The 129,097-nt window shown below is 41.7% G+C and overlaps 5 protein-coding genes across 7 annotated transcripts; 3 read left to right on the top strand and 2 right to left on the bottom strand.

Moving 5' to 3' along the window:
- Positions 1-12,524: 12,524 nt before the first annotated feature.
- Positions 12,525-21,638, top strand: tnfrsf1b (tumor necrosis factor receptor superfamily, member 1B). The gene is made up of 10 exons (XM_028807359.2): positions 12,525-13,071; positions 14,546-14,648; positions 14,919-15,041; positions 15,133-15,285; positions 18,627-18,720; positions 18,812-19,065; positions 19,169-19,255; positions 19,348-19,382; positions 20,444-20,678; positions 20,765-21,638. The coding sequence occupies exons 1-10, from the start codon at positions 13,006-13,008 to the stop codon at positions 21,040-21,042; spliced, it is 1,428 nt and encodes a 475-aa protein (XP_028663192.1). The 5' UTR covers positions 12,525-13,005; the 3' UTR covers positions 21,043-21,638.
- A 1,879-nt stretch (positions 21,639-23,517) lies between these two features.
- On the bottom strand, positions 23,518-51,197 carry si:ch211-112c15.8 (tumor necrosis factor receptor superfamily member 25). Of its 2 annotated transcripts, none has more exons than XM_028807357.2 (10): positions 50,986-51,197; positions 50,314-50,482; positions 49,629-49,760; positions 49,409-49,552; positions 40,661-40,742; positions 40,298-40,341; positions 27,060-27,245; positions 26,658-26,683; positions 24,324-24,408; positions 23,518-24,018 (listed from the first exon to the last, which is right to left on the bottom strand). In XM_028807357.2, exons 1-10 carry the CDS (start codon positions 51,106-51,108, stop codon positions 23,699-23,701), a joined length of 1,311 nt encoding a protein of 436 aa, XP_028663190.2. In that variant the 5' UTR covers positions 51,109-51,197; the 3' UTR covers positions 23,518-23,698. The 2 variants fall into 2 exon arrangements, with proteins under 2 accessions (XP_028663190.2, XP_028663191.2); XM_028807358.2 differs by having other exon boundaries at positions 27,132-27,245.
- A 757-nt stretch (positions 51,198-51,954) lies between these two features.
- On the top strand, positions 51,955-62,426 carry LOC114656594 (taste receptor type 1 member 3-like). Its single transcript, XM_051931254.1, has 5 exons — positions 51,955-52,145; positions 53,620-53,920; positions 55,084-55,848; positions 59,295-59,501; positions 62,349-62,426. The coding sequence occupies exons 1-5, from the start codon at positions 51,955-51,957 to the stop codon at positions 62,424-62,426; spliced, it is 1,542 nt and encodes a 513-aa protein (XP_051787214.1).
- A 5,532-nt stretch (positions 62,427-67,958) lies between these two features.
- LOC127528889 (G-protein coupled receptor family C group 6 member A-like) lies at positions 67,959-69,860 on the top strand. Its single transcript, XM_051930435.1, has 2 exons — positions 67,959-68,079; positions 68,183-69,860. Exons 1-2 carry the CDS (start codon positions 68,010-68,012, stop codon positions 69,163-69,165), a joined length of 1,053 nt encoding a protein of 350 aa, XP_051786395.1. The 5' UTR covers positions 67,959-68,009; the 3' UTR covers positions 69,166-69,860.
- Positions 69,861-71,737: 1,877 nt separating this feature from the next.
- Positions 71,738-118,063, bottom strand: LOC114655995 (segment polarity protein dishevelled homolog DVL-1-like). Of its 2 annotated transcripts, none has more exons than XM_028807356.2 (15): positions 117,743-118,063; positions 116,669-116,738; positions 116,445-116,566; positions 107,001-107,101; positions 96,143-96,281; positions 95,951-96,038; positions 95,766-95,835; positions 93,013-93,152; positions 92,857-92,933; positions 92,702-92,769; positions 92,547-92,624; positions 90,977-91,111; positions 90,736-90,903; positions 75,505-75,729; positions 71,738-73,356 (listed from the first exon to the last, which is right to left on the bottom strand). In XM_028807356.2, the coding sequence occupies exons 1-15, from the start codon at positions 117,910-117,912 to the stop codon at positions 72,866-72,868; spliced, it is 2,142 nt and encodes a 713-aa protein (XP_028663189.1). In that variant the 5' UTR covers positions 117,913-118,063; the 3' UTR covers positions 71,738-72,865. The 2 variants fall into 2 exon arrangements, with proteins under 2 accessions (XP_028663189.1, XP_028663188.1); XM_028807355.2 differs by having other exon boundaries at positions 95,951-96,044; positions 117,743-118,061.
- Between the last annotated feature and the right edge of the window lie 11,034 nt (positions 118,064-129,097).

The raw sequence follows: 129,097 nt of genomic DNA, 5'->3' as shown, positions 1-129,097 counted from the left end.
ATGAGTTTCACACAAATAAAAATCCTCTTGTTTGTGGCAAACTTGTGTCCAAGTCTGTGTGTTGGGTTTTCTAGGAGCTGCAGCGCTCCCTGGAGGTCACAAGATATATTTTGAAATTAAACACTGATTAGATAAGGAAGTAATAATTTCTCATTGCTCTGCATATATATGATAACATTACTGTATAGTCCGGAACTCCTTCTGACAAAGTAAGAGATTTGACTGGAAGTGATTGTGAAATATCTCCAGCTCAGTTTTACATACAGAATCTTACAATGCACAAATGTGCAGTTCAAGAGACTTCAAAATGTATTTCTGATGTTAAAAAATGCACTGGAGGTTATTCTGAGTTATCTGAAAATATTGTCACATATGCAGAATTACTGATAGTCACAAGTAGAATATCTTTCTTTTTCAACATCATATCTGAAATGATTACATCTCACAGCGGTAATTTAGATCTCCCTAGTCATACCCTTCCATTTTAATTCCACTTAACAAATCAACGTCAAATAATACACACTTCTTACCCTGTCATCTTCCATGAAGGCTGCATGCGTTCAGTCGCATTTATTCTGTCTTTGCTGCATTTCTTTGTCTCTATTGCCGTCAGGCCAAGAGGCGCATTCTGCACTTCTAGTCTTGCGGGACCACATGTGATTTTCAAACAAGAAAAAGAGTACACATCTGAGGACAATCCATTAAAATGTGAGTAATTATGGAGAAATCCTGTGCTACAAAGACTACTCTATACCTACAGGGCTTCTTCCTAAAACACTCGCACTCAGTTCCTCCAGTCTGTGCATTTTAAACCACTGACAGGGTTTTAGGGAGATAGCTAAAGATACTGAACAAAAGACTTGATGCTGACAGAAAATAAAAAGCTAAACCCGCTGTCATCCATTTAGGAGTTCAGCACCAAAAGGTAACTGAAGTGTTGTAATAAATGCTGCGGCTTTGGAGGCAGACAGACACACACATGTAGACCACCACAGCTACTGAGCTCCACACATGTGAGGAGTGTCACTGTCTGCTATGAAATCTTTCTGTCATTTTAACTATTGAATCACTATTTGACATAACAACAACAAACAGAGTTTACATAAGCAGTGTGGTCTATGGGTAAACAATGTGTTAAAACTGCTGCAGCTGTTTTGTTATGCCGTGTTTGTATTTCCAATTATATAGTAAGGTTAACTTACTTCAGTTATTCGTTTGGACATGCAGTTAGAAGGTGGATGCTGTCCAGCCTTGTTCTTGCTTTACTGGTGTTCTTTTGCTGATTTGTTGATTTGAGTGCTTTGAGCACTGAAATCTACATCTCCTGTAGCTCTTTGTTATCATCCCCATTAACGGCAGTCCTTTTGATGGAGTGTGACACACTTTTTACTACAAATGCATATTTGGCAGATCATATTTTCATGAATATAGCTGTTAATTCTTTTAAGCTTCCATCGACTCCTACACTATCGTTGTAATGCTGAACAACAGAGAGTAAACACAGCACCTGTGACAATGTATCGCTCATGTTTACCATCCATTAATGTTTTCAAATGCCAACATATAATCTGATGTTAAAGAAAAGGTTTTTCCTTTCAACAACTTGTGTTTATTTTTAAAATGTGCAATATGCTCTCTGGACACGCAGCACACACTTACATGACTTATATGGATTTTAGGTGACTTTAACTGTTCATTGCAATCAAAAGGTTGCTGTCTGTCAGACCAGTAGGACCCCACCCCTACTTTGAGCACCACCTTCATGAGGCGTTTGATTGGTTTAGACATGTGACACTCACACACCTAATTTTCACTAAAATTCACTCATGGTTGTCTCTGGACATACAGTGAAACAAGCGCCCTCCTTCCATGCTACCTTTGAGGCATATGAATGACAAAGAACCAAAGTCCAATTTTTTTCATGATTGTCTGCTGTTCAGTTATGAAACCCGGAGAGACTTTGGATTTGACTTTTGTGCTAAATCGGATTGATATTCGTTCCTGTATGCATGCTTGTTAAGGAAGGACTGAGAAAACATGTCTCTGAAACAATGATGGTTTGGGGTCCTCATGTGCGATCGTGGAGACCCGAAAAGGCTGCAGGTTTTGGTCCAACTCTTTTCCTTAATTAAAAGGCAATTATTGCTGCAGACACAGTTTTGGCTCCATCTACATTCTGAACTTCATTTCAATTAACTCGCTTGTTAGGATTTTTGCTCCTTAATTGCTTCGTTAAATCTAGAACAGCTGCACTCACTCTTTTTAATTGTTTGTTTTATTTTAACTAGCTGCCAGTTAGCAACAAGACGTAAATGACAAAGAAGCCATCGGCGCCTCGTCTAAATTACCCTCATTTACACCTGCGTGTGAGCGTCAGTTTTAATAAAATATTTGGAAAGAAATAGAAGAGAAAAAAGTGAAGAATGGAGAATTACTTATGTGCTCTGCTTCACAAATCATTTGGATAATATTCTCAGAAAAGGAAAAACTACAACATAAGAAGGGAATGCCAACGGAGAGTCAAAACACTAACAAGGCATAATATTGAAATAATTTCTATTATCGGAAATTATTTGTTTCTAATTGAACCAGTGGGTTGGAACAAAGTCCTTCAGCCGGCACTTGTGCAGTTTTCAAACTTCAGTTCTGTTCCTGCATGTTTTTGTTCTAGCCTCACTCTTAAAGTTGTGTGGATCCTTGTGGAACCACTGCTTGGCAGCAGAGCCATCATAAGGGCATCATAGGCTCTGTGGAAGAATAATTTTAGAGTAACATAGCATTCATCTTTAAGAAATAGCATAAAGGGTTAATAAATGTTGAAAATGAGATAAAGATCAAGTGAACAACAAAATTTACACTGAAATATAAGAATTGGTTTAGGAAAAATACTGAGATCTGCAGTGGGCTGGCGCCCTGCCTGGGGTTTGTTTCCTGCCTTGTGCCCTGTGTTGGCTGGGATTGGCTCCAGCAGACCCCTGTGACCCTGTAGTTAGGATATAGCGGGTTGGATAATGGATGGATGGATGGATGGAAAATACTAAGATGGTCAAGTAAATAAAGAATGTACCCGTAGAAAGGTTGCTGTAATATGCAAAATGTCCTAAAGGATTACTAAGAGATGACTAAGAAGCCAGCAGATGTCCTGTAAACAACCAGAATGGACAGTTGTTATATGCACAGAAATTTCAAGGGTGGTGGCTCAACTCAAACGTATAAGAAGAACCAAAATATAATATAATAGACCTTTATTTTATATAAATCATCTGGGTGTAAACCAATGAACCAACCAGAGTAAAATGTATGCATTGACATTGACACAGTATGTAAATTCAGCAGTTTATAAAATGAACCTCTATTCTTTGTTTCTCTGACCATTCTGATCATTCGGACCATGCTGCTTTTGAAGAATGCTCCCTCCAAGGTATTTTGCTGAGGAGTAATTAAAATATACAATGAATAGCTTTTCTCCTGCCTGATTACTGCATTATCCTGTTAGGGGATGTTTCTTTTTTTAATAAGATGTTAAATTTCTACCATAGCCCCCTGGGACCCCTGTTTTAATAGCAAAACTGAAACATACATTGACATCAGAAACATTGTGGGCCCCTCTGCTCCTTTCTGCTCCAGTATAGAAAAGTATATTCTTAACGTTGATGATTTGCATATATTCAAAGAGAACCGTGAGCATATATGAAAATAAGCATTATATCATAGTGCACTTTAAGTAAGGGTTAATTAAATCACAAAGAGCCACCAGTATTTCATTGGTCAAGGTCAGGTATGCAGAGAGAGGCTAACAGGCAACCCTTTCTACATGGGGAATGAGAGCTGAGGACTGGAAATAATGGTGGCAGGAACTGGACGGGTGCAAGGTGGGCAGAGGGCCTCTCAAGTGGGCATGATGGATAGAACAGAGTACTACACTCATTAGGCTGGGAAATATTGGTGGGGCTTCTTAGAGGCAGGACCAAAGCAATGGGAAGCTGGGAGTCGGAGAAGGGTGACAGGTGAGCTGAGTGAGAAAACTCTTGATAAGAACTGTAATAAAGGTAAGGTAGCCCCGTTGCTTATTGCTCATTTCACTCAATTCTGTACTTTTTGTAATTAAAGAGTACCATTCTGACCGCACATCCTGAGGTCTCCAAGGCCTACTTTGAGCAGTGCATGTCTGCCACAACACCAGTGCCCATTGTGCCCATACATTAAGATAACCCTGCTTCACAAGGAACCATTTCATTCCAAGAACAGTTCTATGCATATGACATGAATTCTTTGGGCTTTTGAAAGGTTCGTAATGTGCGGATAAAAATCAAATTGTTCTCAAATGGTAGGCTGCCCGAATACAACAGATCAAGGAAATCTGAACTGCTGAGATTTTGTGATTGTATGCAGCAAGAGCCCTTTTAAAATCATGAAGCCCTTGCTTTTTTTCACAAATCCTTTTATCATCATGGTCATTTATCAAAACTGTTATACTTATAAATAAATAAAGGATCTTTTTGAATCCTGCATTTGAATGAATTTTTTTTTGAATCGAAAAATGCCCTGAAGAACCACTTTGGCACCTTTCATCGTTAAGTGTGGAGTTTCACAAGCAGTGAGTCATTGAACTTCTAAAGGATCTCATTGCTTAGTTATCTGCTACCTTTTCTTCTCTTGTATTTCATTTTGCATAAGAACATTTAAAAATATTCAATTTTTTGCCATGGTTTTGTGCCCTTCACTCTTTTTTGATGTGTTCCTATTAATTCTCCTTTTTCTGTCAGGAATTTGCTTTCTTAATTATATACTAACTAGGGGGTTCACCCCCTGCTTGCCAAACCCTCCCGGCCTGCGCTATGCATCTCTGCTGCTCGCGTTGTGAAGTGGGGGTCTGAACGCACCCCAAGGTGGTACAATGGGAAACAAATAGTTTTTGTTTACCTCCTCTTTGCTCAATCAACTGCTGGCTTGCTGCTGCCTTTGTGCCATGTGATCTGCATCTCGTGCGGCACTTTGAACATTTAAAAGCGTGTACAGCAGCTGTCCTACTCTTTGTCTTTTATATCCGGCTCCTGGCGTGGTTAAATCTCTTGGCACAAAGTCTCATCTCTCGGGATGTGAGTTCCTGATATTTTTTAGTTTATAATATAAAGAATCTGAAAATCTAACAACATCACATTAAAGTTTGATAAATTCTGAAAAGAATGATACCAAACATATACAGGTATATGTAGGTTTTAAAATAAGCCTGATTTAAAGCGTGACACAAAAACGTCACATAAAATCGTTGCACAAAATCGTTGTGCTTTTAGGCTTAGGATTTTATATATATATAGAGTAGATAATAGCAATTAGCAATGAGTGGAGTAGATGTCAGGTGAAAATGTTGCATTGGATCGCAGGAAGTCGTTTATGTGTGTGTTACAATGACATCACTTGTGTGTGTGTGGTTTATTTTTCTAATTGTGTTCTTTCATCATCATGATTTTTAATCCACTTTTCCAGGAGTTTAGTTATTTAAGATCTAATTTCGTAATGATTACACTAGTTGGGCCGGCACTGCTGCAGTCTTGAGTTCTCAGTGTTGTTTGCCCGACTGGTGGTGTTCAATTGTGTGTGTGTGTGTTTGAGAGAGTGGCGAGGGTGAGAGCGACAGTCACCCGAATGTCATTTACGTTGCATACGTTATGTTAAACACTCCATGTTAGCTGCTATATTAAACGCTGGCCTGGTGATGTTTTTAAAGTTTGAAGTGGACAGTACTCCCCAGTTTGGTGTGACGCCACTTCGCAGTTTTTAGTTTTTGCTTACCAGTACAGTTTGATGCATGCCAACAGTGTTTTCAATTCTGCCTACTCTCAATAAGCTTATCCAAGCCGGACCAATGACCCCTAGTCAGGTGCTCAAAACTCCAAGGGGGTCCCCAATAGATTGAATGTCAATGTGTTGTGGCGCTCAAAGCTTGCGATTTGAGCTCTAAAAAGTGAATACATCAGTCTTAAACAATGTACACTGGCACTTATGTACAGTATATCCACTTCAGGCACTGGATTTCTTCTTTAACTTCTGATGATGTGGTGATCAGTCTGGTCCAGACAGGTTGATAAAATCCACAGATCTTTTTTTGGAGGAGCTGGTGTGGCTGTTAGGATATGTGGGCAACATGACTATGTCACATGCAGTGTAGTGTTGTGGTTAAGGCTGTGAGCTTCAGACCCTGAGGTTGTGGGTTCAAATCCTATTAGTGATACAGTGTGATCATGAACAAGTCACTTAGCCTGCCTGTGCTTTAATTGGGAAATAGAACCAATTGTATCATTAATATTTGTAGTACTAGGGTGTTGTACCATGTTAGCCATTATGAATGTAGAGAAAAGCCAAGCAAAATGACACCTTTTATTGGCTAACTAGAAAGATTACAATATGCAAGCTTTCGAGGCAACTCAGGCCCCTTCTTCAGGCAAGATGTAATCTTTGATTACATCTTGCCTGAAGAAGGGGCCTGAGTTGCCTCGAAAGCTTGCATATTGTAATCTTTCTAGTTAGCCAATAAAAGGTGTCATTTTGCTTGGCTTATCATTAATATTGTAAGTTATCTCAGATAAAGGCATCAGCCCAATAAAACAATATAAACATGTAGCGGTCTGGTGTCGCTAAGATCCACACCGTCGAAGAGATGGTAATTTATGTATTTTTTTAGTGGAGATTCCAGGGATGCACACAGCCTTGGCCCGACCCTCACGCACTCACAAACAGAGACAAACAGCCATCGGAAATAAAACAGCAAATTAAGAATGTATTAACGATTATAAATGAAAACAACGATCCCACCCCAGTTCCCCTTATGGTGATTATACATTAAATACAACAAACCATAAACAAAAACCACACACAGTAAAGTCCATGAAAAGCGGCAACAGATGTAATGTAAAGATGATGGTAAATAGTCCAGAGATCCGCACATTGAAGGGGAATGTAAAGATAGTCCTACTGGTAGTTTCTGAACGGTGGACGGTTCAGGAGCGCTCCTTTCTTCACAGGATGGCCATAAATCCACATACAGTCCTCACGTAACAGGCAGACAGCAGACAATCCAGACCCCAACCAAGAAACAATCCAGGACAAAACAAGAATCTACAGGTATCAGACAAGAGCTTCAGGCATACCTTTTTTTCTTTCCTTGGTATCACTGGCCTCCTTTTAAATGCTGCGCTGGCCTCCTTGAACCCAACAGCCCCTGCACCCTCAAAAGAAGACCAATCAGAGCCACTGCAGGGACTGCTGGAAGTTGCAGTTTCAAGCCCCAGTAGCACCACTAGAAACAAAGGGAGTCACTGGAAAGGCACACTTTCTACAGATTGCACTAATGCTGATAAACACCACATACTTAAAGGATGCATGTTTTAAAAATCTGAATTAGTCCATGGTGCCAAGATATGAACAATTGTGCATTAGTTACATATATTGTATAGGAGAGCAGTGGGGGCTACACACAGGTCAATGAAGTGCAGCTCAGGGCCGTCAACTAGTCTGAATGGCACCATTTGAACCATTTAGTTGGGCTGGTCACCTGAGAAGGGATGTCAGGCAGGGAATGTAGCCAATGATTTTGGGCTAATTCATAAAACAGGACTGGCATTTTCATTCATTATTCTGTTTTTATTACTTCTTCTTTCTCTTACTGAAATACACAATCCCAGCGGTACCAGGGCCACAGTAAGAACAAATCCTGAGCAGGATTACCAGCTCCTCTCCACCTTATCATAACTCCTCCAGTCAAATATCAGGCGTGCCGCAAAAGCAAAGTGTTTTTTTTTTCTTTTTTAATATTGCTGTCTTTGTGTTAATTGGTTTGGACCGGAATTAACGCAGCAAAACTATTAATCACCAAATTCATCAAAAAGAAGCAAAAAAGTGTGCGCAGCAGCAAAACGTTTCAAGTGCCCATCCATCCCGAAAAGACGAAGGGTGCACCACAGTCTGGTCACAAGGCTGCGGTTTGTGCTCTCGCTGTTTAAAAGTTGCTATTATTTTTACCCCATTATTAAATGAAACAATGCTTAGCTCACACTCTTAAGATTATGGTAGAACAAACCTGATCACCCACAGTTTTCGTACAGTTAAGACAATCAAATGATGTCCATGTAGAGTTTCCCCTGCGACACAGGCTCTGTTACAACAGCAAGTGGAGAAGCTTCTGGGGCAGAATATTATTGAAGAGTCTCATAGTCCGTGGTCCGCTACTCCAGTCGTATCAGTTAGAATAAAGGATGGTACCAACAGATTTAGTGTTAATTATTGCCATCTTAATGCAGTTACTATTAAAGACTTGTCACCTGTTTCCTAGGGTTGATGACACACGCTGGATAGGCAATCTGGTTTCCGAATACTTAGTACTATTGACCTTACTGCTGGGTATTGGCAAATTCCACTCAACCCAAGAGACAAGCAGAAAACTGCTTGTTCTACACATGTCAGACTTTATCATTTCCAAATGATGTCAATGGGTATGTCTAATGCCCAGTGCTTGATGGAGTTGGTGCTTCATGGCCTACACTGGAGCACATGTTTAACATATCTATAGCAGGGGTCCCCATCTCCGGTCCTGGAGGGCCACACTGGCTGCAGGTTTTCATTCTAACCCTTTTCTTAATTAGTGACCTGTTTTTGCTACTCATTAACTTCTTTTGAATTAATTTTTAAGATTTGTTTCCCTGAATTCCCCCAAGTACTGTATTATGTTCATGGACACCCAGCAGCTTGTCATTATGGATTGGCCAAGACAATGGGCAAAGCGACTTTGGACTTTTACTAGCATTGCTAAGTAGCTGCTTATCAGTCTCGGTGGTCCCCTGAACGTCACGTCACCCACAGGCTCCTTTGGTTTCTGTCTCACCTGCACGGCCATTCCAGACTGTTGCTGCAGACATAACAGAGCTGCCAGTTTCCACAAAAGGTCACTGTTATGAGTTAGTGCTAATGGATCTTTACACAAAATTTGACAGTCTTTATCCGTTAAGGGATCAGACTGCTGTCTCAGTTGCACGTTGTATTTTTGAACAGTTTATCCCACAATATGGATTTCCTGAAGCCCTGCACTCAGACCAAGGTCATCAATTTGAGTCAGACCTCATGAAACAACTTTGCAACTTGTCAATTTGCAAGCTTCACACTTCTCCCTGTCAAGCACAGTATGAACGTTATAACCGCTCCTTAAAAGTGGAACTGGCTAAATATCTATTTGATTAGGTCAAGATTGGGACGATCATTTACCTCAAGTGGCATTGGCTCATGCCAGCACAGGTTTCACGCCTTTCATTTTGGCTCATGGGCAGGAGGTTCCACTTAACATACTTGATAATGAAATCTGCTGTTTAGTTTCAGCAATGGCTGGCACCCCTGCAACATTCGCAGCCTCGTTGAAGGCATGCCTGATAAATGCATACAGATTTGCAAATGCATTTAGAAATAAAGCACAGCAGCAGCAACTGTACTAAAGTACACACCTTATAAAACTGTGAGATCTAGAACTGATGGATAACCCAGCACATCGTCAAAACAAATTAGCCCCACGTTAGATTGGCCCTTATGAGGTTCTTTACCCTTCACCTGAAAATAAACCCCCTGTCAACTTTAAACTCGGTGACCTGTCAAAACCCCAGACTGAACCAAACGTCATCCATTACAATCGATTGAAGCCTTATGTCACAAATCCTCCTCATTATCGCCCAGACTCTGCTTCACCTCCGCCCTCAAACATCTTCACAGGTCTCATCGCAAGTCCTGTGCCACCAGCTGTAGCCATCAGTTTCCTACACAGCTTCAATCACAGCCAGACTGGCTGATCCGACTGTTGCAAGCTACAACTGGGACTCCCTCCACAGCAGAGCCAATCCTCACACTGCCCAGCTCCCCCAGGAATGAAGTAAGTGTAGGTAACCCAGGATCATCAGCTTCTTCTCCTGTCCTTAGTGACTTGCCTCCACATCAGAGGAACATACCTGCAAGATTTAAGCACTTTGGGTGATACTAATTTGTATTGATTGTTAGTATTGCATTGATTAGAGCTAAGTGTTGTCTTTATATGCTAAATACTGTTTGTGCACTGATTTCTGTTAAAGTTTTACTTGTTGATGTTTTGAGTCTATTAGAACACCATCCCTAGCATCCATCCATCCATTATCCAACCTGCAGGGTCATTGGGGTATGCCAGAGCCAATCCCAGCCAACACAGGGCACAAGGCAGGAAATAAACAACGGGCAGGGCACACACACACACACACACACACACTAGGGACAATTTAGGATCGCCAATGCACCTAACTTGCATGTTTTTGGACTGTGGGAGGAAACTGGAGCACCCAGAGGAAACCCACACAGACACAGGGAGAACATGCAAACTCCACGCAGAGAGGACCCAGGAAGCGAACCCGGGTCTCCTAACTGCGAGGCAACAGCGCTACCCACTGAGCCACCATGCCACACCTTACTAACCATCCATCCATCCATTTTCCAACCCGCTGAATCCGAACACAGGGTCACGGGGGTCTGCTGGAGCCATTACCAGCCAACACAGGGCACAAGGCAGGAAACCAATCCTGGGCAGGGTGCCAACCCACCGCATGACACACACACAAACACACCAAGCACACACTAGGGACAATTTAGAATCACCAATCCACCTAACCTGCATGTCTTTGGACTGTGGGAGGAAACCGGAGTGCCCAGAGGAAACCCACGCAGACACGGGGAGAACATGCAAACTCCACGCAGAGAGGACCCAGGAAGTGAACCTGGTGGTCTCCTAACTGCGAGGCAACAGCGCTACCCACTGAGCCACCATGCCACACCTTACTAACCATCCATCCATCCATTTTCCAACCCGCTGAATCCGAACACAGGGTCACGGGGGTCTGCTGGAGCCATTCCCAGCCAACACAGGGCACAAGGCAGGAAACCAACCCCCCGGCAGGGCGCCAGCCCACTGCAGGGCACACACACGCACACACTAGGGACAATTTAGGATCGCCAACGCACCTAACCTGCATGTCTTTGGACTGTAGGAGGAAACCGGAGCACCCGGAGGAAACCCACGCAGAGAGGACCCTAGAAGTGAACCCGGGCCTCCTTACTGTGAGGCAGCAGCGCTACCACACCCCCCATCCTCTCGCATTTACTTTGGAAATCCCCCTTTTGCCCATTATTAATACTTAAATTCTGATAACATTGTTATTGAATGTAATGTTATTTCTTGAAAATATTATTGAAATGCGGACAATTCTTTTTGGGTAATAGAGTAGTTCATGTTAGAGAAAGTATTAATAAAGTTTATCGATTCATTTTTTTTAAAAAGGAAGGAGGAGCAATTAGTGACGGGAAGTGCAGAAGTGAGGAGAAGTGTTTTTGTGTAGCTCCGCGTTTTATGTTTACCTTTGTGTCATTACAAGAATTGGCAAATAGTCCACAAACTGCGGATGACCATCTCCGTGTGCTTGTCTGCATATCGACGACTCCTCCGCTACACCACCGAGGTCAATCAAGAGCCGAGAAAGAACCGACGCCGGATTCCGGTAAGGTGAAAATAGCGGACTCCATTCAGCCGATCCAGAATATGCAGTTTTTAAACTATCATTGATTTTGTGGTTCACGATTTTTTTCTGCTCAAAAACGCAATTTTCTTCCCACCGTGCCTTATGTTAAGCGGGATTGGGAAATAGGTGGAGAAATAAATGAGCGAGCGAATGGATGAAAGTATTTTGCTTTACTGAGTAAAGGCACACGCGGCACGGCGCCCCCACTTTATAATCCTGTTACTTAAGGGCTGGTATCTCTGAACATCAAGTCATCACATATGACGGTTTACACTTCTCTTAGCTTATGCTCAGCCTCACGGCTCGGAAAGTCGGAGAAATCAGTCGCCAGCCGGTGGCGCAGTGGTTAGCGCTGTTGCCTCACCGTCTGCGCGATTTTACCATTGAGATCTCTGAGGGGGTTCGCCCACATCCCAAAGACGTGCAGCATTGGTTAAAACTTACCCCATAGTTCTGGTATGTGTGCTGTGATGGAGAATCGCCCGATCCCGTCTAGAGTTGCGCTTCAGCTTTAGCCCAGCGCCACAGGTTAGGCACCGTCCTTTTATTAGCCAGAACTGGATAAATTGGGAGTCTGCTCTGACTCCAGTTCTGTTCTGACTCCAGCCCGTACGAATTCGCCTTCACACATTTTATTTCATATCTGCACTAAACTTCGGCACGCTGTCTTTTCCAAAACAGTGCTTATACGTTTTTGATTGCTGTAAATTTCAGATCTTTATTTTTTCACATCTTGATTAAATGCATATCTGAACCTGCTCAGTGCAGAGCTGCATTAAACATTTTCTGCATACTCCTACCCCCGCTCTCGTGAATGGCGCTATATCCGATAAAATATAATAGTCCTCTTACCGTAATGGGCGGCCGAAGGTAAGGGCTGCGCTGTGCCTTTTTTTTTTTTTTTTGCCTTCTTGTCTTGTATATTTCAGCACTATGAAGTAACCTCCACTCTCATCTGAGGGGACTTTACGTCACCGGCAAAATTAGGAAGCTCGGCGCCACAGCTCCTCTGCTCTGCACTGCAAGAGAAAAGGTGAAGAGCGGCAGAGTGAGACAAACTCGCAGCGGACTGTTAGAAAAGGGGTCGAGATTACCAGACTGAAAGCCGCAGTTGAGCGGGAGCCGGCGAAATCGAGTGGACCCGAGGAGCACAGAGATTTGAGCACGTGGGGACTCCGGCTAAGACGTGACTTGGGTCGGGCGTTGACAGATAGAAGAGGACCAGAAGTAGAAACTCCAGCCGGGCACAGAGAGCCCACGGGATCAAGTGGACTTGTCCGCACGTGGATCCGTCCGCAAGGAACGCCAGAGAGGGAAAAACAAAAGAAAACAACAACAAAAAGCAGAAGCCTTTCAACTCTTCCTCGATCAATCAGACGGGCAAGGCGGAGAGCAGAGACCATCTTCAAAAAGAGAGGGGGTCGATCTGGCAATGTGGCTGCTGTCACTGTTTGCAATCTGCGCCTTAAGGTCTCTCGCGGCGGGGCCGGTGACTGAGGTGAGTGTTTGAAAGCTCCTTCTCTGTGGTGACTAACTTTATGCTTTCACCCAAAAGTATTTTTTTTCCCACAGGAAGGTCAATGTTTCACAATTTCCTGGCCTCTCGGTTGTTAAGACAATCCATTTTGTTTCGGCCGAGATCGACAAAGTTTATTATTAAACAACTTAAAAGACCCACTTTAGCGGCAAATAATTTGTATTGTTATATGTAATATGAAGTGTATCCTTCTGATATATATGTGATCGCTGAAAGGCGCTGTATAAAGGAAAGCTTGATGTATTCGGGGTTGTTGCCTAGAGAGCCTAACCTAAACTCAGGGTTCGTGCTACTCTGTGTGACAATGGCAATGCACCTGCTAGTCACGTGGGTAAGTGGCCTTCTTGAACTCCGAGAGGTGCTTTGATTAGACTGGTTGAACCTGAACCGCTGGTTTGCTTATGTCTTCCACACAAGTGATGCGGACGATTGCCGTCTGAGCTCCTCGAGTAGCCGGACTGGTCACAGAGGCCAAATACAATTCCACCCCCCCCACGATGAGTGCGTGACTGATGTCACCCTGTTAGGAACTTCCTCGCCGAGATGACTCACGTGATACAGAATTCGTGAAGTGAACTTTCCGTGGATTCCAAATCAACATGTCAAAAGATCTTTCTTTCTTTTTAATTCTTTCATGTTGAAATCGGACTGAGTGTTGAGTTTGATACACGCGGTATTCTCTGGAACCTATTTTCTGTTTTTTTTTTGTGTGTTTTGTTCTTCAGATTAAGTAAAACACTGGGCTCGGAGTATTTTGGGGGGCTCGCCTAACACAATCACTTGACGCCGAGTATGAATCACAGCTCATCCAGTAAAACAAGAAAAGCGGAAACTGGGGCACTTTTTAAATTTTTCTAGCTTCCTGATATTTTGGGAGTCGTTCCAGCTCCTTGATGGATTTTGCCATTTTTACACAAGTCCAGTTCTGGTTAGTTTAACAGAAATGTGCCCGTCATGGACGCCTGAGCTTACAGGAAGTGTCATGTCTGGGGGAGACAAGGACGGAGAGCCTACTGGGCTCTGGGGTAGTGGAGGGAAGTTCCTGTTTTTTGTTTTTTTTTGAGAAGTGAGGAAGTTAAGTTGGATCATTGCCCTCATTAAACACATGGATTGCCGATTTCAGGGATGCGTGCCTCCACTTCAGAAAGCTCCAGAGGGGCAGCTTGACTTCGCCGACCAGAGAAGTGACTGCTTCTTCCTCCCACCTTAGTCGTGCCCCCGTACGTTTGTTTCCAGTGCATGCAACACAGGGCTGAAGGGCTGATGACGCACTTCTGCTTCTCGTCTTGCACTTAACATGGGTGCACCTCGCCAGGCAGTACCCAGTCGCCAGATCCCCCGCAGATAACTTGTATAGCGCCGTACTTTGTACTTTTTCAAAACAATATGTGCTCATGAGCTAGGCAACTGACTTGTCTGTGCATCTGTTTTGCAGGACTCCTCTCCGCCATACACATCAGAGTTGAGACAGTGCCGAAAAAACAATACAGAATATTACAATGAAGCCATAAAGAAATGTTGCAGCAAGTGCCCTCCAGGTAAGCAGGCTTGATTGGGGTTTCGCCTCGCACCTCCATGCTATGACTAGATGTGCTGCTGCTACTGCTGCTGCTGAACCAGGGGTTTGATTTTCGGTAAGCAGCGCCTGTCTCCGAAGGCTGCTTACATCACAGAGAAACCGCAAGAGATAAAGGCGGCAGACCAAAGCGGAGCTTCTGGGGTCAGCAGATCCTGCGCACTCCGGCACTTCCGCTGCTGCTCTCTCAATCCGCACCCCACGTCTTCATTATTTTATTGTTCTGTTTTAGGGTTTTTCCAGGAGGAAGAGTGCAACGAGTCGAAAAACACCAAGTGCAAAGCCTGCCGAGAGAAGACGTACACGGAGCTGTGGAACTACCACCGGCAGTGCTTCCAGTGCATCGTGTGCAGAGGTCGGGGCTTCAGCTTCTCTTGGTCCAAGAGAGTAAGAGAAAGAGCTCTACTCTGTCCCGTCTCATTTTGCACCCTTTGGTTTATTTTCAGGTGGGACGAAAGAAGTGGCCCCCTGCACAACGTCAAGCCGGCGACAATGCCAGTGCCCTGAAGACTCCTACTGCACCACATGGCAGTTTCCTTTATGCTATAGGTGCACGTTGCTTTCCAAGTGTCCACCGGGGCAGGGGGCAAATCCTGCAGGTAAGCACAGTCTGTAGAGCAAGGTCACTTCACACTTCATGGAAAGTTTTAGCTTAGCTGCTTAGAGATGACCAGTTTGATGCCAAATGAGGACTAGATTAAAAAGCCATTGATGATATTACGTCTGCGCTGGCTGCAGTCTCTCACATTGCTGCTCTTATCTGTGGATGGAGCTACAGTGGATTCAGGAAGTGTCCAGACCCCTCCACCTCCTACACACTTTTTTGTGTCGTAGGTTTAATTTTAAATGGAGAAAGTTGCCATTTTTGTCTATCAATCTACAGTCAATAAGCCATGATGACAAAATGAAAAATTGTTTTTAGAAAGTTTTGCAAATTCAGTCATTGTTCAACCCGCTATATCCTAACACAGGGTTACGGGGTCTGCTGGAGCCAATCCCATCCAAGAGGGAGCAAGGCAGGGAACAGATCCCGGGCAAGGCACCAGCCCACATAGAAACGCCAATGCACCTAACCTGCATGTCTTTGGACTGTGGGAAGAAACCGGAGCACCCAAACGCAGACACGGGGAAAACATGCAAACTCCTGCTACCACTGCCATTGCGCCACCGTGCCGCCTGGTTTTGCAAATTTAAAAATAAATTTAAAAAATGGACATCTCTCCTTCACACAAGTATTAGACCCTTAATTCAGTACTTGGTAGAAGCCCCATCGGATGCAATGATTTTTTTTTGACTCTTCGTAGGCAAGTCTCTACAAGCTTTGCACGCATGGATTTGAGCCTATTATCTCATTCTTTCTGGCAGATCCACTTAAGCTCTGTTAGACTGGATGGGAAGTGTCTTTTAACTTCCATCTTCAGGTCTTTCCACTGATGTTCTATGGGGTTTACATCCGAGCTTTGCTTGGGTTGTGCAATCAGAGACTGATCCCTAAGCCACTCTGTCATTGTCTTGGCTATAGGCTTTGTGTCATTGTTGTGCTAAAAGGCAAACCATCACCTCAGCCTAAAGTTGTAAGCAGTCTGGAGCAGGTTGTCTTCAAGGACCTCTCTGTATTTGGCTGCATTCATTTTTCTCTCAGTTCTGACCAGACTACGTGGCCCTGAGGGAAGTAACCTCTAGAAAGATTCTGCCACTGCTAGGCTTCACCATAGAGATGGTATTAGGCAGGTGAGGAGCAGTGCCTGGTCTCTGCCAGAGAAAGTGCGTGGAGTTTGTGGCCGGATGCAGGAATGACAGGTTGTGCAAGCGGAGAATAGTTGGGACTCCAACTGGGTCATCCTGTTTAATTAGGAAGTCCAACAGAAAATTGTGGCTTTTGATTTCAATAAATAGCCTTCTTGGGCAATATAAACAACAAAAGAAATATGGCTTTATGCCGTGATAAGTCGGGCTCAAACACTGGAGCTCCGTCTGGCGGTCTGCTCTGTTTGCTCTGTCTTCCAGGTGGCTGGGCTTCTTATACTACACCAACCGGAAGGACAGTAAGTACCCTCACTGAGCAGTTTTTCAGTGCTGCAGGAGTGAAGGAGAGGAGAATGTTAGCAACAGTTGTCACATACCTTGAATGAGCCCATTAGGAAATCCTCGGACACACATACGTGACAAGTTCTACCCAGAGAGTTAAATTTTCGCCTCATCACACCAGAGAATATGTTTCCTCATTCCTCTAAGAGGGCTGTCATATCTCAAAAAAGGACTTCTGAACCTCTGCTACACTCTTCCAAATGAGTGTGTCAAAGTGGTTCTTCAGGGGAATGCCATAGAGGAAACCATTTTTAATTCCCAAAAGACCCATCCACATGAAGATTCCAGAAAGAATCATTGTTATCTGTACAGTAAATAACCATACAATACAATACAATACAATTTATTTTTGTATAGCCCAAAATCACACAAGAAGTGCCGCAATGGGCTTTAACAGGCCCTGCCTTTTGACAGCCCTCCAGCCTTAACTCTCTAAGAAGACAAGGAAAAAACTCCCAAAAAAACCCTTGTAGGGAAAAAATGGAAGAAACCTTGGGAAAGGCAGTTCAAAGAGAGACCCCTTTCCAGGTAGGTTGGGCGTGCAGTGGGTGTCAAAAAGAAGGGGGTCAATACAATACAATACAATACACAGAACAGAACACAAGTAATCCTCAATACAGTATACAAATAAAATTATTACAAGTACAGAGCAGAATTTAACAGTAGATGATATCACATAATATGATTGAGATTTGGATTGAATAGATGAATAGATGGTAACAGATTTGTGAAATACCAATGAATCAGGATTGTAAAGCAACTCTTGCTGAATACAATAACACAGGCCAAGTCCGGGTTTTCTTAATCTGTTAGTGTCCTGCTAGGTTGACTGACATTCATTAAAGATCTCAGGTTTCTTCTACATATTAGGAAGTTTTTTAAAGCACAAAGAACCAACTTCCTTTGCAAAGATCCCTTCCTAGAATGAAATTGTGCTTTGTCAAGCAATACTTCTACGAGCAAGTACACAGCCCAATAAAGAACCATATAGTGACATTAAAGGACCATTATTTTAAAGAGCGTCCATTGGGTTCACTGGTCAACTTAATGACCAAGCTCTGGCTACTCAGTTTGGCTGGATGGCCAACTCCAGGAAGAATCCAAGAGTCGAGACTGCTTACATGTCTCCTCATTGAGGCCTCTGTGTTTATGAACACTTAAAGCTTTAGCAATGATTTTATGTCTTTTGCCTTGATTTCAGTTTGTTTGTGGAGGTCTACAGAGAGCTCCTTGGACTTCATGCCTTCATTTTTTTTTTGTCCCGATGGACGGTGTGAATTGTGGTCCTTTTATACACAGGGGTGTGTCCTTTCTGAATGATGGCCAATCAATTCAGTTTGTCACAGGTGGACTCCAATCAAGCTCTTGGCACATCTCAGGGATAATTAAGTCAAACAGAGTGCACCTCGGCCCAATTTAGAGTGCCACAGCAAAGGAGCTGAATACTTCTGTTTTTGATTAATTTACAAACATTTCTGAAAACATACTTTCACTTTGTCATCATGGATTATCTGCGGTGGGCTGGCACCCTGCCCGGGATTGGTTCCTGCCTTGTGCCCTGTGTTGGCTGGGATTGGCTCCAGCAGACCCCTGTGACACTGTGTTCGGATTCAGCGGGTTGGAAAATGGATGGATGGATGGATGGATCATGGATTATTGAGTTTTGATTGATCGGCACAAAAAGCTATTTTTTTCCATTTAAAATTAAATCTACACCACAATAAAGTGTGCAGAAAGTAAGCAGTTCTGAATAGTTTATGAATCCACGTATAGAAAACGAAGAGTGACACAGTGACTTCTTTAAATGAAAGCCCTAAAGAGCTTAACCAGTTATCTATCACTTGTCTTCTAGGAAATGTCCTCACGAATACAGTGTGTTCAGACTGTCCTCCCGGCACCTTTTCTAGCAGCCTATCCAGCACTGAGGCCTGCCACCTGCACACCATGTGAGTGAAGTACCCAACCTCAAAAACCCCAATCCTTTTCCCCTGGTCTATCTTGACTGCTGTGTGACTGTCTGTCTGTCTGTCTCCTCAGCTGTTCTGACCACGGCAGAACTCTGCTTCTGCCAGGGAATTCTACCTCTGACGCGACATGTGGAGAGCTTATGACACCTTTGCCTGTGCTGCTCAGGACTCGGCGCCTGCCAGAGAATTCCATCCCTGCTGTGAAAAGTGGAGAGCTTGTGACACGTGTGCCCCCTCTGAGCACAGACCAACTGCAGCCACCAGAGGGCACAACAGTGATCCTGCAGTCTATGCAGAATGCTAACAGCAGCACATTCCCATTGGGTGAGTGCATATACTGTAGGTGGGCGTTTGGGAGATTCCCAGGGGTCCAGTTTTGGGTCACTGGGGTCAAATATTCTTTACTTTCCATTTTTTTGTTTTGCAGTGCTGATCCTTCCTTTAGCTGGAACAGTCATCTTACTGGTTGCCATTGTTACAGTCCTTCACATCACAAAGTCCTGCTGGCTCACGGGTAAGGTGTTCTCTGCTGACAAATCTTCCATATTCTTGGTACTTGAATGGTGAAGCATGGTCTTCATTTTTAAAATGTAATCTTTGTTTTAGGGAAAAAAGAGAAGGCTGATGGTGAAGCACAGCAGGTAAGAACTATGAGAGGAGGGAGGGTGTGAATACTGATCCTGTGTGCATTTTGCCATTTTTCAGAGTGATCCACCAGACCAACATGTTTATCAATGCATATTACATTGATACTGAGGAGACCCTCTGCTCGTTTAGGTCACATAGCACATTGGCCAACGTATCGAATGGCCCACCTGACCATTTTTGGGAGTAAACAACACCAGACTATTACATCGAGTGACCCCTTTGACCATTGCATTAAATACCCAATGGTTCCATTGCATAATTGACCTACATGACCACTGATTTCAGTGAGCTCTCCAAGCTATTCAGTTAGTGGCCCTTTGGCCATTATTTTGAAAGGCCCATTCAGCACCTACAGCCCTTTTACTGAGATACCCAGTGTACTTCATGACTGATCTTGCCATCATATTCACGTGAGTGATCTATCTGACAAGTTTATCAGCTCTGCTGAGTGACTTATCTGACCATTACATTGAGTAACCTACTTGACCATGGTTTTCAGTGATTGATCCAACTGCTGTATTGATGGCATACCGTATGTGGTCATTTTACTGAGAGACCTATCTGCCTTTGTCCTTAGTAACATGTATTACAGTTTTACTGGGTAGTCCATCTGACATTTGTATCTACTGATTCATACTGCCTTTGTACTGAGTAATCATTCTGACCATTTTTTTGAGTTACCATCTGACCAGTATACTTAATGATCAGTGTTGACATTTTACTGTGTGATTTACATGACCATTGCTGACCTTAGTGACCTATATTACCATCTGACCTTTGCAGTTGGTGACTCATTTGGTCATTGCACGTATGACACATATGGTGATTGTAAGGAGTGACCCGTCCCACTAATTTACTGTATCATCAATATGGAATGGCCCACCTAACCATTGTATCAAGTGACCGATCTGACTATTGTATCGAGAGGTACCCTTGACCATTGTATTGAGTGGTACATTTGATCATTTAGTGTTGTGTAGTTCGCTAATTCTCCACCTCGAGATATTTGCCTTCCTATCACTTTGGTCACCCAAGCATTTTGGTTTTTATCCAGGACCCCAGTGTCCAGTCCTCCTCTGACGGTGGGCAGAGATGTTCTTCTTTGGTGAAGGCTTCAGGACAAGAGACACAATGCCTCCTAGAGGACCACAACTCCAGCAACCATTCAATTTCTTCTTCGGCCACGTCCTCCAGCAACAGTGGCACTAATGTGCCCAATTGTTGCCATGAACAGGATTCTGTAGCTGCTGAACGTTACCAGCAGATTGGGACCCAAAGACAAAACTCAGGTAGGAGAGTGCTATTGTGGGCAGACATGTCCTCTCTGTCGGTATGCCAGTTACCACTGAGCTGATGCTTCCTGTTTCCTTTACAGATTGCACAACTGGGACAAATGCTTGTGTCAGTGTACACATTAAAGCTATCATCAACTGTCACCATGGTACTAGTTTGATACACAAAGACTGCCCAGCAGGACCCTCTGAAACCTGTAGCTGTTCCCAGGAGTCACAGTATGGAGAGCAGGACCAGGACTCAGTGGTACACCTGTCTCAGGAGGAGTCCTATGTGAGCCTGATGGACTCCCAGCAGCACACAGACAAAGATGCTCGTCTAGCAGTGCAAGAAGCTGACCCTAAAGGCCTGCTGAGTTAGCCTTGATGGCACAACACTGAGTGCTTCCAGCACTGAATAAAGCAGCCAGCCTACAAAATGGCCACACACCGGTGGGTAGGCAGCCAGGCTTTCTTGTTGGGAGGTCCATGATATGTCCTGGCATAACCCAGTCTTTTGACTGCCACCATCAATGAAGAAAGAAAGACTGGCAGAGACAAGTAATGAATGAAGCTAGTCGGAAAACAGGCAAAGAAGTGGTGGCTACAAATCACCCATCAGTGAAACTGGACAGGAAGTGAAATAATTAGAAAATGCAGAGCAGACAGGCTGGTAGAGCCCTGGGTCTTTCTGCAATTCAAACACTTCAAAACCTGCCGGCTGAGGACCTCTGGTCTTCTCTCTCCATGATTTTAACGTGAAGATTTTAGGATGATGGACACTGCTGTAAATATGGAGCTTGATGTTTGCATCAAGAGATTTGCTGTAGAAGAGGGCTTGCAATTCCATCCATCCGTAGCTTGTGACATTTGGGAATGGAAAGTTTCGACCATGGTTGAGAGACCACTAATGGATTTGGGTGCTCCTTTTGTATTTGTACTGTATAATAAATTAGGCAGCTTGCACTTCCAAGAACAGACCAGTGTCATGTCTTGTCGCTCACTTTGGCAGGAGTCAGAATGTTTTCTTACCTCCTTAACATGGTATAGAAGACAAAAATATATTGGTCAGCCAATGGCTTCAAACCTGCATTGTCCAGTGACATGGCTGACCACACTGTCCGCTCACTCCTTAGCATTTATGTCTCTAACTAGCTGATGTGTTGTCCACTCTGTAAGTGTGTTACTCTTCCTACTAGATCTTACTGCCCACTCCTCTACATGCTCAACAAAGTTTGTTTTTATTTTAACCTGCTTGCAGCTTCTCTCACTCCCTAGTTTTCTCCATGTTACTCCATTCTTTCATCAGGTCTCACCCTCTTGCTGTTCTACCCAAAAATCAGTTATTCCTACGACTGTGCCCACTGATTAGTTATCCCGTTGGTCCCACCTACTCATCATTTACGTAATAGTCAGATTTTTTTTGTTGCTTTGCCTATTCATCGGGGAGCTTTCTCTTTTCCCATTGTTCTACCCACTGATACTTGTGCCCCACTCATCCATCATCTGTTCGTATTATTTTGCCCAGTGACCGGGGGGTCACATTTACAAACTTGTGTACACACAAAAACAGGCCTGAAATGTGCATATGCTTTCCACACAAAAGTCAACATTAATAAATAAAAACTTAACAGGAGATCATGCGTATATTAATGGAAACTTTTGACACATATGAGTATGCAACATTTCAAAGAAACCTGATCAAGCAGGGAAATGCAGTCACACCAGGTGAATGACGACTCACATCTTATACATAAATGTCTACGCGTGGAAGTGTGTGTCTGTCTGGAAGTGAGAGGTGGAGTCGGGGTAAGTACTCCACCTCTGAGGATACACAAGCGAGGCCAGCACTTCGGTAAAACAAAACCTCCGAAGAAAGACAAAGCCGCTTAACCGCTAATACACAAGCGAGGCGGGCACATCGGCAAAACAAAACCTCCGAAGAAAGAGTCACTCGCTTAGCCACTAATATAGAAGCGAGGGTAGCATGTTGGCAAAACGAAACCTCCTAGGAGAGAGATGCCCAGAGTAGTTCCTTTCAATTACTTGACATCTCTACATTTCAATTTTTTTTCAGTTTCCAGTACCCCGGGCTTTTTACACAGCTAGTACATAATAAGAAAAGCGCTATATAAATGTAATGAATTATTATTATTATTATTATTAATACATGTGGCTGAGCCTTTATTATAATGTGCGTTGACGTGACAAACATATTAAACCTTAAAGAGCATGAATATGGCATACAGACACAATATTAGTTCCTCTTTAAGTGGGCCATTAGTGTGTATTTGCACTGAAGAACTGTATTGGTTTTTCGTCATTTTATATATCGACTACTTGCCAACAAGTCAGGAACATCTCAACCAAGCTTCACTCCGTTATGCGTGCTGTGCTGGAATCTATTAACCGACCAGCGAGGTGCTGAATTCAGTTTTTGTATGCTGTGGGGGTGCCTACATAAACATGTTTTTGCCAAAAGTAAGGAAGCAATTTGCAGTAGTGTAATGTAATCAGAGCAATCGACGGTCCTCCTATTGTAATAAGGACATCTAGCGTGAATCAGACTGCTTTTGTTAATCATGAATAGTGACATTCCATTAATGCACAAGTCCTCTGTGATGCAAAGACTGACAAATGTCGTGGCTTGTAGGCCCGGCTCAACCCGTGATTGGATCAGTCACATGATTGCCTGTCTGCTCAATTGCCTGCTCTCCTGTCCACTACTCAGGCCCTCACTATTCACCCTTGTCAGTACTATGTCTGGTCACACCCGGGGCATTTGTATTGTGCATCTTTGTCTTAAGAAGCACAAATCCTTTTTCTAAATCACTGCAGAATTAATATAAGAGGGGACATAGGTATCTTTTGACTTTTATTCAATTTAACCATCTGTAGTCATCTGCTTATAAAAAAATCAGCTCAGAAATTCTCTGAATACAATTCCAACTGGAGTCTGACATGAAATGTCTACAAAGCTGTGGACACAGCTATTAATTCAGCAAAACATAGCTGAAAATAAGAACCCTGGCCAGAGGCTAGACCACAGGGCACCAGGTACTGTCCAGGCCAGGCCAGTGCTGCTCCACTTTCTCCTGCAGACGTTCAGCACTGCTGGGAAGGTCCATGTTCTCCAGTGCCTTGTAGACATTGGAAATGTGAGCCTCACTCTTCTGAAACCAGCACTTGAGCATTTCATACTGCTGGTCACGAAAGCTGGTTCCTGCCTCCATCTCTGCCCGTTCGATTTCATGGTCTGGTAGTGGCAGTGTGCGCATAAACTCCTTCCATCGCCTGATGGGGACAGCATCAATGATGGCGTAGAGCAAGGATCCCTGCTGCAGTGGTCCAGGGTGGCCTGAAAAGACAAAGAGTGAAAAAGCAGCCTGCCTAAATTGGTCTTATAGGATGGCAGAGGTGATTGGCTCTGCAGGGAAGAAGAACAGGAGCTATTTATCTGGGTGAGGGTGTTTTAAAAGACTATATGAAGCCATTTTGAGATTATACAAGAGCATTAGAACTTTAAATGACAATGAGGCTGAAGAGGAAGACCAGAAAACCTGTGACAACCAAAAGGATCTAAAAATCAAACATGAACTGGTCTATGGGAGCCATGTAATTAGGCAAGAAGGAGTGCCTGTAGGAGGCTACACTGTGTCTTACCATCAGTGCTGTACTGAGGAGGGGGAGCATTCAGTGTGCTGGGCTTTCTATGGTTCTTTGGTGTGACGTCTGTCCCTGTAACATTCTGTGTGAAGAAAGAGAAACTTATTAGAAAGGAAAAGGAATATATCCAGAGTCTCAGCGTCAGTGTGGGGCCCGATGGGGTACAGGTCCATTCACTCTGTTACAAGTGGAGAAGAAGATTATGATGATGCTAAGGAAACAACAAGCAATAGGCTGAAGATGGGATCAAGCACTGGACTGGAGGACAGTCCATTACAAGTCGCACTCATTCATGCACACTCACACACACACACACACACACATGTATTAACCTGCATGTCCTGATTTGGCAATTGGAAGTTATTGTACAGCCTAATATCTATAAATCATTTTGGACAACATTATTGTCTTAACAAATACATTTAGTTGTACAGAAAATCAGAAGGAAAATGGGTACATCCAAACAGACGGTGGCAGGGCTACAACCACAGGATCAATGCCTTGTTGAGCTGTTGGAGTATCTCAAGAGCGCAGGGCACTAGTATGAGGACTCAGTGGCTAAACACCCCATTTTCTGTTCCATCAGACCATCACTGTGATTTACTGATGGACTAAAACCTTGCATGGCGATGGCCCATTTGCACTTTCTTGAAGATCATGTGCCTTCTTCTACCTGCCATATTAGTTTTAGTCAACACATTCAGTGTGTCTGCGACCGGTACTGCCATGATAATCCCTGACTACCATAACTGTGCTTGATTATGCAAGATTGGGATTATTATATTATACTAGCCACAGTTCCTGTCAAAGAAAGATAATAGAATCATTTTAAACTATTTGCTATCTCTTGCCCATTCCTCTGTGTGAGCCTCTCTTCACTGACACTGTCTCTTGAGTGCATTCCCATAAAGCCTGCATCTCAGACTCTGTCATTGTTTCCGAAGGCACCTTTCATGTTTCTTGTTCCGGTTTATACATTCCATCTTTGAAGGCGACTCTCTCAGCATGTGTCCTACACCTTTACTTGTCCTTGTGAGTCTCACACTCGTACTTCCTCTTATGTGACATCACCAAAGTCAAACTGACCAATCAGAATGCTCTGATGGACTGGATACACAGACCTTAGTGTTTTATTATATAGTAGATTGAGGGTCATGCTGTGGTTTGCAGCGATGTCCATCATTCTAAGAGACTAGGTTCAAATCCAGTCTGACATTTGATGCCTGTGTCTAACTGCATTTTGTTCTGGGGTCTCCTGTTTTCCTCCCACACCTAAAGCTTGCACAGCTTAAGTGTTTTTAAGTGTGAATGTGTCAGGTGATCCGCTAATGTCACATCCAGGTTTATACTCAGTGCTGCTCCGGTCCCTATCACCATCAAGCGGACAAATTGGATGTAAAAATGGATAGGCTGTTGAATATTGGTGACTTCTTTGTAATGAACCAATGAACAAACACAAATCCATTCATCGCAGGATCTGCCCCATTATCTCCGTGATGTGCCTAAATTGATGGATTAAATGCCAGAAGTCCACATGACCGTCATCATCAAGTTCTTCCATGTGAACCCTGAATACAATGAGGACTGATTGAGATCATTTATGTTAGGTAGAATGCCTAGAGAGGGCTGGGTGGTCTCGTGGTCTCGGAACCCCTGCAGATTTTTTTTTTCTCCAGCTGTCTGGAGTTTTTTTTGTTTTTTCTGTTCTCCCTGGCCATCAGACCTTACTTTTATTCTATGTTAATTAGTGTTCCCTTATTTTAATTCTTTTTTTTTCTCTTTCTTCATTATGTAAAGCACTTTGAGCTACATCATTTGTATCAAAATCCATTAATCCATCCATTATCCAACCTGCTATACCCTAACTACAGGGTCACGGGGGTCACTGGAGCCAATCCCAGGCAACACAGGGTGCAAGGCAGGAAACAAACCCCGGGAAGGGCGCCAGCACACCGCAGGGCTTGTATGAAAATGTGCTATATAAATAAATGTTGTTGTTGCTTAATTAAGTTCCAGTCATGAAAGCTGGAGCTTCAGGCCAGTCATCCAGTATATAAAATATAACATTATCAAATTCACTTAATGTGATCTAGGGAGTCAATCCCAGCAGCGCCGGGTGCAAAGATGAATCAGCCCTGAATTGGTACCAATCTGCCACTGCACCCACTCATCCACACAGGGCTATTTAACCCACTCAGAAACTGGGAGCATGTGTGAACTTCACACAGAGCACTATGGGATTTGAACCCTTGAATTTGGATTCACGAGGCACCACTAGGCCCCCAGACAAGCATAATGAAATGTGTCACTTGTTGTTAAATCTTGACTTACCACGCAGGTCACTTTGTTCTCTCTGCCTGTGAAGAAAGTGGAAAAGAAGTTAAATGTGAGGCACTTGAGTCTCCAGAGAAACAGCAGAGGGGAACAACAGACTGGGAAACAGCATAAGCTCATAAGTCAGATTGGGAAAAGGTGGCAAACCAGTATGACTAGGAAAACACCAGGTGCAGCGCAGGGGGCTAAGAGGGGCAGACAATGAGGCCCGAGACAAGGAGGCTAGCAAGAGGACACATTAGGAGTGGGACAAGCAACAAGTCAGAGGATGGAGGAAATGCAAGTAGGAAGCAGACTGCAGTGAGGAAAGGAAAAGAGAATAAGCAATTGGGAGAGGACCTAAGACATCAGATCAGAAAGATGCAGTGATATCTTATAACTCGAAAAAAGTTACTCAACTGGTATTAAGCAGACAGTCAGGCCGAATGGGCAGAAGCAGTGGTTTGGGGATGGTTCTCTTTTTATTGGTACCTTGAAGACACTTTAACTTCTCCTTGAACTTCAGGTAGCAGCACATCAAGAAAATGACACCAAGCAGAAGAGGGGCCAAAATAAGAAAGATCTGTCCAAGAGGGTTGGATTGCACTGGGGAACAGCAACAAAGGGTACAACTTAATCGTGATATGCATTTTAAGACCACAGACACTAAATAAGAAGCCGGTTGAAAAAACAGAAGGAACAAATTTTGATAAAATAACAGTCGTTTATAAGCTTTTACCATGTTTTAGGTTTTACGATCTTTGACAAGCTCTGAAGACATAGAAACAGTTCTTGCTACATAACATAGTACTAGATCTGCCAAATGTGCATATGCTAAGATGTATGCCATCCCACAAGGCCGATGTTCAGCCACCTATTATCTAATCCAAAGACATCAGTACAGCAATCTTCTTATATAATACACTACCGTGGCTGTAAGTTTGTCTGTCCAGGATTTTAAATCACATGTAGCCCACAAACCGTTTGACCTATTGACCTGCTTTCCGGGTGATGATTTTTGTATTACACTCTTTATTTTTATTTTATTTATTTTATTGTAGAATCAACTCTCGGCATCGGCCAGCAGGGTGGCCGTGCAGCGTATGCGTACGGGTGCCGATCTCATCGCTACCACCTTTGCCGTCACTTCCCCTACCTCTCCATATCTTAAATCATTCTGGAGGCAGACTGAAGACTTAAGTGCCAGCTTAAGTGAAAAATGAAAGAAAACGTACTAAGTAATTGCAACACAAACTCTGACTTAAATCAGTTTTAACGCGAAAAGATGCCAACGAAAGAAGAGAAGAAGTGGGCTGCTAGGGTGGAGAAAAGAAGAGCTGCTTGGGAAGCAGCAAGCGCATCAACCTCTGAGCAAACGATTGCTAAATGTACAGAGAAAGACTATGAAAACTAGGAATGCCCAAGTCAAGTGTATTCACGGCATGTTATCGAGCAGTGCGCCGTTACTGGTTAACTATATTAAATGATGCAATTGCTCAACATCTACAGCACCCTGCATACAGGAGTACAAATGGAGTATGCAAGATTTGTTTTTGGGCACCTTCTTCATGTATTTTATAAAACTAAACATACAGAGGAGTCAAAATTAGTTTGTACAGAGGGTCTTGGGGACCCTCTAGTGGTCGTGGTCCTTGTGCAATGCATACTCAGCACACCTGCTAAGTGCAACCTCACTTCGCAAATCACAGAGCGCCATTGTTGTGGTATGTCTGCATGTAGAGCTACAATGACAGAAAGCAATTTAGGACATAAATGTTTAAGAACTTACACACATTAAAATATGCACTCTATTTATTATGGATTCATTTCAATTGTTGAAAACTTCATAAAATGCATACTTTTTGCCTTTTTACATTATAAAATATGTATTAGATGAACTGAGAACACAATACGTTACCAGTGAAGACAAACTGGTCACACCCAAATGTGTGTGACACACTTAATGATGGATCCCAGTGTCTGCTTTCACCCTCGAGATGTTGGGGGCTAACTATGTGTGGATAGCGGTTTGAGTACTGAGAAAAGTGCAATATAAATGTAATGAATTATTATTATTATTGTTATCCTGTGTAGGTAATGGCAATTGTTCATTTACAACTGTAAGGGTCAGGAATTCAGTCTCCAGGTTTATAGCAGTCACACTTGACAACTCCATTTTAGGATAAACTGAAGGAGGAGTGCACTGCAGCAGACCTATTAAAGCCACAGATTTGAGAGTAACAACTTTACTACAATCTCATTAACAAAACAGTGTAATGAGTTACAGCTGAAATTCTCATAATCACATTACAGTTACTGACTAAACCAGAATTTTCTTACTTACACTACTCATATGTTTCAAAGTAAATAATACATAAATGTTGTGAACGTCTTGAAGGGCTGATATTCCGTTTTATATTAAGAAGAAGATTAGTGTGGCTACATGATTTGGCCTCCCCACGCTATTTGCTCTGCACACGTGCACTATCGTCACATCGGTGTACAGTACACTGAATTTCATGCCTCTGCCAGGTCTGTACCAGAGATGTATGTTACTTTATGATATTATTTAACATCTTGTTTTACTTCAGGATTGTAAGGATGTCAACTTTGTCTTTATTAAGAGATCACCTTTCGAGCTTGCCTTTGAAAGATAATAACTTTTCAGTTTCACAACACATTGGAAAAATATGAAACAAGAAGTGAACTGTATTCTACTTCAAAGAAGACAGCGTAGAGAAGTGTGATTCTGAGAGCTTTAATGATTAAACATATGAGGGCTACATTAATAGTTCTGTTCATTGTGATGCACAGCCTCTTGATCAACAAGCTCTTAAGAAATTGGATTTACAAAAACAAAAAAGTTTTCAATATCCAATCAAACAAAAATATGGTAAGTGTCAGATGTGGTAGAATATATCAGTGAATCCTGACATGCGTTTCGATTGTTTTGTCACAGCTTTTTAATGTTCCAGTAAAAGTGGAGAATTCTGTGCACAAGGAAGGTAGCTGAATACTGTAATTGTTTTTCAATGTAGGATGGTTAATTACAAAATGTAAATACTTTCTTTTTCATTGTCATGTGCCTTTTTCAATGACGTAAAGAGCACTGAGGTGGTAGAGACACAGACACACAAGAGTATCGATTGTTTTACACAATAATGCTGCAGAGAGCCGGCCTGACCTGATTCAAAAAGCGCTGTCATCTGCTGGTCTCTACACTATGGAGGAATATTTCGGACATAAATAAATGAATAAATGAAATACATGTGTTGTGAAATGTAACAATGAATAAGTAAGTACATAAATGAATAAATTAATTAATTAATAAAAACTCAATGATATGTGAGCATACTTACTGTAAATGAGTCATGAAATATGTTTTTTCTCACCTATTTCTTTATGCATTTATTTCACTATTTCTTCATTTATTTTTTCCAGTGACACCTCAAGCAACATGAAGTATGCCTTGAAATTAAAACTGTCCTTTCACACGTCAAAGTCTAGCGAGTAACATTTTTGATTGGCAAATCATCAGTACAGAACACGTAAATCCTTGGCCGACAAGTGTTACATTTATAGGCTGACACCACACATCAGAAGCAGACTCCTGAGAAGATGAAGATTTCAGAGCTTCTTGAACCAAAGTAGCTAGTTTGTGCTGTAAATCTGGCCATTGTTTTCAGGCACTCGCACGGTCACAACGTTCGGCATGCACTTGACTTGCCTCAGGAATCCTGTGGCTTATAAGCGCCTGCAAAGCTGCAACTGTATGGTCCCTGCTACTGATGATTCACCAATCAAAGCAGGGCACTAGCTAGAGCCCGCCTTCTCAATTTTGATTGGTGACAGTGACAGCTTTCTTTTCAGGGTGTATTTCACATTGTGTGAGGTGTCACTAAAATAAATAAAGAACAAAATAATTAAATAAATGCATAAAGAAATAGCTTCAAAAAACACTTATTTCTGCTCACATTTCATTATCTTATTATGTATTTATTGTGATGGTACGTTTATGTATTTGTGCATGTATTTATTCATTTAATTTTGTTTGAAAAATTCCTCCTTTATAATGTAAAAATCGTTTTACTGCTTACCGAGTCCATGTTTGCAAGTGTTTCAGCGGTTAAGTCCATTTTAGTCTTACTTATTAAGATGTATTTGCTTATTAAGAATTCTTTTTGTGTGTGGCTTAATTTATTGACTGCTTAATTCACATTAAGATTCTGAATGGACTTTTGGGTAATTTGTAATATGGCGACTTTTTTCAAGAAGTAATCCCATTATAAATTGAGAGAAGTAATTAGAACTTTATAATGGATTACTTAACTTTGAGTAAGAACCCCAGCTCTGCAGAAGACTAGCGGAGCTTCATGTCATTTCCAATCTGAGCCCTTCATCTCATGCTGCCACATGCCCACCTTCAGGGTGTTAGAATTTGAAATCCTGTTAAGCCACTCTTTCTATATTTGCCGAAAGTGGAACAGTCACGTTTTTCGATTTTTTAATACTGAAAAATACAATTTCATGGCAGAGCTTGTAGTACTAGGTTGTTGTACCGTGTTAGCCATAATGAATGTAGCGAGAAGTCAAGAAAAATGACACCTTTTATTGGCTAACTAAAAAGATTACAATATGCAAGCTTTCAGGGCAACTCAGGCCCCTTCTTCAGGAACATTAAGGCTTGAACCAATCCCGCTACTTTTTTGTCCTTCTTCATCGGACATTCTAGCCTCCATCTTTCTTTGTGGTTCTCGTTTCGATTGTTCATCGGACATTGCAGATGGTAGATGTTATTATGGTTGAGTACGGACACTGGACATGTTGTCATTTTATATAACCTGTATATAGGAAGAAGATTACTGCTGTTCCACTTTAAGTAGAAATAATTTGCTCCTTGTAACCCTGAACCCTGTATTCCAGAATCCAATGATGATACAGTTTCATTAAAAGATAACCTGGCAAATGCATGCACTTTATCTTTTGTGCTTGTGTGTGACATCTTTTAAACTAGTCAGAGACCTGCTATATATTCAGCACTCTTCGCCTCAGTGGCTGTGATTGGTTTGCTTGCATTAACATGTGACACGAGACTGGTGTGATATTTTGCATCCAGGGCTTCACATAGATTAGTCTCACATTTCAAATCTTGACTTGAGGTATCAACTTTAAAGAAAAGGATATTGAAGTCTAGGTGTCATGATGTGGACTTTATTTTATATTTTTTTCAGCTTTTCCTTGACCTCTAAAAATAAGAGATATAATTTTGGGGGGTTTTAGAGGTCAAGAGATTTAATGGTCAGGTCAGTTTTCTGTCTTGCCATAATGCCACTTTGTTTTATTATGGACACCACTGTTGTTTGCTGTTTTTGTTGCATTGTTTGCTGGAGGTGCACTCTCCACAGCTGGTGCCTGCCATGTTCTTATAGATGGATGGCATGATGTGCTTGATAAAATGGATTGGCCTCTCTTAATGATTATAGTGCGGCTGAGTGGCCGGTGTGGTGATGTCGGCCAACATGTTGTGTCAGTAAGGACTCTGCTTTCAGGAACCAATGAGTTCCTGTATGATGCAAGTCCTGGGCGACTTGTGGTCCCTGCCCATATTCATGTGCTGCTCTCCCACCACACAACAAGAATTGTAACTTTTATGCAAAATATGTGACATGCAAAGAAGAGTCATGTGGTGCAAAGTGAGGCTCGTTCAGGAGTTCACAATGTATCCTCACATCTTATTGCTTCAAAGTGATTACTGCTTCAGTGTGGTGTAAAACATGGCACACCAGGGTGGCAGCTATGACGAGTGATGCAGGGCAAAGTGTGGAGCTCCTTCTTCATTGAAAACTTTCCAAAGTTCAAACTACTAACAGATTTGTAAGATGGCATCAGTGCTTGTAATCAACCAATCAGCAGAATTAATTTCCCGACTTTCACCCATGATAATTCACATGCCATGAGGTAGGAGCTAAAAAAAGTACCAGGAACAATCTAACCGGAACTGCAAATGGGCTGAATTTCTTCAGTGGGAAAGTTACAAAAGTTCCTGAGGTTCTAAAAAGTTCCTGCCACAGGAAAGTGCCTAGTGACAGTGGGGTCTTGTTCTGGCTGCATATGGACGGTGGCAGCAGGTTAAAGTTAGATAGAATCAGAAGATGGATTTCAATTGTAATAACAAGCCAAAGTTGGAATTAAATAAACAAAGGCCAGGATGTGAGATAAAATCACAGACGGAGAACCAGAATATTTCCAGTAGCATAAGCCAAAGTCAAAGAACTGAAAAGTGTTTGCAACTAGAGATACCGTTAACAATAATTTCATATTTTGACTTATACAAAGACTATGATAGTTAGGAAGGAAGTGTATGGCGTTGACCTTTACACCATTGCCTCAAAGACATCACGCGTCGCAAACTCCTGATCTTCCTGCCTAGTAACTCGCTGGCAACTCTGCATAACAAACATCAAGCAGTTTATAATAAAAATAAAATGATATCAAGCTGCGATGTTTTTTCAAAAATAACGTCTTCAAAAACTTTCTAAATTAAAAAAAAAAATAGGATGTGTGAATGGGAAACAGGTTAAAGGCTTGGTGATGGTAATTCTCCGCCAAGACAGGAGATGGCGCCGTATAACAAAGCTCTCTCTCCAAAATGGAACATTGACACCCTTCCACTTCCAGGATCTGTCCACCTGGACCTGTATCTTCCTCCCAGAATGCCTGAAATCTGGAAGAGCTGCCATCTTGGGCAGTCAACCTAACGCAATCATCTGAGGAAGACTCGCTTTGTATTTTTAAATTAGGTTTTTTTTTTGCTTTTGTGCTCTTTCAGTTATACGGGGTTGGCTGCAAGGTGTCCTAAAACTTTAACATTGTCATTTCGTCATGTTATTTACACCATTTAATTCCTTGATGTCTAAACACCTAAAATGATACCTCCATTATTTTTATGAGCCAAGGAAAAGGCTGATGAAATGTAAAGCAAAATCCAGACCATGACAGGTGTGACCAATGTGACTTGGAGAGTGACAACACAGGAACGCTGAGTGAAATGGTGTGTGTGTTTCTGTGTGCGTGCTTTGTGGGTGTAGGAGATTGCCATTTTTGCAAGGTGTGAATGTCGCGTGTGAAATGTGCGGGGTGTCATCTTGTACAGTATGATCGATGTGCTCTATGGAATGACAGAGTGACATGTTTTGCTGTGTTGATGAGATGTTCGACTGCTGGTGTGCTCTCTGTGATGGAGTGTTTTTGGTGACTGCATTGCATGATTGCATAAGGTGGTGGCAGTGAGCTATCACAGAGTAATGGGGTTGATGTGTCAACAGTGTGCCAAAGCAGAGTGTGTTCAATGGGTGGGACGATCCATCTTATGTCAGCACTGAACTGCTTGTATGGATGTTCTTGTTACATCACCCTTGGAACCCACAATAGACCTAACAGGGGAGAGGACGTCACCAGTAACAGACTACACTGTCACATCATCAAATAATGGCACAGCCATCCTGGACGTGTGACTGAACAGCAATGACTAGGTGGCCAGTACATCCTCCAGATCTTATCTTTTCCTGAGAAATATAGAGTCTCAGAGGTTAATTTTCAAGAAAATTCTTATTAACCGCAGCTTTATGTTCTTCTTTCTCCTGCTGATACTTTTGAGCATTTAAAAAAAAAGCTGTACCTGATGTCACTGCGTGCCACTTCATCCTACCCACACTACCCTGCTGGATAAAGCAGGTCTGACAATGAATTGTTGTCCATTTCTTTCCTATGTTGGTTACATAACTTGTCTTGTATAATTAAAAAAAATGAAAGTACCTGCACATATTAACTGTATTAGTTTATTAGAATCTGTGACCAGACATTAATTGACATGTAAAGTAGATGGGCTATAAACCACCATTATCTTCTGCTATGCACACATTCCTGCCACTAGGGGGCAGCTCATCCCCAGAAAAGGCCAAAACCAAACATGGTCAGATCATCTAGCCATCCACCATCCCGGAAGCACAGTACACAAGGTGGTGTAGGGTCGTCTTAACATATTGGCACAATGGGCATTGGCCAGGGGCCCATGATGTTTCTCATGCCTGTGTATGTTTCTGTTTTGCTATCAAATCAGGGGCCCCAGTGCACTACTTTGACCAGTGGCCTGTGATGCTGTTAAGACGGCCTTGATCAGCTCATCAGAGGTCCACTAATGCACACACTCACTCCTCACACTCAGCACATCTTTGGAATATGAGATGGAAACTGGAGTGCCTGAAGTGAAATGCACATGGACAGGGCAGGTCAAGAGTCAATGGTGACCTTGGTACACTCCATCCAAGTTCACTAAGAATATTTCAAAGTGTACCGGCAATTGGATGAGTATGGCAGATGCCAACTTATAGCTCTTCCCGAGACCAGGGGTCAGCCTAACATACAGATACACATGCTGGCCTGGAGGCAGCAGTGAGATTATTAATACTCAGGGCATTGCTCGTCTGTGTGTTTCATAAGCTTTGCACTCATATAAAAAACCTGCTTATTTAACAGTATTTTTTCATATACAATATACAGTATACATTATTTTTGTTCGGTTTATTACCACTAACACTATTTTACTTGTATTATGCTTTATTGCCTTTGTTTTCATTCTTGTGTTACTTACTGTATACTTGTGAGAAGGCATTTCTTGCTTTCTGCTGGCTGAAAGACTCAGAAAGTTGCTTTCCAGAAAATTCTAGTGGGTGGCAAAACGTCTAGCTAGGGGTTTGTTGCACCAACACAGTGTCTTCGTAAAGTTACAAAAAGTGTTACCCCACCCTGGCATGGTGGACGCCGGACCACAGTTGCTGATCAGCTTAACCCTGTGACTTTGGAATTGCTGCCCTCCATAACCTTTCACTCCAACATTCTGCTCACTCCTGTGGAGGAGATAGCAACAGGAGCACAGAGAGCACCCAGCTAACTGCTGTGGGCCTCACTGCTGACTTTTATGTTGGGTCTCCAGACAGACCCTAACTGAGACTCATATAAATATAAGTATGTATAAACTTATTATTTGTGTCATTCTTGTGGCTCTGAGGTGGCCCAGTAAGCGGAGCGACCTTTCATTCTCTTTCATAGACACACAAAGGTGGCAGTGGGGCTGTACTGGTAATGGTGGCCACATGAAGGCTCTCACGTCTTCTCAGAATGATTTGGGAGATCCAGAAGAAAAAAAACAATGGAGGACTCTGTGTCAGCATTTTACATCATCTACAGCAGGGGTCTCCAACTCTTGTCCTGGAGCGCTGCTGTGGCTACCGGTTTTCATTCTAACCCTTATCTTAATCAGTGCTAATTCACTTTTCTCCCTTTCTTTTTAATTGACTTGTTTTCATAAGATTGGGTCTTCTGAATTATTTCAGTTTTTTTCTCAAATGGCACCCCAGCAGAAATGAGATATTAAGTGAGCCATGAGATGGCCAGCAAAGTCAGGGCCTCAAACTCCAACCAGTTTCTTAATTAGAAGTCGATTCTTGTTGTTAATTAAACCAGTTATGTTACTCCATGGCTTGTTCTGCTCTCATTCTACTCCAGCAGACGTTTCCAGAATTATTGATTTTCATTTTCTAATAGAACCATCCAATCGTTTTGTGAATCTTAGCAGATCAACATGACTGAGACCTTCACCTTTCTTTATTTTCGGATATTGTGTGATGGACACTGGTCTTGTGTTGGCTCGTTTTGTATCTCATTATTGTTTAGCTGCTAATTAAGGAAACAGAAACAAGGGATCTGTGCCTTAAATAGCAAGTCAATTAAAATTAAGGCAAAAGAATTAATTACCAGTGAAAGTCACAAATTAAGAAAATGGTTAGAATGAAAACTTGCAACCACTGTGGCGCTGATCCAGAACTGGAGTTGGAGATACCTGATCTACAGAGAGGTGGCACCCTCTACTGATCATTGGGTGATACCGTAAATACTCATTTACAGTCAGCTCAGATAATTTACAAAATTATAACTTATAGCTAATATCATTTACAGATTATAATTGGTTCAATACATTTTCCTGAAAATTGTGGCACAGCTAATTTAACTCGGTAGCTCTGGATCATATGGTGGATGGGACTTGAACCAGGAGTCCCTATGGTTTTAATTCCAATGCCTTAGTCGTTACAGTATACAATCTTCCCATTGACCACCTTTCCTTGCTGGAGTGCTACCAGGCCCAGATGGCATCACCTGCCATGGACTGACACTGAGCTAACTCCTCTAGTCCCTCTTCAGTCTTGGGGCTCACGGTCACCAGAATTACACGCAAAGACAATATGGAGTGTGATACAATGCAGATATCACTCCCTAACGGTACCCTACCAGAACAATGGCTGCCATGATGTGAGGTGGCATCAAAATACTGTAACTGCTTGCTTCTGCTGTTTATTAATACCATTTTTCTCCCAATGGCTTTTCTCTGGGTACTCCAGTTTCAGCCCAGAACTCGAAGATGCCATGTCAGATTGAGCGGTGGCTTTTAATTAGACCAAAAGGGACGTGCATGAGTGTGTGCAGTATTAACGTTTATTTACACATGCATCTTTGTCTGTTTTGACGTTTTTAATCAAGTCAATTCCATTACTGTTATTATTTTCTAGTTGCATTCATAGGAATTGCTTAATATCGTGCTGAAATCACGTCAGTTTTTCGGTCCAGTGCTTCCTGACTCACTGATATGAGAAAACCCCCACATATGATGTACCATTCGACTCATCAGTAAAATTATATTTTAGATATTTGATTCTTTGCAGGTGGTCCTAGCCCTCTAAGAGCCGCTCGCAGAATGTTAAAAATGACAAATTTCAAATATAAGCATGTGGGGTATTGTTTTAGACTATTTAAAGGTCAGTGATTACAAATACCTGCGGTGGGTTGGCACCCTGCCTGGGATTGGTTCCTGCCTTGTGCCCTGTGTTGGCTGGGATTGGCTCCAGCAGACCCCCGTGACCCTGTGTTCGGATTCAGCGGGTTGGAAAATGGATGGATGGATGAATGCTTACAAATATGATGCTATTTTTGAGTTTTGATCCTTTGCTCTCTATGGACCTCTACCAGAAGGTGAAAATGACACGTTTCAATTACGATTGAGAATATTTAGACTTTAAACATTCAAATTGAAGCACACATTAATATTTCAAATATATGACATGACTCTTTTTGTAAACTGCTCAAAAAAATTAAAGGAACACTTTGAAAACACATCAGATCTCAATAGGAAAAAAAAATCATGCTGGATATCTCTACTGTATATGGACTGGGTAATGTGCTAGGAACGAAAGGATGCCACATTGTTTGATGGAAATGACAATTATCAACCTACAGAGGGCTGAATTCAAAGACACCCCAAAAATCAAAGTGAAAAAATGATGCGGAAGGCTAGTCCATTATGCCGAAATTTCATTGCAGCAACTCAGAATCATACTCAGTAGTTTGTATGGCCCCCACGTGCTTGTATGTATGCCTGACAACATCGGGGCATGCTCCTGATGAAACGATGGATGGTGTCCTGGGGATCTCCGCCCAGATCTGGGCCAGGGCATCACTGAGCTCCTGTGCAGTCTGAGGTGCAGTCTGAGGTGGACCGAAACATAATGTCCCAGTGGTGTTCTATTGGATTTAAGTCAGGCGAGCGTGGGGGCCAATCAATGGTATCAATTTCTTCATCCTCCAGGAACTGCCTGCATACTCTTGCCACATGAGGCCAGGCATTGTCGTGCACCATTGTCGTGCACCTTGTCGTGCAACCCATGACCCACTGCACCAGCATAGGGTTTGACAATGGGTCCAAGGGTTTCAACCCATTACCTAATGGCAGTCAAGGTGTCATTGTCTAGCCTGTAGAGGTCTGTGCGTCCCTCCATGGATATGCCTCTCCAGACCATCACTGACCCACCACCAAACCAGTCATGCTGAACAATGTTACAGGCAACATAACGTTCTCCACGGCTTCTCCAGACCCTTTCACGTCTGTCACAGGGTGACCATGCTCTCATCTGTGAAAACCACAGGGTGCCAGTGGTGGACTTGCAAATTCTGGCATTCTGTGACAAATGCCAATCGAGCTCCATGGTGCTGGGCAGTGAGCACAGGGCCCACTAGAGGACGTCGGGCCCTCAGGCCACCCTCATGAAGTCTGTTACTGATTGTTTGGTCAGAGACATTCACACCACTGGCCTGCTGGAGGTCATTTTATAGGTCTCTGGCAGTGCTCATCCTGTTCCTCCTTGCCCAATGGAGCAGATATCGGTCCTGCTGATGGGTTAAGGACCTTCTACGGCCCTGTCCAGCTCTCCTAGAGTAACTGCCTGTCTCCTGGAATCCCCTCCATGCCATTGAGACTGTGCTGGGAGACACAGCGGACCTTCTGGCAATGGCACGTATTGATGTGCCATCCTGGAGAAGCTGGACTACCTGTGCAACCTCTGTAGGGTCCAGGTATCGCCTCATGCTACCAGTAGTGACACTGACCGTAGCCAAATGCAAAACTAGTGAAAAACAGTCAGAAAAGATGAGGAGGGAAAAATGTCAGTGGCCTCCACCTGTTAAACCATTCCTGTTTTAGGGGTCATCTCATTGTTGTCCCTCTAGTGCACCTGTTGTTAATTTCATTAACACCAAAGCAGCTGAAACTGATTAACAACGCCCTGTGCTACTTAACTGACCAGATCAATAGCTCAGAAGTTTCATTGACTTGATGCTGTACTCTCATTCAAAAGTGTTCCTTTAATTTTTTGAACAGTATACATTATGTACTTCAACCTCATGAAGTAAATCTTTACATTTCTTATCAATTAGGACGGTTAACACACATTCAGACATTTTTGTCTTTGTCATTTTAAACTTAATTTTCATTGAAGTCTTAGTTTTGTTTATTTATGCAAATCCATTTTTAAGGTCATGTGGCCTGCACTGTCACACTGATGAAGTAGCAGAACCTACAATATAAACATGGCAGCGTTTTTACGTTACCCCTTTTTTAATCAAAAGACCTTTTTGATCTTCATAGAGCGACAGTTCACTTTAAGGTCCAGTCAGACCTTCATGTTTCTGAGTTTTGGTTACCACTCTGTTCTCAGTCTGACTTTTGATTACTCTTCTCTGGTATTCTGACCCTTGATTGTCTTTTTTACCACAATCTGTCGATTCTCAATCATCTCCAAGTTCTTGTGTACTCACAATAAGCCGTGGCACTCTGAGCCCTGCTACAAATGGCCATCCTGTAAAAGGGATCACAGCTATGCTCTCCTGTGCCCTGATTAGGGTCCAACTGAGACGTTAGAGAAGGTAGAAAATGGATGAACACCCTGCCACAAATGAATGGACCCTTTAATCCCCTCTGACTCTGTGTATTTCGTTTAGCAGCCTATTGAGAAGAGCGCAGTTGAAGAAAAAATAAACTGGACTTTATTCTTTTTTGTGACTGGATGGCACCTTGTGCGAGAATGGAGAGTGCTTGTGTGAGTATGACGGCCGGGGTTTGCTTGGTGTAATTGGAGAGTGGCATGCAGCTGGCATGGTGACCTCTCTGTGTGACTGAACTGTGATGGTGTGAACTGTAACAGGGTTTACCAAGGTGGTATGCTCTGCGGTGATGAGGTGTTTCAGGCTAATAAAAATTATTTGAATTCACATACCATTACAAGATGTGCAGTTTTCATGAGGTACAATCTTGCAGTACCTGCAAAATAAAAGTAGACCAGTTTAAGGTGACAGGCTCTCCATATATTGAACTTTTCCAGTGTCACTCAGCCTGACAGGAAGTGCAGACAGCGTCACACATGCACATCCGTTCTGGGAAATTTTTATGACGACTGCAGTGGTGACCTACTTGGAAGGCATAATGAGATGTAACAAGTTCATTGTCAGCAAGAGCCTATCAGCTCTGCTAATCTGCAGCGTGAAGTCCCAGAAAGACAGAAGCCTCTGAAGCCTCTCACTCACAAAAAAATCTTAAGATTGGGTTCTGATGGTATCTCAAATTAAACCAGAGAACTCACTGTGGACAACGCTGGCATGTACCATTAATGGCAAAATATCCAGGGGGGCACAGCTTGCAAACGGTGTCCTGTATTTCTGTACCTTTTAAAAAAAAAAGATAAAAGAGATAAAGGGGAAAGTTTACCTTCCCTGTTCACTGAGATTGTCAGCATCACACATTGCCCCCCAGTCTCCTTTTCTTCCTCCTTGTTCCAACTACTCCTGCCCCACATCTCCTCTTTTTCCTTAGGACCCTTTCCTCTTTTCCTATCTCTGTTTATTCCTCTCAGAACCTTTCCTCCCCCTTACTGCCCTTGTGCCATTTATTCCTCACAAGTCTCTCCTTGTTTCCCTGATTACATTTTACTCTCCTTTTAGTTCCTCCTTGTTTGGCTAAGACCCTTCAGCCCTCTATCTCTTCTTGTTTCTCTCCATTTCTTCTGTAGTTACTCCTTGTTACCTCCAAGTGCTGTAAGTCATTAACTTCGATCCCCCAACCTCTATTTGTTCCCTTCGGTACAAGATACTCCTTATTCCTTCTTATTCCTCTAAGTACCCTTTACTCCTCCCCAAGTCTCTTTTAGCTTCATTGTGCAATTTTTACCACCACGCCTCGTCTTTCTTTGTTTTTTAAGCACACCTTACACCTTTTAAATCGCTCCTTGTTTCTATCAGTATCTCTTAAGCCCATGTCACATTAGACAACTTATACAGCAAGATTCAGTCATAGCCTTCTCGACTGAAGATGTTTTCATTGTATTATCTTGGACTTGGCTGTTGATCTCGTGAAATACTCGAGTAATCGAGTCCAGCTGCCTTCTTTAAACTTTGTTTTTTCTTCTGAGGACATTTCCTGCCCATGTGAGGTTTCCATTTGTGCAGGTCGCTCACCCCACACTCTTAAAAATAAAGATGCCAGATTGGCTTTTCAGAGCGATGCCTCAGGGGAACCTTTTTTGGTTCCCAATAGACCCTTCCACATGAAAGTTCCAGAAAGAACCCTTTATTTGTTGTCTGTGCTCCATACAGTAAATTACCATGAACAGAGAGTGACAGATTTGTGAAATACCAGTGATTTTAAAATGCATACAATACCAGACGTTAAGTCCAAATTTCTTAATCTGTTTGTGTCCTGCTAGGTAACCTACCATACCTTCAAGATTTCAGGATTTGTCTTAGGAATATTTTTCAAAACACAAAGAACCAATTTGATATGTAAAGAACCCTGAATTAAATGATGCTTTGTCAAATAATAGTTCTGTGAGAAACAACACACCCCAATTAAGAACCAGCATTTTTAAGAGTGTGCTTAATTCCCTTTGTGCACTTTTACTTTTGTTACTGGTTAGAATCGTATTTGGAAAAATTCTGATTAGTTCTGTTTATTCTTTGTCATGATCGGCACTACCGTTTTCTTGGTGATCTTTTCTTATCCTTATCTTTCATGGGAGCTGTTAGCCTGGAACAGTGTTTTATATCTATTGTATGTTTTGAGAATATTTCTGCTTTACACGAGTCTAAAATTCTCTTTCTGCTTTCATCTTATTTCAGCACATTTTCAAGTTTAAAAGGATGTTTTTACTGCTATCCTTATCTAAAGCTGCTTAGACAAATGCGTTACTGCAATATCAAACCGGAAAACAAAAAATACACAAAGCTTTACTCAGTCGGTCACCTAAAACCCGCCTGCCCCGTTAGCGCGCTCCCCACTGAACGAGCCCCCAGTTACTGAGGGGTCCGCTCGCGCTGCCCTAACTTTAGTGATTATAGTAAAACACCTAAAAGCCCGTGTTTGTGTGCATAATTAAGACGGAAGGATCCGCAAGTGATTCTGACACCATTTCTACAAATGAAGAAATGAATGAAAATGAATGAAACATTCCACCGTACTGTATGAAATTTGTTTTGTCAAGTGAAAAACTGCACGTCAGGGATCTGAAACGCACAAAAAGGGACGGGCCGCCGCTGTCCTGCCTATGCTGTTCGAAAGAGCGTCCAGAATGTCAGAACAACGCGTGAGGCAGGGACGTGCGGGCTACTTTGACGTTAACGCTGTGGACATAAAAACCCTGTGGTTGTGGGATCAGATTCCGCTAATGACGTTGTGTGACCATGAGCAAGTCACTTCACCTGCCTGAAAAACAAAAGAAATATCCCCAGTCGTATCACAAATATCGTAGGTGGACTTGGATAAAGATGTTCGCCAAATAAGATCGCAGGCAGTGAGGTATGTTACCTGACACAGGCGACCTGCACTGTAAAGGATGCACTATGTTACTAAAATAAATCTCAAATGAAAAGTATGTTTTCCTCAAAAATGTTTTTAAGGCGGCGCCTAATGTAAATACCTACGAATACAATTCAATCCATCCTGCCCTAATCAACCTGTTCTTAAAACTCGGCAGATACGCCCTTCTGGGCGGGTCTTAAGGGCAGTGAACCTATCAGACTGCTAGGTCCGCCCAGTAATGATAAAAATTCCATTTTGTATTAAAATATGTATATGAAGATATATTTGTGAACGCACTACAGAAATAGAGAGAGGACGTGCAATATATTTTTTGTTTTGGTTTGTTTTCTCGAGATAAAGGAATAATAGCCCCGAGGAAATGCAGTATCATTAGGTTTTTTTTAACTGTTTTCTCAAAATAATGTAGTACTGTACTAGGGTGTTGTACCGTGTTAGCCATTATGAATGTAGAGAAAAGTCAAGCAAAAATTAAATGTTTTCCGAAAGCATGCTGTGAGAAGTCAGGCAAAATGACACCTTTTATTGGTTATCTAAAAAGTTAGCCAATAAAAGGTGTCATTTTGCTTGACTTCTCACTGCATTCATAATGGCTAACACGGTACAACAACCTAGTACTACCTAAAGCATGCTGTAATCTTTGACAAATATATGTTCTCTGCCCTCTTGGTAACTATCAACGCTAAACATTAAAGTGTTCCTCGTGTGTGTGTGAGTGAGGTCACCCTGCGATGAACTAGCGATCTTTTCTGCCTTGCGCCCGAAGCATCCAACTGCAGAGCCGCAGACGGATACATCACCGCAGGTCTACGACATCTGTTTTAGGACGGAAGTGACATCACCTCACGTCTGATGTACATGCTAATCACACAAACCCCTAACTTAATAATAATAATAATAATAATAATAATAATAATAATACATTTGATTTGTAACCTTAATACTAAGTCCTAACCTTAAATTATCCCTAATTAAGGCCGTTTCTGGGCATCGGCGGTCTAGACAATGCCTGGGGCGCCCTCTCGTGGTCAGTGCCCAATTCCTGCAGCGCCATGTAGAGATTCCTACCTTCGACCGAAACACAAAGAAATGTTTATGTTGTGTGCCTTAGTAGCGCCTGCACTGTCTGCACTATGCACAGCACAGTCTGTTACCCAGAAACGGCCATGGGCGATGCGATATATGTTTTAATCAATACAGAACTACGAACACTCGGAACTCAAAGCGAATGTCCGATTATATTGTTTTATATTATTTTCGCATACTATCGACGTTCTTAACGTTTGACGACCTTCACACTCCAATAATAACACGAACAACAACGATGGTGATGCCGATAATAATAATCCTTAAAATGTAGCACAGAAGAGACAGACACGGCGAAATAAAATTAAATGATCAAAACGGCAAGAAGACTGTAGCTCTTGAGTGAATTGCTAAAAGCTGATTTAACCCAAACTATGATTGTCTCCCAAATGGCCATACATTAAAACTTGTGTTCTTGTGTTAGCAAATATCGTCCTCTGTTGCTCACCACCATTTGTGAGATTCTCTCTGCATTTTTTTTTGATAAGTAGATTGCATTATTTGCATACACGAGGATACGGTAAATAGGAATTGTGGGCAAAGATTCCTATTTAAAGATGCGGTGAGAAGTCAAGCAAAGGTACACGTTTTATTGGCTGAATAGAAAGATTACCATATGCAGGCTTTCGAGGCAACTCAGACCCTCTTCTTTAGGCAAGATAATCATTATAGATTAAACGTTTACATTATATATTAAAGATAATCATTATAGATTAAAGGTTTATATTATGCATTAAAGATAATCATTATAGATTAAACGTTTATATTATACATTAAAGATAATCATTATAGATTAAACGTTTATATTATACTATAGATTAAACGTTTATATTATACATTAAAGATAATCATTATAGATTAAACGTTTATATTATACTATAGATTAAACGTTTATATTATACATTAAAGATAATCATTATAGATTAAACGTTTATATTATACATTAAAAATAATAATTATAGTCTCATTTTCAATGAATGTTGTCATTAAGTTTTTTAATTTATTAATTTAAATAACATTTTCAATGGGCATGTTGGTGAAGGGAACAGAGCAGACGAGGAGGTGATGGGTAGGTATGATGTCAAGGAGAGGAATGAAGAAGGTCAGAGGATAGTTGATTTTGCCAAAAGGATGGACATGGCTGTGGTGAATACGTATTTTAAGAAGAGGAATGAACATAAGGTGACGTACAAGAGTGGAGGAAGATGCACACAGGTAGATTACATCCTATGCAGAAGAGTTGATCTGAAGGAGATTGAAGACTGCAAAGTAGTGGCAGGGAAAGTGTAGTTAAGCAGCATAGGATGGTGGTCTGTAGGATGACGTTGGAGATCAAGAAGAGGAAGAGAGTGAGGGCAGAGCCAAGGATCAAATGGTGGAATTTGAAAAAGGAAGAGTGCAAGGTTGAGTTTAGGGAGAAGGTGAGACAGACACTGGGTGGCAGTGAAGAATTACCAGACAGCTGGGAAACTACAGCAGATGAAATAAGGGTAACATGCTTGGCATGACATCTGGACAGAGGAAGGAGGAAAAGGAAACCTGGTGGTGGAATGAGGAAATACAGGAGAGTATATAGAGAAAGAGGATGGCAAAGAAGAAGCGGGATAGTCAGAGAGATGCAGAAAGTAGACAAGAGTACAAGGAGATAAGGCGCAAGGTGAAGAGAGAGGTGGCGAAGGCTAAAGAAAAGGCGTATGATGAGTTGTATGAGAGGCTGGACACTAAGGAGGGAGAAAAGGACCTGTACCGATTGGCTAGACAGAGGGACAGAGCTGGGAAAGATGTGCAGCAGGTTAGGGTAATAAAGGATAAAGATGGAAACGTACTGACAAGCGAGGAGAGTGTGTTGAGCAGATGGAAGGAGTATTTTGAGAGGCTGATGAATGAAGAGAATGAGAGAGAGAAGAGGTTGGATGATGTGGATGAGGATTCTTCTCAAAGCAAAGAGGGCAGCAACAATCCTAGAACCAGCTTATCCCCTAATGTTAACAGTCTCCACTACGCACTAACCACACTAACCCCTAACCTTATCTTCCCTCCTAAATTTCTTGGTCTATAACTCCTGCTCCTCAACCATCATGACCTCTGCTCTTCTGGCCCTCCAACTTCGTTATATTCTGTGACTTCTGCTAAGAGACTGTGGTGACGTATTGGCTCTGCGGCTCTACAGATGGATATTATAGGCTGGGATAGGCTCCACCCCCTTGACCCTGCCTAGGATAAAGCAGGTTTAGGTGATGGATGGATGGATGGGTACATGATCTTTGCAAGTACACACAAGCGTCTGCGTAACGTAATGCTAAGTTACTGCCAGTGAACAGCCAATCTGGACATGAAACATAATTATGGTCACCTAAAAACTGTTTACTTCTTTGTGAATTATTTCTTGAGATAAGAGAATGATTCTTTCTAAGCTTCAAAAATAACAACCTTTAGTGAGCTTGCATGACAAAAATGTTAATGTCAGAAGGGATCCTACTCTGTTGGGCCCTTGAGCAAAGCCTTTAACCTGAAAATTGCTCCAGGGGTGTTGTACAATGACTCACACTACACTCTGACCCCCCAAAGTCATGCAAAGAGACAATTTCCCTTCAGGCTGTAGAAGCGACTCAAATGGCAGCGGAACTTCTGCCTGCATGTGCTTCCTCCTCAAACAGCAGCTTGACAGTCTGTGCAAATCTCCATCACACGTCACACGCAGCCCTGCCTCAAATTATTTTAAAAAGAAAAATGTGATATTGGTCGGTTTGGTTTAAGTAAATAAAAGAATTAAACACACTCTTAACCTTCAAAATGCACATCCCAATCTCCTAATGCAGAGTTTCTCAAGCTATATCCCTGCTGTTGTATTTAACAGAATGGGTCGCGAACAGTTGGAGAAGTGTCAGCGCAGGCTGATTAAGCAGGTAGGGTTAGGGTTATGACAAACGGCGGTGATTCTCCAAGGTGGGTATGACTCTCCAAGGGGGACCAGACCCTGCCTGGGGACCCCCATCCACCCAACACAATCTGCTTTGATGATATCAGCAGCAATAATCAAAGGGGAACAAACCCCCACCCTATCTGATGATTGTCATGGAAGGGGTCTCGAAAATACTAAGAAGGGCAAGACTGAGAAAAAAAGAAGTTTGAAGAACTCTGCCCCGCCTGAATGTTACGCCATACATACTCTGCATTTTCCAAGTTATAAAAAAAGTAAAATTATTTTGTAGCAATACAATAAGTAATCAAGCAAACTTACAAAGCATTGCTTTATGTCATTAAAGCAGTGGTTCTCAAACTGTGGGGCGGGCCACCCTAGGGGGACGCAAAGTAACAAAAAGGGGGGCGTGAAGATGTGAAAAAAGAAAACAAGAATTGAAAATATGAAAAATACATCTATTGAAACCAGAACAAATCAACTTAAACTACATTCTGATACTAGAAAAATAAATATAGAGTTAGATAAATGTCGATAAAAGTTAAGTAGGCATAATAAAACATGCATCTATGATATATCATTAATTAAAAAAGAACAAATCGGCATTAGCGGGCTCCTTTCAAAAAAACGTTAGGGGGGTGCGATTAAAACTGTTATGAAAACTCAGGTCACAAATACTTAAAGGTTGAGAAACGCTGTAAAAAAGGATCATTCACAGAACTTGTGTACTTTTTTCTAATTTGTAAGTTTGAAATGTGTTAATAAATGAGATTTACTTTATATTGAAACTTACGTTAAAAACAATATTTTGACTTTTAAGGTTCATCTGGCCTCCAAGCCTAAATGTCAGACTCTGCTCATGGTTGGCTAATGTTGATTTTTTTGCCCACATCTGCTACTTCACTAAGGTCGATCGGTTAATCGGTGACAACTGAGCATAGAAACACTCCGCTGACCCCTTCATCTGCCTTACAACAGCTGACTAGTGCTCTAGGACTTGTGTTTAGTACAAGCAGAATAAACCCGGACCCTCAAAACTCTGAAACTCAGCTACTTTTAAAACAAACTGCTTTAGATAAGGATAGGAGGACATGAGCCATAGAGAGGGGACAACTGAAAAGGTGGGGTGGACAGGACACAGAAAAGAAGGCAGAGAAGGTAAAGGATGGAGTTAATTATAAAAGGGAGGAAAGTCGGTTAAAAAGGAGAAAAGTCGGAAGGATGGGAAAGGACCACCTGCTTCGATTGTACAGTTATATTACAAAAACATACTGTTGTTGGTGTTTTTAAAATTTGAATAAAATATTTGGCAAAAAAGGCATTCTGGATTAATTTCAGTGTGTAGGATCTGTTTGACTATACATAAACGTGGAAAGATCCTCCATGTACTAGAAGTTGCATAATATGACATCGGCTTTACTGTTCTGTACGTCTAAGCTGTTTCCATTAACTCTTCTCCTTGTCTTTCTTTTTACCTTTACAATAACTCCCAGCTTCCTCCTCTTGCTGTCTTTACTAGCCTTTGTTCTTCCTGCTAGTCACTCTTTGCTACTTTCAGTACTTGTTGTCTCTGTTCCTTCTTGTTCTTCTCGGTTCTCTTTCTGCCTCTCCTTTCTTCTTTCGTTGTTTCCCTCTCTGCATTAACTCCCCCTAGCCCGCCCATATGCCTTTCAGTGCTCCTTACTCCCCTAGCTGTCTCTGTGTTCCCTTTACCTTACACTTTTCTTGTTCCTCTCAGCCCTTCACTCCTCATCAAAGCTCTCCTTCTTTTTTCGATGCTCTTTAACCCCAGCACCTATGGTTGGACCTTCTATTATTTCATAGTTCCCTAATTTTTGATTTCTTCCATTCATTACCCTTTCTCCTCCTTTCTTTCAGTATCATTTACCCCCATAGAGCCTCTCCTATTTCCTTTAAGTGCTGCTTAGTTCCTTTCTTGTTTCTCTCAGTACCCTTTACTCCTCCTCAGCCCTGGTCTCTCCTTCTTCCTTTCAGTAACCTTTACTCCCCCTCGTGTCTCTTGTTACTTTAGTACCTTTTGCTCTCCGTTTTTACTCTGAGTACCTTTACTCTGTCCCCTGTTTTCCCCTTTCCTTTTAGTGTTTCTCATTCTCTTCCATTCTTTCACCTACGGTTCCATCACCCAGCCACTTCCAATCTCTCTGCACCTATAGGTTTACCACCAACCACTTAGTCTTTTCCAGATTTGTCATTCTTCCCAGTTCTAGCTCCTCTTTCTTTGTGTTTGTTACTTCTTCTTAGTTCCCATTACTAGTATTGTACTCAGATCAATTGCCTATAGTTCTTCCAAGTTGGTTAGACTCCATCCATTTTTGTACATGCACTTTTTGTCATCATTGTGCCAGGGAGCCAGAGACTATCTAAGTAAACCTAACTGCATGGCCGGAACAAAACCCTAGCCAGCACACCAGTCCCTTGTGAGGACCATTCCCTCACTGTCCTAAACACAATTTGCTCTGAGATACTCCTCACCAAATCACCATGGGGACGTACAGGGCTGGAACGTTTCCATGTTCTTGCAGACAGTGCAGCGTTTACAAGTCTGTATCACACTGTGGTTCATGATGGTGTAGTTTGGCGGGCAGCCACAGACTGTGTCACTTGAGGTAGTACACTTCTTCTTCTCCACCTGTGAAACTGAAGACCAAGGGATCAGAAAGAGCATCAAGACCAATGCACTTCTTCATACCTTGGCAGCAGTGAAGACACCTACGTGAACGGTCACAGGAACTACATTTGAAGCACTCTGCTAGCCCATTTGCATGAGCGATGTAGGTGCCGGGCTGGCACTCGGCACAATGGGCAGTTCCAGAAGAGTTTGTGCATCTCGTCTTCACATACGAACCTGAGGATCATAGGAATTCACAGGTCAGAAAGTGACCAGAGCTACAGCAACAAGAACTGAGTCTTGAGAGAGGACCATCTAAGAGAAGTGTGAGTGTTCATCCTGTAATAGTGACCCGAGTGAAGACCTTCTAATAGAAATGTGAATGAAAACCTAACAGTGCCTGATTACAGCTGACCCAAGGAGCCCCTCGACTTGGCCTGGTTCTCTACAGACAGAAGTTTGACTCCTCAGTATCTGCAGCCCCTTCAGACAGAGCTGGCCTGGTGGAGCCTGGACATCCTTTTAGCTCTGGAGGTTTATTTTCACCAGTGTCCTCACCAGTTGGAGTTTTTGTTGTTCTTCTCCTCCCTGACCATCTGTTTGTTAAGTTGGACATTTAAAGTCTCATTCTTACAGGCTAAATTATTGTTATAAATAATTGCTCCTTAGTTTTTGTACTTTATTTTTTGTAACCCTTTTTACATAATATGTCTACCGTTATTGTAAAGCCCCTTAAGGTATGAAAACCTGGTATATTTTGTTGTAAAGTCCCTGGTACAAAGGCTCTCACCTGCAGGGCACTTTTGGCAGCACAAGTCATTTTCCTTGAATTGATCGATGCCACAGCTGGTTTGTCGACGTCGACGTTCTTGCCTGCCATCCAAGTGGAGATCTTTCATCTGTTTTGTATTCCTCTCCAGCCCATTAACAAGAAGTGACGTCACAATCAGACTGACCACCTGCGTAGAGGAGAGTGGGTAGATGTCGTTAGAGAAAGGCCACAGTTATGGGCAGATGCCCTCCTTGCCTATTTGCTGTGAACTCATGTGCCAGCTCTGTGCCAGCACTTGGTGCAGGGGCAGAGAGAGGAATGGGCCTGACACTGGGTCACTGAATTGCTTTCCTCTATAAAGAGTCGGCCCATAGGCTTCATAAATGGCCATTTTCTTGTCATCTGCAGTGGTGCTGTGTCCCTCCGACTACCTTTGAGCTCTTTCCAGTGATTATTTTCGAGGACTAACTGGTTTCCAAGCCACTGGCTTCATGTAAGCTTGGTGGAGCAGCTAACTTCAAGCTGCCAACTGAGGCAGGCATATAGTTCAGCACGAACACATGAACACCCAGGAAGTGGCCAACAACAACCCTAAAGCTTAATATGACAACCGGACTTGTCAGGCTATGAGTCCAGCTACAGTGACACCCCCCAGCTCAAACTCCCCACTCGGCGAAAAGTGGTACTCACCCCAAGAGAGAGGAAGCCTGAAAGGACAGACATTGTGAAAGCCAACACAGGGCTGTGATGCAATCCTGCGAGCAGCCTGGCTGTGAGTAAGATACATGAGGGCGGGAACTCCTCTTTCTCCATGGCGGAAATGCGTTTTTCGGAAAGCAGAAGCAGGGCCGCCTCATGCCAGCATGTGTGACAGGAAGCAATGGGCCCCAGCACACCTGAGGCCCCGGCGCCCACAGAGGGTCTCAAGTGCTGTCTGCTTTTAGTAATATGGGGGGCCAAGGGGCAGCAAAATGGGGTTTCTCAGAATTCAAAGTATGGGCTCAACTGCAAGAAGACCTGTCCCTTATCTACTGGGTGCTGTGGGATTTTTGAGGGCATTCCCTTCATTACGCTGTCACACACAATGAAACTCGTCACCTGTAACCTCAAAGGTCTGCCTCTCCACCACTTGGTTACCACTGTGCTGATGAGTAAATGAAGCACTACAAGCAAGCACATCTGCCCGTGGTACACAAATCACAAAAAAATCTAGTGTCCATCACTCGATGGGCAGGAGGCCCACTGACCAGGAAGGTTTGAAATTACAAGCCACTTGTGTCACTACTTTCCCTTTGGCTTTTAAAAACTTGTTTGTTTTTGCTCACTCTTAAGCAAATAAGCAGAGAGCTGATCCCTGGGTGAACCCAAGACCACAAGGCATGCACGCTCACCACCAAGGTTCACTAGCTACTGCTGTGACCAGACCCTAGCAGCCCCTGTGACATCATCACAGCAACAGCCGCCAATGCTTGAGCTGCTCCCTCCTGCCCACACCCAAGTCAGGTCCTGGGGTCTGCAGGGAGGAGGGCCAGATGCAAATGACCACTGGCAAAGCCAACCGCATGCTCATTTGCATGGTCACACTGATGCAAAATCAGTCCGCTTCCAGTCCCTCAGCTAATTTGCTTTCTTTCTTCTGTCAAGTCATCTTCTCCGGCCATGGCTACCCTGCTGCCGCTGTCTCTCCTCATCAGTGTCTGTCCACCTCTGCTCTGGGGTCAGCTCACAAGCAAGGACTTTTATGCTGGGCAGCTGAGGGCTCCTGGGGATTATATTCTTGGTGGACTTTTTCCCTTGTTCAGAGCAAGTGGTAGAGCGAATCAAAGTCAGCAGACGTTGACCTGCGACAGGTAGGTTGAGGGCAGGGGCCGCATTTGGGGGCCGAAGACGCGTCACTTCTAGTGCCACTAATTAGCCTCTTTTCAAGTGTGGTCAGCAGTCATGTCCTTAAAGAATTGTTCACTGGACAATAGGCTTCAATGCTTGAAGGGAGGTGAGAAAGTTGACATTTTCTGGTGGAAGAAGTTAGCTTCAATAAATGTAGGAAAAGTGCCAGGATGACCATTAGCACTGACCAAGATGGAGAGCTCACTGGTTTGCTACTGGGCAGAAAAAGAGTAAAAAAAAAAAAAACAACACTAACCAGCAAGAATGGTCATCTGAGTCAGACTGAAGTTGCTGGCCAGTAGTGCTTACTGGTTGGCCTGCATGACAACACTACACTGACACATAAAGCTGATATTAGCCAGCAGTTTATGTCAGGCTAGCCATCACTAGCCATTACAAAAGAGAGTTCTGAATGACAAACGGGCTGTTCTGATTATTCAGCCTGGCAGCACTTAGATGACCTTTTAGAATGGTCAGGGGTGGCAGACGTTTGGTACTTATTGGTCATTTAAGGGAGGGACTGTTGATAAAAAGGCCAGACCCAAAGCTTTCCTTCCCACTGGCCAGGAGGGAGTTGGCATCACTGACACTTCCTAATACCAATACCAGACTGACCAACAAGGCAAATGGCCAGTCCACATTTTTTTACTGATAAATAAGTAGGCTAACCATTTTACAAGTCATCAAGTATGGCAAACTAAGAGTGACTTTCTTCACTGAACAAACTGAATGGAACTATATTCACCTTTACTGAGCAACATGGTGTCATCCTCAGCTTTAGAAATAAACTAGCGATTCTGTCCGGTCAGTAAGGGCAGTAAATAGCCAATTGTAGTCATTGATTAGTAGAGGCTTGCTGATTGGTTAATATTGACCGTTCAACTAGGCCAATGAGTGCAAAGCAGAGTGAAAAGAAAGACAGAACCAAACTATATTGGCCAGTAAGGGCCTGGCATGGCAGTGACACTTTTTACTGGAAACATGGAAGAAATACAAACTGACCATCCTTACTGACCAATATAGCTAACATACCGGTCAGGAGGGACAAAGCCAGGCAAAATCTTCTTACTGATCAGTAGAAGTAACTAAGTGTGACCTTTAGTTGCCACTATGGAAAGAACGGGCTCACCTTTGTTGCTCAGCAGACAATGCCCTACTGTCATTTAGTAACAATCTGACCATTCTGACTGAACATCTTGATTATCACTTAGGTGATTGTCATTATTGGCCAGGAGGAGACTTTTCCTACTAATTATTAAGGGCAAGAATGATGGTCCTTACTAGTCAGGACATAGAATGACCCTCACTGATCCTAAAACCAAACTGACCTTAATAAATGATAAGCTGTCCTCACTGTGCAGCAACTTGACAAGGCAGATAAGTGTACATCAGCAGTCACTGAGCCAGACTGACCATTGCTTTGACTCTTTCCTGTAGGTTCAATCCTCTGGGCTTTAACTGGCTGCAGGCCCTGCGCTTTGCAATTGAAGAGATCAACAACTCAAACGACTTGTTGCCGGGCATTCAACTGGGCTTTGAGGTCTGGGACACCTGCCAGCAGTTCAATAGGGTCATCACTCCAACACTCCACTTCCTGACTGTCCCCCTGAATGACGAGCTGCAACTTAAATGTAACTACACTTCCCTAGTGCCACACGCACTTGCGGTCATTGGGCCAAGTACCTCAGAAGAAGCCTTGACCTCAGCCACAATGCTGAGCTACTTCATGGTACCTCAGGTATGGCACACTTTCTTGCATCCTAATACAGTGAACCACACTTTTACACTCAAGGTGCTGGGACTGGACAAAAACCACAGCAGTCTACTGATCACATCCCTGATTCCAGCTTGGCACATACAGTGGCATGCAAAAGTTTGGGTGCCCCAGACAATGGGGTTCCAGTATGGATTACCTGGTTTTTGGCAGGGTCCTGGAGATTGTTCCTGGGTGTCTGCTCAGGGTGTCCATGTTTATTGGTTAAGTTCTACTACCTTTTCCCTCTGTATTATCGTGACGTTTGTGAGACTTTCCAGGAACATTTATTAACTTCATCTGCTCTCGCCCTTGAAGATTAGCACACACACCCATACATACAGAAATCCTGGCCAGGTAAAGTGTCGCCCAATTGCCTGTCACTCCACAGTATTCTGCATAGGATTCCCTACATAGGGACTCATTATCAGCAGCTCTAACAGACATGCAGGTGCCATCATGACAAACATGAAAGTGCAACTCTTTTTGTTAAATGTCACTTACCACCCAAACAGCGTCTCACTTTTACCACAGTTGTTCTGATTTTTGAGGAGCAACTTCAATAGCCTTAATAAACCCTGTGGGCAGGAAGCAGGGCACATTTTGCACCTTCTTATTTTAATCATTCCAAATCAGAGGTCCTTAAACTTTTTTTTCTTCACCACCAGCAATCATCATGAAGAGTCATCCAGGGGATACATCCCCCTCTTGGAAATGCCTCTGATTGTTGTCCTGGGAATTCTCCAGATTATCGCTGATTATGGTCGATTACCATAGTTCATATGAGGTTATTCCAAAGCAGCAACCTGGCACGGAAGTAAAGAGCTGTATGATATCTATTTGTATTAACAATATAGCATTAATAAAGTCTACGGTGCTGTCAGAATTTCAAAAAGATACTAAGTATTAACTATCATAAATTATTAATAAATCTATGATGCTGTTGTTTAGAAGTATTTCGTCAGTCGTGAAGTTCTCAGAGATGAGCCATTCAAAATATTATTGTTAATGATATTGGTCAGATTTGATGTTTTACATTGTAGCTACAGTGATATACGGAGGTACGGTATAATAATGATTTACATGATACAGTATCAGGAGTCTTGAATGCCAATGTCTGACTGTTTCACCTTCTCATGAACCTGTAGGTCTCCTACTCAGCCTCCAGCAGCTCTCTAGAAGACCGAACTCACTTCCCTTCATTCTTCCGCACCATCCCCTCAGACTCTCAGCAGACTTTGGCCTTGGTAGAGCTGGTAGAGAGGTTTCACTGGGATTGCATTTCCATCCTAGCCTCTGATTCAGACTATGGCAAAGGAAGTTTGGCCATGCTGCAGGAACTTTTCAGGTCCAGGAACGTGTGCATCAGTTACTCAGATATCATTCCTGGTGTTTCACAAGACAGGGAGGCGCTGCTACAGCAGATGGTCGTCAAGCTGGACATGTTCCTGGTCAATGTCACTATCATCTTTGCTGATATCTCTTCAGCCATGGCGCTGCTGTCCAGTGTGATCACCTGGCAGACAGCAGGTCGCAATCGGGTTTGGATCGCCAGTGAGGCCTGGTCCAGTTCCAATGAAATTGCCAGCCTGTCCAACATCCACAGCATTGGGACCATTATGGGGCTGGCAATCCAAACACACGTCTTTCCTGGATTCCAGGAGTATCTGCAGAGTTCAAAGGTGATTCACACCCCAGCACCCACACAGCTGACCAACTTGAGCACAGCCAGTCTGGAGAGTTGTCAGGTAAGCATGGCAGACGACACCCAAATAGAGCTGCTGAAGATGGCGATAGCGGAGCCAGAAGAGAGAATCTCCCTCAATGTCTACACAGCAGTGTACAGCGTGGCCCATGCCATTCACAGTGCAAGGCAGTCCATTGGGGCAGATGCTACACTCCACCCCTGGCAGGTGAGTGTAATTTCACCTTAGGGGGGAAAGACTGGATCAGTTCTATCCAACAGCTGGTACTGTTTGGTTTTAATTTCTCTTTACTTTTTACACCTGCCATTTTAGTTTCAAAAAATCATTTGAGATTAGTTTTCATTTCAGCTTACAAAATGACTTTTAGGTATAGATTAAGAAAAGCACGCAGGGCAGGCCCGGTCTTAGGTATTATGGGGCTCTAGGCAAAAGGGGGGTCCAGGGGCCCCCTGAGGGGGGCAGAGCCCCCCTGGAAGCTCTGTGAAATGCGTGAAAATTAGACCAAGGAGTCGATCCGGGGCCCCCCGGACGCCGGGGCCCTAGGCGATCGCCTACTTCGCCTATGACTAAGGCGTGGCCTGCGCAGGGCCTCCATAGCAAAGGGATTGCTGAGATACCCAGATATGCTCATAAAAGATGTAGTGAGCTCCATTTCACTTCTGCTATCTTTGAAGTGAGCATTTTACAAATCTTTTGCAAGACATGCTTCACTCTCATCGTAGCCGTGTCCATCTTTTCAGAATACAGGTAGTTCAGTTTGGTTAACATAATTTACAGTGCAGGCAATTTTCCAAATAGTTTAGTTGCTGTTACTTCCACTGGAAGAGCAGTTCAACATCTGCGATGAAACTGAGACTCGTGACGTTCTCTCTTCTCCCTCACGTGTCTTGATCTGACTTCACCTTTTTGTTGGTTTTCTTCCTCTACTTTAATAAATGGCTGTGTCACCACATTCTCGCTCTTTTTGTGTTCCATCAACTGAGGTGACCAAACAGCAGTTTTCTGCAGAGATTTGTTGACCAACATAGCCTGTCACGTGACCTTCATTGGCAGGTTTGTGTCTTTGGCATGTTATGGTCCTCAACCTCTGTAGTAGTAAGACTGTTATTAAACTGTCCCTTTAAATGAGTTTTATAAACCTGACTACTGCCTGCATCGATTATCCTCTTTTTCATGTTACTCTCAGTGTCATACTTATAGTACTCCCAGATAGTACTTTCCCAGTTATAACCAATTCTTTTCTTTGTGTACATGTTTAAAAATGTGTTCTGCCTAGGGAGCTTACAACTATCATGCTCATTAGGCTACAAAGCCATAGAGGTATATATATTTAGTGAAAAAGGAGGGACAGTCAATAGCAATATTCCCTCTAAAGAACAAGTTGGCATGAGCAAACATTTCCAGTTACGTTATTCTGTGAGCCGTGTTTACCATTACGCAACATAATTATATATTCATATGTAATAATCTGAAATTTGCATGCATTGCAGCACACATACAGCAATTCAGGCACAAACCAGTCAAGTCATTCATTCATTCGTCAAGATGAAAAGATTAAATGATACTCATGATGACAAGTTAAAAAAATATGTGCAGGCATTTTAACTACATATCTCATGTAATGGTGTATTATAGTGACTTCTTCATGAAAAGAAGACTTGTGAGCCCGAGGATTCAGTTAAACAAGTTTTTATTAGTAAACCGGTTTATTATGGCGGAAAGTTCAAAATGAGGGAGGCAAACATGGAGCAGGACAGAACAAGCTCTGAAGGAATAGCAAACTGAATTATATGCAGTCTCTCCCACTGTTCTGGTGGTGGGGTGTGCGTTCACCAAATACTTCAGTTGCTATTACTCCCGCTGGAAGAGCAGTTCAACATCTGAAACGAAAGTGAGACTCACAATGTTCTCTCTTCTCCCTCATGTGTCTTGATCTGACATCACCTTTCTGTTGGTTTTCTTCCTCTACTTTTCACCATCTTTTTGGTCCATCAGATGGGCCATATTTAAGTTTAAATGCACACATGAGGTTTGGGAAATTGCACACATTTGATTGGGCATCTTGACGATGAATGACTCTGAGTACCTCTGCACTCCTTCCTTTCCCAAGCTATAAACTAATTTGTTAATTCCTAGTACTATGGCACCCATCTGTTCACAGGTTATAAATGAAATAAAACAGGTTCTGTGGAATGTGCTTATTTCCCATTCCCAGGTAATAAAGTAACTGATAAACAAAGCTGACTGGAACAAATGCATTCATTTCCTAGTACAATACAAAAGGATGCTTGCAATGCCTGTGAGTCCTGTAAATTCAGTTTATCTTGGTTCATTTGATCAAAATGACTCAAATTTATTAGAAACTGCTTGCATTTGACAATTTGAACATTTTCCACAGCAGAACAAAAGTGAATAACCGCCTGACTTTGCTTGAATAACCCTAGTGATGGGTGGGCTTGAGTCAAGCTAATTGGGTCACTTTAATGTCAGTTTTCAAAGACTCGCCAATAGGCTTTTCATGCCAAGTTTTAATAATTACCTACCTGGAGGGTGGCTGTTGTGCCACTCCTTTCTTTGCTGCTTTCAGTTGGGGAAGCTGTACACTCCAAGAATAGATTGATCAACACTTGGTCAACAAAATACTATTTTTGCCATTTTTGTTTTAAATTTCATTAGCGATAATGACCTTGATGGTATGAAGTTGAAAGGTTGGGTGTCTGGCCTCAAAGTGGTACAGCAGAAACTGAGATATTGTGGGTGCCAAGTACCTGGCCTGTGTGGTCCTCTGCCTGTGACAATAATGATCTGATCTCAATGAGCCTTAGGTGTCACACACCTCTAACTTGTCATTGCTGGACAACAGTAATTGCACAAGCCTCACCCGAGCAAGCTTAACTATTTCAGTGGCTTCTTGACGCCTTATTGGTGCTCCCTCAGGTTTCACCTTTCCTTCAGCTCCTTTCTTTTGAATTGCTCAATGGCAATTCAGTTACTTTTTTGCCTGGTCCATATTGCTACTAATTTTGACAGCTTTATTGTTTGATCTCCCTCCCATAGTTTTGATTCCATCCTCATCTGCTTCTCTGGTTAGTGTTTGTGTGTCCATTCACTGACCTTTCACTTACGTCACGTTGCACTTTCTTTGCATCATCTAACTATCTGTCCTATAAAATTGAATTCAGCTCCAAAACATCATCATCTTGTGCTTAGCCAAAGCCTTTGTGTCTGTGAAAGGTTGTCTGCTCAATGGCCAGTTAACCCTGGATGCAGAGGAGGCCATGGTGTGCGTTGAGCTTTGAATATAATGATGTAGCAAAATGAGGTAATCGAGTTCTGGAGTCCAATGTGCTCAGAACATAAGGGTACTATGCTACTTAATGTCACTGCCAAAGTGAATTAGATGACTGTAGACTGGACAGAGGGACAGGCAGGTTGTGGTGTTTGTTTCTCGTCAGTATGCTTTAATTAAAGTCATTTCTAATCTGGCACAGTTTCTTTAGAATCCTAGTTGCCACTGTGACTCAGGAAGGATGAGGCTCTGAAATTGCCAGTTGGCACTGTGACATCTTTAACTCATTTATTTGCAGCCACCACATCCTGCCTGTGGTTGTCAGCCAGTACTGTGAGACCTTCATTTCCCTTTCCTTCCGCAGATCCTTGAAGCATTAAAGAGTGTGTCGTTTGAGGTGCACAACATCAGCGTTTCCTTCAACAGCAAAGGAAATCTCCACGCTGGCTATGATTTGCTTCTCTGGAAGGCTATAGATGGTGCTATTCAGTTTGTCCCATTTGGCCAGTACACTGCTAACGGCAGCCTGAGAGTGGACACAGAGGAGATCTGGGCAGCTCAAGGACTCCAGGTAGGTTGTAGCGACCTACTCAAAATGCATTGGCTGTCTGCTACACTTCCAGGTCTGAAACCTTTAAAAAGCTCAGAGTAGCCCAAGTCAGAATTGTACTCTGCTTACAAGTTTCCCAATCTCATTTCACTCCAATCAACAGTTTAAAAACAGTAAATAACAAAATATGAAAGTGAAAGCCAAAAGGTAGCTGTATATATGTAACTAATTGAAGTTGCCCCAAAATATACATCAAATTAATAAACAAATACAAATAAACAAATATTTACATACACCAGAAGAATACCCTCCCTTGTTTCCTCACCAAAGAAGTGTTTTACACGATACACAATTATAAACCAACCACACACAAAGTCTGGGGTGGAACAGTAGTTAAGATGGTGGTGTTAAGCAGTGAATCCTCAAACTAAAGTGAATGCAAAAAAAAGTGGCTGAAATGATGGCACTATCCCAAAATAAATGAACCAGAAAAAAACCAAAAAAAAAAACCAACAATCTCACCAGTCTGAATCCCAGCAGATGTGAAGCATTTCCCACATAAAAGTCAGAGAGAAAAGGCCATCAAAAAACTTGCAATTGAAGTTAAGATGGTGGAGTATGAAGGTTGGTTGGGGGCATGCACTGATTGTGTGTTGCTGCACCCACCACAAGACAAACCACCTGGATTGGAACAGGAGTGCAGCGGGTGAAGAACATAAAAAATTTGACAAATGAGAGAAGACCATTCGGTCCCTTTAGTTTAGCTAATAAACAAGTGGATTAAGAAGATCAAGATGGAGGGAGACTGCTGAGCTCTAAATCTGCATTCACATGCTATTAAGAGTTTTGGGAGTTGTGACGCTTCATCTTCGTACTCAAGTATGTTCACGTCAGTTTCCAGACAGACTATTTCGAGAAATGTAAGGTTGTTTTTGATTTGTTACTTGGTCTGTAAAACAAAAACGATTAAAGATGAATGGTATTTTTATTCATAGAATTCAAGAGCAAACTAAACATGTCAAATGATTATCACTTCAGTACAAATACAATTTAACCACAAAAATGCCATTTCTGGCAGGCCAGTGTGAAAGATGACAAAGATAAAGAAAAAGCGTAGGGGTGACACCACGACCCCAGAATAATATAATGCAAAAAATAATAAAGGCTTATCAGCAAAATAATGCCCCTTAGGACATGAGTCTTAGACTAGACCGACATGGATGATAACACGTCCTGTTAAGTGCAGGTCAGACTAGAAGAGGGCGGGTCAAGTGAGAGTGGACACCGGAAGTGATGTCAGGGTGGTCACGCTGTCAATCATTCGGTCTGTAGAGGGAGGAAGAGAAGAGGTGTTAGTATACAATGCCTTTTTAATAATAATAATAATAATTCATTACATTTACATAGCACTTTTCTCAGTACTCAAAGAGCTATCCACACAGGGAGGAACCGGGAAGCGAACCCACAATCTTCCACAGTCTCCTTACTGCAAAGCAGCAGCACTACCACTGCGTTTTTGTGCATTGGCATTGAATTATAACCACTAGAGCCTTTAAATTGTCCCCAAGGTGCATGTGTGTGACACAAGGTTATATTTTTTTCTTTATGCCATTGACTAAAGTGAAAGGTTGGCATTCTTTGAATTGTCCTACTTGGAGCACCAAGTTGGTACAGCGTTCATGTGGACATTCCGACTCAAAAACTCATATTTAGGCCCCCAGGCAAAGTAGTGCACTGGGGTCCTGTTTTGATAGCAAAATAGAAACATACATAGGCATCAGAAACATATGATGCTGGGGCACCCTGTCAATGGCCATTGTGCCCATACATTAAGATGGCCCTAATTTTCTACCCAACAGCACATGAATACAGCATAAAGTCCTCTCTATATAGAAATGACCTGGAAAGGTTTTAACGGATACAGGAAGTCTTGTCTCAAAGGGCCAGCAGCTGCCAGTTTTTGGTCTGTCCCATTCATTTTAAATGGGTGGTCACAATTCACAACAATGTCAAAGGACAATAACTAACAGGAAAAAGTGAACGGAGCAATCAAATAACAAAATCAATACAAACTCCTTTACACATATCCTGGGAATTTAGTGGGACTCAGTCATTTAGGTTATTTAGTCATGTAGGGAAAACATGCAAGATTGACAGAAGTTGTGTAAAATGTCCACAAACACCAACATCACATTTTAACAGAATTCAAATTACAGGAAGATAGTCCAGGTGCTCTGTTTTTTCCTTCAACATTACAAAGATGTGACTGTTAAGGAAATTGGCTTTGTGTGAGAGAGGGCATGTGCAGGAGTCTGTCCAGCAATGGAATGGGTCAAATCCTGCCCTGCACACTCCATGCTACATCTCATCACACTACCTTCAGTTCTTCAATCGGATTAAGCAACAACACCGACAATTTATTTCTTGTATAACCCAAAATTACACAAGGAATGTCTCAGTGGGCTTTAACAGGCACTGTTTTCTAATAGCTCCCCAGCCTTGACTCTCTAAGACTCTCTAAACATCCGCCCAAAAAAAAAATAATGGAAGAAATCTTGGCAAGTCCAGTTCAGAGAGAGACACCCCTTCCTGGTACATTGGTCATGCAATGGGTGTTAAAGGAAATGGGGTAAATACAATAAAGAACACAAGTATTCCTCTTCACAGAGCTAGATGGCCAACCTAACATGGCCACCTCAGAAATTCAACACAACAACAAACTATAAGGCAAACTGCAGATTACACCACTCCCTAAATACAGAACCATCATATATGAGGATACAGATTTGTTCAAACTAATCAAAAACAGAGTAGAAACTAATTAACATAAATGAACAACAATCATATGTGACTATTTGTTAATTGTAGAACCACTGCCAGATTGTAGAAAGGAGTCCTGGAGGCCTCAGCCATTACGCTGCCTCCCCCCTACTGGCCATTCTATAGCTGAGTCAGTGCTGGGCCAGCCAATCTGATGAAAGGACCCTTCTACCCGATGATTCCACTGCTCCTTTATCAGAGATGACTTTTTCCATGGCAGGCAAACAGTTTGGCAGTAGAGCAGTGGCACCAAATGCCACATGAGGATACCAAGAAGAGAAACAGAATATGTGAGCACTAGTAACAGTTTATAAATATCCATCCATCCATCCATCCTCTTCCGCTTATCGAAGGTCGGGTCGCGGGGGCAGCAGCTTGAGCAGAGATGCCCAGACTTCTCTCTCTCCGGCCACTTCTTCTAGCTCTTCCGGGAGAATCCCGAGGCGTTCCCAGGCCAGCCAGGAGACATAGTCCCTCCAGCGTGTCCTGGATCTTCCCCGGGGCCTCCTCCCGGTTGGACGTGCCCGGAACACCTCACCAGGGAGGTGTCCAGGAGGCATCCTGATCAGATGCCCGAGCCACCTCATCTGACTCCTCTCGATGTGGAGGAGCAGCGGCTCTACTCTGAGCCCCTCCCGGATGACTGAGCTTCTCACCCTATCTTTAAGGGAGAGCCCAGACACCCTGCGGAGGAAACTCATTTCAGCCGCTTGTATTCGCGATCTCATTCTTTCGGTCACTACCCATAGCTCATGACCATAGGTGAGGGTAGGAACATAGATCGACCGGTAAATTGAGAGCTTTGCCTTATGGCTCAGCTCCTTTTTCACCACGACAGACCGATGCAGAGCCCGCATCACTGCGGACGCCACACCGATCCGCCTGTCGATCTCACGCTCCATTCTTCCCTCACTCATGAACAAGACCCCAAGATATTCCTCCACTTGAGGCAGGATCTCGCTCCCAACCCTGAGAGGGCACTCCACACTTTTCCGGCTGAGGACCATGGTCTCGGATTTGGAGGTGCTGATTCCCATACCAGCCACTTCACACTCAGCTGTGAACCGATCCAGAGAGAGCTGAAGATCACGGCCTGATGAAGCAAACAGGACAACATCATCTGCAAAAAGCAGTGACCCAATCCTGAGTCCACCAAACCGGACCCCCTCAACACCCTGGCTGCACCTAGAAATTCTGTCCATAAAAGTTATGAACAGAATCGGTGACAATGGGCAGCCCTGGCGGAGTCCAACTCTCACTGGAAACGGGTTCGACTTACTTCCGGCAATGCGGACCAAGCTCTGACACCGGTTGTACAGGGACCAAACCGCCCTTATCAGGGGGTCCGGTACTCCATACTCCCGGAGCACCCCCCACAGGATCCCCTGAGGGACACGGTCGAACGCCTTTTCCAAGTCCACAAAACACATGTAGACTGGTTGGGCGAACTCCCATGCACCTTCCAGGACCCTGCTAAGGGTGTAGAGCTGGTCCACTGTTCCGCGACCAGGACGAAAACCACACTGTTCCTCCTGAATCCGAGGTTCGACTATCTGACGGACCCTTTATAAATATCATATTGGTTATATTTTAGTACTAACCACAGAGATGCAGTATGCATAGCTAATCAGTAGCTCTAGTCAGGGTATGCTAGAGTAAAGTAGTGAGTCTTCAGCCTGGACATTGGGCAAAATTGCGGCTTAAAAACTGAAAAATGGTGGGAGCAACAATCCAAAAACATAGGCTATTGCGTCTTTTAGGTTTCTCGGTAGGATCACAAGGAGGCGAATTCACTGCCACACAAGCTGCTTTCTGTCTGGTGGTAACCAAACGTCATGATTTCCTTGAGTTGACAGGTGAGTAGCCTGCATATGTCTATCCAATTTCTACACGTTTCTTAAACGCCTTGTAATTCAAACAAGATTAATTTTTTATGCTTGTTTGTGAAAACTGTCAACCTAACTGTAGATTAATGTAGGCCTTTCTTTCGGTTTACTTTCATTAATATCAGTAAGTGTCACATAAGGCTGACAACACATTTTCAATGCTAGGCCCAGTAATTTTACACTTTGCTCCTGTGTGAACTCAGGTGGTAAATCCCCAGTTGACAGATCAAGCAGTTTCATACACAAAGCTGTTGTGTGGCAGTGGTTCAGGTGGATTACTTTGCGCTGGATGCCAACTTGGACTACTAGATTCAGACTGCAGCCGTCTGTTCTGACACCAACATTGGAGTGCAAGTAAGACAGACCAGAAAACGAGAGCAAAGTCACAAAACCAGAAACAGAAGGTCCGAATTAGTGTAAGCCGCCCTAACGTGGGGTGTTCATCAGAAATTTAATGATTTACTTCATGATTTAGCATAATGAACAAGAACAGTTGCATCAAATATTTGAAATGTGAACATTTAAAGGTTTAAGTCTAAATATTCTCGATTGTAATAGAAATTTGTCATTTATCATCCTCTGGTGGAGGGCCATAGAGGATTAGACCCCAGTAAAATAACATTATATTCGCAATAGCTGACTTTGAAATAGTCTAAAACGACACCCATGTGCTTATGTATGAATTTCATTTCTCAGTGCCTTTACATGCACACATATAGATAGATAGATAGATAGATAGATAGATAGATAGATAGATAGATAGATAGATAGATAGATAGATAGATAGATAGATAGATAGATAGATAGATAGATAGATAGATAGATAGATAGATAGATAGAAAGATAACCGCTTTAAGGTGAGTAAGCCAGTTAAAGCAGAAACCTGTTTTGTTAAAAATGCGCGTTTACACGCGCAAGTAATCTTCTGGAGTTCTTCTTTAACAAAGAGTAATTAAACTTAGCAAAAAAAAAGAGTTAAACGTCATCAACTACGTGAATCCGAAAATGAGCATGACACCCGTGATCATTTTTTTGTGTTTTATAAATATGTTTAGTCAAATTGATGCTTTATTTATTGGTTTATGTTACCTGAATGCATGTGGCAAACTCTTTTCTTCTTGACTTTACAATTGAGTCCTGCGGGACACGATACGTGTGCTTCATCCCTTACACCCATTGCTGCTGAAATAATAATAACGCAGGTATTTTCACTTCATTAAGATAACTATTGCGTCAGATTACTTTATAAAGAAATCGGAGTACGTAACGCATGTTTCTTTAACGTAGTGCTCTCTAGAGTGTGCTGTTGAGTTTGGTACTGTACGTTCAGCTCATCAACATAAAATTAGCGATTTCTGAAATACTGAGACAGATTATTTCAGAATACGATCGTCCGAACATCATTTAGTATATCGTGTGGACGATTGCAGTTCCACCCGTGGCTGCTGAACGTAGCTAAAGTGCAATGGACAGGCACAGAATACAAAATCCGTAACAGTAACCCCGTTATGGCTCGCGTAATCGGATTAGTCTTGGAGGAATCTACCTTAGTTAATCAGATCTCTCAGAGGCCGATAACCCGATTTCTCTAAACAGAATTAGCGTTTAAATGGCATTTTGGAAATCTGGTTTCTGTGAATAACCGGGTTATTGAAGTGCATGTAAATGTATCCTTCTGGGAGTAGCTCTTAGAAGTGTTAGGACCACCGATAAAGAATCAGATGTCTAAAATATTATCATATTCGTGATCAGTGACCTCGAAATAGCATACAACGAAACTCCACATGCCTATATTACCAATGTGAAAAGGAGTAACTTTGACCCCTCGTATCCCATTACCTGCAGGTGAACCGTTGATGTGGTATGCACAATTTCACATGCTCCTGATCATTTTTGCTGAAGACACCTATTGGTTCACTCTTCATCGTAAGATAAAGTAGGATCCAAAAATAGACTAAAATTGATGGCCTAGAAGGCCAAAAATGGGGGGTAGGGGGCCAAAAAGCTTGACATCTTGCATAACTAGATAGCAAGACGAGTCGAACAGTAAATCATATGTGAGAGTTCTCTCATACTGGTGAGTCAGAAGCGCCAGACAAAAAAAAAAAGAACTGTAGTGATTTCAAAGCGTTCGTAAGTAATTCTTATAAACACAATATCATTTATGTACTGTAAGTCCATAGCTAAGAGTGCTTGTTGTGGCTTAGGCGACGAGAAGGTGAAGGTCAGGAGGGGCAGCTAAGGTTACTTTGGGGTGTGGCGTACAGCTGGGGCCCTTGCCTGGCCGGGATGCCTCTTTTGTGTATGGGCAGGCATGGACTGAACAGTAATCCCCCACCCGGGATGCTAGATGGCATTCCCTCTGGGCGGCAGTGGTGCCTCGGATTCCCACAGCGCTCCATTGGAGATGGATTTCTCTACAACCCTGTTGGGATCCGGGGGTGCCATCAGGGGCACTGCAGTGGTTCCTGAGCCCATGTGGACAGTTCTTCTGCCACACCCGGAAGTGCTGCCGGAAATGGGTCATCAAACACCTGAAACACTTCCAGGTGGGCTATAAAAGGAGCCAGCAGTCACCACACCGAGAGCCAGAGTCGGGAGGAGAGGGAATAAGCTTGCCGGAGGGGGGTGGAGAAGAAAGAAGGAGAATATATTATTGTTTAGAGGTGATTTGTGCTTTGGACTGTGTTGTGGGCTTGTGGGGATGGGGAAGACGTTCCACACGAGTGAAGAAAAATAAAAACCACGTGTCTGTCTGTGTCGGGTCAAGTGCTGGTATAGTGCATCTATTGTCACAGGGGACTTCTGAATTTCTGCACTGGTTTGGTAGTGATTATGGTTTGGAGAGGCACCTAGTGGACACCCTGCTCTGTTAACTATAAAAATGCAGAGGCTGAACCAGTGACGGTGCGCCAAAAGCCACCATGGCCAATTCCTAAATTCTATGCAGACATTAAACCCACTGAGATTACAGACAGAGTAGATAGATAGATAGATAGATAGATAGATAGATAGATAGATAGATAGATAGATAGATAGATAGATAGATAGATAGATAGATACTTTATTAATCCCAAGGGGAAATTCACATTCTCCAGCAGTAGCATACTGATACAAAAAAAAAACAATATTAAATTAAAGATTGATAATAATGCAGGTAAAAACAGACAATAACTTTTTATAATGTTAACGTTTACACCCCCCCGAGTGGAATTGAAGAGTCGCATAGTATGGGGTAGGAACGATCTCCTCAATCTGTCAGTGGAGCAGGACATTGACAGCAGTCTGTCGCTGAAGCTGCTCTTCTGTCTGGAGATGACACTGTTTAGTGGATGCAGTGGATTCTCCATAATTGATAGGAGCCTGCTGAGCGCCCGTCACTGTGCCACAGATGTTAAACTGTCCAGCTCCATGCCAACAAAGGAGTAAAGGAGTAACCTGTCACAGGCAGGGTCAGCGCCTCAATTAAAGCGAATTAGGTATTCACCTAGGGGGTAGATCATAAAGGCGGTACCCAGCCACAATGGTTAGCCTCTGAACAGTCAGTTGGCACAATAATATGCATGGCCTAATTTGCAGAATAACAGAGCGCCGACACTGGTCAAAGGGGTCCAATTAGATGAAGAAATGTCGGCTAAGATTAAGACCACTTTACGCTGGGACCTGACTCCAACCCATAAGCCACCTGCCACACTTACGGGAGTGGGCTAATGGGTTATGACCTGTGTTCCATAGCCTGCCATATGTCACATTGTTCCTTGTGCTCCTCCAGATTCCAGAATCAAAATGCTACGAGGACTGCCTCCCTGGACAGATCTACAGGATGAGGTTCTCGGCGTGGAGCAGCTGCATGTTCATATGTGAAGACTGTCCAGAAGGAACATACCAGGCAGGTTGGTAGTGCAGTACTAGTGACCTGGTGGAGCATTGCCTTACTTGGATGATCAGCTCAAGAGCAGGCCACACCATTAATTCCATCTTTGCTCCCGTTTCCAGATTTGGTCACCTGCCGGCCTTGCACTTTGGAGAAGTGGTCACCTGCACGCAGCATGGCCTGCCTGGACCGAGATGCCCAGTACCTGTCCTGGGAGGACCCGTATGTCATGGTTCTGGTGGTCATCGCGTGCTTAGGCCTAGCACTAACCATTGCCGTCTTAGTCCTCTTTGCGATCCGACTGGACACCCCCGTAGTTAAGGCCGCAGGAGGAAGAATGAGCCTCCTGATGCTTTTCTCCCTTGCCTGCTCCAGCCTCAGCCTTAGCTCTTTTGTCGGGCGACCCAATGATTTCCATTGCAAGATGCGACAGCCCCTGTTTGCTATCAGTTTCACCGTCTGCATCTCCTCCATCTTGGTCAAGTCCTTCCAGATCATTTGTATTTTCAAGATGGCAGCCAAGCTACCTATGGCCTACAAGTACTGGATGCGCTACAATGGTCCTTACATGTGCATCCTAGGAAGCACGCTGATGCAGGCCACAATTTGTCTCATCTGGTATTCCATCAAGGCACCTTACCTTGTGAATAATTACAAGATCTCCAGCAACCAGGTCTACCTGCAGTGTTACGAGGGCTCATTTGTAGGCTTCACACTCATGCTGTCCTATATTGGCCTGCTTGGAGTCCTCTGCTTCATTTTTGCCTTCATGGGACGAAAACTGCCCAAAAACTATAATGAAGCTCGCTTTATTGTTGCAGGCATGTTGATATATTTCATCTCTTGGTTCTCCTTCTTCCTCACGTATGCCACCTCAGAGGGCAAGTATGTTGCTGCAGTCCAGATCTTTGCAGTGCTTAACAGCACCTATGGGATCCTCTTCACTTATTTCATGCCCAAGTGCTACATCATCCTGCTAAAGCCAGAGAGCAATACGACAGCCTACTTTCAGAACTGCCTACGCAGTCACGGGGTGGCAAGGCACAGCTCTCACCCATCATCCACTGAAGCTACACAACCTAAAGACACGGGGGACTGTACTTGAGATGTCAAATCCTCTCCCCACGTCCATTCCCTGTCACTTAGAAACTGCGACCCAAATGGTGGAAAAGGACAATCTGGGACCAAATTTACTAAGGCCACTGAGCAGCTAGCAAAGTGTCTTAAAAAGGTCTGGCCCCCTCCGCTGTGTAAAAGCAGACCTTCTGAGAGCATGTCTGGCACTATATGTCTACATAGTATGGGGAACATTTACTGCTAGGTATCTTTCTAAAAACATTTGACTTCTTGTGACAAAGTGCCATGCTTAGATGATTGAATCATTTGACCTTGTGCTGATCACACACAGATCAAATTAAAGCCTGTTTTTGAAACCCACATAATCACCGACCTTCAAAGTGAATAATTCTCAAAGGAGCCCTGGAAGGCAAGAGAGCTTATTCAGCTAAAACAGGTGAGTTTATTCCCTGAAAACAATCACACTGCCCTCTGGTGGACAGAGCTGGAATCTAGCAGTCATCCATCTTCCAAGAGACTTGCTAAGCTCAGGTCCGGAGGGTGCATGAAGCTATCTCCCTGGGTACAATCATGCACATCTAAGCACATTCATCCATGCTGGGCTAATTTTAGGTTGACAATTGATCTAAGAAGCCCCAGGGTGCCGGTGAAACAGCACATATGCACACAGGTAGAAAACATGGAAACTCCAAAACATTCAGTCTGCGCAACCACTTTGGTATGTTCTTGGTAAGACCTCCAAAAGTGGACGGTAAAACTTGGCATGCAGCTTGTCATCCATCTCATTTCAAATAAGGTGCCAGTCATGTGCTGCATGCCATGGCAATACCCACTGGGAAGATGGCTACACTGTCATTGCTACTAAGAAGAATGAAACAAGCAGTGTGGCTCCAACTGTACACTTCTGGTACCTCAAGCCCTCCTATTTGTCCAAGCTCCTGTCAACACTGATATATATATATATATATATATATATATATATATATATATACACACATACACACAAACACATTATTCAGGAACCTTTTTCACATTTCATTATGTCGCAGCCTTATATTTCATTTATCCCTCATTAATCATCACACAAAACCACCAAAATGACAAAAAAAAGCTAGACATTTTTGCAAATTTATTAAAATTAAAAACCTAAAATTTCACATTGACATTGCAGTATTCCAACCCTTTGCTATTACACTTGGCTCCGGTGTATCCCACTCTATTGATCATCATTCAGATGTTTCTACGTCGGTCAACACATAGATGTTTCTACACCTTGCTTGCAGTCCACCACTGGTCAATTCATTTCATTGGACAGGATTAGGAAAGGCACACATCTGTCCATAAAAGGTCCAACAGTTGACAACATCATGCAGAACTTTGAGATAGGATTGTGTCAAGGCATGGATGTTTTCCAAGAGCACAGTTGCCTTCATAACACTTAAATGGAAGAAGTTTGGAAGAACAACAACTCTTCAAAGAGCTGGCTACCGGACCAAACTCGACAATTGTTTGAGAGGCTGACCTCCAGACAACCTGCTTGAAGATGAGAGAAACCCCCCAAAAGGACAACCATCACTGCAACACTCCTTTAATCCGAGTGGCCAGACAGAACTCTCCTCAGTTAAAAGACACATGAAAGCCTGCTTGGATTTTGCAAAAAGGCACCTATGGACTCTCAGACTGAGAAACAAGATTCTCTGGACTGATAAATTCTAAGAGTCATGTCTGGAGGACACCGGGCAGTGCTTATCACCCGTGCCGTACCATTCCAATGGTGAAGCATACGGTGGTAGCATCATGCTAGGGGGCTTTTTTTCAGCAGCATGGGTGACTATTCAGAGTTGAAGGAAAGCTGAACAGAGCAAAGTCCAGAGATAACCTTAATGAAAACCTGCTCCAGAGTGCTTTGGACCTCATTTGGGATGAAGGTTCACCTTCCAACAGGACAATGACCCTAAGCACAAAACAAAAGACAACAGAGGAGCGGCTTACGGATAACTCTGTGAATGTTCTTGAGTGGTCCAGCCAGGACTCTGACCTGAACCCAATTGGAAATCTCGTGGGAAACCTGAAAACAGCTGTCCTCCGACCTTCTCCACCCAGCCTGACCGAACTTGAGAGGAGAATGGCAGAAAATCCACAAATCCATGCGGCATGAGAAGCTTGTTGTGCCAAACCCAAGGAGCCAAGAAGATTCCAGGATGGAACTGCTGCCAAATGTACTTTAACTAATTACTGCGTAAAGGGCCTGAAGACTTGTGCTGGTGTGATATTACAGTTTTTAATTTGTAATAAATTAGCAAAGAATTCTAAAATTCTGTTTTCGATTTGTCACCCTGGGGTACTGAGTGTTGCTCGATGTGAGAAAATGAATTTAAATGATTTTAGCACAAGGCTGCAACAATAACAAAATGTGTAAAAAATGAAAGGGTCTGAAGACTTTCTGAACACACTGAGTGTGTGTCTGCCATCATAAAGCCCCCCCCCAACCCCTACAATTGCACTAAACTGCTGAAATTTGTAGACGTTGATATTTTAGATACTGGAAATACACTCTAAGTGTTCACAGACAAGCATTTAAAAAAGAACACTCTGAAACATTTATCATACATATATATTTATTTTTATATATAATATATATTTATATATATACATATTTTCTTCTCAAGTTTTAAGAAAGAAAAAAAAAATTAGGGAATCGTTATTGGTGAATTCCTGAAAGAAAAAAGTGCTTTAAATGTAGGGCAGTGGGGTCACAACCTCATGTCTCGGTCAGTCCCCTTGCGTCTTTTCTATAAAGGCTTCTTCAGGAGCAGCTTATTACCTTAAGTTTACGTAAACCTCTGTCAGAGATGCTCAAAAGTCGAGATAAATTGATAAGCACTGGCATCACAAGTTTCAGACGTAAAGAGCCCGCTACCAATGGCAGCCCAAAGGTCGCCGCAGACCTTTGGGGACAAAGATGCTCAGCTGCAGCGTTTGTGTATTTCAGTGATCATGCATAGCTGAGCAAGAAACACAATAATCTTAGAGCAAGGGCAACATCAAGCACCACAGTGCGTGCTTAAGCCAATCCAGCACCCAGAAGGCCAGCACCAGCTACTTGCAGGCATTGGCTTCGGAGTCCTATTGCTTTAGACATCTCTCCACAGTATATAGATGGGCAGAGAGATATGGATAGACTTCTGTCCCCCCCCCCCACTATGGGCTGTCACACCTTCAGCCCCACCCACACCACTGCAGGATGAGCTCCACTGTACCTGACCAGACTCACTGCAAGGGGACTGAGAGAACCATTTGGGTGACCCCCTCTCCCACTTATCAGTAGTAGACGACTTCACCAAGATTGTCTGATTTGCGTCAGAAGACAGCACATTAAAGACAATATCACTCACACAAAAGGAACAGTGCACGGCCCTGAAAATGGCAGGCGGCCCTGAAGCCCCACTGAGCCAGAGTAATGTCGGCACCAGGATGGGAGCTACCAGGCAGTCTGCCATGGATTGTCCCAAAGTATCATCGATGTAAGGGACTCTCTGCTCCCTTTTGGGGGTGTGGTGCCCTCTTCAGTCCTCAGGGAACAAACATGCATGCACCAAAGAGGGCGCAACATCACTTTTCACAAGACACATCCACCCCGACAATGCAGGCTTGTGACCATTAAAGCAATGGCTGACTTTCAACCTACATGTAGGACGCTGGATACTGAGTAGAACAAGCCATTCTTGTTACATGACATCCACAAAGAACTCACAAGGGTTACCCATTGCACACTGAAATGATTGACGGCTGCCAGTCAGTTCGGGGGGCACAGACCCCAGCTCTCGGACTGGGGGGGCCCCTGGAGGCCCACTGTTCACATGCACCTTGGGTGACAGCTTGGCTAAACTGTAGGGTGGTGGCAGGCCTGGCGGGCCATAGGAAGAGGCATGGCTCTGCTCACTCTGAGAGTAGGAGGTGCGGCTGTGATGAGAGTAAGAGCTGTGGCTCTGCAAGACGGGCGTTTTTCTCCGTGAAAAAGGATTGTGACCTTGATGCGAGTGGTGAGAGTGCCCGTGGCTTCGGCTGCTCAGCTGACTTGATCGGTCACTCCGTCTCCCGGTGCGCGACGCAGGGTCAGACTCGCTGCCACCGCTGCCTGCCGACCTGCGGTCCTTCTCTTTAGACGATGTCTTTGTGCCTTTTGTGCTGCTCTGGTTTGACCCGCTGCTTCTGCTTCCTGGAAGACAAATGACAAAAAAAGAGCCCATTTAATTTATCAAACCAAAACGACTGGGCACTTGCTGTACAACATGGCCACGCGGACACATGCAACAAGTGGAAACTGCAGAGAAAAATGTGAAAAAGCGGAATGGACAAATGTACGACACCAGGAGAACAACAGGTAATGGGGCACCCCAGAAACATCCCAGCGCAACTAAAACACTGCCCACCCTCCACAGAAGGACCAATTTAATAAAGTGGCTCTGGTAAGTTACCAGTGGAACAACAGACCAACTCATCTTTCCTGTATTGTGTGATGAGCACGTCATATCAATGTTGCAGGAGAGGAGACATGGCTGGTTGGAGCTGGTTGGGACTGGCTGTTCCCATAAGGACTGAAAGGCCTCCTCTCACTTGCACTTCTTATACTCTTCACTCTTAACAAGTCCATCCATTTGCACCAACATCTACTGAATCCGAGCTGGGCCTGCTCCTTGCACTGCAGTCTGATCAGATTAGTGCAGGCAGTCAAAATAACATCACGAAGAGGGGGCAACAAGCACCACGTCCTCATGATCAGTGTTACCAGATGAAGATGTGCTGAACTGATCAGGTATTGCTAAGATTAGTAGAGTGGAGTATGTCATCACTCAACCACATCATAAGTCGCAACCACTGCACACCACACCACTCACCACTAACTGGTAGTTCAGAAGAGTCCTTGGCATGTGCAGCTATGCCAAGTACCCCATGGCACGGCAAAGTGGCAGTAACATTGAGCATAACACCACCAAACACACACAAGCAGTCTGGATGGAACACAGCATGAGATATATTTGGGGAAAACACAATAAATAATCATCAGAGCAACACCCCAATGCCATGGTCAACCTCCTCCAGAATACCCTTTGGACAAAGAGTGCAGCTGAAGGCAGGACAGGGTGCAAGGGATGGCGGGCGATGAATCCTATGAGGCAACACAAATATATCATGCTGGGAGGAGGGGTGCAGGCTTACCCGTCCTGGGGCTCCTCTGCATCTCTCCTTCAGTCTAACGCTTGCTCAGCATGAAACAAGGGAACAAGACAGTTACAAGCAAGACAGTGGAGGCCTGGCACCATAAACACACCACAGGCAGGCCTTCCCCTGCCTTACTTTCAATGGAAGCAAACTGCGTGGAGAAACCCTGCCAAGGGCCACTTCTATGTGCAGATCACGTGAATCTGCACTCTCTCCTTGCAAATGGTAGGGTGTTACTGAAATTAGGATCACTGCTGGTGCGAGGGAAGTTGAGATCCACAAGTGAGGATTTTTCTGCCCCCAGGACTGTGTTGAAGAACGCACTGCTTAAAAAGGCAACTCCAGTAGTCAGCACTTGAAAAGGAACACATTGAATCTGATAAATTGATCACAACTGGACAATAATACTTTTCACTCAATTCCAAGACACACTGATATTCCTTTGTACTACTTCATTTACTCATGCGGTGCTGCTGAGCTCTGACCTTTAATATTTGAAACTCAACTGCAAACAATGGAAAATGCATTTCTGACTGTGATTTATATTGTTAGCAAAATGGGACAAGGAAAGACTAACATACTATTTGCATGGTAAAGATATCACCTTCTAAGCTCATACTATGGTATCATTCTATATAAAACAGAGCTAACAGGATTTTGAAACGAAGCCCTTCCACTTCTCTGCATTCCTTGATTTTAACATTTTAGCTCCAGCTTACAGCCTTAAACTCGGAGAAGCACTCTAAATTCTGGATGGTAGAAAACACAGAAAGACACACAGGGCAAGTATGGCATGACAACAAAACACAGGATAAAGAATGGTATGGTGAAGAAGTCTGGTAAAAAAGGAGGGCATGATTACGGAGATATACCGGACACAGACCAAGTTGGGAGATGAAGCAGAAGACAGAGCGACAAACGGACAGCCAGAATGGCACAAAACATGGAGTATGCCATCAACATGAGATGATTTTGTAGGCCTGCTGCAACCCTGTTAGTCCAGTTAGACAAGAAGCAGCTTACAGGTCACTGAGCTGCTAATTTTCTAAACTATTTTCACATGCAACGAGAACAGCACTAAACTACTACTACAAACACTGGGTGACAGACAAACTAAAAACAACACAGGTTAGATTCTACTTACCTTCACTGTTCTGGCTGCCAGCACTGCCGCTGTGAAAACTGTGGCATGGATCTGAATAGCCAGGAGGAAATCCTGGATGGGTGCTGGGGAAAGGGTAAGGATAGGCCTGTCCTCCTAAAGGCCAAGGATTTGAAGCAGTAGTTGATGTTGGTAATGGGGCTAAAGTGTCCTGTTCTGCAACCCCAACACCACTACAGCCTTCATTTAAATTCAGAGATGCCATGTCTGCAAAGATAAAATAAAGCAGGAGTACTCAGGATTAGTAGGCTAGCATAATAAAATCTATGTGGTGAGAGAGCAGGAACATAAAGACAGGAAAGAGGTAGGGTTGAAGAACACATTAGAGACATTTTCCACTTTTAATTACCTTTACTGACCAAACAGAAATACACTAAATAGCTACACCAAAAACACTTCAAAGCTGACCATGAAATTATGTGAATGCACTTTCCTGAGCAACTAATTGTAACAAACAAAAGGTATAATAATGACGTAAAAATCAAAGCAGTTTTTTTTTTTATGGAAATAATTTACATATTTATCACAGCCCTTTACTATCCAAGTTTTGAAAAATTTCAAAGATAATATTCAGGGGCATTCTGTAAGTCAAGACAATGTATTAAAACACTTGATCACTGGCAGAAACAACGCTCCAAGAAGTGATTATTTATTATTAGCATCATAAGACTTTAAGAGTACACTTAAATGGCCTCTTTTATGCTGAATTGCCGGTTATAGCCTTGAGGAGCAAATGCATCTGCTGATAACTGGTGTCAGGAAGTGGAATCTTTCAACCCCAAATATTAGTGAGTAATGATATTCATTACATTCAGCCCTTGGTAATCACATAGTCGGGAGGGCGGTTTGGATAAACAACTTGCACTGAGAGCAGTAAAAAGTCTGCCTCATGAATCTTGCTGTGGTGCAGACCCTAAATAAAGTAACTCAAGCTGAATCTTGTCAGATCCGCATGAAAGCCTTTCTACTGTGTACTGAGAGGAAGTACAGCTCAGGGTGTGCATGACAAGCAGTAGAAGGCCAAGCAGATGCACATTCAGTCTTCATGATTTCATAGTATTCCAAAGGTCTTAACAACAGATACACAGTTTATTTTTAAAACATACTTTTACTAGGCATCTTAAAGTGCAATGACAGTTTAAGAATGGGGCATGTAGCGCTTTATTTTCAAAAATAAACACAATCTCACAAGATCTGGTCTCATTCTAATATGATGTTTAGAAATGTAAAGTAGGTCATCTCTTCTACAAAAATATTCAAATATTTTAATTATTAAATCTTCAGAATTTCTGAAATAAACAACCTCAGTGCTTACCATTACATACCATGTCCTACAAAAACAAAGGCAAAATGAAAGTTAAGATGAAATCAGTACGAGGCCTGATTGACACGACAGTACAAAAACTGGGACAAATCTGTAGAAATGCCAAGATGAACAAAGTACTAGAAATTAGTCCAAATGTAACCATCTTCTGGTTTTTTTTTTCCACTTTCTCAAAACTCCATTTGTATTCAACAATGTGGGCTGTGTTTCCTACCCATGACGGATCAATCTAACTTTGTGTTGCTTTCACCACCCGTATTTCTCTTTATGACTCCTTTTAACTTATTTTATATTCATTACCTATTACTGTATTTGAGTTTATGCTGGTTGTACTGGATGTTTTCTTAATTTGTTATACAGGTGTAATGTGAATGACATCACATAATTACCATTAATTTAAATGGCAAATTTTTTTTTACCCCTTCTAATAAATGACCTAATTTCTGCTCAAACACCACCAACATCTTAATACATAATTCGCCTGCCTCCTCACTCACTCACGTCTGTCTGAAGCCGAATGCGTAGTCGCCTTCTGTGCACATCCGAAGCCGAATGCGCAGTCGCCTTCTGCGCAGCTGCCCGAAAAACCTTATGAGACCGACATCCAACCCCAACATCGCGGCAGGCGGCGGATTTACGGCCGCAAAAATTCAAAGAGAAAGGCGACTTCGATTAAAGCTCTAGAGGCCTGAAAGGCGATTTCCACTACAGCTCAAGGCCTAATTACGCATTCTGATTCAATTACGCATTCATTGAATATACAGTGGTGTGAAAAACTATTTGCCCCCTTCCTGATTTCTTATTCTTTTGCATGTTTGTCACACAAAATATTTCTGATCATCAAACACATTTAACCATTAGTCAAATATAACACAGGTAAACACAAAATGCAGTTTGTAAATGGTGGTTTTTATTATTTAGGGAGAAAAAAAAATCCAAACCTACATGGCCCTGTGTGAAAAAGTAATTGCCCCCTGAACCTAATAACTGGTTGGGCCACCCTTAGCAGCAATAACTGCAATCAAGCGTTTGCGATAACTTGCAATGAGTCTTTTACAGCGCTCTGGAGGAATTTTGGCCCACTCATCTTTGCAAAATTGTTGTAATTCAGCTTTATTTGAGGGTTTTCTAGCATGAACCGCCTTTTTAAGGTCATGCCGTAGCATCTCAATTGGATTCAGGTCAGGACTTTGACTAGGCCACTCCAAAGTCTTCATTTTGTTTTTCTTCAGCCATTCAGAGGTGGATTTGCTGGTGTGTTTTGGGTCATTGTCCTGTTGCAGCACCCAAGATCGCTTCAGCTTGAGTTGACGAACAGATGGCCGGACATTCTCCTTCAGGATTTTTTGGTAGACAGTAGAATTCATGGTTCCATCTATCACAGCAAGCCTTCCAGGTCCTGAAGCAGCAAAACAACCCCAGACCATCACACTACCACCACCATATTTTACTGTTGGTATGATGTTCTTTTTCTGAAATGCTGTGTTCCTTTTACGCCAGATGTAACGGGACATTTGCCTTCCAAAAAGTTCAACTTTTGACTCATCAGTCCACAAGGTATTTTCCCAAAAGTCTTGGCAATCATTGAGATGTTTCTTAGCAAAATTGAGACGAACCCTAATGTTCTTTTTGCTTAACAGTGGTTTGCGTCTTGGAAATCTGCCATGCAGGCCATTTTTGCCCAGTCTCTTTCTTATGGTGGAGTCGTGAACACTGACCTTAATTGAGGCAAGTGAGGCCTGCAGTTCTTTAGACGTTGTCCTGGGGTCTTTTGTGACCTCTCGGATGAGTCGTCTCTGCGCTCTTGGGGTAATTTTGGTCGGCCGGCCACTCCTGGGAAGGTTCACCACTGTTCCATGTTTTTGCCATTTGTGGATAATGGCTCTCACTGAGGTTCGCTGGAGTCCCAAAGCTTTAGAAATGGCTTTATAACCTTTACCAGACTGATAGATCTCAATTACTTCTGTTCTCATTTGTTCCTGAATTTCTTTGGATCTTGGCATGATGTCTAGCTTTTGAGGTGCTTTTGGTCTACTTCTCTGTGTCAGGCAGCTCCTATTTAAGTGATTTCTTGATTGAAACAGGTGTGGCAGTAATCAGGCCTGGGGGTGGCTACGGAAATTGAACTCAGGTGTGATACACCACAGTTAGGTTATTTTTTAACAAGGGGGCAATTACTTTTTCACACAGGGCCATGTAGGTTTGGATTTTTTTTCTCCCTAAATAATAAACACCATCATTTAAAAACTGCATTTTGTGTTTACTTGTGTTATATTTGACTAATGGTTAAATGTGTTTGATGATCAGAAACATTTTGTGTGACAAACATGCAAAAGAATAAGAAATCAGGAAGGGGGCAAATAGTTTTTCACACCACTGTACTTATATCAGGTTTGTGGTGCTTATACTTATTACTATTCTATATTGTACTGGAACATTCATGATTCAATATTATACTATAGGCCTGGTAAATTCATCAACTAACAGTACAAGCCTGTACAGTAATGAGTAAAGCGGACTACAATCATTACAAAACAACTTCTTCGTTACTTATCATTTGTTCTTCATACACTGCTGACACAAACTCGTGCCCGTTTCATCTTACGTTGTCGAAACGGGCTCTTTGTCTAGTTATGATATAATTGACAAAATTAGACTAACAGATAGACAAGTAAATGTCACACAGGATGTACAGACATCCCAAAGGGAGGCTCCTAGAGGAAAGACAGACATCCTGGCCAAGGGAGAGAAAGGTGCCAGACCCGTAAAGGACTTCTCGGGAGGATGGACAGACATCCCAAGCAGGAAAAAAGGTTTCCTTACCCGGGCGAGAAGCCCCAGGCAGATGCACAGGCATACCGACTGGACATATTTCTTGGACCTTCCCTGGCCAGGAAGAAAGGGAAGGACAGGGAAGAATCGTCTATGGGGGTGTTTATTCCCCCAGTTGTTAGATGGCAGCAGCCCTTGATACTGGTGCCCATTTGGGAATCAGCAGGGAATACCGGGGATTGTAGTCCAGCAGCACAGCACTGCTGGGGTCCGTGGGTGTCACAAGAGGGCGCTGCAGGGAGAAATACTCCCTACAATGTGGGACTTCTCTGTGACACGGAAGTGCTTCCAACAGGCAACAGCCCTGGCACTGGAAGTATTCCCGGGTCCTCAATAAAAGGGACCACACTCCCTTGTCCAGGCAAGTCGGAGCTGGGAAGAGGGAAGGCAACACTCAACTGAAGGAGAGCAGTGCAGTGGTGAGAGAGGAAGGAGAGACAACTTGTGGTTTTTCTGCTTGTGCATACAAGGTATTTGTGTATGTGAACCCAGGACTGTCTTGCGTGTTCATGTTTGGAGCTCTCTGGAGCCCTAGCTTTCACAACAGATAGATAGGCAAACTGACAGACACATAGAAATTTTGGCTTTTTACAGAAGCTCTTTAAATGCATTGATAGACAAATAAATAAATATACACATACAAGAATGACAAAAAAAAGACAATTAAAAAGAAAGAAAAGTTCTGACTTGGCTGTCGCAGTGATGCCTTAAGCAGATGTACTGCTGTTGGTATAAATGAGCCCTAGTAGTGTTTCTTAAACCACTTCTGCTAAATAATTTGTTGGCTGAAATTTCTCAGTTGCCAGTGAGAGGATATACAGCATTGTTCATAATGGCACTCAGTTTTGTTTAAATTTGCTCTTAAAGTGATGTTACTAGCCCAACATAACACAGCATAGAAAATTACATTGACCATCACAGGGTTGTTAAAAGATGTGAAGGATGTCACTTCCCACATTAAAGGAAAACAGTCTCCTAAGCAAAAAGAGGCTGCTCTGCCCTTTACTATATAGTTCCTCTGTGTTACGAGACTAGTCCAATATGTCATTAATGTGGACCCCCTCTATATTCACTGGCTTTATCACTTCAAGTTTCACATTTTAAAAAATGCCTTATTGATCTCCCTGGAGCTTTTTCAATTCTTACACCCTTTATTTGGAACCAAGATGCTGAAGATGGTGCAAGAAGGCAACTGAGCAACAAATATGACAATGTGACCGAACCCCACAATGTGAATACAGCAGTAAGAACTGAGACTGGGAATGCATGGACATCCAGCCTTGCTCCATTTTGCAGGCTGCAGTGAAATGTACTTTGAATAACTGTCAAGATGGCCGAGAGTTAGCACTAGCAGTGAACAATTGAAAATCACTCCAAGGGTTTTCATAACTGCAGGAATTCAGCTTCACTTGTGTTTACATGTTGAAAAGGGGGTTAAAAGAATTTCTTTCTATACACATTTTTGTTTTAAAGCAAAGTGTTGTTATTTGAGGCAAGTCTATACAACTACTGTATGTTATATTTTTCACTCTCTATACTCTTAAGTAATTTTTTGGTTACTTGCATTTTGAAAGTTATTATGGGATAGGCTCCATCTGTCCTGCAACCCTGACCTGGTTAAGCGGGTTAAGAAAATGGTAAGATGGATTATTATACATTTGTCTTCTCTTCAAAATATTCCTTCATATCTAATTTTGTTGATGTGTACATTTTTTCTTGGCCACCTAAGTAAGCACCTTTTCATAGAATGTATTACAGATTAAATGCCGTTTTAGCGAATACCGAAGTAATGAAATTTTCAGAATAACGAATACTGTTTGTGGGCCCAGAACAAACATTCACAGATCATTATTTTAAATGAATCTAGTTTTAAAGAAATGTAAATCTCAGTATAATGAGAGTTTTTTCGACCAAAATGGCCACCGAAGATTATAATGTGACGCAAAATATACTTAATGCCGCTCTTACACTTTCTGCCCCAAGTCCCAGGAACCCTGAAACAGGTTGTCTCAAAGAGAGAGTCAGTCTGTTGTAAAATTTCCGGATTCAGGAAGCCCTGAGCAGGCTTGGCAGTCATGTAAACATAACATTATACACATAGCCGAATTCTGAGTCAGTGCTCCACCGACTGTCCGCGTGGGTAGTTGCGTTGTGTGTGGATACAGTACTGTTCCGAGTTTCACGGCAATTCTAATGTCTCATTTTCATTCTGTGTTCATACCTGTATTTCTATTTAAAAAAAATTACAACTAACATCTCATTTTCATTCTGTATTCATACCTGCATTTCTAGAAAAAAATGACATCTAATGTCTTGTTTTTAAATAAAATATTCTTTACAGTTTTAGAAGCGCTGCTTTTTCATACAGGTATTGTCAAGCTTGGGTCACAGAATTGCATGAGAGACAGGAAGATGAGTTCTGGTTTTCAAGGAAAATACAGGTACTTTATTACTGTACAGAGAAAGCAGGTGGAGTCTCAAAACTTCATTCAAAATAGGAGCTGTTAGGTGCTGCGACATGGGCGCAATCGTTCTGCTTTAGCTCCTATCTTCAGATCAGAAGAACACCAGCGGCTTGGAATCACTGCACTGGCAGATGCAGTCTGGAGAAGAGAGATCAGAGGAGATCAAAGCCCAGTGTTAAATCTTAAGCACTGTGCAACAAGTGCAGTAGGCAGTAACCCTGATCCTGCAACCAATTGCTTTACCCTTGGTTTATTTACTGTTTACCAGATGCAGTAGAGCAACTACAGAGCTGTCCTTGCACCACTGCCATTAGACATGGCAAATCATTGGCAGCCCCAGTCTTAATACTATACGTATTTTCCCCATATTCGTTATAACAAAATTTTTTTATGGTCCTGCGAATTTCGTTATAACGCGATTCCACCTGAATTACTATTAATGTAATCTGTGTTTAATTCCATGTTAATCTTTCATTATTGGTTTACCTTGAAAATGTATGTACAGTGGAACCTCGGGTCACGAACATCTCGGACCACGTACAAATCGGGTTACGACCAAAAAGTTCACCAAACTTTTGCATCTGTTCACGACCACACACTCGGGTGACGAACAAGCCAGTTTCCCTTCCGGTTTGTACGCACCGATGCTTTCCGCACATGTTCATTCTCTCCCTGTGCATTCCCTGTGCAGTGAGCGAGCGAGAGAGAGAGAGAGAGAGCCCAAGCAGGGGTGTTTTGGCCGACACTTGGTGGGGCAGAAGGAAGCGGTCACTCCAGCTGAGCGATCAAGGAGCTGGAGTGACCAGAAGAAGTAAGTATACATTTAGTGTACTATTACACTGTGCATTCTATGGTATAATTAACTATTTTTGTGCTTAAAAATCTTTAAAAAAATATATATTTACATACAGCTCATACTGTCCAGAACGGATTAATTGTATTTACATACAATCCTATGGGGGAAATTACTTCAGGTTACGACCAAATCGGGTTGTGACCAGAGTTTTGGGACAAATTACGGTCGTGACCTGAAGTTCCACTGTATCTCTAATCTTTAATCTCTCCTTGATGAATGATATAGTTTTTGTTCAATATATAGTACATATACATTATTTTCTCTTTATTGTATGTTAAATATTTACATTTTTTGCAGCCTAGACAATTCTCTTTTACATTTATGTATTTGTGTTCCTTCATATTTACTTATTTTTTATTTAAATTGCATAAGCAATTTATTAGAATTTGAAGGGTTCTGTTTTCTAGATATATTAAGGTCAGAATTTTATATAAAAGAGGCTTCTCCAGTTAAACTCCGTTAATGTTATATATGGTTCTCTAAGCAAAGGAAAATGAATGCTTACATATAAATGTATGTCAGACATTTTATAACCATCTTTCTATGGAAAAATAAAAACCTTTCAGACTGTGAAATTTCCCTTTTAAATACCAACATTAAGCAGATTCTAATAAACAGATGACACCATATTTACATGCTCACCTACATCTCAATTCTGGGGGTTTAGCTGTCTCAGCTTGAGAAAAAGACAGACATTGCATATTTGCCACTTTACATAAATGTGGGTTGGGGCCTAATATGTTCTTGTAAAATGTATTACTCCACTGCAGCCCTGAAGAACAAGTTTGAATAAACTATATAAAATATAATTTCTTTGCTCTATGATGTAGCGCACGACAGGAATGCCCAACAGCTCCAATTATTTTTGGTACTGAAAATGAGCCATTTGACATTAATTGTTCGATACACCAGAGTTTCAGGGAATTATTAAGGACAGATTTGTGGGGAGGGAGGAGGGGGTAAACATACACTTTTATCCCAACAACTTACTTTATATATATATGAGTCAGACTCACCTCTTCTATGTATTTTTGCAAACATTTCAACAATTAAGCACACCCCATGGAAACTGTTGGCTTTGTCAATATATTTGAACAGCCAAACATTAACTGTTCATGAAAACATTGCCTACAAATAAAGGTGATAAACTTGAACAAATGACACATCAAATTGACATGGTGTTTTCATTCTCATAATCTAAATTAACAAAAGTGCATCTTTGTCATATGGAAAAAATAAGTACACCCCTATATGTATCACAACTTTGAAGTCATACAGTTACAATTGGGTGTTCCAGATTAGTTGCCAATGATTAGGACCTCCTTAGGGAGTATACAGGTAGACCCTGTCTGATTTAAACCACAGATACTGAGGGTGTGGTGTTCTTTTTGCTATTGATATTTGTGTAGTCATCATGCTGAGATCAACAGAGCTCTATAAGGCCCTCAGAAAGAAGACTGTGAATGCCTATGAGCTTGGCAAGGGATTTAAATGGATCACCAAATTACTTGCAATCAGTTATTCTACTGTAAGGAAAATCATTCACAAGTGGCACAGATTTCAAATGATTGCTAAATTGTTGAGGACTATCCAGTCCACCTAAGTCAGCCCAACAGCTGACCATCTGATATTGATACACACCAAAATTTCATTGTGGAATCTGCAGTCAACTCTTGCAGAAGTTGGTGTCAAAATGCACACATCTACAATAACAAAAAGTTGACATAAGTAGAAAGTGTGCCTAGAAAAAGCCTTTGTTGTCCACAAAGATCATTAGGGAAAGACTACCGTTTGCCATTGAAAATACATAGAGAAAGACAAGGCGTTGGGGATCAATGTACTATGGACAGATGACTCAAAGATAGAGGTGATTGGCCATAATAACAGAACATATATTTGACACCAACAGAAGACAGCATTTCAGGAGAAGAACCTCACACCAAATGTGAAGAATGGTAGTGGAAATGATATGGTTTGGGTTGCTTTGTTTCCTCAGGGCCTAGGCAGATTACAGTCATTGAGTGAAGTATTAATTCTGCATCATATTAAAGTGAGCTTGAGGAGAATGTGAGGCCATCTGTCCAAAATTTAAAGTTGAACTGAAAATTTACTTTCTAACACAATAATGATCTGAAGCACCCTAGCAAATCCATCAAGTAATGGCTCAAAAAAAAAAAAAAAAAAAGAACTGGGAGAGCTATGGTCTGGCATACTACAAGAAGTAATTTCTGCTAAACGGGGAAATACCAGTTTCTAGTGGCAAGGGTGTAGTTGTTATTTTCCCAGTACACCAATACATTTTTGTTGAATATATAATTGAAAAGACACATTTTCCTTGTGTTTTATTCAAGTATATCACCCTTATGAGTTGGCACTGTTTGTCTGATAAAAAAAGACAACAATTTCCATGTTTTTTTCACATGCCTGTATATCTAACAAGCAAGTTTAATTAAAGTTTCATAAATGCCTGTGATTAAGAATAATCTGAGCAAGATCATTGTGTCCTGTTATTGCTTCTACACTAAGAAGTCCAAATTTAAACATGTTTAACATCAGTTTACATACCTACTAGTTTACACTTGCACAATCGTTAGATACTTATTAAAATTCATTCTTTACAGTCTTCTTGAGCTTGTCGAACAATAGATAACTGCTATACTTTACTTGAGCGAATAAATAACATGAAAATTAATATCCTGCCTAAATTGTAATACATTTTCTAGGGCATCCCTTTTTACATAAATGATTAATTTTTATGAAACTGGATGAGGTTATGGCATGGTTTATGTGAATGAAGAAGGTACCCCAGGTTAAAGATGTATTACAGACCTAAAGCAGATAAAGGCATGGCTTAACTCAATTTTCAGTTTTTCTAAAATGCTAGCAAATGCCTCCACTTTTAGACTTTGAAAGGAATAGCATGCTAAGAAAAGAACTTTCTGTATTCCTGTCTCCTTATGTGTTCAAATCTACAAATTGACATAAAAACTGCAAAACTATTTCAACACTCTCCGAGACTCTGGCATCAGTTCAGGTGACAGCTCGGGGCAGACATTTTAATAGTCAACAACATTTCTACAAGCTGATTATGTATTCCTTCTTCACTAAAGTATGAAGTATTCAATATACAGCACATATGTTATTGAGGCCTTAAAGAGACTTTTATATTGAAATAGTATTTGAATTTTTGAATAACATCTCTCTATTATAAAAAGAAAACTTGCAACAAGACATGATCTTAAAAGGGAGACAGATTAGAAGAGAGACAAGGGAGTCAGAGAGACACTTTCACGTCCCGCAACATTGTCAAGTCACGTCATACTGACATCCTTTAGAAGCAATTCATGCCATACAACCATTTTCAAACAAGAACACGGTCATCTAACCGCTCCGTTACATTATTAATGCGTATCTAAAAGTCGAAGCTAATCGTCTCTTCTTTATTAAACCTAATCAAGCAAAACTTAGAACAAAACATATGCAAGGTCGTATTGATCACGTTCATAATTCAACTATCAATAATTCAGACAAATTCAAAATAGGTAAAGAAATAATATTACCATCATTATATCAAGATGGTCCAAGAGCATTGCAACAGTTATATCATGATGCAATGCAATAACCCAAACTATCGGTCGGCCAGATTTATTTATTATAATGACGTGCAATCCACAATGGCCAGAAACCGGCAGATTCTTGACAACAATGCCACCGGCTACATCGGCTCTGGATATTCCCTTACCCACTTTTGTAAGTAGATTGTTTTATCAGAAAGTCTTATTTTTATTGAATGAATTTGAAATGGTGTTCGGTCAAATTAGAGCATACACTTACATGATCAAATTTCAAAAACGGGGTTTGCCTCAAATGCATTTATTGGTTACTTTGCAAAATAAATTATTAACTGCTGATGATGTAGATTGCTTGGTCTGTGCTGAAAATCCAAACAGAGAAACCTCTCCTGAATTATGGTACAAAGTCATTAAACACATGTCTCATGGACCTCATTTAAAAGATTCAGTATGTTGGGACTCAAAAGAAAAAAAGTGTTCTGGCTTTCCTGATTATCGCCGAAGAGATAATTGTCACGAATAACACACTTATCACGGAAAGAAATATGGTAAAATTGTGATGCTCGATAATTCAATGATTGTACCATATAACCCGTTATTTGCTCAAATGATTCAATTGTCATATTAATGTTTAGTATTATGCATCGGTTATGAGTATTAAGTACATCTACAATACAAGTACATTCATAAACGGCACAATAGAGTACATGTAACTTTATTGAAAGAACAGGCTCAGGACGAAGCTCAAGCATATTTAGATACTTGGTACATCAGTGCAATGGAAAGCGGGTGGCATTTAATGGAATTGCCGATGCATGGTCAAAGTCATTCTGTTGAATCACTACTGATTCATTTACCAGGTCAGAATATGATTCAATTTAAAGAGGGCGAAGAAGCAGAAGCTTTAGAGGTAGAGAAATATAGAAATACAAAATTATTGGCTTATTTTGAACTTAATAAAACAGACGTAAATGCAAAAGCATATATATATGCACAAATTCCTCAACATTACACATGGCAGAAACAAAAAAAGAGTATGGCATCCAAGAAAAATTTATTGCAAAAGTGTTCCTCGATTAAATATTGTATCACCAAAAGATATCGAACGGTTTCATTTAAAATTGTTGTTACATGAATCAAAAGGGGCAACAATGTTCTAACTATAGATGGAACTACGTACAGTACTTTTCAAGAATCGGCACAAGCAGCTGGATTATGTAAATCAGATGACTATATGTTTGAAATGATGTCCGATGCCACTTCTGTAATGATGCCTGACAAATTAAGACACGTCTTCGTGTACTTAATTATGACAGGTGAAGTTGATGCTTTACAATTATGGGAAGCTTTCAAAGGAAAATTATCCGAATAGTCGAATGAACAAACGGCTCTTTCGATCATCAAAGAAATGTTAGAAGCAGAAGATTTAACGATGCAGCAATTTGGACTTCCAGAAGAAATAGACGAAAATTTAACAGTGGAAGACCATAAAAAATTATATCAGAAAAGTTAATTCCAAATATTGTTTTTACTGAAGTGTTACAGTAAAAGTGAACATAATGCATATGTAACAATTCCCATGAAAAAAACAATCTCCTTAAATTGTATTTCTGGAAAAACAAACCCGGGGGTTGGCGAGCAAAGCAAGCAGGGGGCAAAGCCCCTTAGTTGTTCTAAATAAAATTTCTCCTGAGAAAAAGTTTTTTGTAGCTCCCTACATTTTCTACTATGAAGGCATTAATACTACTAATAAAGGCAACATGTCAAAGTACACCAGTGATTTCAAAATAATACAGCCTCTGATAACTTGCGATGGCACTGGAAGCAGGACTTTAAAATTAGATTCGCAGCAAATAAAAAGCGGTCAGCACCAACACAAACTACCGGTACATTCTCCTTAATTTGTGCGAGATATGGCCCACATCTGTTCACGACTGCATACTATACACATTTCTCTTAATATAGATTATCAAACATTTACTCTGGATTAGACCAAATCTGTGAGGCATATCTTCAACCATAATACTTTATTTATGCTCTTGCATATTGTTTTTCAGCCTGTAATTTTCACCTATTTAATGAGAAGACTGGAAGGATTTCTACAGATGCACATCCTTCAATACTTCTTTTTAGAGTGGTACTGAATAAAGAACAACTGCTTAAAAAAGACTTGAATCTGATAACTATCCTTTAATCTCTTACCATACACTTAAGTTTTCTTTGGTTGTGTTTGACTATGCTACATTTTATCTGTACTCTTTTTCCTTCATTTGATTTTTTTTTTTCCAGTATGTTTTTGCCTTATTTGGTTTAGAAGGAGGAACCGATAATGCATTCTAGGTATGTTTGCATCTAATTTATTAACTTGCATATGGGAGGTAATGCTTCTTTTAAATCCAGTGTCTCTTTACCACTGAAATTGGAGAGCGGGCCACCCATTGAAAATCTCATTCATCTGCCCAATAATCCATGGTGAGAACAAAAAAAAAATATTGGGTTTGGGTAAGGGCAAATAATTGATCAAATTACTGGGAACTTTCTAAGGGGGACACTACGATTGAGTTGACGATGGGAGTGGAGAAGGTCTTGGACTTTAAACCACACAGCTGGCAGTTCAATTTTCACTCTTACTCAATCACTGTGTGACTCTGAGCAAGTTGCCCAGCCTACCATTCCTAAAATTGTCAAAATTATACATAACAATGTAGTATGTTTTTTAGCACATTAAAGAATATAACCCTATAAAGCTATGGTGTTTGTTTACTTTCACATGTTATTCCTATTTACAAAAATAAATAAATAAATAAATCACCCACACCTTGTGCTACATATGTAACACAAAGCATAACTTGGAATCCGTGTGAAAACAATCTTGTATTTAGTCAAGCACTGCGATTTACTTTTGCAACAGCAGCCCTTAAATGTGATATTCCTTCCATGTAAAACTCACTGCAAGTTGTTTTGAAGTGTAAATCTAACACTGGACAATAATATAATTGACTCAACTCAAAGCAAATGCCTTGCTAAAACTCTCTTTCTTTTTCAATAATTTAATTTTAATGCAAAGCAAACAACAGAGTTCCAACCTCCTATTTTAGTTACACAGTATACCGGTACTAAAAAATTACCCACATTACCCACAAAAGACCCACATTCTAAAACGGAACAGTGCTAGCATTTCAGGATTTGTCGTACCAGAAGTAAATGTCACCTTTCTTTTCAATCCCTCCTTCCCTCAGTGCTCACTATTGTAATTGTAGAAAAACACCAGTTGTGTAGACTTTAAGAAGCAAAACTTCACAAGGACACCACCCCCCAATGTTTGGAAGTGAACGATCACGACTTCACAGGGAATTACACCCCCCATTGCTTGTACGTGATAGCGACTTTATGGTGGACCAATTATCGCTCTGATGAGAGGTTTTGGAGGCACCCGTTATTTGCTTTGGAACCATTTTGGTACTGGTGCTGAGGTCTGAAAGCTGGTATTGATACTGTGAATGTGATTTAATATAAAGATGTTATTTGTATTATTTTATAATTTAGTAGTGGGAGGCAACACGCCACCCCCAACAAGTCAGCAAAATAAGAACACTTCCAGAGAAAACATTTAAATCAGTACCTTTGACTTACTAATATTTCAAAACCTCAAATCTAATTTACAATCCATACTCTTCCAAGTGTATAATCTTTAAATCTAAATTGTTTAAGAATTCTCTAGCTGGTTTGCTTTTAAAAATTCTTTAAACAAGGATGATATAACAAAATCTTTAAGAACTCCTTCAGTAGCAAAAACAACAGCCCAGATCTAGGAAAGACGCTGAAACAGTGACATGGTATGTGCAACAAATGTTTGAGGCACATAGGATAGGCACACAGATGTATAGATGTAAAATAAAAAAAGATTATGCAAACAAAAGAATCGCAGGTGAGAAAAAGAAGATAAACAGGCAAAAGTGCAAGTGCCAAGAAAATAAATGTAACAAAAATGCTGATATCACTAGCTGGGATTAAAAAAAAGATTAAAGCAGAAAATCACAATGATTAGAAATTAGCGAGAAAGGACAAATAAAAAAAGAATGCAGGTTTTTATAAAACAAAACTGTATACAAACAAAAGTGATAGAATGACATGACAGAATGAGAGGTGTTTGTATCTCCTTACTGGTACACAAGTCTCCAAATACATAGTAGCACTGTTCTGAGAAGGTGACCTTGTTGACAGTGTGGCGCAGATAGCCATGCTTCAGTAAACTGCTGGCATACTTGCGGGCATCTCGTCGATCCTTAAAGCCATCCACATGCGAATATAGCCAGTCAACTACATCAGCACCTGAAAATTGTCAAAGGTTAGCTTGAAATGGCTAAATCCAGACACCACAGTCATTTATTTCCTTCTTACTTACCAATTACTGCATTAGCAATGGTGATTTTCAGCCACATTCTGTCTCGAATCTCCAGGCCCGAGTCAGGTAGTTGCATCACCTTCACAATAGTAGCCATGTCAGTCTTTGCAACGCTGAGGGGCAAATCCTCAAACTCTGAAGGGGCAAAATTAAAAACTTAACCATATTTATGCCTTTCCAGTTATACCAGATAGGTCTTATTTGCATACATTACATTTAGAAAGAATTTAGACCCCTTTACCTTGTGCACACCTTATTGTGAAAATTTACACTAATTTTAAATGGATACATTTTCCGTTTTGCACATCAATCTACACTAAATAACCCAAAATGAAAATTTTAAAATATGTTTTCAGAAAGGCTAGGAAATTTATTAAAAATAAAAAACTGAAATCTCTCCTTAATATAAATAGACACTTTGCTGTGGCACTCCATATTGTGGTCAAGTGCATCTTGTTTGCTTTAAGTATCCTTGAGGTGTTTCCAGAGCTTGATCAGAGTCTACCTGTGGCAAACTGAATTTATTGCTCATTGTTCAGAAAGGCACAAACTGTTGAATATAAGGTCCTAAAAATTCACTGTATGTTAAAACAAAAAACAAGCCATGAAATCCAAGGAACTTTCTGAAGACCTTCGTGATCAAACTAAGGTAAGGCAAAGATTAAGGTAAAGGGATAAAAACATTTCTAAAGCTTTTGAGTGTTCAGAGGAGCATATTGGCATTAATAAACGTGAAATGGAAGAAGTCTGAATCACTTAAACCCTTCCAAGAGTTGGCTATCTGGTCAAGCCACATAACAGTACAAGAAGGGCCTCGGACAGGATGGTGAGCAAGAAACCGATGTTCAGTCTAACAGAGCTTCAGAAGTCCTCTGCTCGCATAGGAGAACTTCTCAGCAGCACTCTGTTAATCAGGAGTTTATGGCAAAGTGGCTAAATGGAAGACATTCTTCAGAAAAGGGTATCGTACAGCTCTGATGGACTCAGAGCATGAGGAAAAAAGATTTTCTGGTCTGAAAAGACAAAATTTGAACTCTTTGGGCAGACCTTCAAACACTTTGTCTGGAGAAGACCAGGACCTGCTCATTAACAGCCTAATGCCAGCCCTACAGTGAAGCAATGGTGACAGCAACAGCATGATATGGGTGTGCTTCCCAGCGGCAGGAACAGGGAGACTGGTCAGAACTGAAGGAAGGATAAATGCAGCCAAATACAGAGAGGTTCTTGAAGAAAACCTACTCCACCAAGTAGTGAATTAAAGGTCTGAATACTTACATCAATGAAAGGTTTCAGTTTTTGATTTTTAATTTATTTGTATACATTTCAGAAAACATGTTTTCACTTTGTCATCATGGGTTTGAGTGTAGATGGACAGTAATGGGAAATTACTCAATTTAAAATTAAATGTATATCACAAAGTACAAGTAAAGTGAAGGGGTCTGAATGATTTTTGAATCCATTGTAATACTCAACATAAACAACTCTATCACCATTGCAAACCATCCCTTTGTCCTTAGTAGTAATCTTACATTTTGAGTCAGCACAAACAGACTCATGTCCTTTCTCTTACCATAATGAGGATATGTTCCACTCAGAGCTGTAGTATGGGAGATCCAAGCTGCAGGATCAATGGGACGCACTGGTTCTGCTAAAAATTAAAAGACACAAAGTCGTGGCACCAACAGATATAAAGATGATGTACATCTCAATAGACACACTACTGACCTCGTGGTATTGTGAAGTAGCTGCGAGGTGACGGGTCCCAACACTTGGCCACAGTCAGGCTGATTGATCTACAAGAAAAAATAGTGAGGGAGTATGGCTGTACAGTATCACCATTTTGTAATATCCTGAAGCTTTGACCATGTCTGATCATTTACCCTGGCTTTGACACAATTTCCCTTAAAATCCGCACAGCATCATCATTGGTCATGTTCTCAAAATTGATGTCATTCACCTGCAATGAGAGACATTTGTTAGGTATGCCAAAAACACAGCACCTTCATCACTACCACCCAGGATAACATGCAGCTTACCTGCAGCAGCATGTCACCAGGTTCAATTTTGCCATCAGCAGCCACTGCACCTCCCTTCATGATGGAGCCAATGTAGATCCCACCATCTCCCCGATCATTACTCTGCCCCACAATGCTGATGCCAAGAAAGTTGTACTTTTCTAAGGAAGAAGAGAGAAATCCAGTGGAAGTATAGATTAAGGTTTAGATGGAATACTTAAAGGGAACAATAATATTGCAAAGTGGTTTCAGCTTGAACTTTAGTTATACTTAACCTAACACTTACATAGATCTTGCTAACTAAAAGACAGTCATTTTTGGAATACAGAATGGACGAAGATATGCAGAAGGTAATATCTTGAAAGTATTAACCCTTTCAAATTAGACACTTAGAGGTTGGGTCTACTAAGGCAAAAAGTATACGAGAATGGTGCTGATTTTCATAAACCTACACACGACTAAGCAGGTGTTTGAAAAATACACTTAAAGTCACATTGTAAAACTCTTAAAAGCAGTGGGTAAGTTTGGTTGGAGAATTGGGTCAACTTTTGACTAGACAAGCACTGAAGATCTTTTAAACATTCAATTTCAAAATTGTGGAGTGTTCATTTTTATGTCTGTCATTCCTTTATACTGGGTGAATTTCTCTTCTGTTTGTGGGATCCAATACACCCACATTCCTTATTCCTCATTGCTACAATAAATGCATTGTACTTCTCATTGAACATTCATTGGTTGTCAGCACTCATGCACACAGAGCCCCTACAACTAAAGGCCAAATCAAACCCATTTGATTTTATTGGAGTGAGTCACCAACTAGTTGAAGTAAGTTGTTGGGAGCATGTGTCTTCAACATGTCAAAATTCAGTTGAGATCCAAAGCTTAGATTAGCATTAGGTTTTAGGCAGAACGTAGTGTCAGATTACTTCATAGTTTTACAATTTTTTTAAGAAAGAGTAGGGACAATGAACTGTATTTATTTTGGTAGACTCAACCTAATCTGAATAGGCACAGGTATTTTACTAATAGTTAAGAAGAGTATTACACAAAGACAAACATCTTGTCTATGAAGACCATTACACAATGTGTATGAGAAAAGAGAGTGGATCAAGAATCAAAGGAAGACAGAAGTTTTAGGAAAATAAATTCGACTGTCAGTGAAAATTTGAACTAGTGAAGCAACATACATAATAGGATAGAGGCACAAGGTCATCTAATCCAAAAAAAAGGCAAATATGCACATTGTTTCAATATCAGGTTTTTTTCACTTGCATTACAATTTACTGTCCCTAAGGAAGAAGGTGTAGAAGGACTCTTACTACCATTTAAATGTATACATCTTCATGAAGACTTGTCTACATTGCCTTGATTAAATAAGTATTGCATGATGTATCTGTATGTGGACTAATAGCAATTCCCCGAGTTTAGGGATTACCGGTAATGGCATTTGATATAAACAAAGTCCTGAGAGACTAGAGAAAAAATGGACAAACAATCTGACTTTGCTGTTATACAAGTTACTTTATACATTGTATATTTTGTGGTGATTATTTCTGGATGACTGCAGGGCAGAGGGAAGAGTCGTATTCTTTAACATGCATAACACTAGGAACATGTGCATGTGGTGACTGATTATGGGCCTGCTTGCTTTAGATTTCTATGTACAAAAGTTGGGGACATCTGATAGCTTTATTTGTAAGTAACGGCAGGATGTGCACATTTTTTGCTACTCTCCATAAAAAGGTTATCTATTGTGGCAGATGGCTGGGGCTCATGCCCAGTCGGAACGCCTGGAGGATGGAAGGACTGGGAGAGGAGCAGTACCTCCCCTGGAACACGAGAAGGCAGCTGCCCTGGTCGGTTTTGGGGCCACGGAACAGAGCTTGGAAGCTCAACCCTGCGGGGGCTTGTGGCCACTGTCAGAGGGCGCATGAACACTGGCTAAGCCCTGGACTGCAGCACTTCTGCCAAACCAGGAACTGCTGCCAGACCAGGAATCAGGTACACCTGCAGTGCTTCCGGGTGCCCATGCAGCACTTCCACCACACCAGGAAGTGCTGCAAGAAGGTCATCAGGGAGCACCTGGAGCACATCTGGGTGTATTATAAAAGGGGCCGCCTCACTCCATTCAGAGAGCCGGAGTTGGGAGGCAGATGATGGAGCTTGCGAGTGGAGGAGTGACGGCAGCAGACAAGAAGGAAAGAAAAGACTGTGAGCAACAATGCTGGTGGATTGTGCACTGTGTGTGAGGTGCAAAGGACTATGTAGTGAAGAAACAAAATAAAAGCGTGTGTTTGGACATCTGTGTGTCCTGGTGTCTATCTGTAGTCAGGCTGATCTTTCGCACTATTTATTTGAAATGTTTCACAGAATAATCAAGTGAGTGAAAAGGGACAATAAGGGTACTCTATAGCAAATTTAAAATGCAAAACAAACTGTTATCTTATAGGTAGACATACAGTAGTTTCAATTTTATTCTAAGATTTGCTATATACTGTACAACAGAAATCATGTAAAATGAATATTACGTTTAGAAATGTTACTGGTAATCATCCTTTACCATTGAAAAGTGTGAAAAAACAGCAGGGGTAGAAGCCACGAAAAGTCATACTTGATACATAACTGTGTAACTGACAGCAAAAGACAAGTACAAAAATGATACAGAGACAAAAAAGATGCCTTACCAGTGCTGAGTATCCCTATGTTAAGGGGTAGAGAGCAGTATAAGAGAAAGAGAATAAGAGAAAGAGAATAAATAATGAATATTGCCTTACCCATATTTAGTGTGACAGTGATAATGTTCAGGGACATAGTGGAATCCGTGATGCTGCTGAAAGAGGATGCCTGGGAAGAAAATAGAGCGAGAGGGCAAAGCATGAGTGCTGCCAGCTTTCCACTTGTTACAGAAAAGCATAACCACCTGTCCCCTCCCCCAATCCCCTCAACTGCACTCACACACCCGATCAATCTTGGGTAGTTTGTGCCGCCTTCGGCGACGTCTGTGCCTGCGCATCAGTCGAGAGGAGGAGCTCTGCTCTGTGGAGCTGCTGAGCCTCAGGGGAGAGAAATGCCAAGTCAAAGTCAATGACTTCACAAAAACCAGTGATACAGCTCACCCAACCATCCCAGACATACTAGAGGGTCACCTTACCTGCTGGCATCTTCATCCTCTTCCGAATCTATGAAGGAGCTTGTTTCCAGCTCACTGCTCATCATCGATGCACTATCATAGCCCATTGCAGAGTCTCGAGCAGTTCGCTCTATCTTTGAATGACCATTGACTCGTATAACTGCAGACATAAAAGCAAGAATTACACTTGAGGAGAAAAACAAGAATAAATTAAACCATAACTTTTTTGGACAAGTTGTTAGTAAGCTCTATTTAATATAGCAAATGCTTATTTGCTTAACATGTTAAAAATCTTAACCCTCTCATATGCCCTAAATTTCAAAGATTTGCCTGAAGAAGGGGTCTAAGTTGCATTGAATGCTTGAATATTGTAATCTTTTTAGTTAACCAATAAAAGGTGTCATTTTGCTTGACTTTTCACTTCAAAGATTTACAAGAAACGTATTTCAAAAAATGTAATCTGTAGTTCATCTCTTATACCCCCTGGGTTGTAATCTTCTAATGCCGGACTGGATACTAACCAGGAACTATAGTACAGTCTCAAGTGTCATTTTAAGAAGGTATGTTAAAAGGCAGAAAAAACAGTGAAGACTCTAAAGAACAGGCAATGACTTTTGTAAGACAAAGAGGATATTGTCAAATATATTTGACTTTCAGTAGTACTCAAGGCCTTTTCTGTAAAACAACAGACCTAACAGAGATGCAGAAAGCCTGCATTCTACAAGGAACTATTCCATGGTTTTCCTATTAGCCACCATTTGGTCATATCTCTTACATCTCATACATCTGATAAGCAGAGGTATTAATAAAAAAAAACAAACATTTGTGCAAACCGAATTGGCACCTAAATGGACATTTATCTTAAATTAATAAATGCAAGTTAAGCTTTTATTATTATGATAGTAAGTGTCAAGACAACCATGAGCACTTTATTAGGAAATAAAACTATGATCCAGGCAGCAAATGCTACACCTTCCCTAAAAAATCAGGCACATACATATCTTCATTCTCTTTGGAGTTAGAAAGCCTGTTTGCCCTTTTTGGACCCAGAAAGCTGATTCACCCTCATCAGAGCCATGAAGCTCATGCATTTTCACAAAGGAAATGAAGGCACCCATTAGCTCTTGGTTTGGAAGTTTTATCAACCTACAGCTCTTAAGAGTTAGACACTCTAACCCTGGGAGGGGTACACTGTTTCCAAGATCCACTCCTACTAACCAAGCTCTGTGCTGAACTGAACCTGGTATAGGCTAAAGATTCCGAAGAAACCTTACTTTAAGAAAAAAAAAATTAATTGCCTACATTAATGTACCAGAAAGAGTCAGGATTTTCCATATGAAACTGGAAAGGAAACAGCAGCTATCCTAATATCCAGATTCAGCTGGAAAAAACAAATTCACACCAAAGACACTGAAAGGACCATACAGCAAAAGCAAAATGTGCTACACTACAAGCAAATATTTTTGCTTAACCCCAGAGCCATGACATACAACTCTGCACATCATTGGATATCTCCTTTAAAGGCATGCTATTGTGAAACTGTTTACCTGTGCCAAGATAAATTAGTACTCTAAGTAGCTGGTAAACAGAAAGCTAAATACCTGCTTTCTCAGATTGAATTGTACCTTTGTAAGAAGCTTATGATTAACTGTGTCATTTAAACTTCTAGCTATACTTTTTCAAACTACTTTAGAGGCAAAAAACCCTGAGTTACAGCCAGAAGCTATGGATTAGACCAAGTATGACCTGAATCTAACATTCCAAGTTTAAAAACTATACAAAAAGATTGTAAACAGAGAAACTCAAGAAAAACCTATAAATGAAGTAAGTGCAGCCACTTCCACTATATGCTTGTCAGTCTTGCAACCTGTCTTTTATGTGGATATTAGGGCTTCACAATTAATTGTATATTAATCGTGTTTACAATAACATGGGCTACAATATACTAATTGCAACAAGTTGGGATCACTGTATTCCATTTCGTACTTCCAGAGTGACTATGTCAAAGATTGAGCTATTCTAGTTACAAACTGCTCTAAACAGTAAATGAGTGTTGTAACCAATCAGAGATGCATTCCACTAAGCATGAGTGCATTGACGAATCAGAGGTCTGATTCCTAACGACATCTTCATAACAACTGTGTAATGTTGAAGTATTGTTGAATCTAAATTGCCCGTCACTGTTTAGATGTTTCAGTACCAAAATAAAGAGAATCCATAATTTGGCAAATTTTGTTTTCAATATTACTATATAATGATCAAAAATGCATACTGTGCAAACTATTGCAGCACTGTACTCAAAAATGTATGCAACCATTTAAAATTGTTGGTCCTGATCCAGCCACTTGGGTTCCCAACAATAAGGATCTTACGAGCCAGATCACCCTCGGGGAAACGTGCCACATGGCCGTAGTGCCGTAACTGACGCTCCCTCACAATGCAGGTAATGTGCCTCATTCGGGAATCCACGAGCAACTGCTCATTCGATACAAAGTCAAACCAACGGTACCCAAGGATTCTCTGAAGAGACACAGTACCAAAGGAGTCCAGTCTTCATCTCAGGTCACTAGACAGCGTCCATGTCTCGCAACCATATAGCAAGACAGGAAGCACCAGGACTCTAAAGACTTGGACCTTCGTCGTTTTGCATAGATATCGGGAGCGCCAAACACCCCTTTTCCAGCGACCTCATGACCCCCCATGCTCTCCCAATCCGCCTAATGACTTCATAGGAAGAGCCACCAGAGACAAACCTCTCTGTAAACCTCTCAACAAGGTCAACACTCTCTCCGCAAACAGACAGATTGCTGATGGCTGTGCCCAAGAGGTCATTAAAGGCAGACAAGGCTTGGATTAAAATTGAGTGCAATAAAGGTTTAAAAAAATGCACCAACACTCAGGGGTAAGAGATGTCGCTTTCTCCCACAATTATTTTTCAGAAGCTGAGTTTCCTTTACTTTATCCCAAATATCAGATAGAAAATTCACATGGGTCTGGAACAAGTGGTGCTTAATTCAACCACAACTGATTTGTGGTTGAGTAGAACTATGGATATGTGTTTAAGCATAATGGTTACTATATAGATGAGGAATTTACATTGTAAAGTAGATGCTTGCAAGCAACAAACGTATTGCAAGAATGACAGCACAATTAGCTCAAGGTCATAGAGTCATACCATGAAGTAAAAGCAGCAAGTTTGCATGATTGCACTTTGCTTATCAGACACATATACTGTAGGTGTGGAGGATTCTCTCATCTACATTCTCCACAAAGCCCACATCAACTTGGACAAAGGCATCACAACAGTCAAGATAATGAGGGACTGTGTGTCAGAAATGGTGGTGTGTACTACTGGAGCACCTCAGAGTACTGTCCCGTCTCCCTTCTGGTTTACCCACTACAGGACAGACGTCCAGCACAATACCACAACTTCCCACCTACAGAATTTTTCACATAACTCATCCATCAAAGGCTGCATTAATAATAAAGAAATCAGAATACAGGAAAGTCGTAGAGGACTTTGTTTTGTGGTGCAGAGACAACAACCTACTATTCAACATCAACAAGGCAAAAGAACTGGTGATGGACTTCTGACGTGCCAAGAAGCCTTTGAGACCATTCACCTTTCAGGGGGAGAATGTGGAAGTGGTGCAGAACCTGGGGATTTACATAAACAACAAACTGCACTGTGGAACTGTACAAATAGGGCTAGAACAGACTATACTTGCTAAGGAGACTCAGGTCTTTGATATGTACAACAAGCTGATGGAAACGTTCTACCAGTCCACAGTAGACAGTGTGGTGTTCTCTGCTGCAGTCTCCTATGGAAGCAACCGGAGCACAAAAGACACACAGCCTGAAAAAACTTATCAAGAAAGCCTGCTTCATCATAGGATGAACCCTGGACACACTGGAAGCTGTTGTGGGAAAACAGGATGATGGCAAAATTGGATGCCATAATGAAAAACTCTCTCTTGGAGAGCTTTTAGCCAGAGGCTTATTCCACCACAGAGTGCTATGTAAGCACCTCTAGGGGTCTTTTCTGTCCACTGCTATCAGGCAATTCAATGTTTCCACCTTATGTATTTGTTATTTTTATTTATTGACTGATTTATTGAATGGAAGTATTATCTGTCCTGTGAGGCTTTATTCTTGTTTTTATATTTCTGCTGCTGTATACATTTGAAATTCCCACATGGGTCGAATAAAGTTTATCTAATCTAATAACAGTGCAAATGTAGGAATGGCATTGCCATCAATGACTTAACCAGAGACCAGTGCTTTGGCCACAGGTATACACCTAGTGTTTGCCTTAGGCATTTCTAACACGTCTTTGAGGAGGATTTTGCATGAGGACCTTAATTTCCATCCATACAAATGGATGGTAGTACAGGAACTCACAGAGACTGGTAGAGCCATAGAGAGTTTTATGCAAACATTCTGCAAACCGTTCATCTAGATGCCATCGTCATGTGCAGCGACAAGGCACATTTCCATTTGAATGGTTGCGTAAATAAGCAAAACTTTCACTACAGGGCTGAAACCAACCCTCGTGAATTTCAGAGACCCCTGCGCAGTGAGTGTGTTACATTTTGGTGTGCCGTTGCAGAATTTGGCATTGTAGGCTCTTACTTTTTTGAGGAGGGGGGAGCAATGGTCACCGTCACTTCAGAATGTTACACTGAAATGTAGAGAACTTTTAGCTGCCCCAACTGGAAGAAATGGATGTGGTGGATGCCTGGTTTCAATAGGATGGTGAAACAGCTCATACGGCATGGAAATCCATGCAAGTTTTGCAGGAGATGTTTCCAGGGAAGCTGGTCTCCTGGCATGGCGATGTCGGGTGGCTTTCACGTTCACCTGATCTCTCTCTGTGCAATTTCTTTTTGTGGGGCTATCTCAAGTTGAAGGTATACACACACCAACCTCAAAACCTTGAAGCCCTCAATGACACTATTCGCCACATAATCACCTCTATTCCCCTTGAAATGACTGAACAAGTCATGCGAGGGTTCAGAAATCATCTCGAAGAGTGTGTCACTAATGATGACCACCACCTTGAAGACATCATTTTTAAAACACAGTGAAAAAATCTATTCTGTATACCCGTACATCTTGGGCAGATCCTACAGTGTGTCCTGGCAAGGACAGTTGTCAAAGGCACATCAGACATCCACAGGGATGCCCCCAAAGATTGGTGCTGGGTCCTCTACTTTTCTCTCTGTACACCCCATCACTGGGTTCCACCATCTAATCCCATGATTTCAGTTATTAGTGCTATGCTGATGATACACTGCTGTAAATGTTGTTCCCTCCTGAGGCCAGCATAATATCAGCTACAGTCTGAGCATTCTTGCTGACATTTCAACCTGGCAAAGGACCACCATCTATAGCTGAACCTGCCAAAAACTGAGCTTCTTGTGATCCCAGCCAGCCAGTCTGTTCAACTCCCCATCTCTATACAGCATGGCTCATTGTCCCTAACACCTTCCAAGTCAGTATGCAACCATGGGGTGGTGATTGATGAGCAGCTATCTTTTTCTGACCACATTTCTACTGTTTCTCATTCATGGAGGTATCATGAACGACAGAATATGAAACACAACTTTCGGCTCAGGCTTTGGTCTTGTTGGGCCTGGACTAACGTAACTCACTTCTGGCAAGAATACCCACATGTGCTATCAAGCCTCCACAGATGGTCAAAAAGACAGTTCCCCATCTTGTGTTTAACCAGACAATACAGGCACATGTCACTCTTCTCTTCAGGTTGTTGCATTGGCTCACTGTAGCAGCACACATTAAGTTCAAATCCTTGATGCTTGCCTACAGAGTAGTCAATGGGTCAGCACCTGTGCATATGGAGACACTGGTAAGGTGCTATGCTCCTTCTCACCTACTCAGGTTTGCCAGGGAACAGCATCTGGTGATGCTGCCTCTGGGTGGTATCATGTCTCAATCCAGGCTCTTTTCCTGTGTAGTTCCTAGTTGGTGGAATGAGCTACCCACCTCTGTCAGAACTGCCGACACCCTTAATGTATTTAAAAAGTGACTGAAGACCCATCTGTTCTGATAATATCAAAAAAATTAGGTGGGGAGGTTGGAACTTTGCTCTGTGATCTTTCATACTGTTGGTTGATTTGTTGTCACATTAAGTTTAACTGATTTATATATTGTTAATCTAAGTTTGTAAATGTACTAGTTATTACATCTTTTCATTTGTAGAAATCAACTTTTGTTACCTGTCCTACTACACTTGCAGAACAAAAAGACCCTAGCCTAACGTTACTCGATTATTTTTACCTCTTTTGTAAGTCATTTTGGATAAAAGTGTCTGGCAAACAAATAACTGTAAATGTAAAAAGGCAACATTTGTTTTCTTAATACAGAAGAAACCCAATTGAACCATTCCCATATTTAATACTTCCCTAAATTTTACACTTTGGTGAGTGATAGTGATGTTGGGATTTCCAAAAGTAATATTTATTTTGAGAAATAAAAATGGAATATTTGTGTTATACTTAAATTTTATTTTTAATTATGTGAATATCAGTAGTTTTACTGTATTTACTGTATTAAACATAGGGGTAAATATTTGAAACAGGTGTGCCGTATCTTTATTGTAAAAAATAAAAAGACATTATTTTAAATAGTAAATTTTATTTTTTTATCTAATCCAACATTTAATAATTTCAAATTAACAATTTTTGTGCTTCCCTGCTAAATTGAGGTTTTACTGTTCTGTATACAGACCATGGTATATGCAGTTAATTACACAAAGCTTTTATTTCATTGCAGTTTTATTAATTGAAATAATTAATTGCAATTCTAATATCACCACTCATAACTCCTGTGGTAATTCTGCACCCTTATATTTCAACAGATAGTATATTTCTCTAATCCTTGTGCATATCAATAAATTGCAATATCATTTGTTAAAACAAGTGTACTTCTGTTACCATGACACATCAATCAACACATTCCTACTGAAAATATAAATTTTCTTGTGTCACCCTCACAGTTCAAACAACATTCAGAGGTGAGTGAGCGACACAACTCTTTTACAATCTGGGCAGCTGCTTTCACATAACTGTGTTACAGTTAGTTTGGAATGCTAGTGTGAAGGTAACCATTTGTGTAATAAGTACCTAAGAAAATTCTGTGGAGTTAGGAGTTACTTAACTTCTAGGCTGAACCTGAAATGATGATGAAGTCCATTTAATGACATCTTATGATCTCTAAGACTAATACTACAGAAATTGTAGAATCACAATAAAATAATTTACATGGAGATCCTCTTTCTTGAGTTTGAATCTTATGCCCAGTCATTTTCCATTTGGGGTACATGTCTGCAAGGATTTTTCTTCGAGTACACAGCACCAAAAGACAAGATGCTTGGTTATGAATCATACCGTGATCCATCTGAGTTGGGACATTTGCACTGTGGTTAACTGCAAAAACTAATACCTCCACCTGAGGGCCTTTGCACTGTGGCAACTGCCAGTGGCTAGCCATGAACCCTGACATCAGAATTACAAATGTCTGATCTGGGATGGCTCGTGGTGTGATTCCACAATAAAATATGTGCAGGTTAGGTTAACTGCCAATTCTAAACTGGCTCCTGTATGAGCATGTGTGGATGTTGAATGAATGGCCCGGTGATGTGCTGGCACCCTATGCAGTGCACACATTGCTGTACCCTGTCTTGTGCCCATTGGTGCCAGGATAGTCTCTGCCTCCCTCACAACAATGAACTGGATTAAGTGTTAGGTTATGTTGTAAATTATTTCACAGCCAAAGCATAATAGCTTTTCATTAACTAAGCATTATAGCTTTTCTAATATGAAACAGCACAACACTGATTTATTTTTTAATATTGACCTGAAATTTGTAAATAGGCACTGTGGAAACTGGGGGTGGAAGTACTGACGTGGAGCATTCATGGGAAGTCCTTGTCTAAACCAGATAATTAGCTAAATATTTTAAATGATTATCTGTTAAAACTAAAGTACTGGTATGACTTTAAAATCCTAAGGCAACATTATATATTATTTAAAAGGCTCTGTTACCCATGGTGCTTTTTGCTTGTTCTTCTCTATAATGCCTTACATTTTCTTGCCAGTTGTGAGAGGGCACGTGTGTCTACACATTGGTAGGTCTGTTGAAGTGAATCAATTCACACCTCATGGTAAGATAAAGAGTTACTTTTACTACCCAACTGAAACCACAGAAAAGGATTAAAAAAAAAAATAATTCTGACAGCGGAAGCATTAATTGGTTCTAACTTGAGCATTAGGTTTCTTTCTTCCCCACTATAACAAATCTGTTGGGGGTAAATGATACTATTTTAAGCTCAAAGTGTCCTATCTATTTACTTATTTAAGTAAATGTTAATTTATATTATGCGTAGACATGCAGATTCCATTACTTATACATTATTTAGGTCAACGGTCAGACTAATGACTTAAATGTCCTCCTTAAAAAGCACACTATAGGTCTAGAAGTAGTTTTTAATGATAATCTTAAAATATCTCCAAACGGTATAGGTTATGCTACCATTCAAGATCCTAATATTAGATGTTAAAACTGAATTAATGATGTAATTCTAATTCAAAAAACCTCAAGTTTAGCAGTATATAAGGAACATAAATATAATGATACACAAATAGTCATAAAGTGCAACTATAAACCTAAAAACGAGTGCTCACACTTTAAGAACATCTTTTATTCCTAAGTGAATCTTTAGCATTCTTCTATACTTTAATTGTGAAAAATACCACACTCTCTAATTATTACAGTGGTTCTGCTTATTTGATATGAATTTAACTATCAAAATGTAGTCTGTCTATGTTAATCAAACCATTTAAGTCTCCGTATTTATTAAGTGGCTCAGAGTAGTAAAATGGTCCTAAATGGCTCAAAAATGTAGTCTTGTTCATATGAGTAGGAATAATTCAATTTCATCAGGTAAAATGATTACTTGGTATAGTCAGATCATACAGAATAACAGTAATATTAACTTTTTGCAAATACAGACTTAAAGCTGACTTTGAATCAGAACACAGAAGAAGTCTACACGAAGGCCAATATTAACTTAAATATTTTGCTGCATTGGTTTAGAAATGTTAATATTAACAACATTAAATTTAATTTAAAAAATGTTAACCATTAAAATTTACTGATCACACCATCCTTCTACATTTCAAAAACACGCATGTTAGATTGATCCAAGACTTTAAACCAACTTGGTATAAGCGAGTAAGGGTGTGTATATATGTACAACCACTTCAATAATCTCTTACATTTGTGGACTTGGGTGTTAAGCACTAGCCACTGGTTTGAACAAGTCTGAATATGTATGTGAATTTGCCCTGCATTGAATCAGTGTCCTGTACAAAGATGGTATTTGTCTTGAACCTAGTACTACGAGAAGTGGTTCTGGGGCCCTGCAACCCCAAAATTGAATTAACAATTTAGAAAAACAGATGGTGGGATGAAAATTGGTTTTACTGTAAAATGCTTTATATTGGGGTTTCCAACTGGTCCTAAATTTACCCCAGAGGGTAAATTTTGCCAAGTCAGGGGGTAAATTTGCAAAAAGCTTAAGTCACAAAGACCTCGATTATGTGCCAAAGACTTGCCCCTTCAACAATTGCAACAAGAATATCTAAAATCATAGGTCAAAAGCAAGAACAAGTGTCTCAATGACTGTGTGTGTTTTGTTCTGGTGTACTGGTATCTGCTCATCATTTGTTGTTTATGAATAAGTAAAAGAGAATTATTGTGTGCTGTTGTTGTTATTTGAACTTAAATGTTATTATTTGAACTTTAAATACAAAATGTTAAAAACCCTATCTTAAAATGTACCCTTGTCAATTACTTTACTATGATAGGGGAGTAAGTTTACTTTCGAAAAGTTGCCATGGAGTGAACAGGGTGAAAAAGGTTGTGAGTCCCTTCTTTACATAAAATAAAGAATAGCTTATTGATATGTTATACATGTTGGAATGTTTCATAATAGTTTCTATAAAATGTGCTTTCAAATAAGAGTTAAGAAGCACCTGTCTTTTTATCTTCTCTAACAGCAATATGAGGTACAGGACAGAAATCAACCAGCACTGCACGCAGACTGGCTCATTTCATGGAACATTTTTGCACAGACACAGCATTAGCTTTGGGGTTTTCATGTTTATATTACAGTGCCAAGATGGTCCGTCATGATTTTCTTTCTTTAATTAAGCAATAAAACACATTCAGCAACACAATCCAGAAAAAGGGACACTAAAGTAAATAATGCAATGGTCTAGTCATTGTGTTCCAAAAAAATCTGTCAAGTTAAATAGTAAACATGCAACCTCATTCTTCTAATAATTTTGAAGGTCCATTTTCTGAACTAGCTTTTTCTAATACAGGGTCACAAAAGGGACAAGCCCATTCCAGCAACACAGCATGCAAAGCACCCAACCAACCTAGGTTGGGATGCTATTTGATTAGTGGGTACCCTTATAAACTTACTGGCAATCAAACCACAGAATGTAGAAACCTCAATTATTTAATACACACATTTTCAAAATGTCGTAGGACGCTACAATAATCAATAAAACCCATTGCAAACACAGTGTTAATATTTAAAATGTCAGTAATTATTGCAAATGGAATGTAACCCAGGTCCATGGAAATGTGAGGCAGCAGAAGCAACTAAAGTCCTACTAGGCTACCTATATAAGGAGGAGGAGGTTAGAAGGATGTGCTGATACAGCGCATTGCCGCACCCACCACATGACAAACTAACTAAGGATCCCTGATAAGACATCTTTAAAAATTTTTAAAACTAAGCTAAATAGGTCACATGGGATGGCAGTTGCTGAGGCATCTTACTCACCATCACGGGGCCGTCGACGACCTCTATCACGTCGCTGGCTAAGAATGGAGTCATTCCCTGTCTCAGTGTCCAGGCCATCTCTGCTTGATACTGCATTGGCACTAAAATAAAAAGAGGAGTTCATAATTCCATTTTCTCCGATTTCAATTTTTTGTAACAGTTTGCAAAGAGGTTTTTGAATACAGCAACCATTGTACAACCTGTAATTACTTTAAAAGTCATGTTGGCTGCTAAGGCAGCGCATAATTTACTTTCTGGTACATAGGCTAACGTTAGAAAATAATTAAATGAAAGAGTTTACCATAAAAATGTACATGCCCAAAAACTTTATACAAGTCATTTCACAATAAACCTTTGTGCAGTATCCAGTCAGTTATCTAAGAACTATGAATGAAAATCTAAAACGCCCAACTTGATATGATCATATTGACAAGTAAATTCAAATGAGTAGTCATACATAAAATTCTCAAAGCTCTCAGCTTTTCAAGGAGCCACAAAGTGAAATTGTTTGCACTCTTTTGTATCTATAGTGAATTTGTTTCTTTCTAGTATTATGTCATGTTATTTTCTAACCCGCTTAATCCTGGCGGGGGTATGGGGGGGGCAAGTATGAGTGCTGGAGCCTACCCCAGCTAGCATGGGACGCAAAGCAGGAACAAACCGGTAGGCGAATACATACACACACACACACACACACACGGGCCAATTTAACGTTGCCAATTCAACTAATCTGTATTTGGACAGTGGGAGGAAACCACAGCACCTGGAGGAAACCCACGCAGACACTGGAAGAACATGCAAACTCTATACAGGTAGGACCCGAGATGCGAACTCTGGTCTCCTTAATGTGAGGCAGCAGTGCTACCACTGTGCCACCATGCCGCCCCTTGTTACTTTGTCTAACAGTAAAAGAATGTATGAATACCAACTTCTCACATCTTGAAATAAAATAAAATGTCCAGCAATAAATCTATCATCTTCAATTTTCTTTTTGCTTTCAGTGTACACTTATTTCATCTTGGGTAGTACCTATAAAAATTGTCATATCCTGTTAAAACCCTTACCTTTTGTCACATTATACCCTGGAAATTAAAATAAATATTTCTGGCTGTATTTACACATTATAATCCTCAAAATCAAAGAGAAAATAACATTTTAAACAATACTGAGCAATGATTAAAATGTAATTACCTAAATGCCTGGTTTGGATAACTTATTAGCCCCTTAGAGTGGTCATTATCAGCTTGCTCACATACAACCAATCATCTTCCAATTCATACACCAGGCTAACTGGCCACCACCTGACATAAACTGTAGTGGTTCTGATTACTTCAGAATAAATCCAGCTGTTACTTGAGGAATCCACAGCTAGTGGGTATGTAAACTGGATTATGACTGTTATTCTAAAATTAGTTGATCAAGAAAATGGGGACACAGTTGGAAACATGTTAAGTGTAAATTTTGCACAAACATTAGGATGTTTTTCTTTACACAGTGAACCATAAACACATGAAATAAGCAGCCAAGTAGTGAAGTAGACAGTAGGACTTTAGAAGAAATAAGTGGATATGACTGAGCTTTGTTGGGCTGGATGGCCTATTCTAATCTAGATTGCTCTAAAGTTCTAAAGGTCCTTTCAAAAGGGCTCTGGGATAAAGTTGTGTAAAGGCATACGTTAGGAGAAAAATAAAAAAAGTATTTCTAAGGCTTCATATTTCCATCTGAGTAACATTCAGAGCATTTTAAAGCAGTGAAGAGCACATAGCACTGCCCACCTTACCTAGATCAGACCGTCCCTCTATGCTGGACAACCAAGTTAGGAGGTTATTGAATGCAACTTTAAACGACTTACAAGTGTTCATGGCTGGGATTGGTCCATCTGTCCATGTGTCAAAAATCTCACAAGGTCAAGCACGAAAATGGCCTGTATGGCTGGGTGGCAAGAAAAAAGGCTGTTCTAAAAAATACCATACTCTGTCTCATTTGTGCTTTGCAAATAACACTTGGAAGTTTCTTATATTATGTGGCAGAAGGTTTTATGGTCAGATTTAAGACTCACATTGTGGACTGAACACCAAGGGCTACGGATGACAAGAACCAAACACAGCACACCACTCAAAACACACAATACCCACTGTGAAGCATTATGGTGAGAAAATTATTTTGTGGGGGGTTTTATCTTCAGTGGGGACTAGGTGATTGGTCAGGATTAATGAGAAAATGGATGCTGCCAATTAAGTCCAAATTCTTGAGGAAAACGTGCAGCCCTCAGTCAGAAAGCTGAAGAAAGGCAGGTGGTTTACTTTCCAGCACGGCATCAGCCCAAAACACACCACAAAAAGAACAACGCAGTGGGTGAAGGATAGGAAAATGACTGTCCTTGAGTGGCCAAGTCAGAAACTCAGAACCTTTGACTCAAATCTGATAGAAAATTTGTGGTTAGGTTTAAAAAGAGCAGTGTGCAAAGCTTGTAGAAACATATCCAAACAAACTGATGGTTGTCACTAAGGCAAAAGGTGGCCCTACAAAGCATTAAATCAGGGGACTCATCACATTTCCAACTGTTATTCTACTTTTTCATTTTTTATTGATTTTCAGAACTGCAGTATTTTTTCATTATGTTAATGATGTAAGGCAAAATGTGTAAATAAAACTGGAAAAAGATACTTTTAATGGGTGTTGAAGTTAGGCTGTAAGACAAAAGTGGCTATTTTAAAGGAGTATAATGATTTCCTATAGGCAATGTATATAATTCTAGTGTGTTTCTGTACAAACTGCTATAGAAATAACATACAGTATATTACTGATCCTGAATAGAACATTTTCCACAGGTCCCTTGTCATTCTGCTTGGCTGCAGCTGCCAATAGCAAAAAGCGTCTTGCTTAAATACCAGCAATTATGTAACCTTAGGTGGGGGTTTTACTACGGTGTCCTACAGCGCACAAAGTGCAAACAAAAGTAATCATGTACAGTACAACATTCCATACTTTTTAAAGGGGCACAAAGGAGAAAATGTAGTGACAGTCTAAAATAAAGGAACACATTCATTATAAAGCGTCTGACACACGTATGTGTATGCAAGTACTTCAGAGCTGCCGCCTATACTGAAGCAAATCATTTTCTGAACGCTGAAGGCTGTTCCCAGCCTATTTGTACTTAACAGTCTTGGTTTGCTGATGACACATAAAACCGCATTTGGTAAAATAAATTCTCATCTTGCAGCGGATATAAATTTGAGTTATTGGCAATAGAAGGGAGCATCTTGCTCCTGCTTAACTTCTAACACAATACTTTTTATTTGCAAAATGAGAAAACTTCAGCTAGCTCATATCTTACACTATTTGACTCCTTTTTTCTTTTCTGGGGTTCTCATGTCATTTCTAAGTACACAGTCAGCAATTTCACTGTTTATTCTACTAGTATTTTATTTTTTGACATCATTCTAAGGACTTGGAGGACTTGGCTCCTGGGTGGAGGTGACCAAAGGAGAGGACAATTTTGCCTGCACAGTTTTAATGAAAATATTTGCTGCGATTTCGCTATGTCTGATGCAGATAAAATACTGCACAATTAGAAAGAAAAAAAAAAATCAGCATTTATTATTTAGCCTGATTTGCATCTAAACTATGGCATACGTAATGGGTTTGTATTTACTCTTCAAGGCAGCTACAAAGAACTTTATCTGTTCTGGAATTTTCTTATACTGAATTGATGGTTGCAGAGCACCACAGTACATTCAGCACTTGACAAAAGGCACGAAAAAAAAACTGTCCACACTGCCAGTACGATAAAGAACCAATAAGGAGAGCCAATCAATCCATTAGGTGTAATATGAGGTGCATATGCTCTGGACAACCAGGGGGGCCTCCACTTGTCATGGAATTCTAATGATAATGAATGGGTGATGTTACCCACTGGGCGCCATTTATGAAAGTGCACATGCTCCTTAAAGACCGCAGTATATACACAAAGGGGTGCTGTTCGTGCTACTGAAAGAGTGAACACCCCAGACACCAAGCGGGCCCCACTGAAACACAGCCATATCCCCACCCCCACTCCTAGGTCATCTAAGTCTAATAATACCGACTACTCACTATGGACAACATCTGTCCATCCTGCGTAGGGCTCCAAATGGGCTTCGACCGCCACTGCTAGTATGGGTAATAATTGCTACTTGATCCGGCACAGACTGCCCAAAACATTATTCCACATGCCTTATATATTCTCATGTGGTTGTCCAATTCAATTAAAGACTGTTCATTAAAATGAAAAGTTATATTATACCCCATGCCTAATACAGTACCCTAATTTTAAAAAGTAAAATGCATATGATGATTCTCAATTAATGCTATCTCTTTACAAACTAGTTTACCTGCATTTACACTAAATCACATTACAAGAAATTATGCTGTTACTTGTCTGTTTATACTTGCAGAACTGTTTCACATTACTGGGTTTTATTCGAAAACTTTATATTTCTGTTAACTATGCACAAGGAGGGAAAAATATTAATTATATTTATTCTTGTTTATTCAAACATCACATATACCAATGATTTCTATTTCTTTCCTTACAGCAAAGAGCTAGATCTATTGCCCTTGATTTGTATTATACTCATCACAAAGTTTAATTTAATTGGAAACTGTAAACTTTTAAACTTGCAAGTTAAGGTTGTCAATTCTAGAGAATAAAAAATATTTTAGTATACAGCTATTAAAGTAGCCTCAGTAACAAAACTTGGGACATTTATTATTTACATTAGGCCATTATGCAAGAATGTCTGATTTACATTTTGGAGGCATATAATTTTTGTTCCATTTTTTAATTTAAAGATATGTTGCAGTGCCTTTGTAACTTCTAAAGAATACACAAAATACAGCACTGTAAACCATCTATCAATCATCTACCACAGCATTAATGGATTAGCATTACCTTGATATCTCTGCAATCTTTTCTAGATCAGTTAAGATTCATTTTGTCTCATTATTTATGGTTTAAACTAGGAGACTGTCAACATAAATTCATACACTACAGAGTGTTATGAAACAAGGTGCAATAATATGAATGTATTCATCCATCTATCCTCTTCCGCTTATCCAGGTTGGGTCATGGGGGCAGCAGCTTGAGCAGAGATGCCCAGACTTCCCTCTCTCCGGCCACTTCTTCTAGCTCTTCCGGGAGAAGCCCGAGGCGTTCCCAGGCCAGCCGGGAAACATAGTCCCTCCAGCGTGTCCTGGGTCTTCCCCGGGGCCTCCTCCCGGTTGGACGTGCCCGGAACACTTCACCAGGGAGGCGTCCAGGAGGCATCCTAATCAGATGCCCGAGCCACCTCATCTGACTCCTCTCGATGCGGAGGAGCAGCGGCTCTACTCTGAGCCCCTCCCGGAAGACTGAGCTTCTCACCCTATCTTTAAGGGAGAGCCCAGACACCCTGCGGAGAAAACTCATTTCAGCCGCTTGTATTCGCAATCTCGTTCTTTCGGTCACTACCCATAGCTCATGACCATAGGTGAGGGTAGGAACATAGATCGACTGGTAAATTGAAAGCTTTGCCTTACGGCTCAGCTCCTTTTTCACCACGACAGACCGATGCAGAGCTCGCATCACTGCGGACACCACACCGATCCGCCTGTCGAACTCACGCTCCATTCTTCCCTCACTCGTGAACAAGACCCCGAGATACTTGAACTCCTCCACTTGGGGCAGGATCTCGCTCCCAACCCTGAGAGGGCACTCCACACTTTTCCGGCTGAGGACCATGGTCTCGGATTTGGAGGTGCCGATTCCCATCCCAGCCGCTTCACACTCAGCTGTGAACCGATCCAGAGAGAGCTGAAGATCACGGCCTGATGAAGCAAACAGGACAACATCATCTGCAAAAAGCAGTGACCCAATCCTGAGTCCACCAAGCCGGACCCCCTCAACACCCTGGCTGCGCCTAGAAATTCTGTCCATAAAAGTTATGAACAGAATCGGTGACAAAGGGCAGCCCTGGCGGAGTCTATGAATATATGAGTATATTCATATATATAATATATGAGTCAATATGAATGTATTGAAGAAAAAAATTAAAATATAATATTTAATTGGCACTCAGTTATTTGTGTAATGTTCGGGAAAATTGTATTAGCCTCATATTACGACGATTGAGGATTGACACTGGGAGAATATGTTATGAAATACATAAAACTAAAACTCTAATGTTTTATTTACCCATTTTTTAACTATGTTATCCAGTTCAAGAACATGGAAAGATGGGATCCATCTCCGTAGGATTATTATCAGTATATAAACAAATCCTGGACGGGGCACATTAACCAGATCAATCTGTGTTACTAGCTAATCTGACATGCATATCTTTGGGATGTGGGATGATAACTGAAATTGAAGAAAACCCCAAACAGATAACAGGAGAAAATGCAAACTCCACAAAAAAGCAACCTTATGCAAAAGTGGCAATCCACTATTCATTATTATCTTTTTTTTTTAGTTACAACTAATGTTGCCCCTATATAAATAAAAATGTATGTGGCTGAACATCTCTGACCAAACTTGTCTGAACTTCTCATTCTTGCAAAGGACTCTAAACAATATGTTGTAATGCTACACCTCTACTAGTTCACCTTCAGCAACTTTCAGGTGACATCGGCCAGCAATGGATATACTCATTTTGTTCAAGATACACCTGCATTGCCCACAGATGTCCTGAATATATACAAAATACTTTGAATCAGTATACTTAGAAGTTATTGGGTTACTGCCACCATACACCCACATACAGTAGGTAGTCTTCTTTTATTTGTAAAACTAGCCACATTACTCGTTAAAATATTTGATATCTCTTGCCCCTATGTGTACCCTCAACACCTTTCCTCTGTATCATTGCATGTCTGAATGTCTCTTGACTGATGCATCTACTCTTGAGCGCTTACCCATTGTAGCAGCGCTACTTAAACTGTATACAAATCAAAGCAGCCACAGGTATCGTTGCTCCATTGGGCAGTTTTAGAGTGGCATAGGGATTTCTGGGAAGAAGGATAATTAGGTACTGTCTTTAAAAAGGAGCCAAAAGATTCTGAAAGGGATTGAGATTACCTGTGTCTATTTGTTTTTACACATCACAATCTATTGGATTACAAATACAACCACCTTGGATTACATTTCTTCCTGCATCAATGTGCTTGCCCTGTGCCTGGTTGTTTGTGCGATTTCTTCCTCTGGGTAGCGCTCCTAATCATGTCAAATCTTCACGTAAAAACTGGAACCTGGTAAGACAAAACTACATTTCATTCAGAGGGTTTTTCAGAGGGGTTTCATTCTACTCACCAACCTCACCCACACCTGCTGTACTTGACTGTATTTGAATTGTGTCATAAGTGTTAATCCTTTATTGGGTAGTGCGTAGTGTTTTTTTCAGTTTTATTAATTCAATGTTTGTTATATAATTATTGCCGCCAGGAGAATTTGGGTGGGATTTTGAGTACATGTTAATTGTTTATTATGCCTTACCTATTCATATTAAGCCACATTTTTTACTTGTCTCTGTTTGTTAGTGTGCGAGCTGGGTCAAGGCTGGGTGTGTTCCTGGGGTCCCCGAAATAAAATAACCAAATCACAATTTGACAACAGTGAGAATCTGAGCATCTTTGTGATGGCTACACTGTAAAACCTACTTCACAGACTCATTTCGAGGCACCTTGCTTGCCTCCTGTCCAGTTTTATACTTCCTGTCTTTGAAGGCGACTCTCAAGGGGACTCATACGCCTTTTCTTTACCTCATGTGTCTCAAACTCTCTTTCCTGGCACTTCCTCTTTTGATGGTGTCACCAAAGACAAACTGACCAATCAGATTGCTCTGAGGGATCAGAGGGACCAGCAGGCGCACACACGCAGACCTCATATGGTAGATTATAAATGTTAATGCAAATGAGGCTTTGAGAGGAAACCTGCATTATTGCCAGACCTGTGAAGAGTTATCCACAAACTGGCTGATGTTCTGTGTTATTGAGACTTTACAGCCAAGCCTCAGTAATGTAACTTTTACTGTGTCCAGGCAACATTTAGATGCCACTTATAGCTAGCTTAAATAATTGTTTACTACTGAAACATACTTGCCAGAAACTGACATGATTTTTTTCTATTTGCCGTATCGTCATGTGGTGGGTGCAGCAACGCGCTGTACCAATGGCATGCACCCCAACCTGATTGTTTAATATGTTCTATATATGGGTTAGGGTTAGCTGATCCACAGCATATAGATGGATACCTTTACAAGTGCTTATTCGAACTCTTCTTCTCCTCTGTCAAACAAATCAATGGTTGGGGGACTTTTGTTATTTTCCATATGTTCGCTTTGTTCAAAGTTTACACTGCAGTTTCCAGATATGCCCTTTCTGTTCAAGCGATGTTCTGCAAGCATGCTCCCCTCATGTTTGCGTGGATTTCTCTGTGGATACTCCAGTTTTCCACAGACATACCAACGATGTGCGAATTAGGTTAACTGGCAATTCTACACTGGCCAGGTTTTATAGGTTTTTAGATACACACAAACATTTTAACTGGTTTGCACTTGCTTATGCAGCATACATTTATAAACCTTACAAAAATTTTTGGAATCCTTATTTTTAAAGGCTAAACTAAAGTATTACCTTATATAGTGTTTTAGAGAAGAAACATTTCGTCAGTTGGGTTGCAAACCTTACTGCCAATTTTTTATTGACAAGGAATTCTGTCATCTGTTCAGTTTTTGTGTATAGCATGACAAGTGATGATGTGCTTTGTCTCCAGCAAAACTATATATATTAGATCTTCTGAAATATATATTTTTTTTTAGTGTGTAAAATGGAAAAACATAAGCATTACATTTAAAGTACTTTTTATTGTCACTAATTTTTATAAAGTCATATTTATTTAAAGAAATGAATGCTTCATGTGATCTGAGAACAGCATTACCACCGGTCAAACTTGCTTGTAAATTGCTAATTCTCACACAGCATGAATTTTCTGTCACTTTGCCCAGGTCTGCTACACGTTTCTGACAACAAAACAGCTTGATTGCTGTGCGTCTCCTTCTGACACACCCTGTTCCACCCACTGCTGTGCCACCCACCTCACTATACCTGTCACTACCTTGTCCTATAGGCACCCCTCCCCCAACTCTTGTACACATGTCTGCTCTTGTACCATCTTTGCTTTCTTTTGAAATCCCTACAGTCACATTTTTCCTCTGTGCTCAAGAACAACTTGCAGAATGCCTGAGAAGCGAGCACTAATACAAATTCGGAATTTTAAAGTTTTTCTTCACTACCTTGTCAGGCTGTATCGCACTTGATGGCGGTCTTTTTTTCAACATGCAATGCAGATGTACAAGGTATTAAACAACGGGGGTGGGGGGGGGGGGGGGGGCTTCCCTAATACCACAAAAGGTAAACCATTACACTTACTGGAATGAGGGGGGTCTGGAGTCACCAATGCCACCCGTTCTCTCCAGTGAAGGTGGCAGCTCTGCCTGACTCTCTGTGCCTTGAGAACCTCCGTCTGAATGCGTGGATTCTGCCAGTACAAGCTAGTGGAAGGAGAGAAGATAGTGAGAATACATATTACTATTTCCATTTCAGAAAACACAACACCAGCTAATCCCCTTGGTTTCAAAAACTATTACACTTACCCATGACACCACTCTCCCATTAAAGCAAGGCAATTTGGCATTGTCATCAGAGATCTCCTCTTTGACTACCCTGTAAATTTAGACAAAAACAACATACATATATCTAATGATATTATGCAGCTGCAAAATACAAAGACATAAAACAAAGCACAAGCGACGGAGTGCAGTATTTCATGGCCTCCCACTTTAGTATCCCACCTGGTGGCAGGTATTAATTTCACAAACTGACAGCAATAATGAGCATTTGTAACCACCTTATAAGACACCCATAAAACGTCTGTATTTATGTTACTGCTACACTCATTACATAGCATGACAAATCAATTAAGAACGAAACACAGGCCGGCGTTCCTAGCCCCAAATCTTCCAGTTTATTTTCTGTCAGCATCATCTGCACCTGACATATTCACGGTCTGCTATCATTTACTTGAAAAAAAGCACACACTCACTCAGCAGGCGGGGTCAAGGGGGCGATCAGTCATCATAACCCGGTGGTCAGCAATCCCCACTGAAAGTCCGTCAGTGGCCCCGTAACTAGTCGCCTCGCAAATCCTCTTTTAAAGGTTCATCAGTAACTTGTCTCCTCTCATGCTCACACTAGGTCGGCAACCTCTTTTTTTCAGGTGCCTCAGTAAAAGCGTTAAGAATATGATTTGTGTCCGCAGCCCTCGTTTTAAACTGACAGCCCCCCACCACGGTCCGGCTCAGTCTCTGCAGGCAGCCCACGCGTCGGGCTCGCTCTGTCATTGCACTTATCTGTTGCTTCGACCGGCTCTCACAAAGTCAGTAGTCGCGTCTTTCACAATATGTCAACAGGTTTCGCGTCGCGGTCAATCACCGGACTCTCTTGCTTGCTTTTATCTTTGTCAACATCTCTCGGTCTCTCCGTTCGACTCGATCTGTCTGCGACTCCCACGTCCGACACTCTAATACAATAGCTCCGGCTCTGGACAGGGCCGCAGCCACCGTGTCCATCTCACCGTTGCCTCCGCCGAAAGGTATCTAGAACCCCTACCGCACTAACGACGAATCCGCCGCCGCGAGGCCTGCTCCAGAGGAACCGCCCTGACTCACCCGAAGTCCTGGTCCATGGACTTGAAGAAAAACTTATAGCTGTTGAGTGGCCGGTTGTTAAGCACATTCTTGAAATCTGACAGCGTGACCCTGTCAGGCGCCACAGGCAGCTTGACAAGGTACGGCGTCTCCTCCTCATCGATGTGGTAGATGATCTTGGTCTCCGCCATGAGAGCGAAGCAGCGGGTCGCTGCAATACGGCCCTCCCCGCTACAGCTTCACAGTGCCGAGAGCACGGTCTCTTGGCAGCCCTGTCGGGCGCTGAGGCATGGCCGAGCGTGAGGGCACCGAGAGACAAACAGACGGGCGGGGCGCCGCGGAGACAGAAAGCCAGGACTGAGAGGGACGGTGGACCGAATGACGAAGCCTGCCCCCTAGCGTGGGGCGAGGGAAGCGTACGGTGGCGAAAGAGTGTCGTCTGCCTGCCACGAGCGACGCGGCGAGTGAGCACTTGTGACAGAAAGAAAGGAGGCAGTGCTGCAGGAGTGAACCTTCCTGACCACAGCGTGTCCTTTGACACGCGCCTGCAGAAAAGAGGCGCTGTGGTTAATGCAAGACACCCCCACCCCCGGCAAAAACTGGCATGCCATTCCCTCACCGACTATGAGAAATTCCCCACCCTACTGGGAGAACTGGAGGAGCCTATGCATATCTCACAGTCAGGCGGATACTCGGAAGATGAAGATGACACTGAACAAAAGAAGTTAGACCGAAGATTGGGAAAGGAGCAGGTGTAAGTGGGCCCTTCCGTGATTGGGTCCTGCTTTACGCCTGATGCTGCCGAGACGGACTCCACCACTCCCAGACCTTTAAATGTATGATTGGAATATTTACTAACGAGTATACAATAATGAGGGCACGTCTGTGAATATCTTTATGAGTCTGTTGTTTTGGGGTATCTTTTAATAACCCAATACTGACGTTCTTAGGTTCAGTCCCGGTGTACCGCTGTGGCTGCAGGCTTTCGTTGCAACCAGTTTCATATATCAGTGGGTCACACTCATACTGATTTAGCTGGCCTTGTTCAGAAAAGTGACCTAGTATAATATTAAAATTTAGAAGAAATTCAGAAATGTGTTTTCTTTGTCATAGTTTACATTTAACTTTCTTTTACCATTTTTATTTCAGTTCATCTTATTAATGTGGAATTTGCTCCCTATATTATATACAAATACAATCAGGGAAGTGCAATGCAAACACAGGTGCAAATAACACTAAATTTTAAAGCAGAGCCACAGCATCATTTGTGTGCTAATCTACTGTATAATAAAACACTAAGGTCCATGTGTCCAGTCCCTCAGAGCAATCTGATTGGTCAGTTTGGCTTTGGTGTGATCGGTTCGAGTGTGAGGAGGACAAGAAGGAGTAGTACACGCTGAGAGAGTCATCTTTAAAGATGGAAAATATAAAACCAGACAACAGGCAAGAAAGGCGCCTCAAAAATAATGACAGAGTCTGAGAAGCAGGTTTTACAGGACTGGACTCAAGAAAAAGAGCGCCAGTAAAGAGAGATGCAGACAAACGCGAATAAAGAGGAAAGGCTCTGAAAGTAGGGCAAGAGAAGCATTTGAAATGAATCTATTACCTGTGTACTGTAGCTAGTTAGTAAATAAAAGGCTTAACTAAGTGGTGCTCAACTTCACTTCTGTGGACCACCTTGACAGTAGGTGTTCATCCCAACCACCTTCTTCTTTTAACTGGACTCCTGTGTTTATTAACCATGCTATTATTTCCCAGTTTCTGCCTTTTTTTGTGCCAATCCAGAAATTACAAAATGAGTTTGCTAAGTTTTCAGGGGAATGTAAGAAGCGTATTTGTGTGTGACATTAATTGTGTTGGTAAGAATTATGAATACTTTGGAACTACTTCATTTTTTTTTTTGTCTGGCACCTTGTGACTCACCAGTATGAGAAAAACTCTAGATATGATATACCATTCGACTTGCCTTGATATGCAAAATGTCAAGCTTTTTGGGGCCTGCCTTCCCATTTCAAAATATTCATTTTTAGGCCATTTTTGGACCATATTTTGTGCTGGAAATTACACCTTTATGATAAAAAGTAAACCAATAGCAAAAATGATCAGAAGAACTTGAAGTTGTGCAAGTCACACCAGCTTAGTCCAGGGGTTCACCCCATTATGAAATACAAGGGGTCAAAGTTAATTCTTTTCACGTAACTTCAAAAAAATGGGGATTGGTAAAATAGGCATGTGGAGTGTCGTTTTATGCTATTTTGTGTTTGCTGATCACAAATATGATAAAACTAGCTGCATGGGATCTTCAGGACAAAAAACAACCCAAAGGCTTCCTAGCAGTTTTACAATATTCTTGAACTTGGAGAGGAGTCATCTGACTCTTAAGAATTACCTAGGGCAGAGGACATGGACCTACCTTGTGCTTGCTTCCCCACTGGCTTTCGTAAGAAGACACTATAGAGATACCATATAGCCGTATCACTGGCATACAGTATGAGTCCTATTAAACTTTCTCTTGGGAAAATACCTTCAGATAGACAATGTTTTCATTGAAAACTTCAAGCCTTGTCCTCCGTTGCTGAGGTGTTTCACTTGTAATTTGCTGAGCTGCGACGTTTGCTTCATTTAGATGTCTTGTTTCTTCATCTGTGTCATTGGCGTGATGTCGTTGTTGCACACAGGTCTTTCATAGTGAGGAGCATGCATGCGCCATCTAGTGGCTGTGGTTGAGCGTGAGCAGACTGCTCCATACACACACACACAGGTCTTTCATTTATATACGTCTAATGTTTGATTTTTGATTCTTTACCAGTGGTCCTATCTCTCCAAGAGACGCTTCCAGAAGGTTAAAATAACAAATTTCAAACATAGGAACGTGGCATATCATTTTAGACTATTTCTAGGTCAGTGGTTATAAATATGGTAGTTTTTGATTTTTGATCCTTTGCTAGGGCTTTAACCTTATATGGACCGCTGTCAGAGGGTGGACAATGACAAATTTCTATTACAATTGAGAGTATTTAGACTTTAAGCATTTAAATTGAAGTACATATTTTAATATTTTAAATAACTGATTCAACTATTCTTGTTTATTATGTACTTCAGATTCATGAAGTAAATCATCACATTTCTTATGAACACACCAAATTACAATGGGTTACGCTAATTCAGAATTTTTATTGTTTTTTTTCTTGCTTTTTATGATTTTTCTTTTTTATGTTCTGGTTATTTAAGCCTAAGTGTTTGTGTGTTCAAGCCATATTAATGATAGTGGAACATATAAGTGTGCATTGTCACACACGTGTGCTTGGGAGTCAACCAAAGGGACCAGAAAACGGCAATTCCACGCCAGGCCAGGGGGCGGCTGGTTGCACTGAACCTCTCTCTTCTCTCTCCACAGACCAAACACAAGAAATCCTGCCTGTATCTGATTATGCTCCGAAGACATCACTACCTGTCCCAGCCCTGAGGACATCACTTCCTTTGAACCGCCTATAAAAACCCCTCATCCTCCATACTTGATCAGTTCTGTTTTGGACTCTAACCTGTACACATTGTACACAAACGTAAGGCTTTTGCAGCCAGGGAAACTATACAGGTGGCTGCCCCAAAGCTTGATTTTGTTTCTGGCTGGTTATTTCACAGCATTCAAATACTGCATTGTAGTGTGCAGTAAATTAGTATGTTACTGTGATTTATATTTTCATTGGTTATGCAAATATGTACACGATTATGTGCTATATTTGCATTTGTACACTTATTTAAAAAGCATTTTAGCACATAGTGAGGATATGAGACGCTTTATGAGCGGCAGAACAAGGTTCTTCTTTGACATGTACACATTCAGAGTGATTAGAAAACAAATTCAAAGCTATAGACTTAGAAATTGTCCGAATTTCTGATTACAATGAAAATGTAAATAGATAAAACTAGCCAACCCGCGGCGTAGCATACGCCGCATAATTATGTATTGATGGGTGAACACTTCCTGAAAGACACAGTTGTCCAAATGGGGTTGGTTTTGAGGATACGACTGTAGGTGAATGAAAAGATGTAACTCTGGAGAGGGCAACATACAATACAGCGTTTTACACGCTGCATACATCGATTCACATCGAAGTACAGACACTGCTAAGACCATGGAATACCCCTCGCAAACTGTTTTACACTCTGCATACAGCGATTCACATCCACGACAAATATGATTCTTCTTAGATGGTGCTGTCGCGTCCACCTTCACTCTCGAAGCATACACACTGCCTGGTCATGAGCCCGCTTGCAAAAGCAACTAACAGAGACCCGCCCACCAACTGTAACTATATACATCGGACTTCCAATACAACTCGGAGTCCTGCCACGTGCAAAAGTTCGCTGATGACACTGCTATCGTGGGCTGCATCAGGAGTGGGCAGGAGGAGGAGTATAGGGACCTAATCAAGGACTTTGTTAAATGGTGCGACTCAAACCACCTATACCTGAACACCAGCAAAACCAAGGAACTGGTGATGGATTTTAGGAGGCCCAGACCCCTCATGGACCCCGTGATCATCAGAGGTGACTGTGTGCAGATGGTGCAGACCTATAAATATCTGGGAGTGCAGCTGGATGATAAATTAGACTGGACCGCCAATACTGATGCTCTGTGCAAGAAAGGACAGAGCCTGTTATACTTCCTTAGAAGGCTGGTGTCCTTCAACATCTGCAATAAGATGCTGCAGATGTTCTATCAGACGGTTGTGGCGAGTGCCCTCTTCTACGCGGTGGTGTGCTGGGGAGGCAGCATTAAGAAGAAAGAAGCCTCACGCCTGGACAAACTGGTGAGGAAGGCAGGCTCTGTTGTTGGCATGGAGCTGGACAGTTTAACATCTGTGGCAGAGCGACGGGCGCTGAGCAGGCTCCTGTCAATTATGGAGAATCCACTGCATCCACTGAACAGGATCATCTCCAGACAGAAGAGCAGCTTCAGCGAACAGACTGCTGTCACTGTTCAGCTCCACTGACAGATTGAGGAGATCGTTCCTCCCCCAAACTATGAGACTCTTCAATTCCACCGGGGGGGGGGGGGGGGGGGGGGGGGGGTAAACGTTAACATTTAACATTATACAAAGTTATTGTCTGTTTTTTTACCTGCAGTATTATCAATCTTTAATTTAATATTGTTTATTGTATCAGTATGCTGCTGCTGGAGAATGTGAATTTCCCCTTGGGATTAATAAAGTATCTATCTATCTGTCTGTGTGTGTGGCTCTGTCTCTCTCTGGCTCTGCCCGTGTGTGTGCGCGGGTCTCTCTCGGGCTGCCTGTGTGCTTCTGTCTCTCTGCGTCTGTCTCTCTCTGGCGCTGCCTCTGTGTGTGTGCGCGGCTCTCTCTCGTGCTGTGTGTCTGCCTCTGTCTCTCTCTGGCTCTGCCTGTGTGTGTGCGCGGCTCTCTCTCTCACTGCCTGCCTGTGTGCCTCTGTCTCTCTGCATCTGTCTCTCTCTGGCGCTGCCTGTGTGTGTGTGCGCGGCTCTCTCTTTCACTGCCTGCCTGTGTGCTTCTGTCTCTCTCTGGCTCTGCCCGTGTGTGTGCGCAGCTCTCTCTCGGGCTGCCTGTGTGCCTCTGTCTCTCTGCGTCTGTCTCTCTCTGGCTCTGCCCGTGTGTGTGCGCAGCTCTCTCTCGGGCTGCCTGTGTGCCTCTGTCTCTCTGCGTCTGTCTCTCTCTGGCGCTGCCTGTGTGTGTGTGCGCGGCTCTCTCTCGGGCTGCCTGTGTGCCTCTGTCTCTCTGCGTCTGTCTCTCTCTGGCGCTGCCTGTGTGTGTGTGCGCGGCTCTCTCTCGTGCTGTGTGTGTGCCTCTGTCTCTCTCTGGCTCTGCCTGTGTGTGTGCGCGGCTCTCTCTCTCACTGCCTGCCTGTGTGCCTCTGTCTCTCTCTGACTCTGCCCGTGTGTGTGTGCGGCTCTCTCTCTCGGGCTGCCTGTGTGCCTCTGTCTCTCTCTGGCTCTGCCTGTGTGTGTGCGCGGCTCTCTCTCTCACTGCCTGCCTGTGTGCCTCTGTCTCTCTCTGGCTCTGCCCGTGTGTGTGCGCGGCTCTCACTCTCGGGCTGCCTGTGTGCCTCTGTCTCTCTTTGGCGCTGCCTGTGTGTGTGCCTCTGTCTCTCTCTCTCGCGCTGCCTCTGTGTGAACCGAGGTTCGACTGAGGTTGACTAATGAAAAGTCAACGTGGCTCAGAGATGCATGTGGCCTCTAGCCCAGACGAACATAAATGACGGCGTTTTTTCCCAGTCGTCGCGTCCGAGTTGGTGGGTGTGGCTCTGCGAGTTGTCGTCGTATCCAATGATCTTAGAGTTGGTGGGCGTGGCTCCTTCCTGTGTGCGCCATGGGCAGCTTACTTGTCGGCGGCTTAGTGAATCCACGCCCCTTCTGGTGTGCTTTCCATGGGTGGCTACTTGTCTCCCGGCTTAGTGAATTATATATATAGATTGTATTGTTTATTTGGCAAATATCATAAATATCATTTGAGTAAAAGGATGAATGTGACACAGATGCTATCTATTGTGTCTTTGTGATTTAAACCAGCAGTGCTGTCTTGCTAGAAGACATCAGACCCCTACTGCCTTTGGACCTTTGACACAGCTGAAGAGCTAGAAAGAAAACTCAGCAAAATGCAATAACCTCCTCAATGTTCCTCTTGTTCCAGAGACTCTTGTTTCGGTGATGATGATAATGATACTCTTCTGGTCTCTAGAGCTGCTTGTACTTTCTACGTTAAACCAGCATTAAAGGCCAGGCTAAGTGCTTTTTCTCTCTAATATTGAAATGTTTAGTCGTCTGTCACTTGATGTGAATTGTGTGTGGGTGTTTTTTAGGGGCTAGCATTGGGCTCAATTATAGGGATTGTGTGCTCATTGCAAACTATTAGTATTTTGCTGGAGATATCAACAAAAAAAGATAGAAATGTAATTGCACAAAAATGAGCACCAACCCCACTGCCTGCTAGTACCACCTCAAGAGCCCACAAACAAGTAGTTTAGCTTAAACACTTAGATATATTTATTAAATTATTGAAAATGACTCTGAGGTCAGGCTGTTAAGTTTATGCATCTCACCATTTTTTCAGTAAATACTGTTAGGCAATGTGGTTGTCTTAATCTTGATAGATTACAGCCTTTAACCAGATGGACACAGTTAATAGAGGGTGGTTGGGGTGCAACAAGTCTGCCTAAGATTTAAATGGATTTAGGTTTCAGTGTGAATCTATAAAAAGGCATTAATTTTAGAAACAGTGCACACAACTTTCCCTTAGTCCTCCTTATCCTCGAGGAATCTCCTGCCATACCCCACTATGATGGAGAATTCCAGTAACCAACTTATAAAACATTGTCATGGTGTCCTGTAATAAAAAAAGCATCATCAGCTCTCTTAGAAAGAGCAACATGCAATGAACAATCTTGTCCAGAGTGAGTTTTGAAAATGCCATTGCCCAGGGACTTGAGCTTCTCTGCTACCTCCACAACCTGCACATGGATGTATAAAAAGCGAAAGTGTTCTTTTACCTTCCTAAAGTTCAATATGGGCTCTTCAGTTTAATAGATATTGTACACTACCTGGCCAAAAAAAAAGTCGCCACCAAAAAAAAAGGTCACACACTCTGATATTTCGTTGGACCGCCTTTATCTTTGATTATGGCACGCATTCGCTGTGGCATTGTTTCGATAAGCTTCTGCAATGTCACAAGATTTAGTTCCATCCAGTGTTGCATTAATTTTTCACCAAGATCTTGCATGATGGGTGCGTCACTTCATCTGCCTCTCTTCTTACCCTGATGCGCCCATCACTCTGGAACAGTGAATCTGGACTCATCAGACCACATGACCTTCTTCCATTGCTCCGGAGTCCAATCTTTATGCTCCCTAGCAAACTGAAGCCTTTTTTTCCGGTTTGCCTCACTGATTAGTGGTTTTCTTACGGCTACACAGCTGTTCAGTGCCAATCCCTTGAGTTACCTTCGCATTGTGCATGTGGAAATGTCTTACTTTTCACTATTAAACATAGACCTGAGTTCTACTGTTGTTTTTCTTCGATTTGATTTCACCAAACGTTTAAGTGATCACCGATCACGATCATTCAGGATTTTTTTTCCGGCCACATTACTTCCTTGAAGACGATGGGTCCTCACTATCCTTCCAGTTTTTAATAATGCGTTGGACAGTTCTTAACCCAATTGGCATTTACGGCATTCGAACCAGCAACTTTCCGATCGCCAGTGTGGATCCCAAGCCTCAGAGCCACCATTCCACCACTGCCTGAAGCACCACACCAACATTTACCAGTTAGCTTCTGTTGAACAAGTACCTGCTTAAGTGACAGATAAAATATATTTGTAAAGATAGGAGCAAGGTGACTATCACAAGATTTCAGTTTCATTATAGAAAAGGGTAAAGTCTACCAAAATCTTTAAATGCCTTTCAGACAGCCTTGGTGTCACAATCCTTCCTAACCCACTAACAGCTGTGTTCGGTCTGCTCCCAGATGGGCTTAAAGTGGAGAAAGACAAACAAACTGTAAATGCCTTTACTACACTACTGGCACATAGACTCACCTGTTCTAACTCAGTGGGTAACTGATGTTATATACTATTTGAAACTGGAAAAAAATCAAATTGTCACTTAGAGGATCTGTGCAGAATTTTTTCAAAACCTGACAGGATCTAATCAATAACGTTTTAGAATAAGCATATAAATCGAGGAAGCAGGTTATCGCCCCTCTTTTACTTCATTTATCTTTATTCATTTATTAATTTGTCTATTTACTTATTTTTACTAGCTTTGAGTTTTACTCTGCTGGCTTAGCTCCCATTCTCAGGGGTGGGGGTTGACTTGTTTCAAAACTTTTTTTGTGAAACTTGATTTATTTGTATGGAATGTTATTTGATTTTAATAAAATAAAAAAAAGGTTCAAGTCTAGAGGCTTTTCCACATAGGCTGAATTTATGGGGGGGAATACAATAATTTAATAATTTAATTCATCTGAACAACGAAACTCTTTCTTCCACATCACCTACACTTAAAAGCAGAGAGACATTACAAATTACGGATTAGTTTACTGTTTCAAATTTAGCATGAGAGAACTCCTTTCAGCTTGTATATTTTGTATACAGTATATTCCTCTTTTACCTGTCAGATAGCCAGTCCTGTTGGCAAACAGATCCTCAAACAGGACAGCAAAGTTACGCTTGTGTGTCCCAATGCCTGTGTCTTATGCTTGATTGCGCCACCAGTACAGGCAGTAGTGTAGCAGTCTGAGCAAACCTCAATGATACCTCACACACACTTCATGACAAAATATTTAACAAACAAAAATGTCTCTCTAAAAGATTAAAAATGCTCCAACTTTTAATTCATCCCTTTTCCAAACACACTTATGCAAAGTAGGGTCACAAGAAGCTGGAACCTAACTGAGAAAATACCTGGCACAAGACAGGAGCAATCCCTGGACAGAACACCAGACCATCATCGGCTGAGCACACAGACACAGACACACACACACAAACATCAGGGGCAAATTTAACATTGCCAACCCACCTAACTTTCATGTCTTTTAAAACAGTTAACCCCATCCCAGAACACCTGAATATTACACCATTCATACATTTTCTAACTTGTTCAAAAATAACAATACGGTGGTGTGAAAAACTATTTGCCCCCTTCCTGATTTCTTATTCTTTTGCATGTTTGTCACACAAAATGTTTCTGATCATCAAACACATTTAACCATTAGTCAAATATAACACAAGTAAACACAAAATGCAGTTTTTAAATGATGGTTTTTATTATTTAGGGAGAAAAAAAATCCAAACCTACATGGCCCTGTGTGAAAAAGTAATTGCCCCCTTGTTAAAAAATAACCTAACTGTGGTGTATCACACCTGAGTTCAATTTCCGTAGCCACCCCCAGGCCTGATTACTGCCACACCTGTTTCAATCAAGAAATCACTTAAATAGGAGCTGCCTGACACAGAGAAGTAGACCAAAAGCACCTCAAAAGCTAGACATCATGCCAAGATCCAAAGAAATTCAGGAACAAATGAGAACAGAAGTAATTGAGATCTATCAGTCTGGTAAAGGTTATAAAGCCATTTCTAAAGCTTTGGGACTCCAGCGAACCTCAGTGAGAGCCATTATCCACAAATGGCAAAAACATGGAACAGTGGTGAACCTTCCCAGGAGTGGCCGGCCAACCAAAATTACCCCAAGAGCGCAGAGACGACTCATCCGAGAGGTCACAAAAGACCCCAGGACAACATCTAAAGAACTGCAGGCCTCACTTGCCTCAATTAAGGTCAGTGTTCACGACTCCACCATAAGAAAGAGACTGGGCAAAAACGGCCTGCATGGCAGATTTCCAAGACGCAAACCACTGTTAAGCAAAAAGAACATTAGGGCTCGTCTCAATTTTGCTAAGAAACATCTCAATGATTGCCAAGACTTTTGGGAAAATACCTTGTAGACTGATGAGACAAAAGTTGAACTTTTTGGAAGGCAAATGTCCCGTTACATCTGGCGTAAAAGGAACACAGCATTTCAGAAAAAGAACATCATACCAACAGTAAAATATGGTGGTGGTAGTGTGATGGTCTGGGGTTGTTTTGCTGCTTCAGGACCTGGAAGGCTTGCTGTGATAGATGGAACCATGAATTCTACTGTCTACCAAAAAATCCTGAAGGAGAATGTCCGGCCATCTGTTCGTCAACTCAAGCTGAAGCGATCTTGGGTGCTGCAACAGGACAATGACCCAAAACACACCAGCAAATCCACCTCTGAATGGCTGAAGAAAAACAAAATGAAGACTTTGGAGTGGCCTAGTCAAAGTCCTGACCTGAATCCAATTGAGATGCTATGGCATGACCTTAAAAAGGCGGTTCATGCTAGAAAACCCTCAAATAAAGCTGAATTACAACAATTTTGCAAAGATGAGTGGGCCAAAATTCCTCCAGAGCGCTGTAAAAGACTCATTGCAAGTTATCGCAAAAGTTTGATTGCAGTTATTGCTGCTAAGGGTGGCCCAACCAGTTATTAGGTTCAGGGGGCAATTACTTTTTCACACAGGGCCATGTAGGTTTGGATTTTTTTTTCTCCCTAAATAATAAAAACCACCATTTACAAATTGCATTTTGTGTTTACTTGTGTTATATTTGACTAATGGTTAAATGTGTTTGATGATCAGAAACATTTTGTGTGACAAACATGCAAAAGAATAAGAAATCAGGAAGGGGGCAAATAGTTTTTCACACCACTGTACATTGAACAAATAAAACAAAATAAAACTGTTGTTTCAATAGGGTTAACAGATCTTGTGTATTGCTCATAATTACAAAGTTTTAAATGTGTTACTGTAAGTGAGATTTG

This window comes from Erpetoichthys calabaricus, chromosome 8 (assembly GCF_900747795.2).
Source record: "Erpetoichthys calabaricus chromosome 8, fErpCal1.3, whole genome shotgun sequence".
In the NCBI taxonomy this organism is placed as follows: domain Eukaryota; kingdom Metazoa; phylum Chordata; class Cladistia; order Polypteriformes; family Polypteridae; genus Erpetoichthys; species Erpetoichthys calabaricus.
The sequence above is the reverse complement of the archived record's forward strand: the minus strand, read 5'-3'. Positions and strand labels throughout refer to the sequence as shown.

Bases quoted from the DNA above. Each gene is read 5' to 3' on its own strand.
- LOC127528889 (XM_051930435.1), top strand. From the start codon at position 68,010: ATGAGGTTCTCGGCGTGGAGCAGCTGCATGTTCATATGTGAAGACTGT. The intron at 68,080-68,182 runs GTTGGTAGTGCA...TCCCGTTTCCAG, and splicing joins AGAAGGAACATACCAGGCAG to ATTTGGTCACCTGCCGGCCT.
- si:ch211-112c15.8 (XM_028807357.2), bottom strand. From the start codon at position 51,108: ATGGAGAAAGAGGAGTTCCCGCCCTCATGTATCTTACTCACAGCCAGG. The intron at 40,743-49,408 runs GTACGTCCCCAT...TTTTTTTAAAAG, and splicing joins CATGGAAACGTTCCAGCCCT to GTACAGAAATACAGGACACC. The intron at 24,019-24,323 runs GTAAGACACAGT...TTGTCTTTTCAG, and splicing joins TCCTCAGTACAGCACTGATG to GCCACCCTGGACCACTGCAG.
- tnfrsf1b (XM_028807359.2), top strand. From the start codon at position 13,006: ATGTGGCTGCTGTCACTGTTTGCAATCTGCGCCTTAAGGTCTCTCGCG. The intron at 19,256-19,347 runs GTAAGGTGTTCT...TCTTTGTTTTAG, and splicing joins AAAGTCCTGCTGGCTCACGG to GGAAAAAAGAGAAGGCTGAT. The intron at 19,383-20,443 runs GTAAGAACTATG...GTTTTTATCCAG, and splicing joins CTGATGGTGAAGCACAGCAG to GACCCCAGTGTCCAGTCCTC.
- LOC114656594 (XM_051931254.1), top strand. From the start codon at position 51,955: ATGGCTACCCTGCTGCCGCTGTCTCTCCTCATCAGTGTCTGTCCACCT. The intron at 53,921-55,083 runs GTATGGCACACT...ATGAACCTGTAG, and splicing joins GCTACTTCATGGTACCTCAG to GTCTCCTACTCAGCCTCCAG. The intron at 55,849-59,294 runs GTGAGTGTAATT...TTCCTTCCGCAG, and splicing joins CTACACTCCACCCCTGGCAG to ATCCTTGAAGCATTAAAGAG.
- LOC114655995 (XM_028807355.2), bottom strand. From the start codon at position 117,912: ATGGCGGAGACCAAGATCATCTACCACATCGATGAGGAGGAGACGCCG. The intron at 90,904-90,976 runs GTAAGTAAGAAG...GACAATTTTCAG, and splicing joins CATTGCTAATGCAGTAATTG to GTGCTGATGTAGTTGACTGG. The intron at 75,730-90,735 runs GTAAGGAGATAC...TTATCTTTGCAG, and splicing joins ATTTGGAGACTTGTGTACCA to ACATGGCATCTCTGAATTTA.